Raw genomic sequence first — 144,179 nt, 5'->3', positions numbered from 1 at the left:
GGTTTAACGCCGCTTTTAACAGTATTCCAGTCATATCACGGCGTGTCAGCTTAATGTGGGAGGAAAGCCCGAAGTGATGCAGGTCTCAGACGTTTACCACTTGGGTGAAACCCACAAGCACGGGTATGGTGCTGACAAACCTAGAAACATGATCGGGGCGAACCGGGATTCGAACCCACAATTTATAGGTTTCTGGCGTGCCCAAGGGACGCAACTCTGCACAGCGAATCGCGGCGCCTTAGACGACTGGGCCACCCGTGCTCCCTACAAAGGTGTGTGAGTGTATCGTGGTAGGAAAACCCTGGCAACCACTCATAATAATACCGCAACGTTGTGCCAGTCAGATCGAAGCAACACAGAAAAATCAAATATACTGACAGAAAATGAACAGTGTAATTTGGCAAGAACAGGTGTTGATATAGCAACAAATGCACAACGCATGAAACATATTTACCGTCCAAGGGGCCGTCGTGATACTAAACAAACACTGGATGGAGTGACGAACACATCACGGGATGCTATTTATTTATATCTCGCATGACTGTATACCCAGATTCAGATAGCTGCATGGCTAGCATACATTAGAGAGAACAAACTGAGATAACAATGTCTCCGATGACTGATCTTCAAATAGATACAGCGACAATCCCACACCCCGTGTACAGTTGAACCTATTGGCTTAAGCTTTTCCGCGGAGCAAAGTCAACCGTCACGTGAGAGGATATGGTGCAACAACCAGATTCGAGACATGATACGTCATGTGACCAACCAATATATTGGCGAGATATATGTGTCAACATCTCGCATCAAATTCTTATTGAGATATTATTCGTTTCTTGACTGCCCCGTGTCATACTGAATTCGACGGTTGGGTAGTCCAGTGATTGTAGCTTTCGTTCGTCACGCCGAAGACCTGGTTTCGATTCTCTATATGGGTACAATGTATGAACTCTTTTCTGAAGCCCACTATCGTGATAATGTTGGCCAAGTTTTAAATTCTTCTTAAAACCAAACTCATTCCTTGTCAAATATCGACATTCCACTTATCACCAACGAAGAAAAGTCGATATATTGCTTGGTTCGATCCCCAACAGCGTCATACAAAAAGACATAACACGATGTTACTTGTTGTTACGCTGCCTGGCTCCTCGAAATAAGGGGGGATAATTATAATCGGCTCTATAGCGCCAAATTCAGTGAATGCTTATTGCGCTACATTGATTACATGTGGAAATAGCTATATACGATGTCGACACTGTCAACCGAAGGGGGAATTATTACAGGTGTGGGGTGACTGAAATGGGGTTTAACGTCGCGTCCAAGACTATTTACCTTATAAAGCGATTGTTACAGGTAAGTTGATGGCATGTCTCGACCAGACAATCCAGTGATTTACGTCATGAGCATCGATCCACACAATCGAGATCGAGGACATGCATCAACCAAGTCAGCGAGCCTGACCACCCGATCCCGTTAGTCGCCTTTTACGGAAAGCATGGGTTGCTGAAGGCCTATTCTACCCCAGATCTTCACGGGTCGTAAACAAATATGCCTTTAGCCCAATCTGGAATGATGTTAGAGAGGGTGCTGACTCGAGCGGCAGTTGATTCCATAGCTCAGCATGTATTCATTGAGATTAATCTGTGAGACAGTGTTCGAAATAAACATCGGCCCGTAGGCCCGAGGCCGACAGATTTGTTCTCGGACTGATAGTTTTATATTTCAGCAGACCCTTATACGGCCATAGTTTATTTTAAGATGTTGGTTGGTTGGTTTGTTGATTTACGCCGCACTCAGCAATATTCCAGCTATATGACGGCGGTCTGTAAATAATCTCGTCTGGACCAGACAATCCAGTGATTAATATCATGAGAATCGATCCACGCAATTGGGATCGAGGACATGCATCAACCAAGTCAGCGAGCCTGACCACCCGATCCCGTTAGTCGCCTTTAAAGACAAGCATAGTCACCTTTCACGGCAAGCATGGGTTGCTGAAGACCTATTCCACCCCGGAATCTTCACGGGTCTATTTTAAGATGTAAATAGGGTAAATGAATCATAACACTGAGACTGCTTGGTGAAACGGTCCAGCTTCAAAGTTCTCCGCTCGTTAACTCTTTCAACAACGCAGGCCGGTGTACCTGGCGCCGTCAGCCACGTCAAAATATATATAGTTTCATAAACAGCAGGATTAGACCTTTCAAATAGTTTAAATAGGTGATACTTTCCCTCATAAATGTAGGCTTCATCTACCACCACTGAGTTTCCACTATTCGAAAGCTTAGTATCAACTATGGTGGTCAATGTTCTGATGGGCTATGAGTTTGCGGAGGTTTCCAACGCAAACAATATATCATGTAACCAGCCACTTTCAATCCAAATTATGGAATTATATAATAAACTTGCTACTGGCCAATATGACATCGTCTTTTGTTGGTTACCCAGCCATGTTGGAATCACTGGGAACACCATGGCTGATGCTGCTGCAAAAGCAGCACTCAACAAATGTGTGACACCACTTCTGATCCCATACGGCGATATCAAACCTGTTATTAGGTGTTACATCAGAGATCAAATGCAACAGAAGTGGGACACTCAAGTAGGTATCAATAAATTACATGAAATTAAACCAAATATCGGTTACACCTACTTGGGTTGTCAGTCTAGATTTGAAGAGGTCATTTTACGACGATGTCGTATTGGCCATAGCAGATATAGTCACGAATATTTATTAAAAGGTGAAGATCCTCCATTTTGTATCCCTTGTGATGAGAGAATCACGGTCAAACATGTCCTGCTTCACTGTATTGATTTTGCCATCACAAGGGATAAATATTTCAAATCATCTTCTCTAAAGGATCTTTTTTAGACTATTAATTCTCATTTAGTTATTGGGTTTTTAAAAGTGATAGAATAGCTCAATAAATTTTGATTATAAGTCTTGTATAAAATGAATGACTTTTTAAAATTGGTAGAATGAAATTATATCTGAGGTTGTTACTGGCCGTATCCTCAAAGGGGGTTGACGTAGTGTAAAATTATTGTCCCCCTGAGAGGATATCGTAAGTCTGCCTAGTACTCTTTTAAACGTAGAATATTTGTATTTTTACTTGTGGCTAACCTTGCATACAATCGCCAGTTGCTGTGGGGATGATGTAAATGCTGCTGGGGTCCATGCAGGTAGCAAACGTACTGTAAGTCCCCATGGTCCCCAGTATGGTGGTCTACCTTCAGCTGCTGGCGATCTATAGCCCGTTTATCTTTATGTAGTGCTATTCTCTTTTATAATTCCGTACTAGTTTTATATCTTTTTCTGTGATTAATCTAGTTACTTTACTGTCCTTCGTTGACAGGTTTTTATGTAAGTTTCAATATATGTATTCTGATTAACTATTGATAGTCACGATATGGCTGAAATATTGCCGATGTGACTTAAAATTTTAACTCACTCACTCAACACTAGAAGCCCAGCGATTTACAAATGTAGGCCCACCTGTTTCGATCACTAGGCCTATATGACGGGAGAAGTGGGTCCACATTTAAGAAAATGGTTATAAGTAAGCCAAGCTAATGAAGCTTAGCGATTTATAAATGTGGTTCCTCCTGTTGCAATCACTATGACGGAAGAACGTCTACCCACTAGGCGAAAAACAAATGTGGGCCAACATGTTTCGATCACCATATATGACGGGAACAATGCGGGCCCACATTTTAGAAAATGATTATCAATAATTAAGTGGAATTTCGCGATTAATAAATGAACGTCTGCCCACATTTAGGAATTGATTATCAGCAGTAATTAAACAACCTAACGAAGCTAGGCGATATATAAATGTGGCCGACTTGTTTCTATCGCCATATATGACGGGAACAATGTGGGCCCACATTTTAGAAAATGGTTTAGTGCTGATAACAACGTACGGATGGAAAGATAAATATATAATGCATTAAAACATTTAATTAAGAATACGTTTTACCTTAGGGATAAGCTGGGCATTTAAAAGCTGGACCAAGAACAACGTACCGCGTGATTAACACCATTTCTCGCAAATACGAAAGCAACGGAGATAGCTCCCCTTTGAAATTAGAGTGACCTCCCTTTATAAACGTTACTACCAAGCTCCTTCCCAGCGCCACGGACTTGCCAGCGCGTGAACCTTAGTTACACTCCGCGAACGGGCTATTGCTGTGAGGAGCTTGACGTTACTACATATGGGGGTTAGAGGGCAAATTTCAAGATTCTTGTAATGGCCGCGCCCACACTGGTGGCAGCAATGTGACCGAGAGTGTAACGAAGGTGTCACGCGCTGGGAAGGAGCTTGATTCTCTGATTATGTCTTTGGGAATGCCATCATATTTCATTTTGTTCACGACTGACCATGTTTTCCAGATGAATTTACTTTGTTGTTTTAAGAATCAGATTGGTTCGAGATTGCAGACTGACGGAAAATCAACCAACCTCTCCCTTACATTCTTACTATATCAATTAAAGATGATACTTTTAATGAAATAGAAATTCAAATTGACATAGAAAGAAAGTAATTTATCAGCGGTAAGTGTATTCGGCGTCACGACAGTCGTCACTTGTTTGTAAACATAACGGTCATTCGGTTGCGAGTTCAACTCCAAGCATGGTTGGGGCCACCTATCACAGTGGGGAGTTTTGACTGGTGGCAGCGATAGTATAGAGAGCTCCGCGAATAGACTATCGCTGTGAGGAGCTTCATCAGAGATCATTCCTGGGATGTTGTCTCAGACCGATGTCTCCCTGACAGATTCAATGTCAACCATGAGAGAGCAGTGTCCGTAATACCAATCTCGGACTGAACACACACAAAAACACGCACACATACGCACACACACGCACACACACGCACACACGAAATCTGCACGGACGTTTTACGAACGGGAGGCCGATTTTGTTTGGACTATGCATAGATTCGTTAGTCCCGCCAAACTCTATTATTGTTAAAAATCCTAAATACAATCGCTATGGGTCCTCTATAAATATGCTCCATATAGGCATTCCAAGTGAGTTTCGAATCAATAATGTTGCATCAATATTTTCGTTATCAATAACAACGTCAGAATTTTGCTACAGCGGGCGGCGGCTGCTACAGGGGGCGGAAGGTGGTGGAACAGAGGCTGCTACAGGGGTGGGAGGTGGTATACAGAGGCTGCTACATGGGGCGGGAGGTGGGGCAGAGAGGCTGCTACAGGGGCGGGAGGTGGAGTAGAGAGGCTGCTACAGGGGCAGGAGGTGGGGTACAGAGGCTGCTACATGGGGCGGGAGGTGGAGTAGAGAGGCTGCTACAGGGGCAGGAGGTGGGGTACAGAGGCTGATACAGGGGCGGGAGGTGGAGTAGAGAGGCTGCTACAGGGGTGGGAGGTGGGGCAGAGAGGCTGCTACAGTGGCGGGAGGTGGAGTAGAGAGGCTGCTACAGGGGGTGGGAGGTGGGGTACAGAGGCTGCTACAGGGGCGGGAGGTGGAGTAGAGAGGCTGCTACAGGGGCGGGAGGTGGGGTACAGAGGCTGCTACAGGGGGCAGGAGGTGGGGTACAGAGGCTGCTACAGGGGCGGGAGGTGGGGTACAGAGGCTGCTACAGGGGGCGGGAGGTGGGGTACAGAGGCTGCTACAGGGGGCGGGAGGTGGGGTACAGAGGCTGCAACAGGGGGCGGGGGTGGGGTACAGAGGCTGCTACAGGGGGCGGAGGTGGAGTAGAGAGGCTGCTACATGGGGCGGGAGGTAGGGTACAGAGGCTGCTACAGGGGCGGGAGGTAGGGTACAGAGGCTGCTGCAGGGGCGGGAGGTGGAATACAGAGGCTGCTACAGGGGGCGGGAGGTAGGGTACAGAGGCTGCTACAGGGGGCGGGAGGTGGGGTACAGAGGCTGCTACATGGGGCGGGAGGTGGGGTACAGAGGCTGCTACAGGGGCGGGAGGTGGGGTACAGAGGCTGCTACAGGGGCGGGAGGTAGGGTACAGAGGCTCCTACATGGGGCGGGAGGTGGGGTACAGAGGCTGCTACATGGGGCGGGAGGTAGGGTACAGAGGCTGCTACAGGGGCGGGAGGTGGGGTACAGAGGCTGCTACAGGGGGCGGGAGGTAGGGTACAGAGGCTGCTGCAGGGGCGGGAGGTGAAATAGAGAGGCTGCTACAGGGGTGTGAGGTGGGGTACAGAGGCTGCTACAGGGGGCGGGAGGTAGGGTACAGAGGCTGCTGCAGGGGCGGGAGGTGGAATAGAGAGGCTGCTCCAGGGGCGGGAGGTGGGGTACAGAGGCTGCTACAGGGGCGGGAGGTGGGGTACAGAGGCTGCTACATGGGGCGGGAGGTGGGGTACAGAGGCTGCTACATGGGGCGGGAGGTAGGGGACAGAGGCTGCTACAGGGGTGGGAGGTGGGGTACAGAGGCTGCTACATGGGGCGGGAGGTGGAGTACAGAGGCTGCTACATGGGGCGGGGGGTAGGGTACAGAGGCTCCTCAATTTGGGTGGGAGGTGGGGTACAGAGGCTGCTACATGGGGCGGGGGGTAGGGTACAGAGGCTGCTACAGGGGCGGGAGGTAGGGTACAGAGGCTCCTACATGGGGCGGGAGGTAGGGTACAGAGGCTCCTACATGGGGCGGGAGGTGGGGTACAGAGGCTGCTACAGGGGGCGGGAGGTGGGGTACAGAGGCTGCTACAGGGGGCGGGAGGTGGGGTACAGAGGCTGCTACATGGGGTGGGAGGTGGGGTACAGAGGCTGCTACAGGGGGTGGGAGGTGGGGTACAGAGGCTGCTACATGGGGCGGGAGGTGGGGTACAGAGGCTGCTACAGGGGTGGGAGGTGGGGTACAGAGGCTGCTACATGGGGCGGGAGGTAGGGTACAGAGGCTGCTACAGGGGCGGGAGGTAGGGTACAGAGGCTCCTACATGGGGCGGGAGGTGGGGTACAGAGGCTGCTACAGGGGGCGGGAGGTAGGGTACAGAGGCTGCTACATGGGGCGGGAGGTGGAGTAGAGAGGCTGCTACAGGGGTGGGAGGTGGGGTACAGAGGCTGCTACATGGGGCGGGAGGTGGAGTAGAGAGGCTGCTACAGGGGGCGGGAGGTGGGGTAGAGAGGCTGCTACATGGGGTGGGAGGTGGGGTACAGAGGCTGCTACAGGGGGCGGGAGGTGGAGTACAGAGGCTGCTACAGGGGCGGGAGGTGGGGTACAGAGGCTGCTACAGGGGCGGGGGGGTTGTGTACAGAGGCTGCTCCAGGGGTGGGAGGTGGGGTACAGAGGCTGCTACAGGGGGCGGGAGGTGGGGTACAGAGGCTGCTCCAGGGGTGGGAGGTGGGGTACAGAGGCTGTTTCAGGGGGCGGGAGGTGGGGTACAGAGGCTGCTACAGGGGCGGGAGGTGGGGTACAGAGGCTGCTACAGGGGCGGGAGGTGGGGTACAGAGGCTGCTACAGGGGCGGGAGGTTGGGTACAGAGGCTGCTCCAGGGGCGGGAGGTTGGGTACAGAGGCTGCTACAGGGGGCGGGCGGTGGGGTACAGAGGCTGCTACATGGGGCGGGAGGTGGGGTACAGAGGCTGCTACATGGGGCGGGAGGTGGGGTACAGAGGCTGCTACATGGGGCGGGAGGTAGGGTACAGAGGCTGCTACAGGGGCGGGAGGTTGGGTACAGAGGCTGCTACAGGGGGCGGGCGGTGGGGTACAGAGGCTGCTACAGGGGCGGGAGGTGGGGTACAGAGGCTGCTACAGGGGGCGGGAGGTGGGGTACAGAGGCTGCTGAACTCAAAAGACATTAAAATACAATTCAATGCTTGCCTCATAAAGTATTTTTAACGTACAGTTTATATCGTCATAATTTCCCTTCTGACCGTAACGCATTGTAAAAAAATCATTAAAATAATTAAAATCAAATATAAAATAATATTATAAGTAGTCCTTTTAGAGGGGCTCACTTTAATTCGAATCATAATTATGATCATTACTACGCTGCAGGATTAAAATATCCACAAATGATTCGAAATGGACCACAGGAATGTTAAGAGAAGATTTTCCCATCTTCTTTCCAATAATCATACCTCAACGACGTCCCAGTTAATTTATTTTAAACATTTAAAAGAAGTGAATGGACCTTTCTTAACCTATAAGTTAATTTGAATGTAGTGAATGCTAAACTCTTTGTAGAGACCCGGATGGAATTGTGTCGATCTTCGTCACAAGACGTTTACCAAAATTATTATATTACTAATGTAGACAGAAATGATTTACCATTTAATTGTTACCAACACTCCTTCAAATATTGAAGCAGCCTACTAATTATAAAAGTTATTGTACCAAACGTGATGTTGGCGATGCGGACCACACATTTACTGGGACAGCTGTGTGTGGCTGTTCTGGTGCTGGTCAATGTTCTGTTGCTAGGCGACACCAGTGGGACAAGGTTCCTGGGACCCTTGATGTGCCAGCAGATCTGCGAGGCTATGTTGGGCTGCTCTGGGTACAGGTTTTCACAAACTCATCTCATATGTCAGGTGCTTCCCGACCACGAAGGCATAACAGATGCATCTGAAGGATGGGCCGTACGTGTACACAGCACGCAGGTGAGACAGTTTGTTTTTTGCCGCTGATGTTTTTTTCTTCTTTATTTCTTTGTTGTTATAGAGTGTGGCTGCTTGTTCTAATCCAGATATGCCGCTTTGTAATACTGGCAAATTTTAACAAGAATGGCCCACTCAGATACAATATACAGACTCCTTGGGAATCTCTTTAGTGCCGAGCGCCAGGCAGGGTAACAACACGTACCAATATTTTAAAGACTTTTCTCCTTACACTAATATAAGATGAACACGTTCTCATCTTTGAATTTGTGAAAGACATGTGACATAGAGTTATCAATATCAATGCTAGTAAACATTAAAAGTCATTTTATAACAATCACCAGCTGTTTAAAAACGTGTGTGGTTGGATATTTAGACACGTGTTCACCAATCTCAAACGGTTTGTGGTGGTGTTTACTGTAACACTCATGAACTGCGGATCCGGGAACACCGAGGACCACAAAGTGTCCAACGTTGGACCTTTAAGCTAACAACACCATTGCATGTTACGTTAGTACATATCTGTGTCCAAACACGACCTGTTTATGTCCTGATATTTAGCATGACCTGCAGTTGGAGGCCAGGGCATTTGCTGCTCTCAACAGGACCTGTGCCAAGTACTCTCGGATCTTCTACAGCAGAGCAAGGATGTTGTCTTGTGGTAAGTGAGATCAGACATGTGCGTGAAGGGTTGATGGTGTGAGTCATTCGTCGCCACTCGCGCCATTCCGTGACCTGCAACACTGATAGACCTCCACTGTCTGTCAGTTGTATGTAGCAAACACGACAATCGTATCAGAACGACTAAAAGTACTTTGGTAAACAATCCCTCCTCGATATGTTTTGTTCGGGTCACTAGCAATCTATGACGTAACACACTGGGTGGTCAGGCTTAGTGAATTGGTTGAAGTCATCATACCCCGACGGCGTGGATAGTTGCTCACAACATCAACCAGCGGATTGTCTGGTCCAGACTCGCTCATGTAGCTGGAACATTGCTGAGCGCGGCGTTAACAAGCACACACACACACACGCACACACACACACACACACACACACACACACACACACACACACACACACACACACACACACACACACACACACACACACACACTCAAGGTGTTCAAGTGATTTGATGCATTTCGCGAGGTAAGACACGTTTTATTACTATCTTGATTATCGATCAGATTGTCCTGACACGGCGCCGCCATTTTGCCAATGCATGGTCAGTTGGAGGGGACATAGAAGGGGCATAACTCGTAAAAGCCACTGGTGGCGCTTTGATCGAGCCCAGAAATTCTAGCGTAGTTCGGCAAGGATGGAAACTGGACTTTCATAGTCAGTTAACTCCCTTGCCTAGGGAAGATGTGGTCTGGTGCAGTCACCTGCCTGGGTCAGTCAAACAAGTAATACCATACGTGAAACTAAGACATTGCTCCATGTACATTGCTAAGACAATTCCTCATTTACACACGTTGGTAAACCCATAGGGGTATTGTACTCATTGTCCCTTTCCATTGCCACAAGATATCTCTGCTAAAAGCAGTGCCGATTGTACGATTCCGACTTTATCATGAGTATGTGTTTATGGATCTGATAGTGATGATACCTGAAAAGGTAAGCATATCCTGTCCTACCTGTGGCACCCATCAGAAACACATGCAAAGACAAGTCAATTATTCGCTCGAATAAACACGGTGACATATTGAATTGCATCGGTCATCAGTTTTGTCACCGATACGTCGTCCACATGTTTTCCCAAACACTTTTTGAAAGCTTTACTGAAAAGCGAAAATGCTGTAACCTTGATCAAACAACTTTTGCGCAAAAGTCGTTTGATGCTCTTTGAAATCGTGGTAGAAAGAGCATTTGCGATTTACCTCAAACGTTGTGAAAAGTAGACAGCAAAGGCTTCGGGAACATTGCTCGACATAAAGGGAAAGTTGACTACTGGAAAGTTGAAGTCATCCCTCTCGTCATACAGTCTTGCTTAGAGTGAGTGAGTGAGTGAGTGAGTGAGTTGGTGTTAACGCCGCTTTTAACATTATTCCAGTTATATCACGGCGTGTCAGCTTAATGTGGGAGGAAAGCCTGAAGTGATGCAGGTCTAAGACGTTTACCACTTCGGTGAAACCCACGAGCACGGGTATGGTGCTGACAAACCTAGAAACATAATTGGGGCGAACCGGGATTCGAACCCACAATCATAGGTTTCTGGCGTGCCCAAGGGACGCAACTCTGCACAGCGAATCGCGGCGCCTTAGACGACTGGGCCACCCGTGCCCCCAGTCTTGCGTAGAATTATTTGTCATTCTAAATCTTTATGAACAGATAAAAATATGAAACAGATTAGGTGGTTTCACTGGTCTCTGTTATCTTATTTCTAGTGCAGGTTCGGTACATCAGTGGAAAGGAAAAGGTATTTTAAGGTTATTGAACAATGTCAGATCATCCATATACTTGAAGCTTAAGCAGAAACAAATACCCCATGGCTCAATGAATGTGCTTTGTCCTCAAGTTTGTCACGTGGAAGAGTGGTTTACAAAGTTAAATTACATTTCTGACAAATGTCAAGCAAATCAAAAGTGTTTTTGAAAAGCCACATTGTATTAATTCCACTTGTCCCGTATACCTCCTGTGCATATGTAGTAAATCCTTGCTTGATTGTTTGTATTGAGGGCTAAGGGGTTACTCTATGCGACTCTTTGCTGGTACATTTGCTGGACCAAGCAATATATCTCTCTTTGTACGGATTAATTTTTATTAGCTGAGGAATCCAGTACAAAAGAGGATTAAACGGGTCTTCAGGTTTTAGTACTGACGCACGGTTTGGACAGATGTCTTCCTTTATATTTAGCACCAGCGATCTTAGACGGTTACCACTTCAATGAAACCCACGACCAGGGCCCACTTGCACAAACCGATCTTAGCGCTATGACTATTGTAAGCCTATGTTAAAGTATGGGAGTTACGATCATCTTAGTGCTAAGATCGCTTTGTGCAAGTGGGCCCAGGAGTATGGTGCTGATAAACCAAGAAACATAACTAGGGCCACGATCAAATGTTTCTGGCGCGAGAATTTCGGCGCCTTCGACGACTGTGCCTCCCGTGGATAGCGTCTGGCACAGACTCAATGACTTGTTAATTTCTCTATCTTCCGTTTATGTTTATTTACAGCTTCCGAAAAGACAGCACAGAACAAACACGAAATTGGGACTCTACTTTTGCTCCACTCCATGTCACAAAGCAAAGAAGGCTTGTTTCAGTTCCACGTACAGAACAAGTCTTTCACTGAATATACAGATCCAACCCTAAAGGATGTGAAAGCAGTTGGTTACTTCGCTGCAATGCGCAGGGTGATGGTGTCATTAGCAGGCACGTTGAAACTTTCCTACTTCACCTTAGGCTCAAGCACTGTAACGGCGATCAAGTCGAACATTTTATGTATTGCCATGTCTGTGGATGTGACAAGAAACCTCCTTGTGATGGCAATAGGAATGCCTAGGTCTGCCATGTACACAATAACACCAGATGGGGAAAATTACACATTTAGATTTAATATCAGCCAGCCAAAACGGCACGCACTTCACTATCCATCTGCTTTGGTTGTGGATCCTAAACGTGACTGTGTGTATGTTTGTCTCAAGGAAAGTATCCTGAGCGCAGATCTGGATGGGGAGACGGTGATGGTCCTATTCCACGGCTCGTTGTTACATGGTATGACATTTGATCCTGTAGAAGACGTCTTGTACTTTGGTAGGAGACATGCCGTTTACCGAAAGTCCTTTGTAACCAACAAGACAGCTATAGCAGTTTCTTTTGAAAAAGTGATCTTCAGCATTTTGTATTTTAATGATAATATTTATGCCAGTATGTATTTTGCAAAGTCAATTGTCAGTTTTCACATAAAAAATAATACCAGAACAACGCACAAAATATTCAACAAGGATTTGAGCACAGCAGTGATGTGTGTTATTCCATAAGTTAAACAGATTGTCATCTGCTTGTTTTGAGTGAGTGAGTGAGTTGGGTTTAACGTCGAGATGAACATTATGTCAGTTATATCACTGCGAGTCAGCTTGATGTGGGAGGAAAGACCGAAGTGATGTTTGAAATGATTAACTGGTGTGATGGCAATGTCAGTAGTTGACAGTATTTACACATATTGAACAGTAGCTTGATGTGCAAGTTGACTGAGGTTTTAACGTTTACCACGTTAGTGAAACTCGATGACAAATCGTGTGAAAATGAAACGGTATTTTCGAACAAAGTAAACATTATTGCAATGGTGCTCTGCTTCCTTATTTAATTCCAACAATATGTTTGCCTGATACGAATTAACGTGAACAATCTCCATGAAAAAAAGGTTGGTTTGTTTGGTGTGTAACACTGCACTCGGCAACAGTCCAGCTAAGTGACGGTGACCTATATATAAACAAGCCTGTACCAGACTATCCGCTGATTTACCCATGCCGTTAGGGTACAAGCAGTCAACCTTATTCCCCTTACGTACAAGCTGTAGACACATTCAGCAAAAAAAACCACTTTATCATACCCAATTCCGCCTACCCCATGACACCACCAACCACCCTACCCCATCAATAAACTATCCACTCTACCCCATCACACTACAATTCACCCTACTCTATCACATCACCATCCACCCTACCCCATCACATCACCATCCACCCTACCCCATTATGTCAACATCCACCCTACCCCATCACATCACCATCCACCCTACCTCATCACATCACCATCCCACCTACCCCATCACATCACCATCCACCCTACCCCATCACGTCACCATCCAACCTACCTCATCACATCACCATGCAAACTACCCCATCACGTCACCATCAAACCTACCCCATCACATCACCATCCACCCTACCCTATCACATCACCGTCCACTCTACCCCATCACTACACCATCCACACTACCCCATCACATCACCATCCACCCTACCCCATCACATCACCATCCACCCTACCCCATCACATCACCATCCACCCTACCCCATCACGTCACCATCCAACCTACCTCATCACATCACCATGCAAACTACCCCATCACATCACCATCAAACCTACCCCATCACATCACCATCCACCCTACCCTATCACATCACCGTCCACTCTACCCCATCACTACACCATCCACACTACCCCATCACATCACCATCCACCCTACCCCATCACGTCACCATCCAACCTACCTCATCACATCACCATGCAAACTACCCCATCACATCACCATCAAACCTACCCCATCACATCACCATCCACCCTACCCTATCACATCACCGTCCACTCTACCCCATCACTACACCATCCACACTACCCCATCACATCACCATCCACCCTACCCCATCACATCACCATCCAACCTACCTCATCACATCACCATGCAAACTACCCCATCACATCACCATCAAACCTACCCCATCACATCACCATCCACCCTACCCTATCACATCACCGTCCACTCTACCCCATCACTACACCATCCACACTACCCCATCACATCACCATCCCACCTACCCCATCACATCACCATCCACCCTACCCCATCACGTCACCATCCAACCTACCTCATCACATCACCATGCAAACTACCCCATCACATCACCATCCAACCTACCTCATCACATCACCATGCAAACTACCTCATCACATCACCATCCAACCTACCCCATCACATCACCATCCACCCTACCCCATCACATCACCATCCACTCTACCCCATCATATCACAATCCACACTACCCAATCATATCACCATCCACTCTACCCCATCACATCACCATCCACCCTACCCCATCACGTCACCATCCACCCTACCCCATCACATCACCATACACTCTACCCCATCACATCACCATCCACCCTACCCCATCACGTCACCATCCACCCTACCCCATCACATCACCATACACTCTACCCCATCACATCACCATCCACCCTACCCCATCACATCACCATATACTCTACCCCATCACATCACCATACACCCTATCCCATCACATAACCATCCACCCTACCCCATCACATCATCATCCACCCTACCCCATCACTACACCATCCACCCTACCCCATCACATCACCATCCACCCTACCCGATCACATCACCATCCACCCTACCTCATCACATCACCATCCACCCTACCCTATCACATCACCGTCCACACTACCCCATCACTACACCATCCACACTACCCCATCATATCACCATCCACACTACCCCATCATATCACCATCCACACTACCCCACCATATCACCATCCACTCTTCCCCATCACATCACCATCCACCCTACCCCATCACATCACCCTCCACCCTACCCATCACATCACCATCCACCCTATCATCACATAAAAATCGGCCCTACCCCATCACATCACCATCCACTCTACCCCATCACATCACCATCCACCCTACCATCACATAAAAATCCGCCCTACCCAATCACATCACCGTCCACTCTACCCCATCACATCACCATCCACCCTACCCCATCACATCATCATCCACCCTTCCCAATCACATCTCCATCCACCCTACCCCATCACATCACCATCCACCCTACCCCATCACTACACCATCCACACTACCCCATCACGTCTCCATCCACCCTATCCCATCACATCACCATCCACCCTACCCCATCACTACACCATCCACACTCCATCACGTCTCCATCCACCCTACCCAATCACTACACCATCCACCCTACCCCATCACATCTCCATCCACCCTATCCCATCACATCACCATCCACCCTACCCCATCACATCATCATCACCCTACACCATCACTACACCATCCACCCTACCCCATCATATCACCATCCACCCTACCCCATCACTACACCATCCACCCTACCCCATCACGTCACCATCCACCCTACCTCATCACATCACCATCCACCCTACCCCATCACATCACCATACACTCTACCCCATCATATCACCATCCACCCTACCCCATCACATCACCATCCACCCTACCCCATCACAGCACCATACACTCTACCCCATCACATCACCATCACCCTACCCCATCATATCACCATCCACCCTACCCCATCACTACACCATCCACACTACCCCATCATATCACCATCCACTCTACCCCATCACATCACCATCCACACTACCCCATCATATCACCATCCACTCTACCCCATCATATTACCATACACTCTACCCCATCACATCACCATCCACCCTACCCCATCACATCACCATCCACCCTACCCCATCACATCACCATACACTCTACCCCATCACATCACCATCCACCCTACCCCATCACATCACCATACACTCTACCCCATCACATCACCATCCACCCTATCCCATCACATCACAATCCACCCTACCCCATCACATCATCATCCACCCTACCCCATCACTACACCATCCACCCTACCCCATCACATCACCATCCACCCTACCCCATCACATCACCATCCACCCTACCTCATCACATCACCATCCACCCTACCCCATCACATCACCATCCACCCTACCCCATCACATCACCATCCACCCTATCCCATCACATCACCATCCACCCTACCCATCACATCACCATCCACCCTACCCTATCACATCACCGTCCACTCTACCCCATCACTACACCATCCACCCTACCCCATCACTATACCATCCACACTACCCCATCACGTCTCCATCCACCCTATCCCATCACATCACCATCCACCCTACCCCATCACTACACCATCCACACTACCCCATCACGTCTCCTTCCACCCTACCCAATCACTACACCATCCACACTACCCAAACACGTCTCCATCCACCCTACCCTATCACTACACCATCCACCCTACCCCATCACTACACCATCCACCCTACACCATCACTACACCATCCACCCTACCCCATCACTACACCATCCACCCTACACCATCACTACACCATCCACCCTACCCCATCACTACACCATCCACCCTACACCATCACTACACCATCCACCCTACCCCATCATTACACCATCCACCCTACACCATCACTACACCATCCACCCTACACCATCACTACACCATCCACCCTACCCCATCACAACACCATCCACTCTACCCCATCACTACACCATCCTCTCTACGCCATCTCATCACCATCACCCTACCCCATCACACCACAATCTACACTACCCCATCACATCACCATCCACCCGAATCCATAACACTACCATCCATCCTACCCCATCCATCCATCCACCACCTTAGCTACCACCCGAATGATAACAAGAAATGTCTACATGTACTTGCAAATTCAGAAACAGACCTGTCGTCATCGCCATTTCTTTAAAGCGCAATTGTTTTATCATATCCTGTTCTTCCAATCCGAGAAACATTAACCTCCTTAATCCAATCAGTGCTGGAGTATAGGTGCAACATTAACTGGCAATGAATGATTTTTCCCAAATACCTCATAGACGACCTTGACCTTTGATAGATATATACCGCTAACATTTCATGTGGAACAATTTGTAAAGATTCATGCAAACATAGTTTCATGTCCGTAGAGGTAAGCCACGGGAACTAGAAGTGATATAACCAGGTTTTACACAACCGACCTTCTGACCTTGACCTTTTCGCTTGACATCCTTTTGATTTAGTACATGTCCAAACATTGTGTCACTAGCTTCGGTATAATAAGTTATAAGCACCTCCACTTCAATGACATCACCACCGGGGAAGACCCGTGAAGATCCGGGGTAGAATAGGTCTTCAGCAACCCAAGCTTCCTGTAAAAGGCGAGTATGATTGTGGTAAGAGGCGACTAACGGGATCGGGTGGTCAGGCCCGCTGACTTGGTTGATGCATGTCATCGATCCCAATTGCGTGGATCGATGCTCATGATATCAATCAATGGATTGTCTGGTCCAGACACGATTATATACAAACCGCTGTCATATAGCTGGAATATTGCTGAGTGCGGCGTTAAACAACAAACAAACAAACAAACAAACAAACCACCGGGCAAACCAATGTCCAAAAGTCATAAAGTCATATGCACCAAGATACCTGGGGATTCGATGTCATTCGAGTGCGGCGTTAAACAACAACAAACCACCGGCCAAACCAATGTCCAAAAGTCATAAAGTCATATGCACCAAGATACCTGGGGATTCGATGTCATTCGAGTGCGGCGTTAAACAACAACAAACCACCGGCCAAACCAATGTCCAAAAGTCATAAAAGTCATATGCACCAAGATACCTTAGTCCAGTGAATTAAGTGTCAGCCCAGGGGATTCGATGCCCGGCTGCGTCAAACCAAAAGGCGTGATCATATGGTACTTGTTGTTCCCCTGCCTGGTGCCCTACATTGAAAGGAAACAAGGACTGGTCAGTTCTGTGTCAATATACTGTGTCTGGGTGAGATAATCTTGTTAAAATTGCAGCATGGTATCTCAGCGAGGGAGCTCTACAAAATCGGCATATTCCGCACAAACAGACACACAGACAGGCCAACTAACAATCACTTCGGGCTAGCCACACCAAGCTGACATCTAATATAACTGAAAGTCTGTTTCCGGTCAGATCAATTTTATCAAACTTGGCGTAGTACAGCAACAAGCTCTAAGAATTTTACTGCAGTATTTTAAGCATATACCTAGTTTTGAAAAATACCTTTTGCCACCTAAATCAGTATCATACCCACTACCTGAATTAAAAACATCAAACCATCACCTTCCCATTGAGACTGGAAGATGAGTGAGTGAGTGAGTGAGTGAGTATGGTTTTACGCCGTTTTTAGCGGGAGACACCGCAAATGGGCTTCACCCACTGTACCCATGTGTGAAATTGAGCCCCGGTCTTCGACGTGACGAGCGAACGCTTTACCCACTAGGCTACCCCACCGCCCATACTCCTAGACAAAATCGCTGATGTATCTTATGGAACTCACGAGGCACTGCCGATGAATTCCACCAATTATTTCGTTATGGGGCTATTAGAAAACAAATTATATAACACATATCGATAGTAAATACCCAAACTGCCCAGACATCTCGAATCTAAAACCTCTTCAAGGAGGTCGAGTGGCCCAGTCGTCTAAGGCGTCGCGATTCGTTGTGCAGAGTTGCGTCCCTTGGGCACGCCAGAAACCTATGATTGTGGGTTCGAATCCCGGTTGGCCCCGATTATGTTTCTAGGTTTGTCAGCACCATACCCGTGCTCGTGGGTTTCACCGAAGTGGTAAACGTTTGAGACCCGCATCACGTCGGGCTTTCCTCCCACATTAAGCTGACATGCCGTGATATAACTGGAATACTGCTAAAAGTGGCGTTAAACCCTACCCACTCACTCACCCGTTGTTAAAGCATTGAGATGCACATAAACGTGAACCAAAAAGGCAATAACATAAAATTTCATGACTGGAACATTTTATGGTTTCAAACGTACAGTTTAAATCTACTCATCTCTTTATGTCGTAATGCATTGTGAAAATAATTACATCACATAAATAATAGCATAATAAGTAGTTAATTAAGATTCCGACTCAGTTTCATTTGAATCATAAGCACGAACATTAATACAATGCAGGATTGAAATACACTTATCATTCGAAATATAATGTCAGGAAAAAAGTTTACCATCCTCTTTCCAATAATTAAACTTCAACGATGTCACAGTTATTTAATTTTATATATTAGAATGAAGAGTATTTTTTTCGTAAAATTAAAACGTTCACCAGTGTCTCCTAATTTGAAGACACTAGATAGTGAGTTTTAAAATCCACTGTAAGACCACGTGCAGTTTCAGAGTCCAACTACATCTGACCCCGAAGACGGCAATCCACTCAAGGCGTTTACCGATCTTACTTATCTGGACAAACATATCAGAGGCATCACCAGCAACTCGCAGCCAACACTCCTTCAAATATTGAAGCAGCCTACTAATTATAAAGTTATTGTACCAAACGTGATGTTGGCGATGCGGACCACACATTTACTTGGACAGCTGTGTGTGGCTGTTCTGGTGCTGGTCAATGGTCTGTTGCTAGGCGACACCGGTGGAACCAGGTTCCTTGGACCCTTGATGTGCCAGCAGATCTGCGAGGCCATGTTGGGCTGCTCTGGGTACAGGTTTTCACAAACTCATCTCATATGTCAGGTGCTTCCCGACCACGAAGGCATAACAGATGCATCTGGAGGATGGACCGTACGTGCACACAGCAGGCAGGTGAGGCAGTGTGCTCTTTTGTTTTATTTTCTTCGTATTTTGAATGAAGGTATTTTTTCATTTTTTCCTTAATTATTTTTATCTTATTTATGTGAGTGCGTGTGCGTGTGCGTGTGTGCGTGCGTGTGCGTGTGTGCGTGTATGCTTGTGCGTGTATTCACAGTATACTGACTCTGGGCTGACCAGTCCTTGTTTTATCCCCTTAAAGCTTTACGCTAGGCAGGGTAACAACACGTACCAACTTAAAACGTCTTTTGTGTGACGCTGCCGATGGAGACACCATGCGAGCTGGCAGCAGGTTAAGTAGTTTGCTTTTAATGAATTTTGTTTAACCGTCGTTTTTCAATTGATCAAGTGTAGGTGTGTCTTTGGGTATTAAAATACATAACGTAAAGCCCTGATAATAAGCAGTGTCCATCATCATAGAAGCAGTTTCCATTGGACGTTAAAGGCAATCTGAACTCTGAAAGTCAGTGAAGTCCGGCTCCACCGTTAGCACCAGATTGGAATTCACCAATGTCAAAAGGTTTGTGATGGTGTTTACTGCAGCAGCTGGGAGATTGGCTCAAAAGTAAAAGTTTTGGATATTCCTAAAACAAAAGGAAGATATATATAATCATTGTGTCAAATGAATGAAGACCAACACGGATCATTGGGATACGTTCTGCCCTAGATCTCCACAGGGAGACAAGCAAGAGGTACTGGGGACATGTGCTGCCCTAGAATCTCCATAGGGAGACAAGCATGGGGACTGAGAGCTGGGCGAACGGTTCTGAGCCTATGAAAGATGTAAGCATGTGTTAAGTACAATACATCCCATGCATACAGGCTGCATTTGAACCAAATACACCACCAGGCAGCATATGTCTGCAGGCATCAAAATGGCCGGGTCTTCTCTTTTGATGAAAATCAACACATTTGACTACCACGCTGTCATGATGTATCTTCAACTGAAAGGGCTGTCTCCAACAAAACGGCATGATGTCATCTTTAGGGGATGATGTCACCTTCCTTTGCCATTGCTAAGAGTTGAGCAGCAGAGTTCAAGAGGGGAAGAGTTAACCTCCAAGATGATCAAAGATAAGGAAAATAAAATTGACCAAATCCTTTCCACATTCATAAGAAATCTCTGCTATCTCTCGATTGTACGATTTCGACACTACCATTAGCATGTGTTTGGGAATCACTATCACGCAGTGATGATACCAGGTGTTCACGAAAAGGTGAGCGTATCCTGACCAATCATTTGCACCCATCACACACACATGCAAAGGCAAGACAATAGTTCACCTGAAAAGACATGGGAACATGTGGTACAAGTCAAATAGGGAATGACATAGGACATCATATTTGTCACTGATGCGTCAAATTGGAAATGACTCCAAATATCTACCATGAAACTTTGAAAGCTTTACCTTGATCAACCATTTTTAGAAAGAGTCGTATGACGCTCTTTGACATATTTGATGAACGAGCATGCTCGGTTGTACCTCAAGAGTTATTAATGTAGAAACGAAGGCATGCACTGCTAGAATACTGCTCGACATTAGTTGACGACTGGGAAAGTTGAAGACATCCCTCTTGTCATACAGTCTTGTGGAGACTCTTTTGTCATTCTGTATCTTTATGCATAGATCTAAACATGCAACAGATGAGACGGTTTCACTGCTCTCCTTTGTTTCTGTATCAGGTGGGTAAATCAGTGAAAGGGAATTGGCTATTTGACCATTATTGAACAATACAAAAATCATCAATGTACCTTAAACTCACGTTAACCTTCTTAGCCAACTCCCTTGTTTTTATTTTGCCAATCCAAGAAGACATTCCGATTTATTTGCATAAAGAAACGGATCAGCAAGAAGGGGAGCATAATTGGTGCCCTTGGGTTGCCTTAATTGGCTTATATACAAATTTTACATTTCATTTTGACAAATTGTCCTGAACCTCCCTCTGACGAGAGGCATGAAACTACCTCTATAGTCACCGTGGTTTGAAACAAATGGCCCGTTGATCAAGGAATAACGTTTCCCCGTCGGTTTGTACTGTTGGATAGTGGTGTACAGTTGGAAAATCAAATGTCTTGAGAGAATAGGTCCTTCCTTGAACACGGGAGATAGTTCTATGGATATACAATTACTTTATTACAATGAATGCGACGTTTCGGTATAGATACTGACACTGTTACCAAGCAAGTGATGTACAGAAATGTGCTGTAGGAAGGTTATGTACAAGTGGATCAAAGATGCGTTTACAAGGTTGAATGATGAAAGATTGTTGATGTTTGTACAAAAGATAAGACTGAAGTATTGATCAAACAATTAATGCAGTGATGCTTTCATATAATGATTATGTGATAAGAGGCCTTTTCAGTGAGAACAACTACAAGCTTTTCACTTAGGGCAGTCAGACTTTGGATGACAACTGGCCGATACAGAAAAGGCACAATTCAATTTTGTTTACTCTTTTCCAGTTTGTGCATTCTACCTTTGACAACATCATGCACTGACTTAACCCACTCTGAAAGACATTCAACAGGTTCCTCTTCTTTTTTGTCCCACTTTTTGCATATGCTTCGTGAGCATCCATAATAATTTTAAAGATGTGTTCCCATTTGGAAGGGGGCTGCTCATACTATTTTGGTCCATTTTGTGAATAACTCACGATGGATGTTATTGTCAGAAATATTAGAAGTCACCTGTTATGTGACAAACGACTTGGTAACAGTATGATGAGTCTTGGCAGCTACAAGCGGTAGAATGTACATCAGGAGCTGCCAAATCCATGTTCTGGAACACGTTCCTATAATTAAACAACTTGGGCGCAAATGAAACTGTTGGCGTTTCTTGAAATTTGAAATATTGTGGGACATTTTGGGAAACTGATTTTTAGTTGAGAATGTTACTTTAAGTTAAGGCATCAATTTCCTTGTTTTAAGATCCGAGAACATGATTTGGTGGAGTCTGCCGAACATTTCAAAGCAATATCAAGAACTGTACTCTTTAGTCGATACTGGGGGCTCTTACTGTTTGTGGAACCATCCATAAGCTGGTATCCAAGAACACAGAGGTCTTAACTGTTCTGACTGGTTTTCATTTACTTGAAGTGGCGGTTTTGCCCACAGTCACAAATCGTCGCATCAGCTTAGATTATCACCAGACATGTTGTGCCTGGTGCCTGTTTGATCAGATGCCAGAAGCTGTGGAACCCAACTATTTGATACTTTCTTCACTGCCAAATCGGCTGTGATATTCGTCAGTCGACCATCACCAGATGGATTCTTTGGATCATTTCTGATGTTGCTAAAGTGACGGGCCTTCCAGGATGGGGGTCGTCTTCAAGGTTCCTCTCCCTGTCAAGCTTAATCTCTGCTGCCTGCCCCGTTACCTTGTAACGTTGTACTCATGTCTTCATGGATGACTTGTACCAGACTGCACATTCTTAAAGATTTGTTCACTTTGTCACAGACCTCAGTCCATTTTTCTAACTTGTCACTGTAAAACAATTTACTAAGTTTTTCTTTGTTTTTTAGTTGTTTTACGCCGCACTTCCAATTCAAGCGGTATCTAAATAATCCAGTCTGGACCAGACAATCCAGTGATTGATATCATTAGCATCGATCTACGCAATTGGGATACGATGACATGCATCAACCAAGTCAGCGAGCCTGACCCTCCGATCCCGTTGGTCGCCTCTTACGACAAGCATAGTCACCTCTTACGGCAAGCATGGGTTGTTAAGACTACTCGGATCTTCACGGGTCACTAAGTTTGTGTGTGGATATACCTCTGTGACATCATATTATGTACACAACAAAAGATTTCACTATAATGCCATTCATGCTATGTGAGGCTCAGAATTTATAAGTCGTACATATTTGACTTACAGTTGGACGCCAAGGCAGTGGTAGCCCTGAGCAGGACCTGTGCCAAGTACTCTAAGGTCTTCTACAGCAGAGCAAGGACGCTGTCTTGTGGTGAGAGAGATCAGACATTATTGTGTGATTGAGATAGGTTGAGAGGGTGAGTTGGGGTTAACGCAACACAGTCGTAACCACTGCCTCCAAAAGGTCTCGTCCCCTATCGATCAAAGTTATAAGGGAGAACACAACAAACCAAACAGAAAGTACTTTCTGTTACTTTTGGTGAAGAAATCCCTCCTTGATATGTTTTGTGTAAAGGTATCATAAGTATGTGTCTTTACCGTATCGCACCAAAAATGAATGCATGTCACAACTGTTTCACCATACTTAATGAAAAGTGGTTGTCCGATTGCTCAAAGGGGGGATTAATTTGATATAATGGCAACAAGAAGGGCAAGATTCGCCATTGGGCTTGTCACGGAAGGAGACAGTGGTAATTAATGTTGTGTTTGACCCACTAGTGAGGTTTGTTTAACGCTGCTTTTGAACAGTATTTCAGTTATATCACGGCGTGTCAGCTTCACGTGGGAGGAAAGAAAGCCTGAATGTATGCACATCTTAAACATTTACCACTTTGGTAACAAATCTTCAAATATAACCATGACCATAGGTTTTTTGCACGCGAATTGCAGCGCCTTTGACGACTGGGCCATCCCATCTTCCCGAGGCAAGAGAGTTAACTGACTTTGAAAGTACAGTTTCCACAACTAGGCTGGAATTCCCGGCTCGATCGCAGCGCCACCAGTGGCTATTACCAATTAGGTCCTTTCTATGCCTCTCTTATGGACCAATCAGATTTCACCTCTCGTATCACTTGCATTTGCTTCAAACAAAAATGGCGCCGCCAAGTCTGATCGATATTCAAGATCCATATTGTGATAAAACGGGTCTTACATCGCGAAGTGCATCAAATCACGTGAGCACCTTGATTAAAAACATGAAAAGATTTGGAAAAATATCTGTTGACAACGAGTTGGAGGTGCACATGCTGTGCAAATCCTGCAATCGACCGAAATCTGCAGGACAGTTTACGAACCAGATTGCGCGATTTTGATTGGACTATGCATAGACTCGTTAACTCCATAATACTAGCCTAGTTCGGCAAGGGTGGAAACTGGATTTTTAAAGTCAGTTAACTCTCTTGCCTCAGGAAGATGGGACCATCCGTGACCTCACGACATCTTTAAGGAGATACCAATATGAATGTGTCCGGCATAATTTCAATTGTCTTGATTATATCTACATCTTCCGTTTATGTTTGTTTACAGCCTCCGAGAAGATAGTACAAACCAAACACGAAATTGAGACACTACTGCTGTTATTGAAATACGTTACCAACCACAAACAGCCCTTGCTTCAGTTCCACGTACAGAACAAGTCTTTCACTGAATATACAAATCCAACCCTAAAGGATGTGAAAGCAATTGGTTACTTCGCTGCAATGCGCAGGGTGATGGTGTCATTTGCTGGCACATTGGAACTTTCCTACTTCACCTTAGGCTCAAGCACTGTAACGACGATCAAGTCGAACATTTTATGTACTGCCATGTCTGTGGATTTGAAAAGAAACCTCCTTGTGATATCAATAGGAATGCCTTGGTCTGCCATGTACACAATAACACCAGATGGGGAAAATTACACATTTATATTAAATATCAGCCAGCCAAGACGGCACACGCCTAACTTTCCATCTGCTTTGGTTGTGGATCCTAAACGTGACTGTGTGTATGTTTGTCTCAAGGAAGCAATCCTGTCTGTAGATCTGGATGGGGAGACAGCAAGGGTGTTAGTCCAGTGCTCGACATTACAAGGTATGACATTGGATCCTGCAGAGGACGTCTTGTACTTCGGAAAATATCAAGACATTTTCCGAAGATCCTTGGTTACCAACAGGACAATGAAAGTGGTTTCTTTCGACAAACCTGTCTTTAACATTTTGTATTATAATGACTACATTTACGTCAGTATGTATTTTTTTAAGTCAATTGGCAGTTATAACATAAAAAATAATACCAGAACAACGCACCAAATATTCAACAAGGACTTGAGCATTGCAGTGTTGATGTGTGTTATTCCATAAGTTAAGCAGAGACGGTAACCTGCTTGTATTGAGTGAGTGAGTGAGTTGGGTTTGACGCCGTGATGAACATTATTTCAGGTATATCACTGCGTATCAGCTTGATGTGGGAGGAAAACCCGTGTTGATGCAGATCTCCTACATTTTACACCTTGGGACGACGGCTGTAGGTGAAGTCGTTACCAAACTAATTCATATCCATGGAGAATTCATCGACTCTCCCAACTCGAAGACGAAATTCACAGTAAACTCGTAGACAAACAAATATAACTTGACTATTGATGTGATACCCGTGAAGATCCGGGTTAGAATAGGCCTTCAGCAACCTATGCTTGCCGTAAAAGGCGACTATGCTTGTCGTAAGAGGCGACTAACGGGATCGGGGGGTCAGGCCCGCTGACTTGGTTGATGCATGTCATCGTATCCTAATTGCGTGGATTGATGCTCATGATGTCAATCACTGGATTGTCTGGTCCAGACTTGATTATATTCAGACCACCGTCATATAGCTGGAATATTGCTAAGTGCGGCGTTAAACAACAAACAAACAAAAGACTATTGATGTACTACGTATACACATTGAATTATTATGTGGCAAATGTATTTCAAATCTTAAAATTTAAATGACAATAAATATGACCTGATATTATGACACAGAACACCACCTCTGTGGTCTAGTGGATAGAGCATCTGCCAGGAGAGTGAAAGGTTGGTGGTTTAGATACCCGACCGTGTCATACCAAAAGATGTTGAAAGATGGTACTTGTTGTAACCCTGCCTGGCGCTCGGCACTAAGGGGCTAAAACAATGACTGTTCAGCTCGGAGTCAGTATACCGTGTCTGAGTGGGGTATCCATGTTGAACTGCAGCATGGCATCTCAGTGGAGTAGCAGTATAAAATCGGCACTAATCCGGACAAAAACAAGCGGTGCAATATCAGTGCTATCATTGGAATGTGACCTCAAACCCAATTTCACCTTATCTCACATCTAGAAGATTCTTTGCAGAGTACATGCTTCGATTTGTTATTTAGTCAAACACACCCTTTGGATGTCATTGGTTTATGTCAGGCTGTGCTCCCACTGTAAATTGTTCTACTGTACCTCTGTGGTGACCACATTTGAGGTGTGTTGAGGGATTAACATTGCATTACAAGTTATTGCACTTATATAGCAGCATGTGTGCGTGTTCATTAGTGTGTCCCTCTGCTTGTACTTGTCTGGATTAATGCTGGTTTTGTAGTACTAGACCACTGAAATACCATGCCGCAGGTACCATCTTTCAAGTCTTTTGATGTACACAGCCAGGGTTCGGACTACCAGTCTTACACTCTCCAGGTAGACTCTCTATCCACTCCACCACGGAGGCGGTCTCCTGACAGATGCTCTATCCACTCCACCACGGAGGCAGTCTCCAGGGAGACGCTCTATCCAATACACAACGGAGGCAGTCTCTGGGCGGATGCTATATCCACTCCACCACGGAGGCAGTCTCCAGACTGACGCTCTATCCGCTCCACCACGGAGGCAGTCTCCAGACTGACGCTCTATCCGCTCCACCACGGAGGCAGTCTCCAGACTGACGCTCTATCCACTCCACCACCGAGGCAGTCTCCAGATTGACGCTCTATCCACTCCACCACGGAGGCAGTCTCCAGACTGACGCTCTATCCACTCCACCACGGAGGCAGTCTCCAGACTGACGCTCTATCCGCTCCACCACGGAGGCAGTCTCCAGATTGACGCTCTATCCGCTACACCACAGAGGCGGTCTCCAGACTGACGCTCTATCCGCTCCACCACAGAGGCGGTCTCCTGCCAGACGCTCTATCCGCTCCACCACGGAGGCAGTCTCCAGACTGACGCTCTATCCGCTCCACCACGGAGGCAGTCTCCTGACTGATGCTCTATCCACTCCACCACAGAGGCAGTCTCCAGATTGACGCTCTATCCGCTACACCACAGAGGCGGTCTCCAGACTGACGCTCTATCCGCTCCACCACAGAGGCGGTCTCCTGACAGACGCTCTATCCGCTCCACCACGGAGGCAGTCTCCAGACTGACGCTCTATCCGCTCCACCACAGAGGCGGTCTCCTGACAGACGCTCTATCCGCTCCACCACGGAGGCAGTCTCCTGACAGACGCTCTATCCGCTCCACCACGGAGGCAGTCTACATAGTTTGAGAAGGGACAGGGTGAAGACTTTAGGCCATTTGATATGCAATGTGATATTAATATTCTAGCTGTTACAGAGGAAAACATTTAGGCGTGATTATGGACTAGTAATTCACTTCATCCCCAGCACATGACTCCATCACTTGAGACAGAAACCACATTTCGCTGTGTGCAGAGTTGCATCCCTTAGACATGCCAGGAACATATGATGATGGGATTGATTATCAGATTCGCCCTGATTATCGCTCTAGATTTGTCAGCACTTTACCCAAATGTTTGTGAGAATCACCAAAGTGGTAAACGTCCAACACCTGTATCTCTTTCCTCAGACCTGAACTAACAAATATAGATTCCTGGCTTGATTAAGGGAAGCAACTTGACACAACATACTGTAAAAAGTGAAATTAATGCGTCTCCAAAAGAATGCAACCGCTGGCCCCTAGCCAAAAATGCGACTCAATATGAAAGCGACACCCCCTCCTCTCAAGCATCAGTGGATTTATATCTAAACAAAATGTCCTCTGTCAGGTTTACAGGAGAATCCTCACCTTAATCCAACCTTACATTAATCCAATCACACACCAAATAGCACCGCTTATTGGCACTGAGTAGAGTACTTCAGCTAAAACAATACGTGCGCGCCGGCTCGTATCAGCCTTTGATAGTCGCAAAGAGCAAAGACACCGTGTTGGGTGGCGTCTGTCTGGACTTACAGGTGTGATCAGTGATGACATGACTGAGTAAAATGCATGTCTTGACCCCAGCAGTGACAATTCACAGGATGTAATTAGTGTTTGAATGACATTGTTTATATACTTGTAACAAGTGCTGCTCAATAAACAGTGATGTGGAATACATAGTTGTTTGTTTTCAGCGTATCCAAAATGTCTTATTGTTGATATAAATGCAATGTTTAATAATGCGAGCAAAGACCACTCGCATTTTTCGCATTTAATTCACGCTCGCGTTAATATCAAGATTTACAGTATAGATTCCTGGCGTGATGACGAGAGGCAACTTTACACAACAAATTGTGGCACCTTAGACAACTGGGCCACCCATGCATCCTAGTTGAATTAACAAACAGGCAACCAGTCTTTGGAAAAAACCATCTGTATTCAATATTTCAACACAAATTCAGATTACATCGCTATCACTAATAGAACCTCCTGTTGGGGAAAAACATTCATCTACATTAACACAGAGGACTGTCTGCAGACAGACCCCGTCACACAACACACGTGATTGAGGCTCCCATCCTTGGTGATCCAGGGTGTGATTCAACCTATTCCCTGGACCCACTCTCCACCATGGCTTCCTTTCAGAACTGACATCACTATCTCAACCCCTCTTTGTGCCATTGTACGAAGCCATCTTAGAACTAAGGTTGTCGTAGCTCCAATACCTTGACATAGACTAACTACGCTCATAGCTCTAAGGTTGTATTGTACAACGGCACTCTGTCACTAACTCAATCTCATTAAAATCAGATCTTAGTTCTTGCTATGCTAAACAAAGATCTGAGGACATCCCATTAGGGGTCACGTCAGAACGACCTTTCATCCAACCAATCGGAGCGTCACTTACCAGATCATGAAAGTGACAGTCGGAATGTGTTTTCTAATCATGCAACCACGAAATATTTAACGAATGACAGTTACAGGTTTTATAATTTTTTATCGAGAGTATGTCGGAATATGTTTCGAAGCGTAGTCGCCAGTTTGAAACTAGTGTCGTAAAGCTCGAGAAAGCTGCCTTCTTATTGGCTAATGTCGATTTCTTGTCAGTCATTTCATTGGTCGGTCAAAATTCCCAAGGGTTGTTCTGACGTGACCCGTAATGGGATGTACTCAGATCTTTGTTTAGCGGTAGCTAAAACTAAGATCTGATTTTAATGAGATTGTCACTAACTTGTCCATATTATTTCTCCCGCTCACAGCTTGAAAACAACAACCAATTAAAACATCTCTTCTGATTGTGAGTTTGGATTAAATCTACATTTAATAACCCGAAAAAAATCATAAAGTAGGTCACATAGAATCATGAATTAACTTGATTGCAGTGGTGTGTCCATGGGAACTGACTGGTTGCGAATGGGTTCAGGGTATTTCCTGATGCTTTACACAGACACCAGGGAAACCAGTGGTCGAAAGTATGACCATCTCAGCATATATTTCGTATATCCGACACGAGTGACTGCCATCAGACAGGTTCACGTGGCTTCACATCAAACACCAGACAGCTTGACTGTCACCAGTAATTAAAGACAATCTGTGATCTGAGTTCAAGTCTTAGCAAGGTGGTGCAATACAGAAGTGACTTTGTCTTGCTCATAGACGACACGCACAATATACTCTAGCACTCGGCTTCAGTTGACAACAGCGGATGTTCATTACAAGGACATGCCAGCACTCAGCTTCAGTTGACAACAGTGGATGTTTATTACTCCGACATGCCACCTCATACTTGAAGATCTGACCAACCCTCCAAAGGAAGTGGCCTTGGGTGAACATTAAGATATTTTTGCTTGTATAATCTAAATAAAGGATATTTGGGCCAATCAGACATCAGAGTTCTTAAATGATTCAGCTTCATTTGTTTTCCCCTCAGAAATTTCTACCTTAACAAACATCCCTCAATACAATCTCCAGAACAACATATTCGATCACTTTAATCATTTTCATTCGAAACTGCCTGTTTATGTTTGTTTTCAAGAGATCCAAAAAATCACATACTCTGCTTCTTCTCTGGTTCGTATGAAGAATTTTGAAGCCCTGACTCATGAGAGCCTGATTATGAATTTAACCTGAAAGAACCTTCTCTGAAGGGTTTGTCAGATCTTCAAGTCAGAGTCACATATCTAATTTGTTATGATGCTGTGTTCTGACAGAGCTAGCTGTCTCCTGCCTCCTTGGGCTTGGACCAAGCCGGTGGAAATATTGATGGAAAATCTTCACTGGTGTCTTTATGAATGTGAAACACTGTACCCTTCACATGAACTGTTTCCATCTTGTTCACCTGAAAATATTCAACATAAGGATTAATCATGGATTTATCTAGGCCATCTCCAAATGTCAGTAACATTTCCCAATTTCAAACAATAAATGGCTCAATTCATCTTTACTTTGTTGCTACGAAATCCATAATTTGTATCGGTTACTTGTATCTCCCTGACAACAGAACTCGAGCTAACAGCCTGCCTCGGACCAATACAGCCAGCCTCGGGTCAATATAGCCTGCCTCTAGCTAATACAGCCTGCCTCGAACCAATACTGCCTTCGTCGGACCAATACTGCCTGCCTCCAGCTAATATAGCCTGCCTCGGACCAATACTGCCTGCCTCGGGTCAATACTGCCTGCCTCGGGTCAATACAGCCTGCCTCGGACCAATACAACCTGCCTCGGGTCTATACAGCCTGCCTCGGGTCAATACTGCCTGCCTCGGGTCAATACAGCCTGCCTCGGGTCAATACAGCCTGCCTCGGACCAATACAACCTTCCTCGAGCTAATACAGCCTGCCTCGGGTTAATACTGCCTGCCTCGGACCAATACTGCCTGCCTCGGACCAATACTGCCTGCCTTGGACCAATACTGCCTGCCTCGGGTCAGTACAGCCTGCCTTGGACCAATACAGCCTACCTCAGGTCAATACAGCCTGCCTTGGACCAATACTGCCTGCCTCAGGTCAATACAGCCTGCCTCGGACCAATAGTGCCTGCCTTGGGCCAATACAACCTGCCTTGGACCAATACAGCCTGCCTCTGACCAATAGTGCCTGCCTCAGGTCAATACAGCCTGCCTCGAGCTAATACAGCCTGCCTCGGACCAATAGTGCCTGCCTCGGACCAATACTGCCTGCCTCGGACCAATACTGCCTGCCTTGGACCAATCTAACCTGCTTAGGACCAATACTGCCTGCCTCGAACCAATACTGCCTTCGTCGGACCAATACTGCCTTCGACGGACCAATACGGTCAATACTGCCTGCCTCGGACAAATACAGCCTGCCTCTGGTCAATACTGCCTGCCTTGGACCAATACTGCCTACCCCGGACCAATACTGCCTGCCTCGGACCAAAACTGCCTGCCTCGGACCAATACTACCTGCCTCGGACCAATACTACCTGCCTCGGACCAATACAACCTGCCTCGGACCAATAAAACCTGCCTCAGACCTATACAACCTGCCTCAGACCATTATGACAGACCTTGGACCCATAACAAGGCCAGTATGAAAACACCCACATAACAACCATGACAACATAATAGCTTTAAATTACTGCACTGAATGCAGTTGTTCAAGTATCTACCAATTTAAGAAAAAAAGCTCTTTAATAAACTCCCAATTATTAACAAAATAGCAATTGGGGCTCTTACTCTTAGTATGCAATCCTAGACAAATCCCTGTTAATACTTAAAACATCACAAGGACACATATTTTACAACACAGCTGAAGAAACAGTTCTATGAATGTGCCCAGCCAGTGTTGATGATTCACCACAAAGCTTCGTCTTCGGTCTAATTAAAATTACATGATTCATATATCCAATTAACTTAACAGTCATGATGGTGAATGGGTTGAGGGTCTCTTGTCCTTACTGAATGGCATATGGTGTATTTTGTACAACTAATCACTCACTGTGATGCTGATTGAGATCTCCTGTGGCTCTGTGATGGTTTCTGTCGGCATTGTTAGACAGCTCTCCTCCACCTCAACTCCCTGAAACAATACAGACACAATCAACTCCCTGAAACAATACACAGACACAATCAACTCCCTGAAACAATACACAGACACAATCAACTCCCTGAAACAATACAGACACAATCAACTCCCTGAAACAATGCACAGACACAATTAACTCCCTGCAACAATACAGACACAATCAACTCCCTGAAACAATACACAGACACAGTCAACTCCCTGAAACAATACACAGACACAATCAACTCCCTGAAACAATACACAGACACAATCAACTCCCTGAAACTATACACAGACACAATCAACTCCCTGAAACAATGCACAGACACAATACACTCCCTGAAACAAAGAACAGACACAATCAACTCCCTGAAACAATACACAGACACAATACACTCCCTGAAACAAAGCACAGACACAATCAACTCCCTGAAACAAAGCACAGACACAATCAACTCCCTGAAACAATGCACAGACACAATACACTCCCTGAAACAATGCACAGACACAATACACTCCCTGAAACAAAGCACAAGCACAATCAACTCCCTGAAACAATGCACAGACACAATACACTCCCTGAAACAAAGCACAGACACAATCAACTCCCTGAAACAAAGCACAGACACAATCAACTCCCTGAAACAATGCACAGACACAATACACTCCCTGAAACCCTTGTTCCCACCCCGTCTTATGGTATAAAACTATCCAGCACTGTTACCAACACTCCCATTGATTTACTGAAACAAGCACGGGTGTAACATCTCACACACTGAAGCACTCACCATCTTCCTGAGGGCAACCTTGACATTGGTCTTGTTGAGCGTCCATGGCCGCTCTCCGTTCATCGGTATACGAAGATGAAGCCAACTCAGTTGCTCCAGCGTCTGTAACAGCATCGCACATCAGTGAGGTAGGACATAATGCCCTGTATTTTCAGACTACCAGGTGTTATTCAGTATTTAATGCCCATAAAACTCTTATGGACCTGGTATTAGCCGGAGGTTTCACAGTGATTCAAACAAAGAAACAATAACTCGTGAGTGGGTAAAACACCACAACAGGCGACGGGACCCCTTTACGCCAGTCGAACCTAACATTACGAAATCAGGTACAATATGAGTTACATGTCTTATATTAAATGAAGACACGACTGACACGTGACAGTACAGATGAACCAAAGCTGACAGTGACTTTGGCGCTTAAATTATTATGTCATATACGGTAACCATGATTTAACTGGAGAGGCCAGTTACTGGAAATGCCTCATATTGATTAATGTAATATAATTTTGGCTTTGTGGGGCTTTTCTTTTTAGGCTTCCATTATATAACCACTTCTGTTTGAAAAGCACGACCTACGTAGTATTTGGAATATTCTGTCAAATTACGGAAAGAAGCGAGTACATTCAAATGTTGGTTTGGTTGGTTGGTTTGTTGTTTAACACTGCACTCAGCAATATTCCAGCTATATGACAGCGGTCTGTAAATAATCGAGTCTGGACCAGACAATCAAGTGACTGACATCATGAGTATCGATCCACGCAATTGGGATCCATGACAAGCATCAACCAAGTCAGCGAGCCTGACCCTCCGATCCCGTTAGTCGCCTTTTACGACAAGCATAGTCACCCTTTACGGCAAGCATGGGTTGCTGAAGACCTATTCCTCCCCGGAATCTTCATGGGTCACATTCAAATGTAGTTCGTGCAATCATGAACATCTCGTCAAACGTCTGTAAGATACAGTCAACGGAACCAGCGAATAATGCTGAATGTATTTACAACAGGAAGCTGTTTTGCGATAGTGAAACATGCCACTAGCCGGTTGAGTTAAACTCTTTCACAGTTCAATTTTGTCAAGAAAAAATAAAAAGTAAATTAAGTACTTTGATTAAAAAGGCCATGCCCACAAAGCACTGTACAAAAAATTCAAGCATGCCCTTTCATGAGCGCCATGGGAATGATGGCGCTAATAATTTCAAGCCCTGCAACTGGTACCCTTTTTACCATTTTCTGACTTCCCGACAACAACTGTAGAAGAAACAAAGGGAGATAATCTGACACCCTGACTCACCTGTCTTGCTGTGGGCGTGGCTCTGGTCTCATCCACTCGCTGGAACACATGACATATTCATATCAGTCAACTTAAAAATTCTCTCATAATTTACGAAACAAAGAACAGTTATAAGATCCAATTCTGATCGTTTTCCCAAATTGCCTGACGGGGGCACTTACTTTGGAATCTTAGATAAATACCTGTAGGAAGAGGTGCTTAACTTAATCCAAGTGTATATGCAGCATATCAGTATACTATTGTACATAACATGCAGTGACACGCACCTCGTCCCCCAACTCGGCCAGGTTCTCAGGGGAGGCGTATGTTGCCTTGGTAGGGTACAGCTTGTTTCTGAACAAACCTCTGTCCACACTGATCACACTTCCCTTCACACCAACCCCTGTGGGGAGATAAAGTCATAATGACAAATCTAAACAATATCAATCTCAGTGAAATCATATCCTTTGCTCTGATACGATATTTCCTCACATAAAGACAGAGTAGGGTTAACATGAACCTATCACATGGGTGAGGTGAAATTGGGTTTAACGTCGAATCCAAGATTATGGCACTTACATATTGACGTGCATGCACGTGTGTATGTGGCTGCTTGTACTAGTCCGAACTGATGCCGATTTATAGTGCTAGCCCATTGAGATACCATGCTGCAGTTTAACATGAATACCCCACTCAGACACAGTATACTGACTCCGAGCAACCAGTCCTTGTTTTAGCCCCTTAATGCCGAGCGCCAGGGTAACAACAAGTACCATCTTTTAACGTCTTTTGGTATGACGCGGCCGGGGATCGAACCCCGTACCTTCAGCTCTCCGGGTGGACGCTCTACCACTAGACCACGAGGCGGTTCTATCACATGGAATAGTTTGAGCGAGCAAAGCATTCGGAGCAGCCTATCTCTTTTCTGTGGCTCAAAAACAAACAAAAATGAGCAGTTCCAAATGGAAAGAATAGAGGCTGTTATCTTGTTGAAATAACATAAACATGTTATTATAACATGTTAAATAACATAAACATGTTATTATGATCACAAAAGTTGAGAGAGTGACAAAGGGTAGATCTGGCTCATACCTTCCTCAGCATGCTCGTTTGTTGTTTAGCGCCGCACTCAGCGATATTACAGCTATATGACGGCTGTCTGTAAATAATCGAGTCTGGACCAGACAATGTGGGGATTCCAGGTTGGAATGGGTCCCCAACAACCTGAGCTTGTCGTAGGAGGGGATGAAATGGAATGGTCAGATTCTGTGACTGGGTTGACGGAATGTCAACATATTCTATTTAGGGTTGGCATACTGGCACATAAATCATGTTGCAATATATCACAATTTGGAGATCGGTATAGCAAAATATTGCAAAATGGAGATCTGTATTGCGATATTGGGGTAATACGTACTGGGGCCCAAATTATAGAATATTTGTACTGTTTAAATGGTACTGCTTCAATCTCATTAAAATCAGATCTTAGTTCTCGCTATCGTTAAACAAAGATCTGAGGACATCCCATTACGGGTCACATCAGACCGACATTTCATCCGACCAATCAGAGCGTCACTTACCAGATCATGATCTGATTTTAATGAGATTGGGTACTGCTTCATTCAATAATCCAGACTTGAGATTGCGAGATGGGTCGCATGGATAATTGAGACTTCATATTATGTCATCAACATGGATTGTTAATGAAAACAGTCTGAAGAGTGTGCTGTTTACATGGGTTAGACAGGAACCCAATCCATCCAAAAGGTAGATAGTAGATATAATTCATATAATTATATACTAACTCTTCTGTGAGTGTATAGGAAAATATTGTTACAGAACGGTTGTATTGCGATACCGTATATTAAGTTCAAATCACGTGGAAACCTCTTGGCAATATATATTTCAGAGCAAGTTCAAAAAGAAAACCTAGCTGCAGACACACGCTCGTAGCGGCTATTTCTAGCAGTGAACTTGAAACGCTAATTACAACACATCTTGCAATTTTTGACAGACAAAAACGGCAGGGATCATTAAACGGGTAATAAGTAATTTATTTCAGCAAGTGTATCAATACAGAAAAAAACATATCGTGTATCGCATCATCCCATGAAAACTTAAGATGCACTCTGACTGAATGACAGTCTTGTTTAACGCCGCTTTTAACAGTATTCCAGTTATATCACGCTGTGTCAGCTTAGTGTGGGAGGAAAGCCTGAAGTGATGCAGGTCTCAGACGTTTACCACTTTGGTGAAACCCACGAGCACAGGTATGGTGCTATCAAACCTAGAAGCATAATTGGGGTTCGAACCCACAATCATAGGTTTCTGGCGTGCCAAAGGGACGCAACTCTGCACAGCGAATCGCAGCGCCCTAGACGACTGGGCCTCCTGTGCCCCCTGATGCACTCTGTATGTGTGTCAGTAACCAACCTTTTATATCCTCCAGCAGAATGCACTTGATGGGCGGAGTAGGCTTGCTGTGTACTCTCTCCCGCAGCCTGTACACACGGTGCTTGTTCTTCAGGGGCGGCATCTGGCCCACCTTGCCCAGTGGCGTCGGATACACCCGCTCCACCACCACTGTCGACTGCAGCAGCAGAATACTCATATTACTTATACTTAAACTATTTTCCTATATGCACACAAATTAAGAATGGATGCGAATAGTTAACATTGCGAGTCCTGTGGGACGTAAAAAGGTGTGGCTATTAGAAATGAAAACTGTGGATTGCATGTGACAGATGACGGACACTTCTATTCTGGGAGGAGATACACTCACAGTTCAGTGTGTCAGTTGTTGACTTTCCTCCATCTAACACTTAGCTGGCTTAAGGCTTGAGGACATCAATAAAACTCTTTGAATTCAAGAAACATGGGCCCTATGCTAATGAATTGGAACCCTAGATATTTATTACAGAATTTGTTTTGCTGAGTCGGGCATAAAACTAAGAGTTCCACCTGGTCAATAGATTATATTAGCTACAGTCCCAGATGAATTCTGCAATCGCGGAAAGATTTGAAAAAAAATGTTACACCACAGATTAAACAAAAATCACTGCAATTTGACTTTTTTAATTCAAGTAACTTACTAATACACTAATTTTCTTTATTTTAGAGCGTTTCTATCGAATTTAGCACTTGCCCAAACATGAAACACGCGATTAAAACGTAAAACATGAATCCCACAATACTAGAAATTGGATATAAATTATTCTCACTTTAACATGTTTAAACGTTCTTACTTTTAACTATATTCACATCTAACCATAAATGCAAGGGATAAACCATTTTAAAGGAAAAAGAATGGGTTTGTATCAATATTTCAGAGGGAAATGGTAGTTTTATGGCAGAATTTTGATAATTTTACTGCAGAAGTTGTCTGGGACTGAAACATAGGAAATGAACAGATATGCTGTATTCGACGTAATAAGCGCCCAGGTCGCTCTCAAAATTAGATATAGGGGACTCTAATAGAATATTATTATCGTAAATTTCGTGGTTTATGCTGACAGCCTGAAATGTTTATATACGACATATATTTTTTCAGAATTTATAATTGCCCATAATTATAAGGGTGCATATAACACACGAGTGCGTATTATACGCAAATAAATAAGTCTTGTGTACATTGATCAATCGGAAGGGGTGCTAATTAGGATTGTTCACTAGCCACTATATTAGCAAATTACACTTGTATACAAAATTGCTCAAACACTCAGGCATAATCTCCGCAGTGTGTATATTACCCGAGTTTGTTCCACATTGAGACACGGTGCCCCTCTCACCGCTGACCTCAGGAGCTGACCCGACTCCTTCACTGCCTGGAGGCTGCTCCTCAACATCGTCACCTGTAATCATAGCAACCAACATCAGCAAAGAAAGCAACAAAAGGTAGGAGATAGTTAACCCTTTCTAGCACATGTGGTGTCTCCTTTAGCAAGTGGCTTTGTTTGAACATGCCTCTGTTCGCCCAGCAGTGGGTGGGTACCCGGTGGGATGAGGTGGTGATGGTGGGATGTTAACCTTCTGGCGCCTCACAGACAGCTTGGGTTGTATACTCCTCAGGGAGTTGAGAATTAAAAATCAAGTGTACACTGATCAATTGACCAGGGTAATACTACTGCAGGTATCTAAGCATCCATTGCAAGTGGGCGACTATTTTTGCTATCATGAACTTTCCATCAGCGAATCACCAATGAGACATTCAAATAGCATATGCATGGGAATGGCAGCTAGGAATGTTCGTAATTTATTATTTATGCAGAACAGCAGACAGCAATGAGTATTGATGTGAGAAGCCACTTGCAGTGGACACCATACATCAGTGGGTGTCCACTCGTCTGACATTAATGAAAGTCTAGAGCGAAAAATTGATTTCTTCAAAATCTAGCTATTGTACATAAACCAATAGTACAAAATCAGCAGCGGACAAGGAGGATTTGACAAGCATCAGCTGGCTTCAAATTCAAAGGTCATTTTTCAACCTGTGGCGAATTTCCAGAAAGATACAATTTCGGCAGTCAGGAAATATGGTGCAGAGTACCAAGTTGGCAAAGAAATTTTGGCACAGATGTAAAGAGGGACTACTTACAGAAATCGTAAAGAAAAGAGTGGGACGAGCTCTAGAGCCTGGTAACAGCTGTCAGTGTGATTCCTTTTGCATTATTATTAGGTTTTCTAAAATGTTACTACCTGCAAGAAATGTCAATGAATGTCTACATCTCCAACTGGCTATAAATCATAAAATAGTTTCAAAATATACAAACAAGTTTCTTAATCCTATCTATATATGAATATGGATTTCAGATTGTGTGTGTGTGTGTGTTTGTGTGTGTGTTGTTTAACACTACATAGAGCAATATTCCAGCTACATGACAGTAGCCTGTAAATAATAGAATCTGGACCAGACAATCCAGTGATTTATATTGTGCCTTCTGGATGTGATGACCATGATGACATGCTTACAACGAAATCACTGTGTTGGATGCATGATGTGCCGTCTGCCATCATATTTTCTAAAACCGTTCAAGGCATCTATTTGCTCAATAATAAAATGTGATATATGGTCATTTTCTTTTATTTATTAAACTTTTGATAAAAGATGTGAAGAAACCTCTATGTGCCAAATTGCCTGTGTGGGAAGTTGGCATCATTCATAGATTAAAAAGTTAAAATGAAGCAGTACACAGTGGTACATAGCTATGATCTAACAGCTACTGTTCATGTTGCAGCAACAATGCAGTTTATCTGCAGTTTATTCACTCAGGCTGTCGCTTCACATATCTCGAGACCGCCTCCGTGGACTAGTGGTAGAGCGTCCGCCCGGAGAGCAGAAGGTCCGGGGTTCGATCCCCGACCGCGTCATACCAAAAGACGTTAAAAGATGGTACTTGTTGTTACCCTGTCTGGCGCTCGGCATTAAGGGGCTAAAACAAGGACTGGTCGGCTCGGAGTCAGTATACTGTGTCTTCATGTTAAACTGCGGCATGGTATCTCAGTGAGCTAGCACTATAAATCGGCATCAGTCCGGACTAGTACAAGCAGCTACACAAACACACACACACGTACATGCACGTCGCTATATAAGTGCAATAATCTTGGACGCGACGTTAAACCCCATTTCACCTCACCTCACATATCTTGTCTGCCTCTTTGATCCTAAGAGTAGATTTCCCCCAACGCTATCCTTTGATCCCCTCTAAGGTCAGGTACCCTGGGAAGAGTGCTACAATCTGCACCCGGTAAACTGCACTGTTGCTCGTGTCTTTCTATAAATCTACGACACACAGGAACCAAATATCAAAACATGCCATACCTAAACATTCAGCAACAACACAAACCGGAAGCAATGCACATGCTGCTTGTAGGACCGCAGTCAAATAAGAGTGACTGCCTTTGATCATCACGCCACCAGGCGGAGACAAAGCTTAATCGCGATGCTGAAAATAAATGATTCAAAATTTAGAATTACACCTAACCTTTAATTTGAAATAACTCAACAAAGATGAATTAATAATGGACGGTGATAAATTAGTACTGTAAAGAAACGTTGTTGATTCTTATCTGGAAGGCCTCTTCTTAAACGCTAAAAATAATCTCGATAATGTAGCCAATCAAAGGCTGTCCTTTACTCAGCGTTACCGACATTTACACCGGATAAATAAATAATAGCTTGGTAAATATAAATACATCTGCCATCGTTTTCCACTCTAATATTTATTAACTATATAAAAATTCTACTGATTCAAAGAAAGTACGGACTGCTATACTATTGTCTTGCATACATTTGCCGCTGAATTACAACATTTTAGTAAACTGGTTCCACTGTTGCTTCGCGCATGCTAGTTTGTTAGACTGGTTTACCTGCCTTAGAGCGCTTGCGCTCATCTCCACACTACGTGTGTGGGGAGCATAGGACAGGGAACCAGCTTTGCTCTTTTTCGGAAGACAAAGAACCCAGTCTATTATGCTCGTTGCCTAATATACGGACGAAACCACAAAACTGTTTTATTTGTTCATTAAATAGATTTATATGTGACAAGGAGGACGATAACAAATGTGCCTATAATTAAACTTACGATATAATTATATAGTATACATATCTTTGTATCACGGCCTACTCATGACCACTGTAACTTGACAAATAGCTTTTCTTATATACATACGAGATTGTCCGTTATTTAAGGTCTCAAAGATGGTGGGTGTTGTCTGCTAAGATTGATAAAAATAACTGTCTCTTCCGTCGTCAAGTTATTTGAAAAGCACAAATGGTGGGCTTATGTTCTTTTGATACTCTATGTATAATTTTCATACGGGCGTATTTCTGGACCATATTTATTCACAGTTTGTGATGGAATGCTAACAAACGCAGACGTGATCCAGTGTGAACATTAATTTTGTCAGAGAGACGTCACATGACTATGGCAATCTAAGTAAATGTTTTAGTTTCCAGTGTTTAAGGCGCACTAATGAAATTCAAGGCGTCGTTGTCATTACCGTAATGTTGCATCTTGAAGATTTGGGGGTTGCTAGATTAAAATAGTACAACAGAAACCTCATATTTTCGATCATAACACTGTTGGTGTTTTTCTCCATATTTTTCTCAAAATATTCGGAAATTAAAGTTTACTGTACCACTTACTTTGACTATTGTGAAATGCATTTCTTTTCGTTTTGTAAGAGTGTGAATCAAAAGCTGGAAATATAACTCTCCTGTCTTATATTATATTATTAATTTTTATTATTATTTTATATTTTATACCACATGTATCCAGGTACTAGTATCTGCTCAAATACGTTTTTTTATTGTTCCCTGATCTGTTTGCATTCCAGTTTTATCATTCTCAGCTCCCTTGGGAGTGTGCAACCCAAGAAGCCTAGGGGCGCTAGAAGGTTTTTACATCCACCTCACATATTGGGTACCCATTCCCTGCTGGGTGAACAGGGGCACATTTGAACTAAGTCAGGGTGACACCACATGTTTTGACACTTGTGTTTCGGATGTATGTACTTATTCGTGTTTTCACCATCTTATCATCTACCATCGGACGAGTGGTTTTTTTTGTGTGCAGAAGGTGTTGTACACTAGGGGTAGTGACAACACTGTAAAGACCTGTTAACATTGTCGGTCCCAAGACTGAATAACAAGCCGGTCACTAGCGGGATACAATCTGAGCACCTGGTGCTTGCTAGCGTGGTGCTTTCGACCACTTGCCCACTCTGCCCCCATACCTCTTCAGTTAAACAAATTACATTTATATAATCGCTGCTATTGCTATTGCTATTGTCTGCCTTTGGCCCGAAACCAGTATTCCCCACTTTCATTCAACCTATGATTTTAAATAACACTATTTTTTATGGATTTCATGACATGTTCAGGTTTAAATATGCATGTTTGAAAAAAGTGCTAAGTTGGTTTGTAAAACTGTATTTACACGGGAAAAGACAGACCAACTGTAAGCAAAATGTGCTTTACCTTGTTGTTGAATTTTTGTTTGTATGAACTGTCACCTACCCCCCGCGTTTCATGAGATATTTTTTAGCAATTAACTTATCTGATGTATTTAAATATTTCCAAACTAGAGGCAATTTTGCTCATCATTTTGGGATATTTTTTCTCCCATCTAATGAAAACAGGTAAGAGTTAAACAAGTTGCAATTATGTGTGCACACAAACAGGGTGTTGGCGATAATTTTGTCCTCTGCGATAACTAGCAAGTAAGTGTAACTTATAGAGTATTGTCCTGTAAACAAATTGTGTTCTTGAGGACCAGCGATACATATGAGACGTGTATTAATAAGCTCATGGTTTCCTTCAGTTGATATTCTCGATCCTTTGTGTTTTAGAGGTTCAGGTTCTGTGGGGATCTAGACTGCCCAGACTGGGTTCTGGCAGAAATCAGCATTCTGTCTAAAATGGTGAGTTATCTTTTTTTGTTTCTTATTCCATATTGAGTCTAAAAATACATTCCGAACAGTTTTGAGGAAGTCAGTATACAGAAGGAAGGGATGCTCGAGAGGATTATGGCTGGAAGATGAAAAGCAAGCCCTGCCTTTTACAATTCTCCCATGATGCTCCTTGAAAAGACAAAATGCAAAAGCAATAATATTTTATCAAGAGCTTTTTTGGTGACCCTCCCCTGATTCCGTCTGACCCACCCACCCTATAATAAATGACCGCTCCCTCAGCATATGCCTCATTTCATATGGGGGTAAGGTGGCCCAGTCGTCCAAGGCGCTGTGCAGAGATGCGTCCCTTTGGCATGCCAGAAACCTATGATTGTGGGTTCGAATCCTGGTTTGCCCCGATTATGTTTCTTGGTTTGTCAGCACCATACCCATGCTCATGAGTTTCACCGAAGTGGTAAACGTCTGAGACCTGCATCACTTTGGGCTTTCCTCCTACATTAAGCTGGTACGTCGCAATATATCTGGAATACTAGTTAAAGCGGCGTTAAACCCAACTCATTCACACTCTCATTTCATATTGAACTGTACATATTGATTAATAGGCAGATTGACATGCAGGTGTTCAGTATTTCACTCCTGTGTTACAACATACTGATGATTGGTTTTCAGACATCGGTGAAAATGAAACTTCTATGTGTCCAAGTTATCAAGGACATTCTGGGAGCAGGGTTAGATGTAAGTATCGTCCATTCTTGTCAGCAGGAGTGCAGTCATTACGTGTATGGACTTTGAACTTACCGTATTCGACATAATAAGCGCCTATGGCGCTCTCAAAATTAGAAATAGGGGGCTCTTATTAGAATATTATTTGGGTGAAAAACAACAGAGTTCAAAGAGCGTAAATTTCGTGGTTTATGCGGAAATGTTTATATAAGACAGATATATTTTCCAGAATTTAATTGCCCAACATTAAGTGCATATAGCAAACATATTATGCACGAATAAACAGTCTTGTGTACATTTATCAATTGGAAGGGGTGCTAATTGGGATTGTTCATTAGCCAGTATATTAGCAAATATCGCCGTGGGCGCTTATTAGAGCGGGGCGCTCATTACGTCGAATACGGTATTCATTATTTACAGGATGATGTGATCAGGGTTTTACCTGGACTTACGAAAGTCAGGGTCCATGAGACACCCAATAATTACTTTTGAGGTTGGTTGGTTTGTTGTTTAAGCCGCACTCAGCAATATTTCAGCTATATGACGGCAGTCTGTAAATAATCGAGTCTGAACCGGACAATCCAGTGATTGATTACATGAGCATCGATCCACGCAATTGGGATTGATGACATGCATCAACCAAGTCAGCGAGCCTGACCACCTGATCCCGTTAGTCGCCTCTTACAACAAGCATAATCGCCTTTTACGGCAAGCATGGGTTGCTGAAGACCTATTCTACCCTGGATCTTCAAGGGTCTACTTTTGAGGGTCCTTACAGGCAATATAAGGTCATGTAAAGTAATGAAATGGTGTAGTGTACTGTACGTGTTGATAATTACTTTAGAACCTGGAATGAATCAGTGATGATATGGACAGTGGTCATGATTGATGGATGAAATGACAGACACCCATAACTGCTGTTGATGTGCAGTAGCAGAGATACGTCCCTTGGGCACGCTAGAAACCTATGATTGTGGGTTCGAATCCCGGTTCGCCCCGATTATGTTTCTAGGTTTGTTAGCACCATACCCGTGCTCGTGGGTTTCACCGAAGTGGTAAACGTCTGAGACCTGCAACACTTCGGGCTTTCCTCCCACATTAAGCTGACACGCCGCGATATAACTGGAATGCCGGTTTAAGCGGCGTTCAACCCAACTCACTCACTCGCTGATATGCAGTAGGTACAATGAGTATTAATGTGTGTCCCTCAGGTTGCACAATATTTTTTTTCCTGCGTTCATTCTCTTCATTTGTGCGTACTGGACTCACATTTGTCTGTTGCATAAAACCCTGTGTGATAGCGCTGTAAAATTGTTACATTGAAATAACTTCATTGTTATCTGCACTGACTGTAGATGCTGAACTAGGGAGAGGCTAAGTATGTCCCCAGCCACCTATGCTTGTCATATGAGGCGACTGAAATTTGGGTGGTCAGGTGACCTGGTTGATTTGTCATCGTAACCTAACACTAGGGCATGTTGAACCTTGTAGAGATCACTGTTTCTCTGGTACAGACTCCATTTATTACAGGCTTTGTCATGTATATTATTATTACTTAAAAGAAGTTAAGAAATTGGCACTAGTCCTGTAGTCCTTGCCAAACTGCCCAGTAGTTAAGGTGTCATGAGTCCTAGTAGAAATCTGCCATTTTTAAGGGTTTTGCTATATGTTATCATTAGGATGAGTGGACTGAACATGTTGGTTTCTATCACCTGTTAATCTGTCATCTGACAGATTAACTATTGTAATATGAAAGATTCGGGTGGTCAAACTTTTGTTTGAGTAGTATAGCTAGAAATGCATTAAATTCCAAAAAGTAAAAATAAAAATATTTCCTATCCAGAGGTTACATTAGAAAGAGTCTGGTTTTGAGGGAGGCTGGTTTATAGAGATGTTGGACGAGAAAGAGGCTGGTTTAAAGAGAGGCTGGAATACAGAGCGGCCACTGTATACTTATTGCTGTGTGGATATAGGCACTTGTTACGACACTGTTTGTTTCCATTGCAGTATGACAAAGTCTACAAGCTGACATCAGATGCTAAATTTGGTGAGTTTTTCTTTCAAACCCAATCTCCCTTCGTTCCCACGTTGCTAGATACAGAAATCTCCATACAAATTATCATATTCAGTGGGATAGCCCATGGTCTAAGGCGCCTCAATTTGATGTTCAAGTTTGCATTCTGTTTAGTTGTGCCACGTTCCAATGGCATGAATAATATTTTCTGTTGGTCACTGCCATACTCATGCTCATAGCTTTTACCAAAGTGGTAAGCATCTGTAAAGTTTTATTCTGACCATATTTTTTTGTGGCCTTTGCGTTATCCCATGACAGAGTTATCTCCCTTTGTCTTTCACACAATATCACTTCAAGTTTCATTGATGTTTGAGGTATGTATATAAATGTTAAGAGATTGTGATGTCATGGTGTGACTGGGGACTGGTAGTTTTGGGTAACGGTTGAGAGGGGTATGGTGTGTAACGAAAACTGAACCAACTGTGTCTCGTTTGCTTTGTTTTGCTTCCACGTGGAGCTGACATGCTGGGATTTACAAAAAAAATAATACTGTTACCATATTCGACGTAATAAGTGCCCCTGGCGATATTTGCTAATATATTGGCTAGTGAACTATCCCAATTAGCACCCCTTCCGATTGATCAATGTAAAAAAGATTTATTTATTCGCGCATAATACGCACTCGTGTGTTATATGCACCCTTAATTATGGGCAATTAAATTCTGGAAAAATATATCTGTCGTATATAAACGTTTCAGGCCGTCAGCATAAACCACAAAATTTATCTTTCAATTCTGTTTTTTTTTCACCAAAATAATATTTTAATAAGAGCCACCTATTTCTAATTTTGAGAGCGCCCTGGGTGCTTATTACGTCAAATACGGTAAAAGGAATGTAAGACCCCAAATTAATTGTTGTTTTCATCCTCACAATCAAATTATTTCTTCTCCAGTTTCTTGGTATGTGTTTTCAGGGATATTTTCATTTTTTTTTTTAAAATGCAGTAGGCTTACAGATGTACTTGAAATATTGATAATTAAAGTGATGGACCCTCCAAATATATTCACATAAAATAGAATAAATAATAAGAGAAAAAACAACCTGTAGAACAATAGAATACAACATTGTCATGGATTCCTGTGGACTCTTCAGTGAATGTTGGTGAATTCTTTTGCTGATTATTAACAGGACTGTTGGGCTTTTCCTTGTTTAAAACAAAATTAGCTTTTGAGTGAAGACATTAAGGCATGGACAGGAGGACTTTATGTGCATACTACCATGGCGAGAATTGAAGTGGTTAACTTGGTTAACACTATAGGAAGTGTAGTGCATATAACGTGTGCCCACTCTCATTTTCATGACTATCTGACACCATTTTTATACCCCCATTTACCAAGTAAATCGGGGGTATATAGCGTTCCGTCTGTCCGTCCGTCCTTCCTTACGTCCAAGCTTTTGTACGGCCCATAACTTTTTAACCATGCACCCTAGCTTCACCAAACTTGCTACACACATTTACCGCAATGAGTACTTGTGCCTTTTGCTAGTTTGAAGATTCTGAACTTTTTAATTTTTGCTGTTTCCATGGAAACATTAAGAAACTTAAACTTTTAGGGTGGGTGTTTTTTACGGCCTATATCTTTTTAACTATGCACCCTAGCTTCACCAAACTTTCTGCACACATTAACCGCAATGAGTACTTGTGCCTTTTGCTAGTTTGAAGATTCTGAATTTTTTAATTTTTGCCGTTTCCATGGACACATTAAGAAACATCAAGAATGTATGATGTGCTAAGCATTGATTAACCCACACTAGATTGAAATATATTTGCAAAAACATGTGTTCATTTCAAACATAATGCATCCTCATGGGGTTACAAAGGAAAGGGCAGTTCCTCTGACTTAAAGCAACAGGTATATTTCATTAATTAACAAACTATTTACTATTTGTTGTTGACCAGCGAGGAAAACGGGGGTATGTGAGCTTTGCTCACTTCTTTCTTGTTTGCACTCCATAAAATCATCTTGACTGTTCTTGTTTTCCAGAGATGGGTGATGTGAAAGCAAGCATCGCGGCTCTGACATTTATCTTGACGAGTGCGGCCAAATACAGCGTGGATGGAGACACCTTGTCGAACGAGCTCCAACAGCTCGGTCTTCCTAAAGGTAACTCTCTGACTGTAGCAAACTTAACAATCTTCCATTGGAGCTCCCGGTGTCTAGCCGGGAGAGCCACATTTCAGAAATGGCTATTGCCGGTAGAGCCACATTTTCAGCTGAGTGCATTTCACCTACTCTAGCGGGTAATTAATTAATCCGATTACCGATACCTTTATGAGTGTCCCACATATAAAGGTGTTCTTTAGAGATACCTTTAAATGAGTGTCCAGTTCCTACACCGTGTTAGTGACGACATCCTCATCTTCACTACAGACAAGAACATTGAACATTTGTGTGCTGCAGACATTGTATTTTGTGATGGTACATTTTATGCCTGTCCCAAGTTGTTTGATCAGATTTATTGTTTACATGCTGAGGTGTTTGGCCATATGTTTCCATTAGTTTACTGTTTGTTGTCCAATCGAAAAAAAGAGTGTTATGTCAACATGTTTCAGTACCTATGCGATTTTGCTAGTAGAGGAGGTCTAGAGTTTGCCCCACTTACAATTCAGTTGGACTTTGAACGTGCAGCTCACAATGTCGTGACTGTAAATTTTTGATGAATGTGTTAAAAAATGAGAAAACAAGACTTGTTTTGTTATATACGGTAACCTGTTAGAATCACAAAGCATGTTTTGACAGCATAGCCGCGAGAGCCACATTATACAATCACGCAACCATAAACATTGCCGCGAGAGCCACATCAATTTGGGCTATCTATTTTCGAAATGTGGCTTTGCCGGCCTGTAACCGAGCTCCCTGATGCTGACCCCAAGTGGAGTCGGGTTAGAATTGATTCCCAGCAACCCATGCTGGTCATAAAACTGCCCAAATGGATCGGGTGGTCAGACTCAGTGACTTGGTTGATGCATTTCATCTTACCCCGATGTGTAGATCGATGCTCATGATGTTAATCACTGGGTTGTCTGATCCAGATGTGTGATTATTATATACAGGTCGCGACCATATAGCTGGAGTCTTGCTGATTGTGGCTTTTGCCTTGTTGGATATTGTTGGCGTCAAACAACAAACAAAAGTGAAACCTAAATCGGAAGCTTGATTTTGTTTTGTTTATATTTAGCAATCAACAATCTTCAACAAAGGATGCTTGTCATAAGAGGAGAGTATGCTTGTCATAAGAGGCGACTAACAAGATTGTGTAGTCAGGCTCGTTGATTTGGTTCATGCATGTTATCGTATCCCAAGTGTGTAACTCAATACTTGTGTTTTTGATCACTGGATTGCCTGGGCCAGATTGATTATTTACAGGCCGTCACATGGCTGGAATATTGCTGAGTGGGACGTTGAACAACAAACAATGAGGTTCAACTGTCAAACATTGTTCAGGGCTTAAAACATCACGTTGTAGTCAAAACGGCCTCATGTCAGAATGGCCGTAAAACCCAAAAGTCAATATGGCCACAGGTAAAAAGTCAAATTGTCCATGATAATAAGAAATAATTATCCACTTAAGAACTGTTATGCAATGTATATAATACAATTGATGTGAAATAATTTGAGTTCTTCTTCTTGATATTTTGTGTGGCTGTTATGACTTTTTTGTTTTGCCTGTTATGATTTTGTGTGTGGCAGTTGTGACTTTTTTCTGTGGCTGTTTTGACTTAACCTTTTGAGGCCTTTCTGACATGTGGCTGTTTTGACTTAACCTTTTGAGACCTTTCTGACATGAGGCCATTTTGACTTAACCTTTTGAGGCCTTCCTGACATGAGGCTGTTTTGACTTAACCTTTTGAGGCCTTTCTGACATGTGGCCGTTTTGACTTAACCTTTTGAGGCCTTTCTGACATTAGGCCGTTTTGACTTAACCTTTTGAGGCCTTTCTGACATTAGACCGTTTTGACTTTACCTTTTGAGGCCTTTCTGACATTAGGCCGTTTTGACTTAACCTTTTGAGGCCTTTCTGACATGAGGCCGTTTTGACTTAACCTTTTGAGGCCTTTCTGACATGAGGCCGTTTTGACTTTACCTTTTGAGGCCTTTCTGACATTAGGCCGTTTTGACTTAACCTTTTGAGGCCTTTCTGACATGAGGCCGTTTTGACTTAACCTTTTGAGGCCTTTCTGACATGAGGCTGTTTTGACTTAACCTTTTGAGGCCTTTCTGACATGAGACCGTTTTGACTTAACCTTTTGAGGCCTTTCTGACATGAGGCTGTTTTGACTTAACCTTTTGAGGCCTTTCTGACATGAGGCTGTTTTGACTGTTGTCATGTGTTGTATGGTACACAGAACATGCCGGCTCTCTCACCAAGTCCTACAGCGACAGTCTAGACAAGTTACAGATGCGGCTGCAGGAACAGTCTCTCCGCTGTAAGTAGAGCTCACTACCAATCTCATTGAAATCAGATCTTTTACTCTGAGACGACCCGAGCCCATTCCAGGTAAGAGTATAGGTCCCCAGCAACCTGTGATTGTCGTAAGAAGGACTCAATGGATCGGGTGGTCGGTCCCGGTGTCTTGGTTGTTGACATGTTATTGGACCCCATTGGCATATCAATGCTCATGATATCAATCACTGTAATGTCTGGTCCATACTTGATTATTTACCAACTGTCATATAGCTTGAATCAGAGCTGCAGATAAGCTGCATATTTGTGTAAAATATCCCCCCCAAATATTCAAAACCCAAATACTTAAAATTAACTTGCATACAGAAACGCATGCATTAAATGAATAAGTCAAATGTTTAAAAACAGTAAGTGTAAATACCAAATGAAGCTTTTTCAGCATGCAGACAATGGAGCTAATTTACGAGACACAATAACGAACTTATTTACATTTAAAGTCAAGCCTATATTTAGAACCGTTATATACTCTGCTGCAGGGTATGCTACGCAATAGCAGTTCCCCCATTTTGATGATCGCAGATGCGTCACTGTCTGGAGCTTGAAATGAACTCCTGTTAACAACCACCCATGTTGAGGGGAAACGGCAGGTTCCATTCACTGGGGAGAAAATCGTGGCAGCAAACGACACAGAAAAATATGTTGTTTGCTTTGATGACAGTTATTGTAGCAAAACGTGAAGCCCAACAAATTGTGGCATTTATTTTGCATGGAGTTATTTCCATGCGTCCAATATCTGACTGGTTGGTAAATGCTATTTTGACAGAAGTTATTGACAGTGTACACGGAAGAAAAAACGACACACCGGTGTCAGTAAACGATTAATCACAGAATGGAAAACGAAGCTTATTTTTTAAAACAAGGGTGGAACATTTTTGATGAGCTTCAGTTTATGTCATATTTATGAAACGACATTGAAATTAACCAATGTGTGGGCTTACGATGGAACCAGCAACCAGTATTTTTGTTGTTGTTGACATTTTTTATTCCTTTCAAAGGGTTGTACATCAGGTTCCAAGGTTGTACAGTAGGTTTAATCAATTGTAGTGAACATACGTTACCGATAGTCAGATATAAGCATTTATGATAGTATTGCTATTTGAGGCGTTTCTGATCTTTAGCATTATTGTACAGGGCATGATTATTATTTTAATTTGTGTAGGATTTTTCCCCATTTTCGTTCAAATTGTAATAGACCATTGTTCAGCAACCAGTAATATTTGTCACCCAGTGAAAAATGTAATAACCCAATTAAAATAGAAACTTTCAAGAAAAAACTCAGTTGCTCAAAAAGTTATCTGGAGCTGTTGAATATTGCTGCGTTAAATGTTAAACATTTAACATTAAGCGAAACAAAAACGTTTGGTGTGATACATCACCTCTCTGTCTGAAGCCTTTCCATAGGAGGTCACTTCAGGTGAACTTTCTAATCATCCAATCAGTGTCAAGGCTTCTAAATTAACATTCAAACCAGCATCCTTATTTCTATATCTCGGAAAAAATGTTAACCTTCAAGTTCCCAATGTAAATAGTAAGGGCTGGATCATTATTTGTTGTGACTACTGTATTCACTCGATTATTTGGGGCGGTCGGGTAGCCTAGCGGTTAAAGCGTTCGCTCATCCCACCGTAGACCCGGGTTCGATTCCCGACATGGGTACAATGTGTGAAGCCCTTTGCTGGTGTCCCCCGCCGTGATATTGCTGGAATATTGCTAAAAGCGGCGTAAAACAATACTCACTCACTCACTCACTCGATTATTTCTGAGCGCTATAGAAGTTGGTATTGTATGTTTTGTATGTTTTGTGTTTCAGTGTCCTCCCTGGAGAATGTCAAGTGGAGGGTGGACTACATCCTCAGTTCCAGTGAACTGAAGGTTAGTGACAGCATCACCCTCTTGCTTCTCTCAACCTTGTCCCCAGTACCCCTTGCTTGTCCCCAGTACCCCTTGCATGTCCCCAGTACCCCTTGCTTGTCTCCAGTACCCCTTGCATGTCCCCAGTACCCCTTGCATGACCCCAGTACCCCTTGCATGTCCCCAGTACCCCTTGCATGTCCCCAGTACCCCATGCTTGTCCCCAGTACCCCTTGCATGTCCCCAGTACCCCTTGCATGACCCCAGTACCCCTTGCATGTCCCCAGTACCCCTTGCTTGTCCCCAATACCCCTTGCTTGTCTCCAGTACCCCTTGCATGTCCCCAGTACCCCTTGCTTGTCCCCAGTTCCCCTTGCTTCTCTCAACCTTGTCCCCAGTACCCCTTGCATGTCCCCAGTACCCCTTGCATGACCCCAGTACCCCTTGCATGTCCCCAGTACCCCTTGCATGTCCCCAGTACCCCTTGCATGTCCCAAGTACCCCTTGCATGTCCCCAGTACCCCTTGCATGACCCCAGTACCCCTTGCATGTCCCCAGTACCCCTTGCATGACCCCAGTACCCCTTGCATGTTCCCAGTACCCCTTGCATGTCCCCAGTACCCCTTGCATGTCCCCAGTACCCCTTGCATGACCCCAGTACCCCTTGCATGTCCCCAGTACCCCTTGCATGACCCCAGTACCCCTTGCATGTCCCCAGTACCCCTTGCATGTCCCCAGTACCCCTTGCATGACCCCAGTACCCCTTGCATGTCCCCAGTACCCCTTGCATGACCCCAGTACCCCTTGCATGTCCCCAGTACCCCTTGCATGTCCCCAGTACCCCTTGCATGTCCCCAGTACCCCTTGCTTGCCCCCAGTACCCCTTGCATGTCCCCAGTACCCCTTGCATGTCCCCAGTACCCCTTGCTTGTCTCCAGTACCCCTTGCTTGTGCCCAGTACCCCTTGCTTCTCTCAACCTTGTCCCCAGTACCCCTTGCATGTCCCCAGTACCCCTTGCATGTCCCCAGTACCCCTTGCTTGTCCCCAGTACCCCTTGCTTCTCTCAACCTTGTCCCCAGTACCCCTTGCATGTCCCCAGTACCCCTTGCATGTCCCCAGTACCCCTTGCATGACCCCAGTACCCCTTGCATGTCCCCAGTACCCCTTGCATGTCCCCAGTACCCCTTACATGTCCCCAGTACCCCTTGCTTGTCGCCCAGTACCCCTTGCATGACCCCAGTACCCCTTGCATGTCCCCAGTACCCCTTGCTTGCCCCCAGTACCCCTTGCATGTCCCCAGTACCCCTTGCATGTCCCCAGTACCCCTTGCTTGTCTCCAGTACCCCTTGCTTGTGCCCAGTACCCCTTGCTTCTCTCAACCTTGTCCCCAGTACCCCTTGCATGTCCCCAGTACCCCTTGCATGTCCCCAGTACCCCTTGCTTGTCCCCAGTACCCCTTGCTTCTCTCAACCTTGTCCCCAGTACCCCTTGCATGTCCCCAGTACCCCTTGCATGTCCCCAGTACCCCTTGCATGACCCCAGTACCCCTTGCATGTCCCCAGTACCCCTTGCATGACCCCAGTACCCCTTGCATGTCCCCAGTACCCCTTGCATGACCCCAGTACCCCTTGCATGTCCCCAGTACCCCATGCTTGCCCCCAGTACCCCTTGCATGTCCCCAGTACCCCTTGCTTGTCTCCAGTACCCCTTGCTTGTGCCCAGTACCCCTTGCTTCTCTCAACCTTGTCCCCAGTACCCCTTGCATGTCCCCAGTACCCCTTGCATGTCCCCAGTACCCCTTGCTTGTCGCCCAGTACCCCTTGCATGACCCCAGTACCCCTTGCTTGTCCCCAGTACCCCTTGCTTGTCCCCATTACCCTTGCTTGGCCCCAGTACCCCTTGCTTGTCCCCAATACCCCTTGCTTGTCACCTGATTATGACTTTTGATGGAGAGAATAGATCTATAGTAGTTTGCATAATTCTCAAAAATCAATCTTTGTCATCAAATGTTTTTATCAGTTTAAGGTTATACCATACATGATGATGAGATGTCTTGCCAATTTCAGTATTATTGTGGTGGTTTTTAATTGATGTATACAGATAAATAAATGGTCAAATTCATTACATAATCCTTTAAGACATTGTCAGACAACTACCAAATTTGGTAAGCACTTCAGGACATTTTGGATGACAATCAGTCAATGTCCCAGAAATGAATTGATCTGAAACCTAGTACATCTATTGCCATGTGATGGTTTAAAATGGATTCATATGTTTTACCTTACCTGGTGTTGCGTCATGTAAGTATAAAAACATTGCATTGAATCAGAAATCCTCATTTTCATCAGGATATCAACGAGCCAAGTGTGCAGATAAGGCTTGAAATGAAGAGCCCAGACACACAGTCAACAGAACCCGTGGCCTTCACTGTATCTGCAGACAAGTTCAGAGTACTCCTTAATGGTAGGTGATATTGTGGGTAATACGATGGGGAACCAGAGCCCTGTCCACCTAACCTGTGGCCTTCACTGTATCTGCAGACAAGTTCAGAGTACTCCTTAATGGTAGGTGATATTGTGGGTAATACGATGGGGAACCAGAGCCCTGTCCACCTAACCTGTGGCCTTCACTGTATCTGCAGACAAGTTCAGAGTGTCCCTTAATGGTAGGTGATATTGTGGGTAATACGATGGGGAACCAGTGGCCTTCACTGTATCTGCAGACAAGTTCAGAGTGTCCCTTAATGGTAGGTGATATTGTGGGTAATACGATGGGGAACCAGAGCCCTGTCCACCTAACCTGTGGCCTTCACTGTATCTGCAGACAAGTTCAGAGTGTCCCTTAATGGTAGGTGATATTGTGGGTAATACGATGGGGAACCAGTGGCCTTCACTGTATCTGCAGACAAGTTCAGAGTACTCCTTAATGGTAGGTGATATTGTGGGTAATACGATGGGGAACCTGTGGCCTTCACTGTATCTGCAGACAAGTTCAGAGTGTCCCTTAATGGTAGGTGATATTGTGGGTAATACGATGGGGAACCCGTGGCCTTCACTGTATCTGCAGACAAGTTCAGAGTGTCCCTTAATGGTAGGTGATATTGTGGGTAATACGATGGGGAACCCGTGGCCTTCACTGTATCTGCAGACAAGTTCAGAGTACTCCTTAATGGTAGGTGATATTGTGGGTAATACGATGGGGAACCTGTGGCCTTCACTGTATCTGCAGACAAGTTCAGAGTGTCCCTTAATGGTAGGTGATATTGTGGGTAATACGATGGGGAACCAGTGGCCTTCACTGTATCTGCAGACAAGTTCAGAGTGTCCCTTAATGGTAGGTGATATTGTGGGTAATACGATGGGGAACCAGTGGCCTTCACTGTATCTGCAGACAAGTTCAGAGTACTCCTTAATGGTAGGTGATATTGTGGGTAATACGATGGGGAACCTGTGGCCTTCACTGTATCTGCAGACAAGTTCAGAGTGTCCCTTAATGGTAGGTGATATTGTGGGTAATACGATGGGGAACCAGTGGCCTTCACTGTATCTGCAGACAAGTTCAGAGTGTCCCTTAATGGTAGGTGATATTGTGGGTAATACGATGGGGAACCAGTGGCCTTCACTGTATCTGCAGACAAGTTCAGAGTGTCCCTTAATGGTAGGTGATATTGTGGGTAATACGATGGGGAACCTGTGGCCTTCACTGTATCTGCAGACAAGTTCAGAGTGTCCCTTAATGGTAGGTGATATTGTGGGTAATACGATGGGGAACCAGTGGCCTTCACTGTATCTGCAGACAAGTTCAGAGTGTCCCTTAATGGTAGGTGATATTGTGGGTAATACGATGGGGAACCAGTGGCCTTCACTGTATCTGCAGACAAGTTCAGAGTGTCCCTTAATGGTAGGTGATATTGTGGGTAATACGATGGGGAACCAGTGGCCTTCACTGTATCTGCAGACAAGTTCAGAGTACTCCTTAATGGTAGGTGATATTGTGGGTAATACGATGGGGAACCTGTGGCCTTCACTGTATCTGCAGACAAGTTCAGAGTGTCCCTTAATGGTAGGTGATATTGTGGGTAATACGATGGGGAACCAGTGGCCTTCACTGTATCTGCAGACAAGTTCAGAGTGTCCCTTAATGGTAGGTGATATTGTGGGTAATACGATGGGGAACCAGTGGCCTTCACTGTATCTGCAGACAAGTTCAGAGTGTCCCTTAATGGTAGGTGATATTGTGGGTAATACGATGGGGAACCAGTGGCCTTCACTGTATCTGCAGACAAGTTCAGAGTGTCCCTTAATGGTAGGTGATATTGTGGGTAATACGATGGGGAACCAGTGGCCTTCACTGTATCTGCAGACAAGTTCAGAGTGTCCCTTAATGGTAGGTGATATTGTGGGTAATACGATGGGGAACCAGAGCCCTGTCCACCTAACCTGTGGCCTTCACTGTATCTGCAGACAAGTTCAGAGTACTCCTTAATGGTAGGTGATATTGTGGGTAATACGATGGGGAACCAGAGCCCTGTCCACCTAACCTGTGGCCTTCACTGTATCTGCAGACAAGTTCAGAGTACTCCTTAATGGTAGGTGATATTGTGGGTAATACGATGGGGAACCAGTGGCCTTCACTGTAACTGTTGGACATACAAAAGGTGTCTGGCTGTTTTGTCAACTGCATCTTGCAGAATACGGGAAACTTCTTCAGAGGTCACTCTTTGTTACCAGAATCTGCATTTCGCTGTGGAGAGTTGCGTCCCTTGGGCATGCCAGAAACCTATGATTGTGGGTTCGAATCCCGGTTTGCCCCGATTATGTTTCTAGGTCTATCATCACCATACCCGTACTTGTGGGTTTCACTGAAGTGGGTTTTCTTTGGGCTTTCCTCCCACATTAAGCTGACACTAGAATACTGTTAAAAGTGGCGTTAAACCCGACTCTCTCACTCTAAAATAATAATACTAGAAACATGTACATGTATGAAATACAATTGCCTGGAGAGCAATTTGAAGGCACAGGCTGTACATGCTCCAAACAAAGCTGAATTTATCTACTAAATGAACAGAGTCTGTGTTGAGGAAGAGGGTTAGAAATTGCTCATATTACTAATCACATTGTACCAAGCCAATTGCCAGGCAGATTGTCTCCCTTTGGTGAGAGAAATGTCAAACATGGCAGGTGTGTTCTGAATGTTTTCATTTGCTTTGTAAGATTTGTTTTCATCTGTGTTTTTCAGAATTGAAGCATGCTGATTCCATGATGGATACCCTGGCATCATAGCATCTTCCTCCCACTGAACTTCTTCCGACTCTATTGGAACTCGGGCAGTTTTGACATAATATAGGAACTGCTGTTACAGTCGTGTCATTTGAAACATGTGCTTAAAAGTCTGTAAGCCATTGTAATTGATGTCAGAGCAGAAACTAAAGGTCTTTTAAGGAAAATTGTTGACCAAAGAGCAATCCCATTGAGGATTCACTTAGGGCTAGGACAATCTAAATTTACTTCCTGGTACACATCCCCCTATTACCCGACCCTACCCGGGTACCTGCTGTAGGTCTCAAGAGATATGTACAAAATGTCCGAGAGGCAATAGTTTGACCAGAGCAAATAGGCATAAAACTATCTGGTCATGCATATCTAAAGTTGACTGAAGCTTTATCTTTATACAAAAATATATAAGTCAGAAGGAATGTGTGAATAGTCCGAAAGAAATGTGAACATTCATGACCTGTCATGTGTTCACAGAGGCTGAGATAATTTTTGTCTTTAAACAATATATCAAGTTACTAACAATGGGTCTGGGTAGTCCTGTAGGTACCAAGTCCTACTCTGTACCCCTCGACCCAAGTAACTGGGTTTCCCGTCCCAGCCCTAGATTCATTAATAACGCCTCCCTTCAGGGGACACCAGGGTCCACTTGCACAAAGCTATCTTAGCGCTAAGATGATCGTAACTCCCATACTTTAACATAGGCTTACGATAGTCTTAGCGCTAAGATGATCGTAACTCCCATACTTTAACATAGGCTTACAATAGTCTTAGCGCTAAGATCGCTTTGTGCATGTGGGCCCAGGTCACATTCCCAGTACTCCATGCTTGTTTGTTAGAGACAACTTTAAAGGAAAGGGTTGTTATACAGTAAGTGATCTGGCTGACTGTATATCAATATTAGTCTGCTTGATCAAATATTTGTTAATCTGGAAACGCTATATGATGTTTCACTGATCAAATAAACGTCATTTGATATATAGGTTTACATTCCATGAAACTGTATTGAGATGTATGTAAATAAATGTCTTTTGAATAAGTGGTTATTTGTTATTAAGTGGCTGGTTTATGTACGTCACAAACCCTTGAAGATCCTGGTTAGATTTGATTGGCCGCAACCCATGCTTGTACCACCGTGAGGGTCTGGGTTAGAATTCATCTTCAGCAACCCATGCTTGTATCCCCATTAAGATCTGAGTTCGAAAAAGTCTTCAGCAGCCCATGCTTGTACCACCGTGAGGGTCTGGGTTAGAATTCATCTTCAGCAACCCATGCTTGTATCCCCATTAAGATCTGAGTTCGAAAAAGTCTTCAGCAGCCCATGCTTGTACCCCTGTGAAGATCCGGGGTAGAATAGATCTTCAGCTACCCATGCTTGCACCCCTGTGAAGATCCGGGATAGAATAGATCTTCAGCAACCAATGCTTGTACCCCAGTGAAGATCTGGGTTAGAAAAAGTCTTCAGCAGCCCATGCTTGTACCCCAGTGAAGATCTGGGTTAGAATTGGTCTTCAGCAACCCATGCTTGTACCACCGTGAGGGTCTGGGTTAGAATTGGTCTTCAGCAACCCATGCTTGTAGCCCAGTGAAGATCGGGGTTAGAAAAAGTCTTCAGCAGCCCATGCTTGTACCACCGTGAGGGTCTGGGTTAGAATTCATCTTCAGCAACCCATGCTTATATCCCCCTTAAGATCTGAGTTCGAAAAAGTCTTCAGCAACCCATGCTTGTACCCCTGTGAAGATCCGGGGTAGAATAGATCTTCAGCTACCCATGCTTGCACCCCTGTGAAGATCCGGGGTAGAATAGGTCTTCAGCAACCCATGCTTGTACCCCTGTGAAGATCCGGGGTAGAATAGATCTTCAGCTACCCATGCTTGCACCCCTGTGAAGATCCGGGGTAGAATAGGTCTTCAGCAAACCATGCTTGAACCCCTGTGAAGATCCGGGGTAGAATAGGTCTTCAGCAAACCATGCTTATACCCCTGTGAAGATCCAGGGTAAAATAGGTCTTCAGCAACCCATCCTTGTACCCCATGAAGATCCGGGGTTGAATAGGTCTCCAGCAAACCATGCTTGTACCCCTGTGAAGATCCGGGGTAGAATAGATCTTCATCAACCCATGCTTGTACCCCTGTGAAGATCCGGGGTAGAGTAGGTCTTCAGCAACCCAGGCTTGTTGTAAGAGGCGATGGGGTGGTCAGGGCATGCTGACCCCGTTGATTAATGTCATCGTATCCAATTTGCCTACATCGATGCTCAGGACGTCATACAGCTGGCATATGGCTTAGTATGGGGTTAGACTGCAAACAAACACGCCAAAACTTTACAATATCACTTACGCTTGACAAACCTCTCAATCCAGCACCAAGACTTTAATTGCATTTCATGGTCAATACTTGTTCGTGTTCAGAGGAAATATTCGTTTTGAAGAAAACGGAGTATTATTCAATTTATACATTCATGGAATTCAGGTTTAGAACTGCTCCCCAGCAACCTATGCTGTCTGTAAGAGGTGAAGGGAAGGTGTAGTCAGGCTCTGTGACTTGATCAACATAATCACTGGACTGTCTGGTCCAGACTGATCAGCCGCTCTCATATAACAGCATTGGACAACACATGCACGCACGCACGCACGCACGCACGCACTGGCACACATGCACCCACGCACGCACACACCCACGCACACATGTATCTGTGATGTATGGTCGGAAGTGGTATCTGCAGTCTCAGACGCCCATCATTCCCTATGGCCTCATTTGAGCTGAGGGAACGGCCGACAATTACCCTTGGGACAGTGGTACCAGTCAGTACGCTGTAGCAAGTTGCGCCACATGGACATATTTCAGCTGATCATGAGTTGGATCCCTAAATTCGACTCTAGTATGCCCTTAGTCTTGTCAGCACAATGTCTGTGCTGGTGGGTTTCACCAAAGTGGTAAATGTCCAAGACTCTTACCATATTCGACGTAATAAGCGCCCCGCTCTAATAAGCGCCCATGGCGATATTTGCTAATATATTGGCTACTGAACTATCCCAATAAGCATCCCTTCCGATTGATCAATGTACACAATACTTATTTATTCGTGTAAAATACGCACTCGTGTGTTATATGCACCCTTATATATGAGCAATTAAATTCTGGAAAAATGTATCTCCTATATATAAACATTTCAGGCTGTCAGCATAAACCACAAAATTTATCTTTCAACCCTGGTTTATTTTCATCAAAATAATATTCTAATAAGAGTCCTCTATTTCTAATTTTGAGAGCGCCCTGGGCGCTTATTACGTCGAATACGGTAAGTCTTCCCTTCCACTTGAAGCTGACACACTGTGATACAACACAAGGCTCAGGCAGACATGTCACTAGTTCAAATTGTCACCTACGTGTTCCTGACACCTATAGTCGTTGGTTCGAATCCCGGTTCGACTCGGGTTTTCACCAAAGTGGTAAATGTCCAAGACACTTAAGACATTTAGTCTTCCCTTCCACATGAAGCTGACACACTGCGATACAACACAAGGCTCAGGCAGACACGTGTTCCTGACACCAAGGGTCGTGGGTTTGAATCCCGGTTTTCACCAAAGTGGTAATGTCTAAGACCTGCATCACTTCAGGCTTCCCTGTCACAGCAAGCTGACACACTGTGATATAACTAAATACACTGTTGAAACTCACAACCGGACTGCATGGATCAACCAGTGAAGATCCGGGTCAGAACATGTCTTCAGCAACCCATGCTTGCCGTAAAAGGCGAGTATGCTTGTTGTAAGAGGCAACTTAGGAGATCGGGTGGTCAGCTCGCAGACTTGGTTGATGCATGTCATCATATCCCAATTGCGCGGATCGATGCTCATGATGTTAATCACTGCATTGTCTGGTCAAATTTGATCATTTACAGACTGCCGCATAAAGCTGGATTATTGCCGAGTGCGGTGTTAAACAACAAACAAACAGAAAGCATGGATCATTGCGGATTGCGACGTAAAACAATATTTCACCATTCAGTAGAAAGTTTGGCACGGCAGAACAGACAAATAAAGATTAGAGGCAGTTATCTACAATATCTTTATTTATACATTTGCAAATAGAACGTACTAATATGTACAATAGCAGTCATTATATGGAAGACGTCAGTATGTTAGAAGTGAGTAAGATAGGCTATCTCGACCAGCACAGTGTAAAAGGATACTGTCGCTGAAGGGGTCATTATCGGTACAGGTACTACAGATGTGTACCCCAGGTACCTTCCCGTATACAGAAATGGACCCTTGCCAAAATCAGTTCATATTATAATCTGGTTCGCCTGATGACGACTGCATGCTGGATAGTGCTGTGCATTTTGGAATATTTGAGTAACGTATGGTGTTTATTTGTTTTTCATTTAGCACACTGAAATGCATGTCGTACAACAGTATGACAGTTCTGATCCATTATGAAAGGAAATTCTGAGAGAAATATATTCAAAGTGTCCTGCCATGTTGAATTTTCCCGATGTTTGGCATCCAGGACTTGTCGTATACAGAAGCGTTCAAGGAACCGGTTGAACGCATTGGTATCGGCGGAATGGTATCATCCAGGGTACCTTTTCGTTTTCTGATTTGTCCAGGGAACAAAGATGTAGTACCTGTGCCGACAACGACCCATTCGGCGATACTGTTGTGAACTTGGTGTAAATATTGATTGTTGAGAGTGTTTTTAACGGGTTCCATATATCTTATATCTGCCAGGTTCACAGGAACTCGTTATTGGTCAGTAAATAAAAATATTTATAATACCTCCATGTCAGAATGATCGGATTCGTCCACATGATCTTGATGAAATACTGTGTAACCCGCCCTGGAGGGTAATAAATTTCTCAGCAGGGGAATAAATCTCTTATACCCCGCCACGAGCAATACAGGCTGCATGTGGAATTCTCAGAGGCAGAACAAATCCCTTATACCCCGCTTCAAAGCAAAAAGCCGCACGCTTCAATCAATTGATGTCACTTGACATAGCACAAGTTAACCTCAGCTTATTCGAACAGCTGTTTTCAATCAATTTTGAATTTGTGTTAATTTCTTTTTACAGTGTCACATTTAAGATAAATTTGCTGTAGCAGGATCACTTCGGGTACATGGGGTTTTATGCATCCTGCGGTAGGGATGTATAACCCCATGTACCCCAAAGATCCGGCTACAACTTATAATACCCCCTTTTTATAAGAAGAGAATAGGGGGTACATATTTTTATTTACTGACAAATAACGAGTTCCTGTGGTCAAGTGACAGTAAGTTATTTTCAAAAGCTTCTTTTATACGCCAGAACCTGGTGGAACCTGAATCGCAGTCAAGTGTTTAGTCATGACACTTCTACGATCAGCCCAAGGGTGACGTAGTCAGCGGGATAACCCGACTGGTTTTCAATGCTAAGGGTTGAGAGATGAATTGTATAGTTTCGGGGTTGAAGGCCTTTTTTCAGCTTTCTGTTATATGTTATGTGGCAATCATTAAAGTTATAAATATTATAATTCTAGGGACTGCATGTTGGAGGAAGAGTGTACAGTCGATAAGCCCAGTCTGGTTAATGCTGCCATATAAGGCGGAATCTGGTTATGAGGACACTGTCATGTGTTAAGTATGAATATTCATATGTTTGAGGTTATTGGTGAGGGACATAACCAGAGGACGCGCATTCAAGGAGTGAGTGAGTGAGTTGGGTTTAACGCCGCTTTTAACAGTATTCCAGTTATATCCCGGCGTGTCAGCTTAATGTGGGAGGTCTCAGACGTTTACCACTTTGGTGAAACCCACGAGCACTGGTATGGTGCTGACAAACCTAGAAACATAATCGGGATTCGAACCCACAATCATAGGTTTGTGGCGTGCCCAAGGGACCCAACTCTGCACAGCGAATCATGGAGCCTTAGACAACTGGGCCACCCGTGCCCCCAGCATTCAAGGAAGGTAGCAAGAACTTAGATCTGATTTTAAAGAGATTGGTTTTCAGCTGTTTGTCAGTGTGGGACCGGTCATTTATTATAGGGGTGGGTGGGTCAGAGGCATTCATAGGAGGATCACCAAAATGTATGACAGTCTCTCGGGGAGGGTCATAAAAAATAATACACATATTTGGGGAGGGTCATGAGTGAGTGAGTGAGTTGGGTTTAACGCCGCTTTTAACATTATTCCAGTTACATCGCTGCGTGTCAGCTTAATGTGAGTGGAAAGGCCGAAGTGATGCAGGTCTCAGACGTTTACCACTTCAGTGAAACCCACGAGCACGGGTATGGTGCTGACAAACCTAGAAACATAATCATTGGTTTCTGGCGTGTCGAAGGGACGCAACTCTGCACAGCGAATCGCGGCGCCTTAGACGACTGGGCCATCCGTGCCCCCTGGAGGGTCATGAAAAAATGGATATTTAATAATATAATATTCAGCCCTTTTGCATTTTTTCTTTTCAGGGAGGGTCATGAAAAAAGTGTACAAGGACGTGGGTCCAAAAATATGACAAGCATTAGGGGAGGGTTATTGTTTCTCTCACTATTCCCTCTGCACCACACACACTGTTATAAATGACCGGTCCAATGGTAACCCATATGGCCTTTGATTTCTACCTTGTTTTAAAACAGGACACGAGGAAAGAAATATTTCATTCTCGGAGTCTTGTTTCTTCATATTAAAGCCAATATTTTTCATCAATTAATAATAAGATTTGAACTGACGTTTCTATTCTGCTCTTATGATTAACTATACTATCTAGATTGTATCTATATAACTGAAGCAGGTATTGATAGTAAGGGTTTTGTCTAAAACCAATGCCAAATGCATATCTTCATAGAGTCTTCAGTTGGGCCTACCGTTAGAAGTCACTATCACAGCATCGTGCCCATGAATGCAGTTTACTAGCATTTAAAAATTGACTGCAATATTTTTTTGCGTTTATGGAGATGTAAACATAAAAAACAGATTTACACAAAGTATGCACACCGTTTTTAAACTTTTATACCTCAATAAATGCAAAAACATATTGGAGTCAATTCTTATAAATAAATACGTCAACACTAATAACTTCACAGACTACGTACTTAATCATTAACAAAAAGACACTGTTGACAATGCCAAATCAGTGACATCGTTCAGCGCAATAAACAAGCCCCGCCCATTCTATTTTCAACCAGGTAAGAACAATAGTCCATTAGTGGGCGTGGCCTAATGGATTTTTCCGCTTTGTGGAAACATGAAACACAAATAAAATTGCCATGGAATCACTTGAAATTTATCTATAAAGTTTTTATTTATGGACGATGCATACATCCACATCCAACTGATTTGAGGTGGAAAAACATTCATTCTTTCTGATGGAGGTGCCACGATACGATTTATGTTCTTGATAATGTTGTTTTTTTTCTGTGATAAAAAAGACAAACGATGAACTTATACTGATAGAAATAAATAAGGGGACACATAATGGAGAATAACGGTTACTGCTTCATCAACCGAGTTCGGGTTCACCGCCACCTTCTAGATCCATTTTGTGCCATGTTCATTATTCAGCCTTGCTTGACAACAGTATAAGGATCTTCACTTTGTCTCTACTTTGTCAGGGTATGGCGTGTTGACAACAGTATAAGGATCTTTACTTTGTCTCTACTTTGTCAGGGTATGGCGTGTTGACAACATTGCCAAACAATCTTCCTGATATTGCACAACTAACCTCACAACCATGTTTTTATTTTTTTCCCTGTGTATTTCTAAATTACAAGCCCTCTTTATAACAGATCAAGAGATCCATGCACATATCCTCTCGGGGCCTTGGATGACCTAAGGCGCTACAACAGCGGTGCAGAATTGTGTCCCATCGCCGTGCTAGCTTCTGATAGTCTGGGTTCAAATCCAAGACAAGCCCCGATTATGATCCTTGGTTTGTAGGCTACGTACCGCGTGGGTGATACCCTCAAGCAGGTCACGATGATGACTAACTCAGGACCATAAGACCCCCGTGGGGACAAACTCGGTCCCCAGCAAGCTTTGCTGCTCAAATTAATCACTGGATTGTCTGGTACAGACTCGATTATATACAGGCCGCCGTGAAGTAGCTGGAATATTGCTGAGCGTGGCCAAATAAACTGCAACAGGATCATAAGCTCCCAACAGCTAGGGACGCAATTCCGCACAGTCCCGCCTCAAATCACTTTACGACCCCTGACACCGACATATGTATGTACAGTTTTAGTAACTGTCGTTATGTTGTTATTACATAATGATACCCTTAAATGACCTTGACCTTGATGAGCCGAACATTCGACACAGAGCCGGTGAGCTCACTTTAAAGCCTGTCTCTTGGGGCGCGGTAACTCTACCCCCTTGCTGCCCCGCCTTCCCTTTGTCGACTGCGCGATCTCGTCCATGATGGGGGTGATCAGCTGGAACTGCGGGTCCTTGTGGCTGAAGCAGGCAAAGATGAACCGCCCTGGCCCGAATGGCGTCCTTCCGATCAAGAAGTTGGCAAAGATCTGCTCATAGCTAGTTGCATCCAGTGGGTACATACCGTTCTGCAAAAGGTTGAAATTGTTTTTTAAGTTTTGTTTGTTGTTTAACGCCGTAATATTCCTGTTATGTCACGGCAGTCATTACATAATCGAGTCTGGACGGGACAATCTAGTGACTGACATCATGAGCATCGACCCACGCAGCTAGACACACAATCAACCAAGTCAACCTCACAATCCGATCCATTTGGGGGCCTCTTGCGACAAGCACAGATTTCTGAAGACCTATATTCTTACCGGAATCCCCAGGGCTCTTTACGAAAATAGGGGGCACGAAAATAGTCATATAAGGCACCGCGCTTCGCTGTGCAGAGTTGCGTCCCTTGGGCACGCCAGAAACCTATGATTGTTGGTTCGAATCCCGGTTCGCCCCGATTATGTTTCTAAGTTTGTCAGCACCATACCCGTGCTCCTGGGTTTCACCAAAGGGGTAAACGTCTGAGACCGGCATCACTTTGGGCTTTCCTCCCACATTAACTGATACGCCGCGATATAACTGGAATAATGTTAAAAGCGGTGTTAAACCCAACTCACTCACTCACTTTACGTAAATACTGTGACACATGTGCCATGCATTAAGAGATGTTGTATTGATATACAATGACACGGACTGCCCCCCCGAGAATGGCAAGTTGGCCAAGTCTACGGGGCCACAATTCGCAATCCAAAGTCACGTCATTTCGGCTTTTCAGGATTTCGAATCTTAGATTATGGTTCTTGGCAGATAATCATCAGTGTTTCACCAAAACTGTACATGTATAATTAAGGTCTGGGTTTCTTCAGGTTTCACTCCACATTAAACTGACCCGTGAAGATCCGGGGTAGAATAGGTCTTCAGCAACCCATGCTGGTCATAAGAGGCGACTAACAGGATCGGGTGGTCAGGCTCTCTTGCTTGGTTGATGCATGTCATTGTGTCCCAATTGCGTGGATCGATACTCATTATGTCAGTCACTGGATTGTCTGGTCCAGACTCGATTATTTACAGACCGCTGTCATATAGCTGAGTGCAGTGTTAAACAACAAACAAAGAAGATAGACACGCATATACTCCGTCAAACATCATTATGGCTTTTCGCAATTATTTTCATTAAACACGCAGTCATGAGACGAAAATTGGTTAAATCATTGACCAAAATATAAATATCAGTTTTGTAATATTTCATGTCCGACTAAAAATATTTTCTTCATTGTTGTGTATTTTTGTGACTGCTGACACGATCCTGTAATGGGATTTGACATCCCACAACGATGACATAATTTGTCAAACATACTTGGCTTGTGATTTGGCCTCAGTTAATCCGGCTTTACTCACATCTGTCATCTGGTCGATGGCCTTCTTGGCTTGGCTCTTGGCCTCTGCTGGGTCCACGTCACACATTTTTTCATAGAAAACACAGAGCTCGTCCTCATCGATCTCGTTATCTCCTGGAAAACCGAAAGGGGAAGTGCAACATGTTATTATATCAGGTCATGTCACAGTCACGACTTGACAGGTGCAGTAGGCAGATTGTACTTTTTACGAACTTCATCAACCATCTTCCCCTGTTAGTGTAAAAGCCTTACATATGTCTGCCCTCATCTCTCCACCTCCCATCTATCCCCCTGCCCCCTCCCATCCCCCCTTCCCATCCACTCCCCCCCCTGTTGTTACAATCCTTCTGATGTCTGTCCTAACCTCCCCCATCCCATCTGTCCTCACCTCCCCCCTCCCATCTGTCCTCACCTCTCCCCTCCCATCTGTCCTCACCTCCCCTCCCATCTGTCCTCACCTCCCCCCTCCCATCTGTCCTCACCTCTCCCTTCCCATCTATCCCCCTACCCCCTCCCGTCCTTACCTTCCCCCTCCCATCTATCCCCCTACCCCCTCCCATCTACTCCCTACCCCCCCCCCCCCCCCCCCAACTCTCCTGTTGTTACAGTCCCACTTATGTCTGTCCTCACCTCCCATACATTCCTCCCCCCCCCTCCCTGTTGTTACAGTCCTACTGATGTCTGTCCTCACCTTCCCCCTTCCCTATTATCCCCACCCCCATCCATTCTCTCTCCCCACCCCTCCACCCACCCACCTTCCCTTCTGTCTTTCTGATGTCTCGACTCACCATTCCTGTCAATTATTCTGAAGAGCGTCTCCGGCAGGAGCCTCATCCACACCGGAAAGTTCTGCATCCCCATGGTGCCCGGCAACAACTTCTCCCACATGTTGATCCACTCCGTCAGACTCACCTCATCTACATCAACGACAACAACATGATCAAGATTATTAACACATCTAGGCTTTTACGTTGAAAGGTGGGGGAATGTTCTACCCATTGCCGACTAACTGATAGTATCTTAATTCGCTTTTATGATAATAATAATGATGATGATGGTGATGATGATAATCATTGCATTGAGTTAATGTGCAGTGTGTTGAGAAGATCAGCAACCCTGCAGAGTCCTTCGCTTGGATGAAGTCGGCTGGTCTGAAAAGTGAAACAGGGCTTTCTGTTTGCTACTCAGGACCAGTCACTTCCAAATCGAAACCGTCAATGTGTGAATATGTAAATATGAATTGTAGATTATGCAATGGATTTAATGAGACTGTCAAACACATTGTCAGAGGATGCCCAGCTTTGGCACAGACACAGTATCTAAAGCGACATGATGGAATGGCTCGATCCTTTTACTACAGTCTTCGCCATATGCTTGTGGTCCATCCATGGTATGACCCGGAATATGTAGAGGGCGTTATGGAAAATGATAAATACAAAATTCTTTGGAATAGGACCATATACAGCCTCAGACATATCCAGGTCAACAAACCTGACCTTGTCCTTTTTGATAAATTCAATGAAATCAATTATATTGTTGAATTTTCTGTCCCTTTTGACACAAATATGATTGACAAGATTGAGGAAAAACATGGCAAATATACAGACCTCGCTTTCGAAATGTCATGCTTGCATCCCAAGTACCAAGTTGTCCCATTCCCCATTCCCCATTGTTCTCGGTGCCTTAGGTTTGGTACCTCCCAATCTGTTGACTGACATTGAGAGAGTACCCGCGTTTGCTACCAGGAATACATTCTCCGAAAGGTTCTGGGTTGGTTCGACGAGGCAGCGCTTCCTGGGAGAAGTCCCATTCGCTGTTTCAGCTGCGTGTAGAGGGAGCAAGGGCCCAGGGCTGATGATGAGCCTAACCAGCCTGACTGTGCCAGGATCACCCAAACCCGCTTTGCTGCATTTTTTTATTTTAATCTGTTCATCCTCATCATCATCATTATCTTAAAATATACATAGCACATCTTATTCAGGTACTCCTTGAACAGCAAAGCTGGTTCTACCCTCAACAAAACAATGACAATTTCTTAATTGGCTCTTAAGTCAAATACATGAGAAGAGAAAATATTCTCACGCTTCGGTTCGGAAGAATCACCCTCCACCCGCTCAAACAACACCTCGAAGAACGCCTCGTGGACTTCAGCTGACTTCATGGCCTGTTGCGAATCCTCTGCCCACCCAGTGAAGTTCAGGATACGCTGAAAATGATGAGATTTTACAGGTGCTTCCTATGGAGCTGATTTTGCAAAAGCTAAAACAAATTGACCTGCTTGTGGAACATGAGACTCCTGACTAGAAGCAGACCTCTTGATCGCGAATGAGTGAGTGAGTATGGTTTTACGCCGCTTTTAGCAATATTCCAGCAATATCACAGTGGGGGACACTAGAAATGGGCTTCACACATTGTACATATTTCAGGAATCGAACCCAGGTCTTCGGTGTGTCGAACGAAAGCTTTAACCACGAGACTACCCCGCTGCCCCCGATGGCGAATAAGGTTATGTTTGTTTGTTGTTTATTGCTTAACGCCACACTCAGAAATATTCCAGCTATATGACGGCAGTCTGTAAATAATCGAGGCTGGACCAGACAATCCAGTGATTGGCACCATGAGCATTGATCCACGCAATTGGCATACGATGACATACATCAACCAAGCCGGCGAGGCTGACCACAAGATCCCGTTAGTCGCATCTTACGACAAGCGTAGTCGCCTTTTACGGGCAACATGGGTTGCTGAAGACCTATTCTACCCCGGATCTTCATGGGTCGAATGAGGTTATGACAGTTATGCGGATGAAAGTATTGATTCTCCAGTAGTGTCTAGAGGAAGAGTTCAGTATGAACAATCTGGTCCCTGTCAGTTGTATGTGTGGTTTAAGAGAGAATTAATCGCAGATAATATGTAGCTTGTCACATTTCAGTTTTCCCGAGTCAACAGTCAGTCATTTTCAAGATTGCAGTAGTGAGTGAGTGTGTTTGGTTTTATGCCGCTTTTAGCAATATTTCAGCAATATCACGGCGGGGGACACCAGAAATGGGCTTCACACATTGTACCCATGTCGGGATTCGAACTCGGGTCTTCAGCGTGACGAGCGAACGCTTTAACCACTAGGCTACCCGACTGCCCCTCAAGATTGCAGTAGTAAAGCGCAATGGTATACATTAGACTCGACCTCGGTCTCTTCCGAATTCTGACACTGTTCGTGTTTCTATCAGCAAGTCCACACTGTGTAATCCGTCATCAACACAAGAAAAACTTTCAATAAACACTCAACTGTCAGGGGCAAAACTACCATTGTAGCAGAAAAGCAATTGCTTACACCTAAAAAACAAACTTGTTTATACACCTAAAAAAAAGAAATGAAATGTTTTTCACACTCAAAAAAACCCACACTTTTTATAAATTAACCTCAATTTATCACCTATGCAGTTAGTTATTAATTCAAACTCGAATCGAACATGATAGTTATTGTCTAACTTTAAAATCGGAATCTTTACGCACTTTAGGATTTTAATTAAAGGTAGATGGTTTGCGACGTAAGCAAACTGCACTCACAATTAATTTCATTGCAATGATAGCTCGGGTCGTGTTAAAATATGAAAAAATATATAACCATCACATACTATGAATGAACTTGTAAAACACACAAAAGCAATATTGATACGTTTTATTTCATTGTAGATGTTTCCTGAATAAAAGTCGAAAATGAGTTGGGGGGGGGGGGAATCACGCATATATATATTACTAGTATAAAAACATTATAATAAAATTACCAATATTTTTCAGAAATAAAATCTAACATAAACGGCCCCCAAATGCAGGAAATAGCGTTAAGGGCATCAAATTTTTTTTTTAATTCTGGGGAAGCATACCTTAAACCTCCTAGCCAGCCTTATGACATTGATTTTGCTTACACTTAAAATTAGCCAAGTTGTGCCCCTGACTGTGGTCGTATTGTTTTTTTGTATTCTTCAGCGACGCTGTTTAGTACATTTAATTAGGATAGCTGAAGCGGTTGTTGTCGGCACAGGTACTACAGATATGTTCACCAGCATCTTCCCAAGGCACCAGAGTTAACAGACTATATAAAAGTCCAGTTTCCACCCTTGCCAAACTAGGCTCGTATAATGGAGTTACATTTTGGCTAGACTAACGAATCTATGCACAGGCCAATCAAAATACAGAGCTCCAGATAAGCTTTTGGTGTTGTGGGTATTTTACCCATGCATTTAAAAATCTTTGGGTATCAGTAATTCTATCTGGGTATTCAAATTTCTGTTACGCACTAGTTTTTACACATGTGGGTATTTAAGTTAAATATTTAAAAACACTTTTCATCTAGGCCCTGCAAACTGGTTTTGTTTGGGTTCGAGAGCTTTATAGGACTCAAAATACCACGATACTTCCACAAGAAAGTGTGATGGCAAATGATCATGATGTAACTGTCATCGTGGACTTTGGCAAGGTTGACGGAATGTCCGTTTATAATTTCAAAATAAGTTGCTGATTTGCTAATCAAATACGCAGGGTTACTTCACAATATTTTGATGATACGCACAAGTTTTATTTTGTAGCGTATCTGTAATGTTCGTTGCATATTTGATACACTTTGATTTTATTTTACTGCGTATTTCTGCATTTCTGATGCGTATTTTACGCAGATACGCAGCTTATCTGGAGCTCTGAAATAGCGCAATGAAATCGTAATCAGGTTTGCAAACTGTAATGCAGATTTCGGGTGATTGCAGGATATGCAAAGCATGTGCACCGCTAACTCGTTGTCAACAGATATTTTCCAAATCTTTTTATGTTTTTAATCGAGGTGCTCACGTGATTTGATGCACTTCGAGATGTAAGACCTATTTTATCACAATATAGATCTTGATTACTGATAAGATTGTCTTGACTGGGCGGCGCCATTTTGTTTGAAGCAAATGCAAGTGGAATGTGATTGGTCCATAGGCGAGGTTTAGAAGGGACATAACTCGTAATAGTCACTGATGGCGCTACAATCGAGACCAGGAATTCCAGCCTAGTTCGGCAAGGGTGGAAACTGGACTTTTAAGTCGGTTAATGCCCTTGCCTCGGGAAGATGGTACACCAAGTACGTGTCTATATCCAGAAATGTACCCAAGCAACAATCAAAATACAGAAACTCATTAAATTTTCAACCACCACTCAATCCTGCAACAGTTTGTAAAAAGCAATCTGTGGCTGGGTAATTTTGTGTAAAAGTAAATTGGTTCAATGAAGACTGGGGTAAGTAATGAATTTGCAACCACATGACCCCTTACCATGTTTAAAATGTAAAATTGTGCTGTAAAAAACAAATTTATTGATTTCACAGACATGTCTCAGAAATCAATCAGTAGTTGTGTATGATGCACAATTATTTGCAAATTCTATAAATTTTACGTCAAATTATGTTCTAAGAAATAAAACCACTTAGATGTATTCCGTGAGTGCTGACTTAGCGCCAGAACAGTTCATTTTTTAATATAATAGATAGAAATGATAAAGACATTTTCAATTGAAAATCAAACATATCATAAAATTCATTTTGAGGTATAGATTCTCTTGCTCCACAGTTAACAAATACTAAACCAGAATCTACTATAAATCGTTGTGTAATTTCTTTCTGTTTTTGGGGCACGGGCCAGTTGTCTAGGGCGCCGCTATTCGCGGTGCAGAATGCGTCCCTTGGGCTCGCCAGAAACCTATGATTGTGGGTTCAAATCCTGGTGCGCCCCGATTATGTTTCTAGGTTTGTCAACACCATACCCGTGCTCGTGGGTTTCACCGAAGTGGTAAACGTCTGAGACCTGCATTACTTCGGGCTTTCCTCCCAAATTAAGCTGACGAGCCGTGATATGACTGGAATAAATAACCGGCGTTTAAACCCAACTCACTCACTCACTCTTTCTGTTTTTGTTTTTCTGTGGGTTACCTTCTTGATGAAGTCCAGATCAAGCATTTCCAGCTTCCCGTTTCCATCTGCGTCTGGAAGTAAACATTCGACAGGATCATAGCAGACTTGCATTATGATTTAATCATTTAGTTCACAAAACACCAACGTTAAGGATTGTTTCACCATTCATTGTAAGATGCCATCCATCATGAATAGGCGCCGAGTTTAAAGATAAACGTTTTTATTCTAGAGAATCTCAGGGGATTCTTCTTGCCTCTTCCACCTGGTCTAATGGATAGGGAGTCTGCCCTGAGAGCGGAGGGTTAGTGCTTCGGTCCCAGGCCGCATCGTACTTCATATGTTAAAAGATGGTACTTGTTGTTACCCTGGCTGGCAATAATGGTGTAATATGCCTCAGTAGAGTATCCATATTAAACTACGGTATGGTACCTTTACACACACACACGCATGCACGCACACCCATATAAACACACATGAACACAGACATACAGATACAGACACACACATACAGATACATATACACACACATATGAGTATATACATACAAAGATACACACGCACACAGATAGAGACATGCACACACACACACACACACACACACACATATATATATATATACATATTCACACACAGACAAACATACAGAGTGAGTGAGTGAGTTGGGTTTAACACCGCTTTTAACAGTATTCCAGTTATATCACGGCGGGTCAGCTTAATGTGGGAGGAAAGCCCGAAGTGATGCAGGTCTCAGACGTTTACCACTTCAGTGAAACCCACGAGCACGGGTATGGTGCTGACAAACCTAGAAACATAATCGGGGCGAACCGGGATTCGAACCCACAATCATAGGTTTCTGGCGTGCCCAAGGGACGCAACTCTGCACAGCGAATCGCGGCGCCTTAGACGACTGGGCCACCCGTGCCCCCCCAAACATACAGACAATTAGACACACACATATATATATATATATATATAGATATATATATATTTACACACACAAACACCCACGGACACAGATAGACACACAGAAACACACATAGTCACACATACACATGTAGCTTGAATCAGCTGTGCAGTGTTATGTCCCTTAGGCACAAAAAAAACTATGGTAGTAGGTTCGCCCCGATCAGGACTATTGCGGTGTTGAACAACAAACAAACAATACTTCTTTTGCAGAAGATTTCTATGCACAGGATGGTTGTTTGTTTGTTTGTTGTTTAACGTGCACTCAGCAATATTCCAGCTATCTGACAGTGGTCTGTAAATAATCGAGTCTGGAACAGACAATCCAGTGATTGACATCATGAGCATCGAACCACGCAATTGGGAAACGATACATGCATCCACCAAGTCAGGGAGTCTGACTACCCGATCCCGTAAGTTGCCTATTACGACAAGCATAGGTTGCTGAAGACCTATTCTACCCCGGATCTTCACGGGTCCGCATTGGATGTGACCAGCTGCGAGAAGATATTTGCTTACTTTTCAGGGTGGTTCATCTTGCCTGCTTCAGTCACAAGGACCCACAGTTCCTTCAAAGACGACCATCATTTATCTGCCATATTGTTGAGTGCAGCGTTAAACAACAGACAAACAAGGGTGCTACCCCAGATCAGAATACAGGTTACCATGGATACAGATTCAAGTAATAAAGGTGTGGTTTTCTCACCAAAAAAGTTGAAATAGTACTCCAGCTTCTCAACCTGGAACTGTGACAAGAACATCTTCCTGCTGAAAACAAATATCATCAATATTATAAGGTGAGATGTGGTGAAATGGGGTTTAACGTCGCGTTCAAGATTATTGCACTTTTATAGCGACGTGCGTGCACGTGTGTGTGTTTGGCTGCTTGTACTACTCCAGACTGATAACGAGTTGGCACACTGAGATACCATGCCGCCACAGGAACTCGACGATAGCGTGAATAACATAATATATTCGTATAGAGAAAAAAAATCACCCATCTATATACATAGAGACTCTGTATATAGAGGGTGTGATTTTTTTTCTATACGAATATATTATGTTATACACGCTATCATCGAGTTCCAGTGCATGCCGCAGTTCAACATGAATATCCCACTCAGACACAGTATACTGACTCCGAGCCGACCAGTCCATGTTTTAGCCACTAATGCCGAGCGCCAGACAGGGTAATAAGTACCATCTTTTACGTCTTTTGATATGACGCGGCCGGGGATCGAACCCCGGACCTTCCGCTCTCCGCGTGGGCGCTCTACCACTACACCACGGGGGCAGTCCAATATTATAAGAGACAAACATATTACAGTCAAGTCCCGCTAATCCGTCATGGTTGGTTGCATATGATTATGTCGGATTAACGAGTATGTCAGATAAACGAAATAAGTAGTATCAACGTTCGTGATCGAAAATCGGACAACTACACACACAAAAAATAGATAACGATACAAACACGTAATAAAAAAATAAAAATGAAATATTCATATTGTTATGTTACATTGTTAGCGGAATATGCTTTCCAATCGTACAATCTCTAAAGCTCAACACAAAACAACTGTTACGGGCTGTAAGACTGATTCAAAATACTTTAAAATGCATAGACTGGAATGGAAGTCGCAAGTTTGAAACTGGTACCGCAAAGTCATAGAAAGCTGCTTTCTAAGTGGCTAACGTTGACTTCCTGTTAGTCATTTCATTGGTCGGTCAAAGTTCGCGAAATGTTGTTCTGACGTGCCCTGTGATAGGATGTCCTCGGCGATAGCGAGAACTTGTATCTGATTTTAATGAGAATGAGGTAGTCTAAAAATGTGATTAATCCTGTTTTCTACATTCAGTGTTCCCGATGGCTTTTGAAAATGCCAGTTCTTGTGGACTGGCAACTCCAGAAATTACCGGTACCCCCTAATTTTTGCCAGTCACTTTCAACAAATAAAAAAAAACCGTATAAAAATTATTTGGTATAAATCTTTCAACTTCATCTTACCGCAAAGATGTCATCTCTGAAATAACTTAGTTAGATCCATACGTCATTCACACAAACTTCAGTCACAATTTTATATATATCTTTTTTTTAATATTTCAAGACTAATTATAGTAAGTCGCTACAAACGGATATTTAACCAAGAAATAGACAAGAGGAAACCCTGATGGTAACAGACAAGCTGACTTTGTTCGAAAAATGTACTTATTTGAACATCACCGATGTTTTGTTCAACAACAAAGATTTATGAGTACTTTATTAGCCGGTCCACATGTGTACGTGTGTGTGTGCGTGTGTGTGCGCGAGCACGCGTGCGTGTGTGTGTTACAGTCAGTGTCTAAACTCAAACAATGTGAAAAGTGGGAGCCGCTGGGAAAATTTACAAAATGACAAAATATTTCAGTCGCTATATAAATCGACTGCAGGCAGATGTCCTTTTTTGACAGATTGACTGAAAATTATAATGACGCTCAAAAGCACCCAAAAAGACTAATTTTGCTAGGATTAGAAGCCAAAAAATATACATGTGCATGTATGTGCATTTTCTTTCAAGCCTATATCACTGTCCCTGGAACCTTCACGGTCTTAATAACTACTCTATAGAATTTAGTCTATGTACAGGCCTGATGATACCGTCCACACTCTCATTAACACCAGGGCCCACTTGCACAAAGCGATCTTAGCGCTAAGATGATCGTAACTCCCATACTTTAACATAGGCTTACAATAGTCTTAGCGCTAAGATGATCGTAACTCCCATACTTTAACATAGGCTTACAATAGTCTTAGCGCTAAGATGATCGTAACTCCCATACTTTAACATAGGCTTACAGTAGTCTTAGCGCTAAGATGATCGTAACTCCCATACTTAAACATAGGCTCACAATAGTCTTAGCGCTAAGATGATCGTAACTCCCATACTTTAACATAGGCTTACAATAGTCTTAGCGCTAAGATGATCGTAACTCCCATACTTAAACATAGGCTTACAATAGTCTTAGCGCTAAGATGATCTTAACTCCCATACTTTAACATAGGCTTACAATAGTCTTAGCGCTAAGATGATCGTAACTCCCATACTTTAACATAGGCTCACAATAGTCTTAGCGCTAAGATGATCGTAACTCCCATACTTTAACATAGGCTTACAATAGTCTTAGCGCTAAGATGATCTTAACTCCCATACTTTAACATAGGCTCACAACAGTCTTAGCGCTAAGATGATCGTAACTCCCATACTTAAACATAGGCTTACAATAGTCTTAGCGCTAAGATGATCTTAACTCCCATACTTTAACATAGGCTCACAACAGTCTTAGCGCTAAGATGATCGTAACTCCCATACTTAAACATAGGCTTACAATAGTCTTAGCGCTAAGATGATCTTAACTCCCATACTTTAACATAGGCTCACAACAGTCTTAGCGCTAAGATGATCGTAACTCCCATACTTAAACATAGGCTTACAACAGTCTTAGCGCTAAGATGATCTTAACTCCCATACTTTAACATAGGCTTACAATAGTCTTAGCGCTAAGATGATCGTAACTCCCATACTTAAACATAGGCTTACAATAGTCTTAGCGCTAAGATGATCTTAACTCCCATACTTTAACATAGGCTTACAATAGTCTTAGCGCTAAGATGATCTTAACTCCCATACTTTAACATAGGCTCACAACAGTCTTAGCGCTAAGATGATCTTAACTCCCATACTTTAACATAGGCTTACAATAGTCTTAGCGCTAAGATGATCGTAACTCCCATACTTAAACATAGGCTTACAATAGTCTTAGCGCTAAGATGATCTTAACTCCCATACTTAAACATAGGCTCACAACAGTCTTAGCGCTAAGATGATCTTAACTCCCATACTTTAACATAGGCTTACAATAGTCTTAGCGCTAAGATGATCTTAACTCCCATACTTTAACATAGGCTCACAACAGTCTTAGCGCTAAGATGATCTTAACTCCCATACTTTAACATAGGCTTACAATAGTCTTAGCGCTAAGATCGCTTTGTGCAAGTGGCCCTGATGTTAATGAGAGTGTGGACGGTATCATCAGGCCTGTACATAGACTAAACAAAGATCTGAGGACATCCTATTACGGGTCACGTCAGAACGACGTGCCTATTCACCTCACCTCATGTACATACATAAGTGTACATACATACTTATGTATCCTATGAGACTCATATTTGACCATATGACCTTGGATATTTCATGCTTGGTAATTCTCTGTGACCCACAATACTTGACGGGAACAAGACAGCATATCGCATGTCCCGTGCCCCAGGAGTACAAATACGTGTCCTTTGTTAAAAGGGGTAGTTGTGTTACAATTCCATCGCGGACGTTGACTGACGTCATGACACCCTACATACCTATGAGAGAAAAAACACTCCAAAGAACAACGAAAGACAAACTCAGTAAAGCGCGGTAAAGTCGTTCGGTTGATGTCCCCCAGAAGCAACACAATGCGGTCAAGGTTGCGCGAGGAATGACGTCACTGTCAGATCTGAACTCGTTCTGCGCATGTCGCCACGGGCAGAGAGCAAAAAATGGTTTTGAGGTGGCAAGTATTCTGGTTCTGGCGAGAAATAGAATAGATTGCTAACTTACATAATGTTGGTACTGGCTCACAAAATGATTTCACTATGAAGTTCAAGCCTAATTATCACGCTTTTGAACAATTCAGCTTGATTTGTTTCTCTGCCCAAATGAATTCTAAATTGCATTTTAGTTTTCATCGTACAGATCATATATATTCTTACAGATCAATACGAATAATCTAACACGTATAGCAAGATACGGCAACGAAACTCATTAGCCAGATACGGGCAACCTAATACACTACCTGAACACGGGTAACCTAATATATTAGCTGGATACGGGAAACCTAACACATTAGGTAGATGCGGGCAACCTAATACATTAGCCATATACGGGCAACCTAACACATTAACTGGATACGGGCAACCTAACACATTAACTTAGATACTAAGTTTCAAGATACTAAGTTGAAATTTCAAGATACATTAGTTGAAATTTCAAGATAATAATGATCTTGAAATTTCATGATAATAAGTTGAAATTTCAAGATAGTATCTAGAAATTTCAAGATAGTATCTTGCAATTTCAACTTAGTATCATGAAATTTCAAGATAGTATCTTGAAAAGTCAACTAAATATCTTGAAATTTCAACTTAGTATCTTGAAATTTCAACTTAGCATCTTGAAATTTCAACTTAGTATCTGAAAATTTTAAGAAGAAAAAAAAAAATGGCCCTTAAAGGCTTCCGTAGTTTTCACGTTGTTTTCACTTTGTGCTCACTCTATGTTCCTCCATCTTCTAATCTCCATCAAACGGAACTTCAGGCACTGTATGACCAGCTCCCCAAGCCCTGTATCATTATGGGAGACTTAACCGAGCACAATCCACTTTGGGGTATTGCCAATACAAACAGTAAAGGGAAGGTCTTAGAAGATTTCATTTTAAACAATGATTTATGTATTTTTAATGATAATTCTAAAACCTATTTACATCCTGGAACAGGTACCTACTCATATCTTGACACTTCTCTCACCGACTCTGATATCTTCTTAACGAATTCGGGGGCGGTCGGGTAGCCTAGTGGTTAAAGCGTTCGCTCGTCACGCAGAAGACCCGGGTTGGATTCCCGACATGGGTACAATGTGTGAAGCCCATTTCTGGTGTCCCCCGCCGTGATATTGCTGGAATATTGCTCAAAGCGGCGTAAAACCATACTCGCTCGCTCGCTCTTAACGAATTCGAATGGTCAGTCCACGATGACCTCTGTGGCTGTGACCATTTCCCGACGACATTAAAACCTCTTACCCCATCTGACGTTCCTCCTTCAACAAGATGGAACTTTTCCAAAGCTAACTGGCCATTATTTGAAATACTGACTTTAAATAAATTAACACTTGCTTCTTGCTGACGTTTCCGATCCAATACAAGCATTCCCTGATGAACTGAATAAAATAGCTGATGCTTTATTCCTAATTCTTTTTTGCAAAGCCACAAATCCGTAAACTATGGTTTAACAATGACTGCAAACAAGCTAGTAAGGTAAGGAAAAAAAATAAACACTATTTCCGTTGCTATTTTCTGGTGCGTAATTTGAATAGACTTAAAATCTTACTATCTTGCAGGTAGCTGAAGTGAGTGAGTGAGTACGGTTTTACGTCGCTTTTAGCAATATTCCAGCAATATCACGGCGGGGGACACCAGAAATAGGCTTCGCACATTGTACCCATGTCGGGAATCGAACCCGGGTCTTCGGCGTGACGAGCGAACGCTTTAACCACTAGGCTACCCGACCGCAAGTACCATAAGTCCCCACGGTCCCTAGTGAGGTGGCCTAACTTTGATTGCTGGTGGTCTATAGCCCATTATTATATTGTAATGTTGAATGATAATTTATTCTTTTAAATGCCCCAACTAGTATTAACATAGAAACTGTGATACCCTAGTTATTATACCGTCCATGACTGACAGGTTTTAATTCAGTCTAAATATATTTATTATAATTGTCTAAGTTCGCGTTACGATGTGACTTTACATTTTAACTCACTCACTCAATAGTTACTTGTTGACATAAGAATATAAAACTTACATTGTGATGGACATTCGGAGCATTTCCATGGAATATAACGCATTCGTAGATCTTTGTATAAATCACGTATAGGCAGAACGCCATATTCATCTTAAACAGTTTCACTGTCTATGTTTTGATTACATTTATATTCAGTGTTGTTAATTTCTCTAAAAAATCATAATAACAGATTCGAAATTTCGATGATTACGTTGTACGTTCCTATTATTACACATTTTTCACATTTAAAATGCTGTCTAAACAGTATATACGTACATGTACATTTGCCATCATTAACTTTCGCTCCAACGTTGTTGATTTTTTTTCTAATTTTATATTTTTTAAAGGAATCCTTGCCCCTTTGGTGTACAAGGAAGAAAAACAATTCCCAAATCCCTGAAGTACGGAAGCCTTTTAGGGCCATTTGTCTTTTTTATTTTTTCGATACTATCTTGAAATTTCAAGATACAGAAGTTGAAATTTCAAGATATTAAGTTGAAATTTCAAAATATTAAGTTGAAATTTCAAGATAATATCGAAAAAAAGCAAGAAAAACAAATGGCCCTAAAAGGCTTCCGTACTGAAGAGTCACATATCATTGCATATAATAATTCAAAGACCGTCTCATAAAACTATAATTTGCATTAATTCATATTGCAGTGGCATATATTCTGAAGGCTGCCTCACAGAAATATATTTACATACTTTACTCACGTCAACAGTTTAGTTTCAATAACTAAACTATTGACGTGAGTAAAGCATAGTTATTTACCAACAGAAGCAAATTTATTTGCAGCAGACTTTTGAAGAAGCATTTGAGTAAAATTCCTGACGACACTACTCTCCGTCAGAAATACAGAGGATAGAGGAGAACAGTTAAAGCCTTCAACGATTCACCCAGCCAACCTGCCTCCGGGGGCGGTCGGGTAGCCTAGTGGTTAAAGCGTTCGCTCGTCAAGCCGAAGACCCGGGTTCGATTCCCGACATGGGTACCATGTGTGAAGCTCATTTCTGGTGTCCCCCGCCGTGATATTGCTGGAATATTGTTAAAAGCGGCGTAAAACCATACTCACTCCCTCACTCAACCTGCCTCCGGAAAATACCGTCAACTATACTTGCATATTTGTGTTTATCCACATGCGATCGTAAGCAGAAATTACTGTAATACAACACTACAATCATTGTTGAATTTGAATGAAACGTATCATATTAACATAAGGCCTGAATAAGCGACATGCCAAGTGGCCGGTTGATTAATGTATAGGTTACAGTTAAAACGTATAATCAGTTATTATGTATAATACCTGACAGTTTCAGGCATTATGAATAATACACTCACCCTTTATGCATTGTAACTTAAATTATACGTTTTAACTGTAACATATAGAGCGTTAAACGGTGAATGTACATACGTCTCTTCCTGAAGTCCCATTAGCCCTGCGTCTCTGTATCAAGGGGAAGGCGTATATGAAACAACTTGCAAGTACCCCTGGGTACAAGCCTGTCACGTGCTACCGCGACAATATAGGTCAAAGGTTGAGAGAAAAAAGACGATCGTGGATGCGGCGAAATTGGGATATGCTTAAGAATATTACACATAATAAACTACAGTAAACTACGGTTATAACGAACTCAAAGGGACTACTAATTTTAGTTCGTTATAACCGTAGTTCGTTATAAGTACATATACAGCATGACTACAGCAAGTAGTCGGGGACCAAAAAGTAAGTTCGTTATATCCGTCAGTTCGTTGTAAGCGTGTTCGTTATAACCGTAGTTTACTGTATTTTTGTCTTTTGGATATTACTCGGCCGGGGATCGAACCACCGACCTCCCAGGCCCAAAAACAGTCTGAATCTAAATAACATGATGCCTACCTGACGTTTGAAAAGTTAATAAATTATACCAATCTCTTGAAACCTAAATATTTCCAAACATACGTACTCTTTCTTTTCACAAATGTCGGTTCCCATGGCAACTGGAAAGAGGGATGATATCCAAACCGATTAATATGATAATATTTTCAGACTGATGGTTCCTTTGTTATACGCAATGCCTGATAAAAAGATGAACTGCCAGATTGCGGTGGGCCCCTGTTTTATATGTCGACTAACTGCCACGCTTGGCTTCCTGTGGGCTTTAATCACCCCCAGCTTCTGCAACAAAACGCCGAGATACTGACCTTTCCCATTTGCTGTTAGAAACTGACTGCTCTATTTGTCATTCGCGGTGCAGCAGGGTTGTCCTGGTTAAAAGTCTTTCACGCTGTCATCCTTGTTTTTGAAAGGATACGTTTTCGGTTACTGTTTCAAAATACACATGTTTTAGCTATCCCATAAACAATTTTCATGACGCACTTTCGTTCGGACATCAGGCATAAGGAACAATTAACCTTTTTGTGTAAAATCTGAGGACAATTTTTTTGCACTTTTTTTCTGGAACTATTTTTAAACACTAAGTACTATTGGTATAACGTAATAAGTATTCTGGCGAATCAAGTAAGCAAGATGTGATTACTATTTATCTAGAACTTGAATATATAGTCATGTTGTCGTTAAAAGGTTTCAATCGAGAGCCAAAGCGTGTCAAAGCGTCCAGGAATTTGGAAAGTTCAAATTGTCAATAAAAAGGTTCAAATCACAATAACAACCTCTGGTTCCAATGCAATTTGGGGCGGTCGGGTAGCCTAGTGGTTAAAGCGTTCGCTCGTCACGCCGAAGACCCGGGTTCGATTCCCGCCATGGGTACAATGTGTGAAGCTCATTTCTGGTGTCCCCCGCCGTGATATTGCTGAAATATTGCTAAAAGCGGCGTAAAACCATACTCACTCACTCCAATGCAATTTTGAAAATAATTGTATTCAGCATGATATGTTACAGTTTGTACCATATCTAAAGTATTTTAATAATTAAGGCAATTAATGAAACCTCTTTTGTTCCGCTAGTGACACTTAGTTTTTCTCTTGGTGAGATTTTAAATCTTGAACTGGGAAACCGCAAGACGCATCCAAAAAAATCTCATTAGCAATATTCTTACCGTCAGGGGCCTCACGTTACGTGACCATCTGGGGAACGTTAACGTCTCCGGCGTGAACATAACGGACGGCTCCTTTAAAAGGCAGCCATCGATCGCTCATTATAAGCGCTGCTTAATCCTCAAACAAGGCTGTCATTTTTGTGTTATTCCTTGCGTCGCTTGGTCTTGCTACAATTGTCCTCAATGGTAGTCATAATGTATTACCCAGAGAATGAATTCCGTTGTATGTAGGTCACGAGTTACCTCAGATAAGTTCTTCCGGTCTATGGATATCTCTCACTAGCTTCGTTAGACCACTTACTTCAGCTCCCCAAACACCTTCGTCAGACTAACCTGAGACATTTCAGCTGACAGAGAAAACCTGCACGACAGTGATATCGTCACAGATTATGCAAACATTTTAATCTGCACTTAACCCAGATGTTCCGCAGTGTTCTATTGCTATCCAGCTCCGTCATTTGTGTCGCTGCACGCAGATTCAACTCACATGTGTAAGCTAACAACATACATTTATGACCGGGTAAGGTGACGTTTTATATTACACATATGACGTACTGGGACAACATATACTCTCTTGGCGTCATAGGGGGGCACGGGTGGCTCAGTCGTCTAAGGCGCCGCGATTCGCTGTGCAGAGTTGCGTCCCTTGGGCACACCAGAAACCTATGATTGTGGGTTCGAATCCCGGCTCGCCCCGATTATGTTTCTAGGTTTGTCAGCACCATACCCGTGCCCGTGGGTTTCACCGAAGTGGTAAACGTCTGAGACCTGCATCACTTCGGGCTTTCCTCGCACATTAAGCTGACACGCCGCGATATAACTGGAATACTGTTAAAAGCGGTGTTAAACCCAACCCACTCACTCACTCTTTGCGTCATACAAACTCCAAGAGGCGGTGGGGTAGGCTAGTTAATCGTTCGCTCGTCACGCCGAAGACTCGGATTCGATTGCCCATTTCTGGTGTCCCCCGCCGTGATATTGCTGGAAAATTGCTTAAAGCGGCGTAAGGCCATACTCACTCACTCAATCACTCATACATATCCAAACAAGAATCGGCGCATTTCAACATCGTCGCATCTAAAATATCGGTGATTTTCCTATGGTTTCGATTCATATTAGGAATTATGATGTTACATTGAGTATGAGGATGATAACGGACAAGGTGTTCTACACATGAAAAAACATGGGTGGTACGCATACAACATACAAAAGTGGGACCAGGATGTAACCTGGAATAGCCAAGGGAGGTAAGCGTACAAAAGTGGGACCAGGATGTAACCTGGAATAGCCAAGGGAGGTAAGCGTACAAAAGTGGGACCAGGATTTAACCTGGAATAGTCAAGGGAGGTAAGCGTACAAAAGTGGGACCAGGATTTACCTGGAATAGTCAAGGGAGGTAAGCGTACAAAAGTGGGACCAGGATTTAACCTGGAATAGCCAAGGGAGGTAAGCGTACAAAAGTGGGACCAGGATTTACCCTGGAATAGTCAGGGGAGGTAAGCGTACAAAAGTGGGACCAGGATGTAACCTGGAATAGACAAGGGAGGTAAGCGTACAAAAGTGGGACCAGGATTTAACCTGGAATAGTCAAGGGAGGTAAGCGTACAAAAGTGGGACCAGGATTTACCCTGGAATAGTCAATGGAGGTATGCGTACAAAAGTGGGACCAGGATTTACCCTGGAATAGCCAAGCGAGGCAAGCGTACAAAAGTGGGACCAGGATTTAACCTGGAATAGTCAAGGGAGGCAAGCGTACAAAAGTGGGACCAGGATTTAACCTGGAATAGTCAAGGGAGGTAAGCGTACAAAAGTGGGACCAGGATGTAACCTGGAATAGTCAAGGGAGGCAAGCGTACAAAAGTGGGACCAGGATTTACCCTGGAATAGTCAAGGGAGGCAAGCGTACAAAAGTGGGACCAGGATGTAACCTGGAATAGTCAAAGGAGGTAAGCGTACAAAAGTGGGACCAGGATTTAATCTGGAATAGCCAAGGGAGGTAAGCGTACAAAAGTGGGACCAGGATTTAACCTGGAATAGTCAAGGGAGGTAAGCGTACAAAAGTCAGACCAGGATTTACCCTGGAATAGTCAAGGGAGGTAAGCGTACAAAAGTGGGACCAGGATTTACCCTCGAATAGCCAAGGGAGGTAAGCGTTCAAAAGTGGGACCAGGATTTAACCTGGAATAGTCAAGGGAGGTAAGCTTACCAAAGTGGGACCAGGATTTACCCTGTAATAGTCAAGGGAGGTAAGCGTACAAAAGTCAGACCAGGATTTAACCTGGAATAGTCAAGGGAGGTAAGCGTATAAAAGTGGGAATAGGATTTACCCTGGGATAATCAAGGTGTAAGCATATTTTTGTTCCGCCCAAATTTAGTTCCGATCCGGAAAAAATATCCCAATTAAATACATAACATTGCAGTAAAAATGTCAATCTTGGACGCGACGTTGAACCCCATTTCACCTCACCTCACATGTGTGTGTGTGAGTGTGTGTGTGCGTGCGTGTGTGAAAGTTTCCGCATGACCCGTACACATTCCAGTGTGATAAGAACAAAATCTTGACGCGATGTGCACCTCCAAAATAACAAATGTGGGTAGTAAAAGTACCGCCGGAACTCATATACCCAAAGCACCAAATCTCGTTTATACTGCCATTAAATATTGCACTTTCAGTCTGCCGTGTGCTGCCATTGCAATTGCTATGAAGTAATTTGTATTGATTTGTAAAGCTAGTTAATTTTGTATACAATTGTTGATTGTATACCATTTGTAGTTTGTTTGTTGGTTTCACACTACGGGTTAACATATTGTTTCAATTGGGAATCAACGGGTAACATTTAATACAGGACAGGCCTGAACGCCTCAATAAAGATGTCCTTACATCTGGTCATTACTAGTTCACTACCTGAAAAACACCAATACGGGAATAATTTAGTATACACTAAAAATGTATAGAAAATATTTTTACCTCTTTTATCCGAGGTACTTGCACTCGTCACGAAGAAGGTCCCAGTTTCTCAAGAACACGTGACTTAAACGGTGGCCTGTTCTCTTTACGAAATGAATACCAAAGGTCATTAAAATCGCCAGCAGCAGTGAACGTAACTCAACAAGCGCACAGCCAAAAATAGGACAGGTTGAAACAGACCAAGGTTATACGTGACGCATTTGGGGAGGGTGTGTTACATTCTGGCCAATCACTGCGTGTTTCGCACCGTTGAGCCCACGACATTGAGACTCGGTGGGACATGGATCAGTTGGATCTATTCTTGCACCACTTACCAGTTCTGTCATCCAGACAAGCTGGCAAACACAATGTTCAGCGTCGGTGAGTGCAGTTTTACAGATCACTCGCAACTGAATCAATTCATACTCACTGCATACAACAAAGAGGCACAGACGTAGGTCGCTATACAGCGCCATTATTCCATCCCTAAACCACCCCTGAAGACAGTCGTATGTGCACTTCAAGGTCAAACACAGTCAATAATATTCTATACGAAAATACAAAACTATCGGACCAAGGGCAACAGGTAGAGCTTTGTTCGATCCCCTCTCCCATAGATATTCATGGAAATGAAAAAGCAGACTCACTGGCAAAGCTAGCTCTAGACAAAGGGGAGCTACAGCCTTTTCCCTTTAGTAAACTAGAGATAAAAAGCTAAATCAAAGCCTACATAGCCAAAAGAAGGCAAGCCCAGTGGGACGCAAGTAATGTCGACAGATGGCTGTGCACAAGTCAACCCAAGAGCCACCAAAAGTCAAACTCATACTCAAATGAAAAGAATGTTGAAATTGCCACCTCACGCCTCAGACTCGGTCACAAAAAGCACCGTGACAAGGACTGTCCATCTTGCAACCAGTCTGAATCCATTGCGTACGTGTTATTGGAATGTCAAGACCATGCCCCAGCCCGGGCTCGGTTAAAACAAGAATTACAGTAAGACCCTCTATCTGTCATAGATCTCCTAAAGCCAAGAGATGCAATAGCGAAGGCCAAACTAACTCTATTTCCGAGAGATGGACAGCTACTCGAACGTATATCAACAGAGCAGGCAAAGATAAAAATGCAATTATATCAATATACGAAAATAGAAATCATATCAATTAAAAAACAAAAATTCTGTGAATACCAAACTCGCAAAAGAAATGTGTACCCTACTCACACACAGGAGTCCCAAAGAGGGACAGGTCAGCCGAAATTGCTAAGGCAGAAGGCGATCTCTTAAACACTTAAAGCAACAAAACAACCCTAAACCAAACATGGTAACGAACAGCGGCTTGCAGATGCCATGACCTTCAAAAATGCACTGCCGGACAAAAGAAATTATTCAGCCATGTTTAAGTGTGGCTAAAAATAAAACCGACAAGAAATGGCGAGTCATCCGTAATGTAATTAATACGAGAATCACAGTTGGGATTTGAACCAAGCTTTGCGGTGGTTCGACGATCGTTTTGATCGTTTTACAATGTGTGAAGCCCATTTGTGGAGTCCCCCGCTATGATATTGCTGGAATATTGCTAAAGCGGCGTAAAACCATACTCACTCAAGCATCCTGTCCTTTCATCTTCAGTGATTAATTCACACAAGGAGCTATTATATTTTCAGGCAGTGCCTTGCTCGTAAACAAGTATTAATGGACATAATATTTTCAAGCAGTTTATGAGGCATAAGCTATTAATCTGAGTCGATCGTCGTGGGGAATAAGGGGATAAGTGGCGTTCGGGTAGCCTAGTGGTTAAAGCGTTCAATCGTCACGCCAAAGGTCCGGGTTCGATTCCCTACATGTGTGATGCCCATTTGATTTGCCTTTTTTTTTCAAACCCAAAGTTTCCGTAGGACCTCACCAATATTTCTTCGATTATCTGGTGTAATATATCTCCAGACCCTGGTCCCATTCACCCGCGCTTCCGATTCAAATGATGCGGCACAAAAAATGGTTATCCTATCGAATTGCACCTATGTTCAACAACATGGAGATGGAGAAAATGACGTCACTTAGTGAGTGAGATTCATTTTAGGCCGCTTTTAGCAATATTCCAGCAACATCACGGCTGGGGACACCAGAAATGGGCGTCACACATTGTACCCATGTCGGGAATCGAACCCGGGTCTTCGGCGTGATGAGCAAATGTTTTAACCACTAGGCTACCTGACCTCCCCTCGCAAAAAAGCGAAACATAGCACAATCGTAACCTGCAAGAAGTGAGTGAGTGAGTGAGGTTTTACGCCGCTTTTAGCAATATTCCAGCAATATTTCAGCGGGGGACAATAGAAATGGGCTTCACACATTGTACCCATGTCGGGGATCGGACCCGGGTCTTCGGCGTGACGAGCTAACGCTTTAACCACTAGGCTACCCGACCGCCCCTCTGCAAGAAGACTAGTCCCCCTATCGAAGAATGTTATGTTCGAAAATACGACAAACCAATCAGAATGCGCGTATGACTTCAAGTGCTTCGGTCAGAGAATCCCTCAGGAATACTTTTTGATTTTATATGTCTTGCATTTAAACCTATACCTAAGATACAGTTAAATGTGTTCAATCATCGTGTATACCACTGTAAGTCCTGGGCCCACTTGCACAAAGCGATCTTAGCGCTAAGATGATCTTAACTCCCATACTTTAACATAGGCTTACAATAGTCGTAGCGCTAAGATCGCTTTGTGCAAGTGGGCCCAGATGTGTTTTCAATAGCATCTGGAATATAATATATTGAGGGATTTGAATCATTACGCAACGAGTAATTGCGCTTTGACGGAACCCAGTCTACAACATGGCAACGAAAGGGGCACGAGTCGCTTACATTCGTGACCAGCTCGTGTTATTCCGGGACAAGCCAAATAGCGACTCGTGCCCCTCTCATGGCTGTTTTTGCGACCTGGCTCCGTCTTAGCGCAAACGGACATACCTAAAACATTTGTCAACTCGATGCGTAATGGTTCACACATCTTTCCCCATATATCATATATATATCAGATACAATTTAAAGCACATCGGGACATGCTAAATTGTACAGTATGATTTAACACATTTAACTGTGTCTTGGATATATTTTAAGATGCAAGACATGTAAAATCAAAAATCATTTCTGAGGCATTCTTTGACGAAGAACTGAAATCATACGCGCATTCTGATTGGTTTGTCGTATTTTCGCACATAACATTCATCGATAGGTCTTCTTGCAGGTTACGGAAAGGGGCGAGAGGTGACGAATGGAGTCGCTGTTCGGCTTGTCCCGGAATAACACAAGTTGGTCACGAATGAGGTGAGGTGAAATGGGGTTTAACGTCGCGTCCAAGATTATTGCACTTATATAGCGACGTGCATGCACGTGTGTGTGTGTGGCTGCTTGTACTAGTCCGGACTGATGCCGATTTATAGTGCTAGCTCACTGAGATACCATGCCGCAGTTTTAACATGAATACCCCACTCAGACACAGTATACTGACTCCGAGCCGACCAGTCCTTGTTTTAGCCCCTTAATGCCGAGCGCCAGACAGGGTAACAACAAGTACCATCTTTTAACGTCTTTTGGTATGACGCGGTCGGGGATCGAAGCCCGGACCTTCCGCTCTCCGGGCGGACGCTCTTCCACTAGACCACGGAGGCGGTCTGGTCACGAATGAACATAACGGTGTGGAGACATAAGACACTGAATCACCGAGGATGAATCATATATAACTGGGTATGTACGAATAAGTCCTGAGACTCGATAAAATGTGGATATTGCTGAGTTTGCCGTTAAACAACAGACATACAAAACCCTCTCGTGTGTTGTACGTTAAACAGAGTATTACATCACGTGCCCTGAGGTCAACCTGTCGGTGGGAATTTTTCCCAGGTCGTTGAGTAACACTATCGCAGGGTTTGTGTTGACACAATGCGGCGAACTGAACTATACATGACAGCCGTTCTGTATCGCGTCCTTGACCTAGCTATAGATAGACATCCAATATTTTCCTGGAACGATCTGGGTGGAAACCGGTTTCTTTCACGAGACACCAGACACTGGTGAATCAGGGTTGCTGTGGTTTGAGGGTGTTGACTTGTGGTTTGCGCATCCGCGTCAAAAGCTCAGCAGGCATAGTGGTGTCATATATGACCACATTAATGTCTTTGTCTGGTTCTGGAACTCGTGATTACATAGTTCCCTCCATTACAGGGTTGGAAGTAACCCATCACTGTTTTTGTCTCGAAAATACCCCAAAACAATTTAGACTCAGAATTCAGAAAAAAATGTGAACTTCACGCACACATCGTCACTTGATTGTTCGATATTTTACACATATCGTCACGTTGAATGTTCGATACTTCACACATATCGTCACGGGAATGTTCGATACTTCACACAAATCGTCACTTGAATGTTCGATACTTCACACATATCGTCACGTTGAATGTTCGAGATATTTCACACACATCGTCACTTGAATGTTCGATGCTACACACATATCGTCACGTTGAATCTTCGATACTTTATACAAATCGTCACTTGAATGTTCGATGCTTCACCCATATCGTCACGTTGAATCTTCGATGCTTCACACATATCGTCACGTTGAATCTTCGATACTTTACACAAATCGTCATTTGAATGTTCGATGCTTCACCCATATCGTCACGTTGAATCTTCGATGCTTCACACATATCGTCACGTTGAATGTTCGAGATATTTCACACACATCGTCACTTGAATGTTCGATGCTACACACATATCGTCACGTTGAATGTTCGATGCTTCACACATATCGTCACGTTGAATCTTCGATACTTTACACAATTCGTCACTTGAATGTTCGATGCTTCACACATATCGTCACGTTGAATCTTCGATGATTCACACATATCGTCACGTTGAATCTTCGATACTTTACACAAATCGTCACTTGAATGTTCGATGCTTCACACATATCGTCACGTTGAATCTTCGATACTTCACACAGATCGTCACTTGAATCTTCGATAGTTTACACAAATCGTCACTTGGATGATAGATATTTGCCACTCAGGGTCACGTTGAATGCTCGAGATGTTTCACACACTTCAAACACACCGTCATGTAAACATTTTCGAGATATCTCACACATGTCATCATGTTGAATGTTCCATATTTGACACACATCGTCACGTTGAATGTTCGAGATATTTCACACACATCGTCAGGTTGAATGTTCGAGATATTTCACACACATCGTTACGTTGAATGTTCGATACTTCACACACATCGTCACGTTGAATGTTCGATACTCCACACATATCATCACGTTGAATGTTCCATATTTTACACACATGGTCACGATGAATGTTCGATACTTCAAACACATCGTCACGTTGAATGTTCGATACGTCACACACCTGTCAAGTTTATTCCTCGAACATACGCATCCTTCCGAACCAGGAGTTAGTGAGTGACATTGGTTCAATACTGCTTGGCCAGTATGTCAGTTATCTCACGATGGGACGGATGAGAGAGAAAGGAAATAAAGGTATGCAGGCTTTACATGTATAACAATTGGCTGAAACTCGTGAGGATGGGGGGTCTGTTGCTGACAAACCGAGAAACGAAATCTACCCTAATAAATGAATGAAAGAATAAATAAATAAATGAATGAATGAATGAATGAATGAATACTCCATATCCATTTCCGTTACATGGTCTCTAATGAGTCAGTGAGTATAGTTTTACGCTGCTTTAAGCAACATTCTCATTAAAATCAGATCTTAGTTCTCACAAATTTGTTTAGCGGCAGCGAGAACTAAGATCTGATTTTAATGAGATTGCTTTTAGCAATATTCCAGCAAGGTCACGAGGGACACCAGAAATGGGCTTCATATATTGTACCTATGTCGGGAATCGAACCCGGGTATTCGGCGTGACGAGCGAACGCTTTCCCACTAGACTCCCCGGCCGCCCCTTGATCAGTGGTGTGGTAGATGTGTATTGCACGCCCGTCTGAGGGTAAACGAACCGACTAAACAGAAATCTTTTAAATCTCCCTCAAAAAACTTTGAATACAGAAATATTTTTGTTGGCCTCTATCCACCCGGCTCGGATTGTAGCGTCACGGTGGTAGAAATAGGTCAATGACGTCGTAGAATCAACAGTATACACACAATGAAGACGTGAGTCACATGCAGTACATGTGATACTCTTTACACGCTCGATGGATAATCAAGGTGAAGACGAGGTTACGAAACGTTTTTCGGACTGATCCCCGTTGTTTGTCGTATCTAGAAGACCCGTGAACATCCGGGGTAGAATAGGTCTTCAGCAACCCATGCTTGCCGTAAAAGGCGACTATGCTTGTCGTAAAAGGCGACTAACGGGATCGGGTAGTCAGGCTCGCTGACTTTGTTGACGCATGTCATCGTATCCCAATTGCGTGGATCGATGCTCATGATATTAATCACTGGATTGTCTGGTCTAGGCTCGATTATTTACAGACCGCGGTCATATAGCTGGAATATTGGTGAGTGTAGAATAGGTCTTCAGCAACCCATGCTTGCCGTAAAAGGCGTCTATGCTTGTCGTAAAAGGCGACTAAGGGGATCGGGTGATCAGGCTCGCTGACTTGGTTGATGCATGTCATCGATCCCAATTGCGTGGATCGATGTTCATGATATTAATCACTGGATTGTCTGGTCCAGGCTCGATTATTTACAGACCGCCGTCATATAGCTGGGATATTGCTGAGTGCGGCGTAAAACAACAAACCAACCAACCAACAAACCGTATCTAGAAGCTTGTCTATCGACAGTCTTTACCGCACTGTTTCGATCAGACGTCATTACATGTATCGCGATATATCGGGCAAGTCACATCGTTATTCTGTCATGGTGTGAAGGTCGAACGTGGGCAAAGGAAGCCTATTTGCCCCAAGGCCTTCAATCGTTTCGATGTACAGGGTTTTATCCCCCTGCTAGAAATCGCTGTTTCAAATCCCAGATCCTTATCAATGATCGTTGTCAATGATCCTTGTGAATGATCCTTATCAGTGATCCGTATCCTTTGTTTCTCAATGTCCAGCCCCACATGTTTAGCTTTTCACATCAAGCTTACAATATGTGACTAAAATGCGGTTCCATGTGGAGACAGATTACTCGATGTGTCCCTCCCTCCTCCACTCACTGACTCACTCACTCACTGACTCACTCACCAACCCACCCACTCACTCACTTACCAATCCACTCACTCACTCGCATTGTCCCGGTCACTCACTGACTCACTCACCAACCCACCCACTCACTCAATGACTCACTCACTGACCCACTCACTCACTCACCAACTCACCCACTCACTCACTAACTCACTCACCAATCCACTCACTCACTCACCGACCCACCCACCCTACCACTCACTCACCAATCCACTCACTCACTCGCATTGACCCGGTCACTCACTCACTCACTCGCATATTGCGCTCACTCACTCACTCACTCACTCAACTGTCATGTCAGTCGATGGTCATCGGTTCTTTGATGGTTCTCTAACTGTTATGTAACAACAAAACTTACTTGTGGTAATTATCAGTGGCAGCAAAAGATTGAAGTGCTAGTAAAATCGTAACATATTTCTGTTGGCGGCGGGGCGGTCGGTCGGGTAGCCTAGTGGTTAAAGCGTTCGCTCGTCACGCCGAAGACCCGGGTTCGATTCCCGACATATGTACAATGTGTGAAGCCCCTTTCGTGCTGTAATATTGCTAAAAGTGGCGTCAAACCATACTCATTCAATCCCTCTGTTGGCGGCAGCGAATACTTTAGTTATCGCCCCTGGTTGTTTACTCTATCACAAGTCTTCGTGTTGATACAATGCGGCAAACTGAACGAGACACGATAGCCGTTCGGTATCGCGTCCCTGACCTAGCTTTCCACCTCAGGCTGACAAGATGTGACTACAAAACGGTACTCACCAATATTCCAGCTATATGACGGCGGTTTGTAAATAATCGAGTCTGGACCAGACTATCCAGTGATTGTCATCATGAGCATAGATCCACACAATTAGGATACGATGACTTACATCAACCCAGTCAGCGAGCCTAACCACCCGATCCCGTTAGTCGCCTAACCGGATCTTCACGGGTCTTCGGATACTAGGAGGGAGCAGTACGGTTGTGCAGTAAACTTGCCTGCTTCCATATTATTGAGGCATTAATATTTAGTCATGGTTCGTCCGCGACATGGTTTATTGTTTCGACATCAGTGAGTGAGTGAGTGAGTATGGTTTAACGCCGCTTTTAGCAATATTCCAGCAATATTACGGCGGAGGACGCCAGAAATGGGCTTTACACATTGTACCCATGTCGGGAATCGAACCCGGGTCTTCGGCGTGACAAGCGAACGCTTTAACCACTAGGCCACCCGACCACCCCTCGACATCAGTACAACCTTTAAACGAAACCAGCACCCGTAAAGATTTCTAAACAGCGCGTAGACCATCACTATTTCTGAACTGACAGTGGGTCTACCGTTTACAGGAAAGAAGGTTCATTCCCATGTTACTACCTCTTTTCCGAAATGTTATATATCTCGCAACTTCGAATTAATCAGAGTCAACTGTCAGCACGTCCAATCGCTACTCATAAAACAGGTGGGTGCGGTGAAGTGGAGTTTAACGTCGCATCTCAGATAATTGCACTTATATAGCGACTTGCATGCACATGTGTGTGTTTGGCTGCTTGTACTAGTCCGAACTAATGCCGATTTATAGTGCCAGCCCACCGAGATACCATGCCGCAGTTTAACATGAATACCCCACTCAGACACAGTATACTGACTCCGAGCCGACCAGTCCTTGTTTTTTAGCCCCTAAATGCCGAGCGCCAGACAGGGTAACAACAAGTACCATCTTTTAACGTATTTTGGTATGACGCGGTCGGGGATCGAACCCCGGACCTTCCGCTCTACCACAAGACCACGGAGGCGGTCAACATTAGATAAGAAAAATGAACAACCATTTTTTCCATGTAATTTCAAAATTTTAAATACAGATGAAAAGTGGGGGGGAGGACTAGTGTATGTCCCGTTATTAAACCAATATGCATTAAAAGAAAAAAACGGAGTCATTTAAATCAATTGAATCAACCAGTCCTTGTTTTAGCCCCTTAATGCGGAGCGCCAGACAGGGTCACAACGTCTTTGAACGTCTTTTGGTATGACGCGGCCGGGGATCGAACCCACGACCTTTCACTCCCCGGGCGGACGCTCTACAACTAGACCACGGAGGCGGTCCATTAAAAAAGACAGTGTGGAGACCTGTCCATTAGCAAGATATTCACAATACAATACACAATATCGAATACGTCCTTTTACCAGCTACCCAGGATACAGATATTGACACATGTACACTATCTATTCACGGCACAAGACACAGTACCGACACATGTCCCATTACATTTCTGTTATGAATCATCTGCGTGCTGTTTAGGTCCAAACTGATGACGAGTCTTCCGTTTGTTATGTACATCTTATTATCACGATACAAAAGACGATTGGGCACAATTTCAACCTGAGTAATGATTGAAGTTGTGTTTTGTGCCAGCGATATCTTGAATACTGCACTACGAGTGGAATAGTACAGCACCCCAGCGCCCTGGTCCAAGGCCATGCCACGTACAACCAGGTTGCTGCTTGGGGTAAAGACTTGTTTGACGTCACCAAGGTACGTGATGGAAAGAAGTGTCCGCTTACAATTCGCATACACTACTTTCTCTTTTGAAGTCGATGCGATGTGTTGCAGAGATCCATACCTAGAGTTAGTTGGGAAAATCAACCTGTAGCTATCTCCCTCAAAAGTCATCCTAGCTAACCCGGGAACGGAGATTCGTCCAGCAAGGAACAGGATCTCGTTCTCCTCGTCGACAGAAATATAAGAACATCGTTTCCGACTTTGTAGAACCTTGTAGCCAAACACATCCAGCCGTGAAGATATAATCTCATCGGGTGAGGATGCCACAAGCATTCTTTGTCTCGCGACGAAGGCCAGTGCATAGAATCTTCTCAGTCGTAGGTAGTTGTAGTTGTCCATGGAGTAGTTGCTGAGGTGGAGCTGCCGTAGCGACGTGTGACCAATCAGGAGTCGCGTGACATGGTCTTTATTTCCATCTGAAAACAGCATTGGTTTCGCTCACAGTCGCATAGAATAATATACATACATATTTATGACTGAGGTCGTTTCCGTTCTGATCACTATATTCCTCTGTCGCCGCGATTCTCTGTGCAGAGTTACGTCCCTTGGGCACGCCAGAAACCTATGATTGTGGGTTCGAATCCGGTTCGTCCCGATTATGTTTCTAGGTTTGTCAGCACCATACACGTGCTCGTGGGTTTCACCAAAGTGGTAAACGTCTGAGACGCATCCCTTCGGGCTTTCCTCCCACATTAAGCTGACACGCCTTGATATAACTGGAATACTGTTAAAAAAAGGCGCTAAAACCAACTCACTCACAATTGTGGACTAAATTTAAAGTTTATATTTTACACTGCCGGGCAAAGAAAGTAGACACTCATGTTTGATGGTGGCTTAAAATGAAACAAACAAAAAAAGGTTATTCGATGGTGATGTGTGGTATGGTTTTATAATTGTGTTTTGCGCCTAAAGTTTGCAGTGTTTAAGCGACTGTTTTCAGTCTAGAAACGTTTGTAATTGTTTTGTTCAATCCAAAATTCAAATTTAGACTTTCGTTTGCCCCCAGTTTAATAGGATCCAATCATCGTCTTATGGTTGAAACAGGCAGATATCATAATATACCAAGACATGAACGTTTCTGTCCCCTCTGTGTTGTAAGTGCTATCGAAGATGAGTTCCACTTTTGTATGGTGTGTCCGTTCTATCTTGATCTGCGGTCTAATCTCATACCCAATTATTATCACATGTTTCCAAGTCGTGAGAAAATGTTCTTATTATTCAGCTCGACTAATCAAAGTATTTGCAACAATTTAGCAAAATATGAATTTCTTGCTGGTAAGAAACGTAATTCCATTTTCAAGGGAATACCTGTGTCATATAATTTACTCCAATATTAACAGTTTAAACACTGCATTGTAAATCTTATAATTCAGCGCTCTGTCATATTTGTAAGCCATCATGCTCTGCACGTGTATAATGGGCCGGTGGCCTCATTACCTGAATAAAAGCATCTATCTATCTTTCTAATAGCCATCACGCCATTTGTTTTATGTGATCATTTAAATGTCGTGTCGAATAAAACTTGGTTTAAAACCCTTTCAGCCATTCTTAACTGTTTACTGACAATATTAATTAGTGACCACTTGTTTTACAATTTTGTTGTACTTTATTAGAATATAAAACTTTAACGCACGCGGATTAACCTCAAACACTGTCATGTCAACCTCATTGCCGTCTGGGGCGGTCGGGTAGCCTAGTGGTATAGCGTTCGCGAAAAGCGGCGTAAAACCAAACTCACTCACACACTCACTACTGCAATCTTGAAAATGACTGACTGTTGACTCGTGAAAACTGAAATGTGACAGGCTACATATTATCTTCGATTAATTCTCTCTTACACCACACATACAACTGACATGCTAAAAGCGGCATACAATCATATTCACTCACTCACTCACTCACTCATTGCCCTCTGACGACATTGCATATGCAATCTTTTTTTACGCCTTATTTTCCAGCAACATTGAGTTGAACATCCAGTGAATGAGTGAGTTAGTTGGGTTTAAAAACTTTGAACAATAACCCAGTTATATGAGAGAAATGTCCGAAGTGATGCAGGTTTCAGACGTTTACGGGCACGGGTTGTGCTAACAAATCCAGAAACACATTCGTGGAGAACCGGGATTTGAACCCACAGTCATAGGATTCTGGCGTGCCCAAGGGACGCAACTGTGCACAGCGATGCGGCGCTTAAGACGACTTCGTCCCCAGCAACATGAGGCGGTGGGGTAGTCTAGTGGTTAAAGCGTCCGCCCGTCACGCCGAAGACCCGGGTTCGATCCCGGGTACAATGTGTGAAGCCCATTTCTGGTGTCCCCCGCCGTGATATTGCTGGACTATTGCTAAAAGCGGCGTAAAAGTCATACTCACTCACTCACTCACTCACCCTCCAGCAACATTTAGAAGTAAAGATAACGGTTGCAAATGATGGAAAGATACCTTTGAATCTGGAATAATACCGCAACCAGCCCTGTCCCGCAGCCTTGACATGTGTGTCAAACACCACCCTGTGAAACTGACACACGTGACTGTGTTTGTTGTAAAAGAAGGACTTGCAATCTGTCGTCATGGCGCACACGCGCTTACACTGCTGCGGCCCTTTGATCTGGCAGGACATGAGCTGCTCGCGAGTGACGTTCGTGTTCGTCATGGCCAGATTGAACTTGACTTTGAATATTTCATGGTTCCACGACGCGGACACAAGGAGGCACACCCTAAATTAACACAAGTGAGTATACCATGAATTAACACAAGTGAGTCTACCCTGAATTAACACAAGTGAGTCTACCCTGAATTAACACAAGTGAGTCTACCCTGAATTAACACAAGTGAGTCTACCCTAAATTAACACAAGTGAGTATACCATGAATTAACACAAGTGAGTCTACCCTGAATTAACACAAGTGAGTCTACCCTGAATTAACACAAGTGAGTATACCCTGAATTAACACAAGTGAGTCTACCCTAAATTAACACAAGTGAGTCTACCCTGAATTAACACAAGTGAGTCTACCCTAAATTAACACAAGTGAGTCTACCCTGAATTAACACAAGTGAGTCTACCCTGAATTAACACAAGTGAGTCTACCCTGAATTAACACAATTGAGTCTACCCTGAATTAACACAAGTGAGTCTGCCCTGAATTAACACAATTGAGTCTACCCTGAAGTAACACAAGTGAGTCTACCCTGAATTAACACAAGTGAGTCTACCCTGAATTAACACAAGTGAGTATACCCTGAATTAACACAAGTGAGTCTACCCTGAATTAACACAAGTGAGTATACCCTGAATTAACACAAGTGAGTCTACCCTGAATTAACACAAGTGAGTCTACCCTGAATTAACACAAGTGAGTATACCCTGAATTAACACAAGTGAGTCTACCATGAATTAACACAAGTGAGTCTACCCTGAATTAACACAAGTGGGTATACCCTGAATTAACACAAGTGAGTCTACCCTGAATTAACACAAGTGAGTATACCCTGAATTAAACAAGTGAGTATACCCTGAATTAACACAAGTGAGTATACCCTGAATTAACACAAGTGAGTCTACCCTGAATTAACACAAGTGAGTCTACCCTGAATTAACACAACTGAGTCTACCCTGAATTAACACAAGTAAGTCTACCCTGAATTAACACAAGTGGGTATACCCTGAATTAACACAAGTGAGTCTACCCTGAATTAACACCAGTGAGTATACCCTGAATTAAACAAGTGAGTATACCCTGAATTAACAAGTGGGTTGAAACAAATATTGGGTTATCGATGCGATACAACTATCCGATAAAATTGTATCTACTTTCTTCTCAATCATTCGTGACCACTAAGGGATTCAGGGGCAAGCTGAAAGGCGACCCGTGGCCCTCTATTGTGCTATTTCATAAACTTGGTTTCGTCTTTCCGCAAACTGGCAAAACGAAAACGCCAGTCAACGTGGAAAACCCATTGATTTGGTTGCTTTCTAATAATAACACGGTCGCCAATTCCAAGCACTTATTCAGTATGGTGAAACAGTTAGATGATAAACCTACTGTGTTTTGAAATTAGAGGTAGTTTTACGGATTTAAACCAGCTCTAAACTTAATTTATAACCAAACGCGTATAGATAATCTATTCATATAGCAAAAGGATTTTCAGACCTTTATTATTTATTATCTATTGATTATCATACACATATAGTGCTGGTTTGTGGTATTTTCGCACAAATTTGTAACATTGATCGACAAGGGGACAAGTTGTCTTGCTTCTTACTGAAGGGGCCGAGGGATGACGAATGACCGATGAGTATGCAAATGAGGTAACCTAAAACTAAATACTTATGAGAAGACCCCACTTGATGTGATGCCTACTTGCTTAGCCATTGCCTAACGTTCCCCCAACGTTCAGAGGTTTCCGAAGTGTGAAAACATATCAAAACAAACATGGCTGCAAATCATTTGGGACTTCATAATAAATTGGGCGGTTAACTCAGGCATTGTATTCATACGCATTGCTTAACGTTACTTACAAATGAGCCAAAACACGACTTCGGCATTGACTATTAAGTATGACATGATACAATAAAGTGTTTGTTATTGTAACCTTCACGTACTTCCGCATCGTAAATATATTCCTATGCAAAAGTAACAGTCTCGTGGAATAGCGAATATTCGAGAGACAATGCTTCAACAGTTGTCTGTATCCTATCCTATAGCATTGCTACAGAGTTCCGAAAAAACGACCTTCGATCGTTTTGATGAGATTTCACCATGCTACGTCTAAGTGCGACCCGTGACGGTCCGGGTTAGAATAGGTCTTCAGCCCCCTATGCTTGCCGTAGAAGGCGACTATGCCTGTCGTAAGAGGCGACTAACGGGATCGGGAGGTCAGGCTTGCTGACTTGGTTGATGCATGTTATCGTATCCCAATTGCATAGATCGATGCTCATGATATCAATCACTGGATTGTCTGATCCGGACTTGATTATTTACAGACCGCCGTCATATAGCTTGAATATTGCTGCGTTAAAGTGCGGCGTTAAAAAATAAATAAAACAAACAAACAAAACGTCCAAGTGCAAATGACATATTGTGATCTTTCATCGGGTGTGTCCCCTCATCGGCTTTGTTTATCACCACAGGAACACTATGTAGCACACATGCCGGCGTCAGTACCAGACAACCACGTCAGAGATCTTCCCTGCATTGGCCACACAACCGTGACAACCCCTCGCTAAGACATGGATTCGAACCACGCTTCTTCGACAAGTGTTCAAAACAGCAACTCTCACTGTCCTAGCTATCCCCGGCAACAGAGACGCATATGCATCAACGTTTACGCATCTAATACATCCGTACGAGGACATGCTGACGGTAGAACAACGTCGACGTCGACGTCGACGTCGACGTCTCCAGTGGCGCAGACAACACTCACGATGGACAGCACGTCAGCGGAGAAGGATCCTATCATTATTTGTAAGTTAGATACCTGGGGTTTGGATAGTCTGGTCCAGACTCGGGTATTCATTTGCCAGTTACATAGATGGAACACTGAGTGAGTGAGTTGGGTTTTTGAACACCGCTTTGAGTGAGTGAGTGAGTATGGTTTTACGCCGCATTTAGCAATATTCCAGCAATATCACGGCAGAGGACACCAGAAATTGGCTTCACACATTGTACCCATGTCGGGAATCGAACCCGGGTCTTCGGCGTGGCGAGCGAACGCTTTAACCACTAGACTACCCGACCGCCCAACTCCGCTTTGAACAGTATTCCAGTCACTAGTATATCACGACGTGTCAGCTTTGTGTTGGAGGAAACCCCGATGTGATGCAGATCTCAGAGGTTTACTACTTCGGTGAAACCAACGAGTGCGGGTATGGTGCCAAGAGACCTAGAAACATAAACATTCGGGCGAACCGGGATTCGAACCCACGATCATACGTTTCTCGCGTGCTCAAGGGACGCAAGTCTGCACAGCGAATAGCGGCCCCTCAGACGCGACGTTAAACAACAAACATATAACCAAAAAAAAGGAATGTGCTAGGTTAGATCTCGGTGTCTATGTACCTTAGGGAAGCGACGAGGATCATAGTCCGCCAAAGTAGTTCCCCGGCCATGGTCAACATTGTCAGCCAAGCCAGGCACGCTGCGGACTCTTGTCAGCAACCTGCGGACAGATCAATATGAAATCGTTTGTTTGTTTGTTGTTGAACTCCACACTTACCTTTATTCCAGCTATATGATGGCGGTCTGTGAGGTGAGGTGAAATGGGGTTTAACGTCGCGTCCACTCAGACACAGTATACTGACTCCGAGCTGACCAGTCCTTGTTTTAGCCCCTGAATGCCGAGCGCCAGACAGGGTAACAACAAGTACCATCTTTTAACGTCTTTTGGTATAACGCAGCCGGGGATCGAACCCCGGACCTTCCGCTCTCCGGGCGGACGCTCTACCACTAGACGACGGAGGCGGTCTGATGGCGGTCTGTAAATAGTCGAGTCTGGACCAGACAAACCAGTGATTGACATCAGAGCATCGATCCACGCATTTCGGATACGATGACATGCATCAACAAAGTCAGAGAGCCTGACCACCCGATCCCGTTAGTCGTATCTTACGACAAACATAGCGCCTTTTAGGGCAAGTCTGGGTTGCTGAAGACCCATTTTACTCCTGATCTTCGCAGTCCAATAATTATGATATAGTTCAGCACCATCAACCCATCACAGAGGCATGTATAGCATTGTCAACCTTTCAATCCCATAATCTAACATTCAACTAATCTGTTATAACATGTAAATAACAAACTCACGGATGAATAGATGGGTTCGATATTAGATCGGGTTTAGCAATATCCAGGAGAAGAGTGAGTGAGGGAGTATCGTTTTACGCCGCTTTTAGCAATATTCCAGCAATATCACGGCTGGGGACACCAGAAATGGGCTTCACACATTGTACCCATGTCGGGAACCGAACCCGGGTCTTCGGCGTGACGAGCGAACGCTTTAACCACTAGGCTACCTGACCGCCCCCCAGGAGAAGAGACCTTGGCTTCCCGTAATGAGCCTATTTTGGGAATCGAACTCGGGTGTTCAGAGCGACGAGCCTATACCTTACCCACCGGGCTACCCCGCCACTCTGTGTGAATAAACATGAGTGAGTATAGTTTTACACCGCTTTTGGCAATATCGCAGCAATACCACGGCGGGGAACACTAGAAATGGACGTCACACATTGAACCCATGTGGGTTATGGAGCCGCATCTTCGGCGTGACGAGAAGACATTTCAGTTCACTAATAAAATGGAATCTAAACTGTATAATGAATTGCGAAGTATTCATCCAGTCATGTTTCTAAACTGTCGGGCGAAAGAAAGTATACACTTTAAAATTGAATTTGCCCAATACATTACAAACTGCAAATTTAAGGTCCTAAACACAAATATGATACCCAATCAAATGCATCCCCATCAAAAATACAATTTCTTGTTTCTTTCACTGTTAAAAATGCATCCCAAATACCCCAGAAAATTCCTCCAAATTCAACATTTAAAATGGCGGATACTTTCGTGATATCTTCGATGCTGTGTCGACATTGACAGGTTACCTTAATCATAAAAGTGAGTGAGTGAGTTGGGTTTAACGCCGCTTTTAGCAATATTCCAGCAATATCAGGGCGGGGGAAACCAGTAATGGGCTTCACACATTGTACCCATGTCGGAGTCGAACCCGGGTTTTCAGCGTGTCGAGCGAACGTTTTAACCACTAGGCTACCCGACCGCCCCCTTAATCATAAAAGATGTATCACTTATAGATCATATACAGATCAGTAAGAGAATAGATAAAGAATGATTAACCGGTCAGTAGTTCTCGGTGTTATTCCGATCACGAAACAAAAATGAGCTCATGGTCAGAAACGTTTTTTAAATAATCCAAATAATGTATCAGAACCTACGAAAAAAGTCGGTCAGGCTCTACCACTTTCAGAAGATGGTTTCATCATTAAGAGTGGTGTGGGTTTTACAGTCAGTTGATCGAGTCGAATCTCCGTCGTTCCAGGTACCCACTCGGTGGCGAGCCTGTCCTACACTGTCCAAGTCGTTGTGTTTTGAGAAGCTGACCACGGCGACACGGAACGGCAATACGATCAGGTAACTGTTGTAGGGTCTTTTCGGGTCTCTTGGTCCCCACAACCCAGTTACGACAGGGAGGTGGGACTCTAAACCCAGTTACGACACGGAGATGGGACTCTTAACCCAGTAACGACACGGAAAAGGGGCTCTAAATCTAGTTACGACACTGAGATGGGACACTTAACCTAGTTACGACATTGAGTTTGGACTCTAAACTAAGTTATGACACGGAGATGAGACACTTAACCTAGTTACGACATTGAGGTTGGACTCTAAACCTAGTTACAACACTGAGATGGGACACTTAACCTAGTTACGACACGGAGATATGACTCTAAACCTAGTGACGACACTTAGATGGGACACTTAACCTAGTTACGACACGGAGATAGGACTCTAAACCCAGTTACGACACGGATATGGGACTCTAAACCCAGTTACGACACGGAAAAGGGGCTCTAAACCTAGTTACAACACGGAGATGGGACACTTAACCTAGTTACGACATACAGGTGGGACTCTAAACCCAGTTACGACACGGAGATGGGACACTTAACCTAGTTACGACACGGAGATATGACTCTAAACCTAGTGACGACACTTAGATGGGACACTTAACCTAGTTACGACACGGAGATAGGACTCTAAACCCAGTTACGACACGGATATGGGACTCTAAACCCAGTTACGACACGGAAAAGGGGCTCTAAACCTAGTTACAACACGGAGATGGGACACTTAACCTAGTTACGACATACAGGTGGGACTCTAAACCCAGTTACGACACGGAGATGGGACACATAACCTAGTTACGATATGGAGATGGGACTCTAAACCCAGTTAGGACACGGAGATTAGACTCTAAACCTAGTTACGACACGGCAATGGGACTCTAAACCTAGTTACGACACTTAGATGGGACACTTAACCTAGTTACGACACGGAAATGGGACTCTAACCCAGTTAGGACACGGAGATGGGACTCTAAACCCAGTTAGGACACGGAGATGAGACTCTAAACCTAGTTATGACACGGATATGGGACTCTAAACCCAGTTAGAACACGGAGATGGGACTCTAAACCCAGTTAGGACACGGAGATGGGACTCTAACCCAGTTAGGACACGGAGATGAGACTCTAAACCTAGTTATGACACGGATATGGGACTCTAAACCCAGTTAGAACACGGAGAGTCTAAACCTAGTTATGACACGGATATGGGACTCTAAACCCAGTTAGGACACGGAAATGGGACTCTAAACCTAGTTATGACACGTAGATGGGACTCTAAACCTAGTTACGACAGGGAGATTTAACTCTAAACCCAGTTACGACACGGATATGGGACTCTAAACCCAGTTAGGACACGGATATGGGACTCTAAACCCAGTTACGACACGGCAATGGGACTCTAAACCCAGTTACGACACGGATATGGGACTCTAACCCAGTTAGGACACGGAGATGGGACTCTAAACCCAGTTAGGACACGGAGATGAGACTCTAAACCTAGTTATGAAACGGATATGGGACTCTAAACCCAGTTAGAACACGGAGATGGGACTCTAAACCCAGTTAGGACACGGAGATGGGACTCTAACCCAGTTAGGACACGGAGATGAGACTCTAAACCTAGTTATGACACGGATATGGGACTCTAAACCCAGTTAGAACACGGAGAGTCTAAACCTAGTTATGACACGGATATGGGACTCTAAACCCAGTTAGGACACGGAAATGGGACTCTAAACCTAGTTATGACACGTAGATGGGACTCTAAACCTAGTTACGACAGGGAGATTTAACTCTAAACCTAGTTACGACACGGAAATGGGACTCTAAACCCAGTTAGGAGACGGATATGGGACTCTAAACCCAGTTAGGACACGGATATGGGACTCTAAACCTAGTTATGACACGGATATGGGACTCTAAACCAAGTTAGGACACGGATATGGGACTCTAAACCCAGTTAGGACACGGAAATGGGACTCTAAACCCAGTTAGGACACGGAGATGAGACTCTAAACCTAGTTATGACACGGATATGGGACTCTAAACCTAGTTATGACACGGATATGGGACTCTAAACCCAGTTACGACACGGAAATGGGACTCTAAACCCAGTTAGGACACGGAAATGGGACTCTAAACCCAGTTAGGACACGGAAATGGGACTCTAAACCCAGTTAGGACACGGAAATGGGACTCTAAACCTAGTTATGACACGAATGTGGGACTCTAAACCTAGTTATGACACGGATATGGGACTCTAAACTCAGTTACGACACGGAGATTTGACTCTAAACCCAGTAAGGACACGGAGATGGGACTCTAAACCTAGTTAGGACACGGAAATGGGACTCTAAACCCAGTAAGGACACGGAGATGGGACTCTAAACCTAGTTAGGACACGGAAATGGGACTCTAAACCTAGTTATGACACGGATATGGGACTCTAAACCTAGTTACGACACGGAAATGGGACTCTAAACCAAGTTACAACACGGATATCGGACTCTAAACCCAGTTAGGACACGGAGATGAGACTCTAAACCTAGTTATGACACGGATATGGGACTCTAAACCCAGTTACGACACGGATATGGGACTCTAAACCTAGTTATGACACGGATATGGGACTCTAAACCTAGTTAGGACACGGAAATGGGACTCTAAACCCAGTAAGGACACGGAGATGGGACTCTAAACCTAGTTAGGACACGGAAATGGGACTCTAAACCCAGTAAGGACACGGAGATGGGACTCTAAACCTAGTTAGGACACGGAAATGGGACTCTAAACCTAGTTATGACACGGATATGGGACTCTAAACCTAGTTACGACACGGAAATGGGACTCTAAACCAAGTTACAACACGGATATCGGACTCTAAACCCAGTTAGGACACGGAGATGAGACTCTAAACCTAGTTATGACACGGATATGGGACTCTAAACCCAGTTACGACACGGATATGGGACTCTAAACCTAGTTATGACACGGATATGGGACTCTTAACCCCGTTAGGACACGGATATGGGACTCTAAACCCAGTTAGGACACGGAGATGGGACTCTAAACCCAGTTAGGACACGGAGATGGGACTCTAAACCCAGTTAGGACACGGAGATGAGACTCTAAACCTAGTTATGACACGGATATGGGACTCTAAACCCAGTTAGGACACGGAAATGGGACTCTAAACCTAGTTCTAACACGGAGATGGGACTCTAAACCCAGTTACGACACGGATATGGGACTCTAAACCCAGTTAGGACAAGGATATGGGACTCTAAACCTAGTTATGACACGGATATTGGACTCTAAACCTAGTTATGACACGGAAATGGGACTCTAAACCTAGTTATAACACGGAGATGGGACTCTAAACCCAGTTAGGACACGGATATCGGACTCTAAACCCAGTTAGGACACGGATATGGGACTCTAAACCCAGTTAGGACACGGATATGGGACTCTAAACCCAGTTAGGACACGGAAATGGGTCTCTAAACCCACTTAGGACACGGAAATGGGACTCTAAGCCCAGTTACGACACCACCATCAAACATGGCTCTCAACGTACGTGTGTCCGGCAGTTTATATCCTGCGCTTCCCTCCGATGGTTCCGTATCACTGCAACGTGGCCCCACTCGTTATAGCACGTCTATATCGTCTTGTACCTTCCTGGGGTAAAGTCTATCACTAAAAGCCAGTTACAGTCTCAAGTAACTTGACGTCACGGGCATTCAATGACGTCACTGACAATCACGGGCATTCAATGACGTCACTGACAATCACGGGCATTCAATGACGTCACTGACAATCACGGGCATTCAATGACGTCACTGACAATCACGGGCATTCAATGACGTCACTGACAATCATTTGGAACTATAATATACATCGAGGACGTTGAGTCAGATGTATTTAGAGGTTCGTGAACGAGCTGGATTATGGTGCATGAATGGTATATACGACAATTGAAGGTAATGGTAGTACCACCGTAATTCCTTAATAACTTGGTTATTACTTCCTTAATAACTTGGTTATTAGGGTAGCCAGTGCATATAAGTCAGTCCACACCCACGGCTATGAATAGAACCCTTACATTCGTTTGATTTAGGAAGAATTAAATAATAGAAATACGGTTGCCATTGAACGATCATCTTCAGTTACATAAAACTAATTAACATGCCATAAAATGCAAATTGCCTCCTCAGTGTCTCATATTTCCGCCATGGTGGATTTTCTTCTCACATTAAACTGACACGCATTGGAATTATAGAAATACTGTTAAATGTGGGTTTCACTCACTCACTCACTCACTCACTTTTGGCATGTCCGACCTCTAATGGCGCTGCTACAGTATGATCCCGCTTTATTGCTCTGTTTCAGTATTGGGCCGTTCTTAAGGTGCTACTTCAGTGTAGACCGGCTTTAAGGTGCTACTTCAGTGTAGACTGGCCTTAAGGTGCTACGTCAGTGTAGACCGGCCTTAAGTTAATAATTCAGTGTAGACCAGCTTTCAGGTGCTACTTCAGTGTTAACCGGCCTTAAGGTGCTACGTCAGTGTAGACCGGCCTTAAGTTAATAATTCAGTATATGACTGGCCTTAAGGTGCTACTTCAGCGTAGACCAGCCTTAAGGTGCTACTTCAGTGTAGACCGGCCTTAAGGTGCTACTTCAGCTTAGACCGGCCTTAAGGTGCTACTTCAGTGTAGACCGGCCTTAAGGTGCTTCTTGATTATAGACCGGAATTAAGGTGCTACTTCAGTGTAGACCGGCCTAAGGTGCTACACCAGCTTAGACCGGCCTTAAGGTGCTACTTCAGTGTAGACCGGCCTTAAGGTGCTTCTTGATTATAGACCGGAATTAAGGTGCTACTTCAGTGTAGACCGGCCTAAGGTGCTACTTCAGCTTAGACCGGCCTTTAGGTGCTACTTCAGTGTAGACCGGCCTTAAGGTGCTTCTTGATTATAGACCGGAATTAAGGTGCTACTTCAGTGTAGACCGGCCTAAGGTGCTACTTCAGCTTAGACCGGCCTTTAGGTGCTACTTCAGTGTAGACCGGCCTTAAGGTGCTTCTTGATTATAGACCGGCCTTAAGGTGCTGCTTCAGTGTAGACCGGCCTTAAGGTGCTACTACAGTGTAGACCGGAATTAAGGTGCTACTTCAGTGTAGACCGGCCTTAAGGTGCTACTTAAGTATAGACCGGCCTTAAGGTGCTGCTTCAGTGTAGACCGGCCTTAAGGTGCTACTACAGTGTAGACCGGCCTTAAGGTGCTACTTCAGTGTAGACCGGCCTTAAGGTGCTACTTCAGTGTAGGCCGGAATTAAGGTACTACTTCAGTGTAGACCGGCCTTAAGGTGCTACTTAAGTATAGACCGGCCTTAAGGTGCTGCTTCAGTGTAGACCGGTCTTAAGGTGCTACTACAGTGTAGACCGGCCTTAGGGCGCTACTTGAGTATAGACCGGCCTTAAGGTGCTGCTTCAGTGTAGACCGGCCTGAAGGTACTACTTCAGTGTAGACCGGGCCTTAAGGTACTACTTCAGTGTAGACCGGAATTAAGGTGCTACTTCAGTGTAGACCGGCCTTAAGGTGCTACTTCAGTGTAGACCGGAATTAAGGTACTACTTCAGTGTAGACCGGCCTTAAGGTGCTACTTCAGTGTAGACCGGCCTTAAGGTACTACTTCAGTGCTACTTCAGTGTAGACCGGCCTTAAGGTACTACTTCAGTGAAGACCGGCCTTAAGGTGCTACTTCAGTGAAGACCGGCCTTAAGGTGCTACTTCAGTGAAGACCGGCCTTAAGGTGCTACTTCAGTGTGGGTCGGCCTTAAGGTGCTACTTCAGTGAAGACCGGCCTTAAGGTGCTACTTCAGTGTAGACCGGCCTTAAGGTGCTACTTCAGTGTGGGTCGGCCTTAAGGTGCTACTTCAGTGTAGACCGGCCTTAAGGTGCTACTTCAGTGCTATTTCAGTGTAGACCGGCCTTAAGGTGCTACTTCAGTGTAGACCGGAATTAAGGTGCGACTTCAGTGTAGACCGGCCTAAAGGTGCTACTTCAGTGTAGACCGGCCTTAAGGTACTACTTCAGTGTAGACCAGCCTTAAGGTACTACTTCAGCGTAGACTGGCCTTAAGGTCCTACTTCAGTGTAGACCGGCCTTAAGTTAATAATTCAGTGTAGACCAGCTTTCAGGTGCTACTTCAGTGTAGACCGGCCTTAAGGTGCTACTTCAGTGTAGACCGGCCTTAAGTTAATAATTCAGTGTAGACCAGCTTTCAGATGCTACTTCAGTGTAGACCGGCCTTAAGGTGCTACTTCAGCGTAGACTGGCCTTAAGGTCCTACTTCAGTGTAGACCAGCCTTAAGGTGCTACTTCAGGGTATACCGGCCTTAAGGTACTACTTCAGTGTAGACCGGCCTTAAGGTGCTACTTCAGCGTAGACTGGCCTTAAGGTCCTACTTCAGTGTAGACCGGCCTTAAGGTGCTACTTCAGCGTAGACTGGCCTTAAGGTCCTACTTCAGTGTAGACCGGCCTTACGGTGCTACTTCAGCGTAGACCGGCCTTACGGTGCTACTTCAGCGTATACCGGCCTTAAGGTCCTACTTCAGTGTAGACTGGCCTTAAGGTGCTACTTCAGTGTAGACCGGCCTTAAGGTCCTACTTCAGTGTAGACCGGCCTTAAGGTGCTACTTCAGCGTAGACCGGCCTTAAGGTACTACTTCAGTGTAGACCGGCCTTACGGTGCTACTTCAGCGTAGACCGGCCTTAAGGTCCTACTTCAGTGTAGACCGGCCTTACGGTGCTACTACAGTGTAGACCGGCCTTAAGGTGCTACTTGAGTATAGACCGGCCTTAAGGTGCTGCTTCAGTGTAGACCGGCCTTAAGGTACTACTTCAGTGTAGACCGGCCTTAAGGTACTACTTCAGTGTAGACCGGAATTAAGGTGCTACTTCAGTGTAGACCGGCCTTATGGTGCTACTTCAGTGTAGACCGGAATTAAGGTACTACTTCAGTGTAGACCGGCCTTAAGGTGCTACTTCAGTGTAGACCGGCCTTAAGGTACTACTTCAGTGCTACTTCAGTGTAGACCGGCCTTAAGGTACTACTTCAGTGAAGACCGGCCTTAAGGTGCTACTTCAGTGAAGACCAGCCTTAAGGTGCTACTTCAGTGAAGACCTGCCTTAAGGTGCTACTTCAGTGTGGGTCGGCCTTAAGGTGCTACTTCAGTGTAGACCGGCCTTAAGGTGCTACTTCAGCGTAGACTGGCCTTAAGGTCCTACTTCAGTGTAGACCAGCCTTAAGGTGCTACTTCAGTGTGGGTCGGCCTTAAGGTGCTACTTCAGTGTAGACCGGCCTTAAGGTGCTACTTCAGTGTAGACCAGCCTTAAGGTGCTACTTCAGTGTGGGTCGGCCTTAAGGTACTACTTCAGTGAAGACCGGCCTTAAGGTGCTACTTCAGTGAAGACCAGCCTTAAGGTGCTACTTCAGTGAAGACCGGCCTTAAGGTGCTACTTCAGTGTGGGTCGGCCTTAAGGTGCTACTTCAGTGTAGACCGGCCTTAAGGTACTACTTCAGTGTAGACCGGCCTTAAGGTGCTACTTCAGCGTAGACTGGCCTTAAGGTCCTACTTCAGTGTAGACCGGCCTTACGGTGCTACTTCAGTGTAGACCGGAATTAAGGTGCAACTTGAGTATAGACCGGTCTAATGTGCTACTTCAGTGTACTCCACCTCACTCACCGTAACAAGCGATGTATGAAGTTCACTCATCGTGATATGGTGTATGTCGGTGCATCAATATTCAATAAAACAAATTAATTTGAAGTTTGTCGCAAGCTCCGATGTTCATAGAGTTTGGCCCTCACTCTATGAAGGTTCAAACTCCAATGAGTGAGTGAGTGAGTTGGGTTTAACGCCGCTTTTAACATCATTCCAGTTGCATCGCGGCGTGTCAGCTTAATGTGGGAGGAAAGCCCGAAGTGATGCAGGTCTCAGACGTTTACCACTTAGGTGAAACCCACGAGCACGGGTATGGTGCTGACAAACGTTATTAAGATTTTACAATCATAGGTTTCTGGCGTGCCCAAGGGACGCAACTCTGCACAGTGAATCGCGGCGCCTTAGACGACTGGGCCTCCTGTGCCCCCCCCCCCCCCCCCCCCCCATACTCTAATGAACTCACACAAAGTGAAAGTTAATTCTTAATAACGTTGTTCCTATGACCGTCAAGTCAACAAGAGTATAGCCTCCCTTTGACCAAGGAAACAATGTTTGCCTTCGTCCCGACAATGTCCCTCGGTGCCTCGACTCCTTGTATGGTTTGACTGTTTTCAATAATATTTTGAAGCTTTGAAAGCTTCTTTTGTCACGTGGACCATGAAACTCCCTTCTCAAATAATACCCAACTAACATTGGACTCGTCTCATACTCCCCATCATGACGAGTTTGAATGTCCTGGAGATGTTAATGGTGTAATTCTGATGTCAAAGTTACGATCACAGTGCATGGGCGTACCCTTATAAAGCAGAGCAGTATTGAGACCCGAAACAGTAAATCACCAACCAGACTACGTTTAGGGTTGGGGTTGGGGTTAGGGTTAGGACTGGGGTTTGGGTTAGAATTGGTGTTGGGGTTGGTGTTAGGTTTCGGGTTGGGGTTAGGGTTGGGGTTGGGGTTGGGGTTAGGATTGGAGTTGGGGTTAGGATTGGAGTTGGGTTGGGTTTAGGCTTCGGGTTAGGATTAGGGTTGGGGTTGGGGTTAGGATTGGAGTTGGGGTTGGGGTTAGGTTTCGGGTTAGGATTAGGTTTGGGGTTAGGGTTGGGGTTAAAATTGGGGTTGGGGTTGGGGTTATGATTGGAGTTAGGGTTGGGGTTGGGGATGGGGTTAGGGTTGGGGTTGGAGTTGGGGTTAGACAGTTGGGCAGACCTTCTATCCACTAGACCACAAATGCGGTGACCAATAAACGGCCATCTTTTACAACCATTACGGTATCAGATTCTATAGGTAGAATTACATTACATGTATTAGCGACCACAGTGAGGACCCCAAATACATGATCCCAAGTAGGCCATCCCTCACTAAATCAGAAGCTACCTCCGTTCTTTCATTACTTGAAATAGTATTAAAACGTTCATTTACATATTCAAACCTATAAAAACGAATACCTGATATGAACTATTAATAATTCGGTAGTATAGTCACATGTGCAGTTATGTTTAATGAGCGGTAGTTTCTGAAATGGCTTGTATAATGAGCCATATTAAGTTATAATAATTCCGACTTTTAGCAATTTGCATAAGAATGTGTTCCCTTGACATTTTCCAATATGGCCTCAATTGCATCGAAGAGAAAATGAAATTCATAATATCATTAATTATTCCCAAAATTCTTCTTAATGTTCAGCCTTAGTACCCAGCCAAGCTACATACGTAGTTTACCGTTCATAAAGTGTCTTTAAGCGTTGCACACTGCTTGGCAAAAAAACATTACACACGTAAGTACATACCTCTCAATAAATGAGTATACTGTCCTGGAGGGTATTCCCGTTAGTCTGACCTTTTATACCTGCGTCATATAAAGACGCGATCCTTTCTTTTACAGCGGATGACAATTCTTTCGCTCGCCGACCCATGTTGTTTACATTCCCGGGCGATACAAAGCAGACGACAAATGACGTCATAACTTCATTCACGTGACTGTCACGTGACGTGCTATACCCAAGCTTAAAATCCGGACCCATCTCGAGCTGAAATTTGCAACGCGCGCGATTTCCTGATTCACTGTCCAAACGTGGAAACTACTGTGTTCGTTTTCCGAATACTTTTGGCGGAAAGCTGTAGGTTAACTAGGTTGAAACCGGTCGCCAAAACCTGGCAAACGTTAGGTCCAAAAGCAATCATGATACCCGTATGCAATACATCACTATCGAACAACCATTTCCTGTTAGTTTCTGGACACAATAGAACATTGGTGAAAAAAGTCTTTGGCCCGGCAGTTAAGTTTTCGTTAAGTGGTTCACAGGAACGTCTATCAGTATCCCACTTTGTACCTATGTGAGCCCCATAAATGTTAGAGTGAGTAAGTATGGTTTTACGCCGCTTTTAGCAATATTCCAGCAATATCACGGCGGGGGACACCAGTAACGGGCTTCACACATTGGACCCATGTCGGGAATCGAACCCGGGTCTTCGGCGTGACGAGCGAACGCTTTAACCACTAAGCTACCCGACCGCCCCCATAAATGTTTTAATACCACTTAGTTAATGGAAGACCCCAGGCTTCTGCAAATGACAATGTCCTAACAAATAGCGTAACCCTTGTAATAATTATATGTTTTTTTAAGCAATACAGGTACAAGATACATTGGGAAGCTGCGCAGATTGTTGAGATGCTGTTGCTGTCCCGGTCTGTATTTATACACAAACAACTCAAACTTAATTGTGTAATGGGGATATATTTTGCGTATCTTGCGCAAATTCTCAGGTTATTTAGAGCCCTGTTTATTATACCGGTTGATGTCCGCAAGTTGTACAATGTGTATCATACTCCGGACGTCACAGGGAGTGCGTCAGGTTTTTGTCAACTATCTGGGTGTGTGAATGTATAAGTGCTATAATTATTAATTTTTCCTTATTGGCGGGAGATGCTCTCGTTCGAAACAGATTACTGTTGTAGTGCAGCTCTCTCTCTCTCTCTCTCTCTCTCTCTCTCTCTCTCTCTCTCACACACACACACACACACACACACACATGCACGCACACACACATGCACGCACACGCAAGCCAACACAAGCACATACGGTTGTCATCAGGTCTTTGGTATGGAGTCGGAATTGTTTGATTTGAATATGTTTTGCTTTGTTACAGTCATAATTTGATTTAATACATTATTTCGTTTTTGTTGATATCCTAATAAAATTGTCAATTTTGAAAATTCTAGTTCTACCATCTTGACTCCACTGGTTTTGACCAGAAAAGATCTGTAAAAGGACTACAGTAAAGTACGGTTATAACGAACTCAAAGGGACTACTAATTTTAGTTCGTTATAACCGTAGTTCGTTATAAGCATATACACAGCATGACTACAGCAAATAGTCGGGACCAAAAATTAAGTTCGTTATATCCGTCAGTTCGTTATAAGCGTGTTCGTTATAACCGTAGTTTACTGTATTTAAGAATTGACTCCTATATGTTTTGCGTTTATGAAAATGTAAAAGTAAACACTGTGTACATAAATACGTCAACAATAATAACTTCATAGATAGCTTATCAAATCACGAACACAAACACTGTAGACAACAAAACCAATCAGTAGCATCATTCAGTGCAAATCATGCACCACAAGTACCGTCCATACTATTAACAGCCAATTAGGGAACAGTTGTCCCTTGGCTGGCTTGATAAACCAAGTTGCATATGATTACCGTATTCGACATAATAAGCGCCCTGGGCGCTCTCAAAATTAGAAATAGGGGGCTCTTATAAGAATATTATTTTGGTGAAAAGAAAGAGAGATGAAAGATCATAAAATTCGTGGTTTATGCTGACAGCCTGAAATGTTTATATACGACAGATATATTTTTCAAGAATTTTATTTCCCATAATTAAGGATGCATATAACACACGTATTATACGCGAATAAATAAGTCTTGTGAACATAGATCAATCGGAAATAGTGCTAATTGGGATTGTTCACAAGCCAATATATTAGCAAATATCGCCGTGGGCGTTATAGAGCGGGGCGCTTATTACGTCGAATGCGGTATGTCGGACTAATGAGGAAACGATTAATGATAAACGAAATAAGTAGTATCAGCGTTCGTGATCGAAAATCGGACAACTGCACGACAGATAACGATACAAGGGCGTGGTAAGAAAATAATGAAAAATGAAATATACTGAGTCAAAATAAAAACTTTACATTTTTAAAAGTAATCCCATATATGATATACAACGGACAAATGTATCAGAGAAGGGAATTTGTAATCATTGATGTCCCAAGAATGATTTTAATTAACGGTGGTAATCATAATTTGTTCCAAGCACCTACGGTATTCGGTAATAGCATCAACAATTTAAATCATAAGTCCCAAGCACGAGAATCTGATGGCACACAAGTTCAGTAGCGTGTATGGCCACCATGTGCGTTGACAACTGCCACACAACGCCTCCGCATGGACCTTGTGATGCTTGTGAACACATGATCGGGAAGACGACGCCATTGTTGCTGCAAAATGGTGCCAAGATCTTGCTAATTCTGTGGTTGGTTCTGGAGAGTGCGCAGACTTCTGCCAAGAGCACCCCAGACGTGTTCGATGGGATTGGGGTCGAGAGACCTTGACGGCCAGTCCATGACATTGACTCCCACATTATGAAGGAAATTCCTTGTCAAAATTGCTGTGTGTGTGTCGTGTTGGAAGATCAAACCGGGTCCATGTGCTGCCATTAAAGGCAGAAATTCTGGTGCCAGTACCTGGTCGCGGTAATCAGCAGCGTTGAGGTTGCCACGGATGACAAGAAGCCTGGAACGTGCAGTGCCACAGAAAGCACCCCACACCATGACACTTCCGCCTCGAAATCTGTCAACTTCCTGTACACAACACTGGGCGTAACGTTCATGACGGCGCCTCCACACCCTCGCCCTACCATCAGCATATCGAAGATTAAATCGGGATTCATCACTGAAGACGACTTGATTCCAATTCCCCTGAGTCCATCGTAAGTGTCGCTGTGCCCACAATTGACGTTGACGTCTTTGTAATTGACTCAGAATCGGCCCGCAGTATGGCCGTCGTGCTTGAAGGTGAGCAGTTCTCAGACGGGTTTGCGCACTCAGTCTACCCCTAAACAGTTCATTTCTGTTTGATGTAGCCGTCAAAAATCGGTTTCGGAGGTGACGTAAGACAAACTGACGATCCTCTGCATGTGACGTCAAACAGGGTCGACCTGGCCGAGGGCGATCAGCGGTGGTACCCGTTTGCTGTAGACGCGTCTGTAAATCAAAAACAGTCCGTCAACTACAACCCATCGTCCTTGCGACTTCAGCTACGGACGTTCCCGTCTGCAACATGCCGATGGCACGTTCACGTTGCACATTTGAAGGCGTGGCATGACAAATGGCCGTAAAGACTTTTGTTTTCTTGTGTTTTTCTTTTTTTGTTAATGACTGCTAACAAGTATGGCTGAAAACACGTGCGGTATTATGGCCACGTGACAAGTTGCACGTGAAAAAACACTTTTGCCACTATAGTGCTGTGCACATGATTTTGATCGATTCACCTGCACAAAAACGGGTGTTATCTGAAGACAATACGTGGTCATTACTGTTTAAATACACAATAAGGGCCCACAATGATAACTGGTCAAATGTTAAAATTTTAGGATTGTGAAGTTTTTAATTTGGTTCAGTATAGTTATATTGTTTTGTTACATTGTTAGCGGAATATGTTTTCTAATTATGCAACCTGATAAGCTTAACACAAAACTACTGTTACGGACTGTGTAATTGATTCAAAATACTTTAAAACACACAGTCTGGAATAGAAGTCGCCAGTTTGTTACTTGTGCCGCTAGTCTCAAGAAAGCTGTGTTCTTACTTGCCAATGCCGACTTCCTGTTATTTATTTCATTGGTCGGTCAAGCTCGCGAAAGGTCGTTCTGACGTGACCTGTGATGGGATGTTTTCAGCAGTAGCGAGAACTTGAATCTGATTTTAATGAGATTTGGGTAATCCAAGCATGTGATTAATACTGTTTTGTTTATAACATTAATTGTTTATTGTTAAGCAAGTTTATCGCTGCAGCCGTTGTGATATGCAGCTACCAGCCGACTCGTCTCGCATCAAAACATGGGCTGCGTACTCGCGGGCAGATGACCACGGAGTGCGCTGATCACTGTGTCGGATTAACGAGACTGATTAATGAGTGATTTCGTTGCAAATTAGGTGTTTCGGAGTCGAAGTGCGACCCGTCGGATTAACAAATCTAAATAGCTCTGATTTAATCGGTTCCCATAATTAGTGTCGGATAAGCCGATTATCGGATTGTGTAGATTAGATACACTATGACATACATAGCTATAATACACCATGACATACATATATATGTGACACTATGACATATATAGATTTGATACACTATGATGTATTTAGCTTTGATACACCATGACATATATAGATTTGATACACCATGACATATACAATTTTGATACACAATGACATATATAGATTTGATACACTATGGCATATATATAATTGATACACTATGACATGTACAATTTTGATACACAATGACATATATAGATTTGATACACCATGGCATATATATATTTGATACACCATGACATATACAGATTAGATTCACTATGACATATAGATTTGATACTCTATGACATATAGATTTGATACAGTATGACATATATAGATTTAATACACTATGACACACATATGGACGTACTTCAGCAGATCATTTTATATAAATGTAATCCACATAGAATATCAGTCTTGTGTACTAAGTATTGGTATTAAGCAAATAAAAGCGACAAATTAATCATAGAAACCTTCGTCGAAAGCAGAATCCATTGTACGATTCCCACTATATGAATCACAAATACATGCACAGGCAAGTCAATTGTTCACCTGAAATATATTACACATGAACATATGGTACAGGTCGAAATAGGGAATCGTCGTACATCAATTTGGCCACTGATGCGTCAAATTTAGAAATGTGCTCCCCATGCTTACCATAAACATTTTGAAAGCTTCAATTATGCCTGGAATATGGGGGGCATTCGTCTAAGGCTCCGCGATTCGTTGGCTGTGCAGAGTTGCGTCCCTTGGGCACGCCAGAAACCTATGATTGTGGGTTCGAATCCCTGTTCGCCCCGATTATGTTTCCAGGTTTGTCAGCACCATACCCGTGCTCGTGGGTTTCACCGAAATGGTAAGCGTCCGAGACCTGCATCACTTCGGGCTTTCCCCCCACATTAAACTGACACGCCGTGATATAACTGGAATACTGTGAAAAGCACCGTTAAACCGAACTCACTCACTCACTATGCCTGAAATGTTGTAACCTTGATCGAACAACTTTATATGACCTTCCTTGAAGTCGAAGTAGACAAGCCGGTTGATGTGAAAGACCAAATACTGAAAACAATACAGAGACCCTGAGCGTATTGATTAATTTACTTATATGCGCGAGATCAGGGATTGCATTGTGGTGGACAGACAAGCCAAGATTCTGTGACAAGGACGGGGCCTACAGGCAATCTTCTCACTGAGCTGTGCGCACCCAGGTTAGACATGCTTTATTATATGTTTCTTACACACCATAATTATAGTAGGCATGTTCATGCAATGTTTCAGTTATTAGCTAACATTCTGATCAATTATATTCACTATTTGTCATGACAGTAATAGCGGCAGTTTGTGTGTGTGTTTGTTTGTTTGTTTGTTTGTTTAACGCCTCACTCAGCAATATTCCATGTCTCGGAGGTCTGTAAATAACCGAGTATGGACCAGACAATCCAGTGATTGATAAGCATCGATCAACGCAATTGGGATACGATGACAGCGAGCCTGACCACCCGATCCCGTTAGCCGCCTCTTACGACAAGCATATCATGGGTTGCTGTTTCCCTAAACTCCACTGAGAAAAGGGCTTAGTAAATTCTGCTAAATTAATTAGTAACCGTGGTCAGAAAGTTATAAACACCGATTTTACTATCCTGCCTGTGGGGAGACCTATATTCTTACTCGGAATCCCCACAGGGAGACAAGTATTGGTTGCTGGGGACCTATATTCTTACTCGGAATCACTACGGGGAGACAAGTATTGGTTGCGTGGGACCTATATTCTTACTCGGAATCACCACAGGGAGACAAGTATTGGTTGCTAGGGACCTATATTCTTACTCGGAATCCCCACAGGGAGACAAGTATTGGTTGCTAGGGACCTATATTCTTACTCGGAATCCCCACAGGGAGACAAGTATTGGTTGCTAGGGACCTATATTCTTACTCGGAATCACCACAGGGAGACAAGTATTGGTTGCTGGGGACCTATATTCTTACTCGGAATCCCCACAGGGAGACAAGTATTCGTTGCTAGTGACCTATATTCTTACTCGGAATCCCCACGGGGAGACAAGCATGGGTTGCAAAGGACCTATATTCTTACTCGGAATCCCCACGGGGAGACAAGCATGGGTTGCAAAGGACCTATATTCTTACTCGGAATCCCCACAGGGAGACAAGCATGGGTTGCAAAGGACCTATATTCTTACTCGGAATCCCCACGGGGAGACAAGCATGGGTTGCAAAGGACCTATATTCTTACTCGGAATCCCCACGGGGAGACAAGCATGGGTTGCAAAGGACCTATATTCTTACTCGGAATCCCCACGGGGAGACAAGCATGGGTTGCAAAGGACCTATATTCTTACTCGGAATCCCCACGGAGAGACAAGCATGGGTTGCAAAGGACCTATATTCTTACTCGGGATCCCCACAGGGAGACAAGCATGGGTTGCAAAGGACCTATATTCTTACTCGGAATCCCCACAGGGAGGCACGCATGAGTTGTTAGGGACCTATATTCTTAATCGGAATCCCCACAGGGAGACAAGTATTGGTTGCTGGGGACCTATATTCTTACTCGGAATCCCCACAGGGAGACAAGTATTGGTTGCTGGGGACCTATATTCTTACTCGGAATCCCCACAGGGAGACAAGTATTGGTTGCTGGGGGCCTATTTCAACCCGGAATCCCCACGGGGAGACAAGTATTGGTTGCTGGGGACCTATATTCTTACTCGGAATCCCAAAAAGGGAGACAAGTATTGGTTGCTGGGGGCCTATTTCAACCCGGAATCCCCACGGGGAGACAAGTATTGGTTGCTGGGGACTTATATTCTTCCTTGGAATCCCCACGGGGAGACAAGCATGGGTTGCTGGGGACCTATATTCTTACTCGGAATCCCCACAGGGAGACAAGTATTGGTTGCTGGGGGCCTATTTCAACCCGGAATCCCCACGGGGAGACAAGTATTGGTTACTGGGGACCTATATTCTTACTCGGAATCCCCACAGGGAGACAAGCATGAGTTGTTGGGACCTATATTCTTACTCGGAATCCCCACGGGGAGGCACGCATGAGTTGTTAGGGACCTATATTCTTATTCGGAATCCCCACAGGGAGGCACGCATGAGTTGTTAGGGACCTATATTCTTACTCGGAATCCCTACGGGGAGGCACGCATGAGTTGTTAGGGACCTATATTCTTACTCGGAATCCCCACGGGAGACAAGCATGGGTTGCTAGGGGCCTATATTCTTACTCGGAATCCCCGGGGGGAAACAAGCATGGGTTGCTGGGGCCTATATTCTTACTCGGAATCCCCACGAGAGACAAGCATAGGTTGCTAGGGACCTATATTCTTACTCGGAATCCCCACGGGAGACAAGCATGGGTTGCGGGTGACCTATATTCTTACTCGGAATCCCCACGGGAGACAAGCATAAGTTGCGAGTGACCTATATTCTTACTCGGAATCCCCACGGGAGACAAGCATGGGTTGCGAGTGACTTATATTCTTACTCGGAATCCCCAAGGGAGACAAGCATAGGTTGCTAGTGACCTATATTCTTACTCGGAATCCCCACGGGAGACAAGCATAGGTTGCTAGTGACCTATATTCTTACTCGGAATCCCCACGGGAGACAAGCATAGGTTGCTAGTGACCTATATTCTTACTCGGAATCCCCACGGGAGACAAGCATGGGTTGCTGCAGACCTATATTCTTACTCGGAATCCCCAAGGGGAGACAAACATTGGTTGCTGCAGACCTATATTCTTACTCGGAATCCCCACGGGAGACAAGCATAGGTTGCTAGTGACCTATATTCTTACTCGGAATCCCCACGGGAGACAAGCATGGGTTGCGAGTGACCTATATTCTTACTCGGAATCCCCACGGGAGACAAGCATGGGTTGCTGCAGACCTATATTCTTACTCGGAATCCCCAAGGGGAGACAAACATTGGTTGCTGCAGACCTATATTCTTACTCGGAATCCCCACGGGGAGACGAACATTGGTTGATAGGGACCTATATTCTTACTCGGAATCCCCACGGGGAGACAAACATTGGTTGATAGGGACCTATTTCAACCCGGAATCCCCACGGGGAAACAACTTGAAGCATGAGTTGCTGCAGACCTATATTCTTACCCAGAATCCCGGTGGGGAGACAAGCATGGGTTGCAAGGGACCTATTTCAACCCGGAATCCCCACGGGGAGACAAGCATGAGTTGCTGCAGACCTATATTCTTACTAGGAATCCCCGCAGGGAAACAAACATGGGTTGCTGCAGACCTATATTCTTACCCAGAACCCCGGTGGGGAGACAAGCATGGGTTGCAAGGGACCTATTTCAACCCGGAATCCCCACGGGGAGACAAGCATGAGTTGCTGTAGACCTATATTCTTACTCGGAACCCCCGCAGGGAAACAAACATGGGTTGCTGGAGACCTATATTCTTACCCAGAACCCCGGTGGGGAGACAAGCATGGGTTGCAAGGGACCTATTTCAACCCGGAATCCCCACGGGGAGACAAGCATGAGTTGCTGCAGACCTATATTCTTACTCGGAATCCCGGTGGGGAGACAAGCATGAGTTGCTGCAGACCTATATTCTTACTCGGAATCCCCACAGGGAAACAAACATGGGTTGCTGGAGACCTATGTTCTTATTCAGAATCCCCAAGGGGAGACAAGCATGAGTTGCGGAGGACCTATATTCCTATTTGGAATCCCGGTGGGGAGACAAGCATGGGTTGCTAGAGGCCTATATTCTTACTCGGAATCCCCACGGGGAGACAAGCATTGGTTGCTAGGGGCCTATATTCTTACTCGGAATCCCCGGGGGGAAACAAGCATGGGTTGCTGGGGCCTATATTCTTACTCGGAATCCCCACGAGAGACAAGCATGGGTTGCTGGGGCCTATATTCTTACTCGGAATCCCCACGGGAGACAAGCATGGGTTGCGAGTGACCTATATTCTTACTCGGAATCCTAACGGGAGACGAGCATGGGTTGCTGGGGCTTATATTCTTACTCGGAATCCCCACGGGAGACAAGCATAGGTTGCTGGGGACCCGTATTCTTACTCGGAATCCCCAAGGGGAGACAAACATTGGTTGCTGCAGACCTATATTCTTACTCGGAATCCCCACGGGGAGACAAGCATAGGTTGCTAGGGACCTATATTCTTACTCGGAATCCCCAAGGGGAGACAAACATTGGTTGATAGGTACCTATTTCAACCCGGAATCCCCACGGGGAAACAAGCATGAGTTGCTGCAGACCTATATTCTTACCCAGAATCCCGGTGGGGAGACAAGCATGGGTTGCAAGGGACCTACTTCATTCCGGAATCCCCACGGGGAGATAAGCATGAGTTGCTGCAGACCTATATTCTTACTAGGAATCCCCGCAGGGAAACAAACATGGGTTGCTGGAGACCTATATTCTTACCCAGAACCCCGGTGGGGAGACAAGCATGGGTTGCAAGGGACCTATTTCAACCCGGAATCCCCACGGGGAGACAAGCATGAGTTGCTGCAGACCTATATTCTTACTCGGAACCCCCGCAGGGAAACAAACATGGGTTGCTGCAGACCTATATTCTTACCCAGAACCCCGGTGGGGAGACAAGCATGGGTTGCAAGGGACCTATTTCAACCCGGAATCCCCACGGGGAGACAAGCATGAGTTGCTGCAGACCTATATTCTTACCCAGAATCCCGGTCGGGAGACAAGCATGGGTTGCAAGGGACCTATTTCAACCCGGAATCCCAACGGGGAGACAAGCATGAGTTGCTGCAGACCTATATTCTTACTCGGAATCCCCACAGGGAAACAAACATGGGTTGCTGCAGACCTATATTCTTACCCAGAACCCCGGTGGGGAGACAAGCATGGGTTGCAAGGGACCTATTTCAACCCGGAATCCCCACGGGGAGACAAGCATGAGTTGCTGCAGACCTATATTCTTACTCGGAATCCCGGTGGGGAGACAAGCATGAGTTGCTGCAGACCTATATTCTTACTCGGAATCCCCGCAGGGAAACAAACATGGGTTGCTGGAGACCTATATTCTTACCCAGAATCCCGGTGGGGAGACAAGCATGGGATGCAAGGGACCTATTTCAACCCGGAATCCCTACGGGGAGACAAGCATGAGTTGCTGCAGACCTATATTCTTACTCGGAATCCCCACGGGGAGACAAGCATAGGTTGCTAGGGACCTATATTCTTACTCGGAATCCCCAAAGGGGAGACAAACATTGGTTGATAGGGACCTATTTCAACCCGGAATCCCCACGGGGAAACAAGCATGAGTTGCTGCAGACCTATATTCTTACCCAGAATCCCGGTGGGGAGACAAGCATGGGTTGCAAGGGACCTATTTCAACCCGGAATCCCCAAGGGGAGACAAGCATGAGTTGCTGCAGACCTATATTCTTAATCGGAATCCCCACGGGGAGACAAGCATGAGTTGCTGAGGACCTATATTCTTACTCGGAATCCCCACGGGGAGACAAGCATGAGTTGCTGAGGACCTATATTCTTACTCGGAATCCCCACGGGGAGACAAGCATGAGTTGCTGAGGACCTATATTCTTACTCGGAATCCCCACGGGGAGACAAGCATGAGTTGCTGAGGACCTATATTCTTACTCGGAATCCCCAAGGGGAAACAAATATTGATTACTGGGGACCTGTTCGATCCCGGAATCCCGACGGGGAGACAAGCATAAGTTGCTAGGGACCTATATTCTTACTCGGAATCCCCAAGGGGAGACAAGTATTGGTTGCTGGGGACCTATTTTAACCCGAAATCCCCACGGGGAGACAAGCATGGATTGCTGGGGACCTACATTCTTACTCGGACAATGCGACAAATGGCCATAATATCGCGTTGTCGCAGTGTCGCGCTTTTGCTAATTTGGCACTTTTTGCTTGATTTTTGGAAGGGCGACAATGCGACAACGCGACAATGTCCCCTGTAGTATTCCATATGCCCCAGGGGCTTGAATCTTTTCTTATGTTTATAGCCACTGGTCTGCCTGTCCCAGATTCCATTGCTTACATCTTGCTTTAGTGTAGGTCTAATTTGATGACTTCAAACTATCAAAGTATTTACGTTGAGCAGCGATGTTTCTAATGTGTAGCACTTCATGATAAAACTAACAATCAGTCAAGTGTTACCACAGTGTCTTTATTCTTATCACGATATGCTACACGTGATTTACCCACTTTACACACTAATCCTTATGGTGCGTCTCGAGTCATGGATCTATGACGTCACATGTGATGCGTGCATGAGCATCGGTTCACACAACATAACAGAATGTTCGTTTGTGCATCAAACCGATCTAATATCTCTTGAATATGAGCTAGTCTTCATATGTTAAACCACATGCGTGGTAATCGCGTTTCTTTTTACGGTGAGTATATATAACCAAGATAATATGCTGAACAAAATAGTTGGGGCTCCTGAATATATTTTGAGATATTTTTATGAATTTGCGTTCTCAGTCTTCACTACCTAAACATCCCCATAGATATTCATGATCCCTAAGACCGCCTCCGTGGTCTAGTGGTAGAACGTCTGCCCGGAGAGTGAATGTCCGGGGTTATCCCGGCAGCGTCACACCAAAAGACGTTAAAAGATGGAACTTGTTGTTAACCTTAACATCGGCATGGTATCTCAGTGTGCTAGAACTGTACATCGGCATTACTCCGGACGAGTACAAGCACACACACACACACACACACACACACACACACACACACACGCACGCACACACGCACACACGCACGCACGCACGCACGCACGCACACACGCACACACGCACGCACGCACGCACGCACACACACACACGCGCGCACACACACACACACACGCACACACACACACACACACGTCGCTATATAAGTGCAATGATCTTGGATGTGACGTTAAACCCAATTTCACCTAAACTTATGATCCTAAATTCATTTAGTGAGAGGTAGCCTAGTGGTTAAAGCGTTCGCTCGTCACGCCGAAGACCCGGGTTCGATTCCCGACATGGGTACAATGTGTGAAGCCCATTTCTGGTGTCCCCCGCCGTGATATTGCTGGAATATTGCTAAAAGCGGCGTAAAACCATACTCACTCACTCACTCATTTAGTAAGAATGTAACAACATCCCCTGTTTAGTTTCAGATGTGTCAGTCAACACGGGTGCAGTTTGCGTTGTGGTGGTGTGTTTTGAGTACCTACACAGATGATGGGCGTTTGATAGAACCGTTTGGTCCAAAGATGTGCGAACGGCTGTGTGTCCATACATTTGGATGTTCGGCCTACATGTTTACAAGTTCTCACCTGGTCTGCGAGATGACCCACCTGGAGCAGCAAGCTGGTCCCTGGAAACACATTTGGAATCCTATAACGAAACAGGTGTGAAACCCTTCCTGTTTTTGCTATGGTTTTACATACTATGGTGGTGAGGTGTGGTGAAATTGGGTTTAACGTCGCGTCCAAGATTATTGCACTTATATAGCGACGTGCGTGCACGTGTGTATGTGTGTGTGAGTGGCTGCTTGTACTAGTCCGGACTGTTTCCGATTTATAGTGCTAGCACACTGAGATACCATGCCGCAGTTTAACATGAATACCCCACTCAGACACAGTATACTGACTTCGAGCCGACCAGTCCTTGTTTTAGCCCCTTAATGCCGAGCGCCAGACAGGGTAACAACAAGTACCATCTTTTAACGTCTTTTGGTATGACGCGGCATGGAATCAAACCCCGGACCTTCCGCTCTCCGGGCGGACGCTCTACCACTGGACCACAGAGGCGGCCTACCAATGGCGGTCGTAAGGGGCAATGCAATTGATCGGGAGGTCAGGCTTGTGGATTTGGTTTACTGTGTACTTTAGTATCTTATAATATTAATCACTGGATTGTCACCTCATAGGGAATGTCATCGTATCCCAACTGTGTAGATCGATGCTCATGATGTCAATCACTGGCTTGTCTGGTCCAGACTCAATTATTCACACGATAATTATTCGATCATATGGCTGGAATATTGCCGAGTGCGGCGTTCAACAACAAACAAACAAAACGCCGGAACTATGGCTAATAATAAACTACAGTAAACTACGGTTATAACGAACACGCTTATAACGAACTGACGGATATAACGAACTTACTTTTTTGGTCCCGACTATTTGCTGTAGTTATGCTGTATATATGCTTATAACGAACTACGTATACGGTTATAACGAACTAAAATTAGCAGTCCCTTTGAGTTCGTTATAACCGTACTTTACTGTATGTCCGTTTCAGATCTTGGAGCCAGAGTCTTGTCCACCTTATTCTAAGATCATCTTCAGTCGTGCAGGGCGGCTGTGTTGTAGAAGGCGGGTAGGTAAGTCTGTGGCGGACCATCATTCCTTTCCATTCATACAAATACTATATCCAAAACGTTTTTATCGGTTATATATGGATTAAAGAGCCGGGGTAGAATATGTCTTCAGCAACCCATGCTCGCCGTAAAAGATGACTATGCTTGTCGTGAGAGGCGACTGACGTCGACGGGATTTGGTGGCCAGGCTCGCTGACTTGGTTGATGCGTGTCATCGTATCCCAATTGCGTTGATCGATGCTCATGATGTCACTCACTGGATTATCTGGTCCAGACTCCATAGTTTTCAGACCGCCGTCATATAGCTGGAATATAACAAAGAAGCAAGCAAGCAAACAAACAAACAGCCCTACTCTACACAAGCAGCATTACCCTCATCCGATTTCGGTGCGCGATTTTGATTGGACTATGCATAGACTCGTTAGTCCAGCCAAAATGTAATTCCATAATACCAGCCTAGTTCGGCAAGGGTGGAATCTGGACTTTTATAGTCAGTTAACTCTAACTCTCTTGCCTCAGGAAGATGACCTGGAGCGTACGTCTCTGCGATATTACAAAGTCAACTTTCTGCAAACCTGCCATGTTTGTGACATATTCTGATCTCCGATAATATATGCAAAATTAAGTAAACACATGTGAATTGAAAAAAACTCATTATTCTTGTAAGAAGCTGAAGTGAGATGATACACATTTAAGTTGTTTTCACAATCAAATGTTTCATTAGTTTATCTACATGGGTAAAAAATTAAACATTATATGACCCTGTTGTTTCTTAATGGATCAAGTACACATTAACTTATTAACATTAACATTAACTAATACATAAATTATAAAGATTTAAGTCTGTTCAGTCTGGTCCAAAAGGTAATCCCCAGATGTTTTGACACGTCATCTCTTCTCAATCTGACAACTGGGGAATGATTGGATGGTCAGGCCCGCTGAATTACACTCTCTCAAAAATGAATCGCAACCCCTATATTTTCAAGATGTTTATCTCAATATTCAAGTTGTTATAACACATTTATTATTGAAGACAACAATATGAAATTTGGCATGGTGGCAGTACAGTTATGCAAGTTCAAGTCCAGACTTCGACAGTTCTCTCACTAAGATTGACGTGACGCTAGGGGGCGTCTTTCTCAGTACCTCGTATGAGCGCCACGAGCTGCGATCACAGCATTACACCTCCTAGGAACAGAACGGATTAGACGCCGGATTCTTTCCTGGGGGATTGCTCTCCACTCCTCCTGCAGTGCAACGGCTAGTGCATCCAACGTCTGCGGCGGCGGTGTACGTGCACGTACTCGTCGGTCCAGATAATCCCAAAGATGTTCGATTGGGTTGATGTCTGGTGATCGGGAGGGCCATGGTAACACGTTGAGGTTAGAATTCTGGAGAAAATTCACTGTTGCATGAGCAGTGTGCGGCCGGGCGTTATCGTATTGATAGAGCGCCCTCTGTTGGTCGATAATCGGCAGAAGATGAGGCTGTAAGGCGTCATTGATATAGCGCTGGGCTGTCATATTGCCACGAATGATCACCAAGTCTGATCTTTGGTTGTAAGACATGGCTCCCCACACCATGACGCTCCCTCCACCAAATCTATCGACCTGCCGAACGCAGTTTGGGGCAAAACGTTCGTTTCCTCTTCTATAGACACGCTGTCTTCCGTCACGGCGTTGTAAGAGAAACGTGATTCGTCACTAAACCAGACGCGCCTCCAGTTTCTGATGGTCCATATCCGAACGTTGGTGCACCACCTGAGTCGTTGGCGTCGATGTTCGTGGCGAAAAACAGGTCCAATAAGTGGTCTTCTTGCACGTAGACCGGCCTCTCGTAGACAGTTCCTAATTGTTTGTGCGGACACTCTTCTCAAACCTGGCACCTGTGTTGCAGTGACGGTAGGTGTGGCTAGCCGATTACGTAGGTGGGTGACCCGGATGAATCGATCCTGAGGTGGTGTGGTAACCCTTGGCCTACCACTTCTGGGGCGATCTTCAGTTGCATGAATCTGGGTGTATCGGCTCCAAAGTCGGGAAATCGTTGTTTTATGAACATTGAGGTGCCGGGCAGCGTTTCCAAAGCTTTGTCCGGCCTCAATACGACCAATGGCGATATTTCGATCTGCAGCACTCAACCATGGCATATTCGACCTTGTCTTTCGGTGAAAATGATAGAGTGAATCGCTAATCAACACGTGCTTTTATAAACCCATACTTCTTCTGCTCTTTCCATGAATTGCACGTGCATGAGCCTTTGACATGGGCCACGTGAAAATTTTGATCACTATGATGAAAGTAACAATAAAATGCCTTTGTGCACGAAAATTGGTGTGTTTGGGCGCTAACGTTAATCAGTGTACATGGTATATGTGCATAAGTGCATATCAGAAAAAATGTATTTACAATCAATATTTTTCTTCTTGGGGTTTTCTCACATTTTCAGACTAGGGTTGCGTTTCTTTTTTGAGAGTGTGTAGTTGATGCACGTCATCGTATCCCAATTGCGTAGATTGATGCTCATGATGTCAATCACTGGATTGTCTGGGTGCGCAGTCAGGCAACAAGCAAGCTCTTATCTTTTTATGCAAATTGTCTTGTCATCACTATTGTGTTTTTTTTGGCAGTGGATTCTGTTTCGGATAATCGAGAATTATTCTCTGGTTTTGACGTTTAATACTTATAAATTCTTATGAACTCGAATCTTATACTCATTAAAACAGTTTAATCAACCAAATACTTTCAGCCTCAATGCAGGAGGAATCTGACGTGAGATCGACGCTCCTTGTCACAACACTTATGGCCTTCAAGAGAGAACCCGTGTATGAACTTTCTTTCCCCGATGCACAAGAACAGAAGAGCATCACCCACCCCAAGAAGGTGAGATGCATGCTGTATATAGCAGCTACCAGAACAGTGTTGATCTTCCTTTATCTGATAAGGAAGAAGAGACCAGACGCTTGTGTCCTAGCTTCCCTATCTCTCGACAACAAAACCATGGGGGCCATCAGGAGTGACCTCGACGGTAGAGGCATGGTGTTAGATACGCAACGGAACATGATCGTGCTTGCCATCGCTGAGCCGAGGTCCGCCATCTACTCAATGTCAACTGATGGAAAAAAACTCAAATTTCTTTTCCACCCTGTGAACAACCACGACACACGTTATCAACATACATCAGTTGCAGTGGACGCAAAGAAAGGCTTGATCTATGCGTGCGTTCCTACGTCAATAGTTGTTGCTGATGTTGAAGGAAGGAACATTGACGTCGTTCACCACGGCGAAATGCTATATGGCATCGCGTTTGATCCGTGTGCTAATGCGTTGTACTTCGGGTCACACACGGACGTGAAGAAACTCCTGCTTGCAGATAGTCACCTGTCAACGTTGATTAGTTTAGAAGCCGGACTCTTTCCTTTACGAGTTGTATATCATAAGGATTATGTATATATCGCGTGTTCTAGTTCTACCCAACTCTTTAGGTATTACCTCAGGGCGGGGGCAGGGCGGAACGACTCTCTCCATGGTGTTACTGTGAATGGTCGTATCCAAAATTGGATATTTTGTATTAAGTCCTGATGGACAAAAACAGGAACATTGTCCGCCCCTTCAAACTAAGATCTAGGAATAATTCTTGGAAATTATGTCTGAGACGATGAAACGTAGGACTTAGTCCTGCACGATGACCGTGGAATATATTTATTTTATTTAAAAAAATAAACTAGAAATGCATACAAAAGCAAGTCTAGTCAGCTCAAGCTAGCTCTATTCCACAGCATAGGGAATTTTTATATATTTTTAGAGTCAAGAAGGATATTGTGTAATATAAGATTTCAGAGACTAAATGTTAGTCTACGTAGGACTTTACACATGGAAATAGGATCGCGTTTTCGTCAAATGTTCGAAATGATGACAATCTGCACACTGTTACAAAGTCACTTGCCTCAGGAGAAACCATATGTGCTTCAGGGGCCCGTTCCATGAAGCGATCTTAGCGCTAAGGTGATCGTAACTCCCATACTTTAACATAGGCTTACGATCATCGTAGTGCTAAGATCGCTTTGAGGAACAGGGTCCTGGTGGCCAGGACCGAAGCCCTAGAAACTCTCGGGGGCCAAACTGCAGAACAAGGTTACCCATCCCGTGATTCTCCGCGACCAACGTAGCTTTGCTTCGCCTGTGTTCGTGTGCGCTGTGCACAGGACCACGTGTCTTCACCAGTGGGAGAGGGGGCACGGGTGGCCCAGTCGTCTAAGGCGCCGCGATTCGCTGTGCAGAGTTGCGTCCCTTGGGCACGCCAGAAACCTATGATTGTGGGTTCGAATCCCGGTTCGCCCCAATTATGTGTCTAGGTTTGTCAGCACCATACCCGTGCTCGTGGGTTTCACCGAAGTGGTAAACGTCTGAGACCTGCATCACTTCAGGCTTTCCTCCCACATTAAGCTGACACGCCGTGATATAACTGGAATACTGTTAAAAGCGGCGTTAAACCCAACTCACTCACTCACTCACCAGTGGGAGATGCGGTTCGTATCAGCTGATGGTGAGGCCGGATGCCTGTTTGGGCCCGACTTTGAACCTTGGTCTGCCAAGTACCTTTGTTCATGGGTTTCCCTCGCGGGGGAATTGAAGAGCTTAGAGCCAAAAGGGGCCAAAATGCACTTTGGCCCTTTTTGCATATTATTGCTTAAATAACATCTATGAGTTCTTGTCTACATGTTGAAAAAATATTGGATGTTTTCATTTAAATGTTTTTTGAAATATAGCGACTTAAAATTCTGTAAAAGGGCCAAAGTTAAATTCCAAAAGGGCTAAAGTCACTTTGCTATATTTTGGCCCTTTTAGCGCTCATTTCCGCGTGTGGTTGATACTGGTGTGAAAGTTTGGAAACATTGTTATTATTATTATGTGTCAATTATTTCAACAAAATATGGCATCAGTTTCAATCATTTAAAAGAGCTTCAATAGTATGTGTTTATGCTTTCTGTGGTAGTTTTATCAATCTCACATGTTAAATCCTATGCAAATGCCTGAGGGTAAAGAGAGCCAACATACAGACGTTGACCCTTTCCGCCCTTCAATAATTTAAAAACGTAAGTTTATTTCCTTTTTAGAATGTTTTTTTTTTATAGCAATATTTATATCTGCTGTCGGTATGTGTTAAAGTTTAGGAATTTGACGGTGAATGTTCATTAGCAGGCATAAGGTTATAGTTTTTATTACATTTCTCAAACTAGACTCCACCTGATATTGGCCCTGAGCGCTATAAGGGGCATGGGTGGCCCAGTCGTCTAAGGCGCCGCAATTCGCTGTGCAGAGTTGCGTCCCTTGCGCACGCCAGAAACCTATGATTGTAGGTTCGAATCCCGGTTCGCCCCGATTATGTTTCTAGGTTTGTCAGCACCATACCCGTGCTCGTGGTCCAGTTCTATCTACGGCAGATAAAAAAATCGAGTCTGGACCAGCTAAACCTATGAAATACATGTATGGGATTCGCTGTGCAGAGTTGCGTCCCTTGCGCACGCCAGAAACCTATGATTGTAGGTTCGAATCCCGGTTTGCCCCGATAATGTTTCTAGGTTGGCAGCACCACACCCGTGCTCGCGGGTTTCACCGAAGTGGTAAACGTCTTAGACCTGCATCACTTCGGGCTTTCCTTCCACATTAAGCTGACACGCCGCGATATAACTGGAATACTGTTAAAAGCGGTGTTAAAAATTAAACCCAACTCACTCACGCTAAACCCGTCAATTGGTCTCCAGCTCTACTGGAAATAAGTTTTCATTGGCGATGGTAAGCCTACTGAGACTCACTTGTTTCACATTGGATATTAATTGGAAAGTGTTATAAAACTTTGTCGTTTTCTCAAAAGCAGGCATTAATCGCGGAAACACGTAGCGACAGAAAGTAGTACTGTGAGAAAATTAAACTGTGAATTTACATTAAATGAACTCAGTTTAACAGTGGGCTCAGTATATTTAGTTCTCTGAATATTGTGTTTGTAGTTAATGCATGTGTATGTACCATTAAATCCGGCGCCAATCGCCAAGTAAATAAAATTGACATAAATGGATGCATGTAAAATATCTCTGACTATTTCAGGATGTGATTCAATAAAAGACTTTTCGTAAGTTATAATTCACATTTGATTACTGTTTGCACAGTGCCAGCTTTACCAGGTTGGTTGTGTTTGTTTGTTTCTTGTCTAACGCAATATTCCAGCTATATGACGGCGGTCTGGAAATAATCGAGTCTGGACCAGACATTCCAGTGATTGATATCATGAGCACCGATCCACGCAATTGGGATCGATGACATGTATCAACGAAGTCAGCGAACCTGACCACCCGATCCCGTTAGTTGCCTCTTACGACAAGCATAGTCACCTTTTACGGCAAACTTGGGTTGCCGAAGGCCTATTCTACCCCGGATCTTCACATGTCAGCTTTACCATGGGCATAAGGTACACTAATAAATGGTGCTTAACGCCGCCATCGGCAAAGGTCCAGTTCTATCTAAAAAATCGAGTCTGGACCAGCTAAACCTATAAAATACATGTATGGGATTAGACCCTTACCGCCGGATAAACTAACATCCTTGTGACATCGTCGTAGAAGGTCGTGACGAAAATACCCTTTTGGTATTGGGGTTAAAATAGAACCCCAGCAACTTATTCAGCTCGTAAAAGGCGACCAAATTGATCGGGTGGTCAGACTCGGTGTCATCGTACCTGATAGAGTGAAATAATATGATTGACTGGGACTCGATCATGTACAGGCCGGCGACATGCAGCGGAGACATTGCTGAGTGCAGCGTTAGTGGTCCTGTCACACTACGAGGTGTTAGAGTAACTTGCACCTAGCGGGTAAACGTGAGTGAGTGAGTATGGTTTTACACCGCTTTTAGCAATATTCCAGCAATATCACGGCGGGGGACACCAGAAATGGGCTTCACACATTGTACCCATGTCAGGAGTCGAACCCGGGTCTTCGGTGTGACGAGCGAACGCTTTAACCACTAGGCTACCCGACCGCCCCTTGAATCATTATCAAATAGTGAAGATACCAGGTGTCCGCGAACAAGCGAGTCTGCCTCAGCGCTGGTACCCGTCACAAACACATGCAGAGGCAAGTTAAATGTTCACCTGGACAAATATGGTTGCATTTTGGGGTAAGTCAAAATTCGGAATTGCATCAGACTTAATTGTGGTCTCTGATACGTCAAAATTAAAAATGTTCCCCACATGTCTACCATAAAAGATTTTTTTCCAATCTTTACTAAAGCGTCGATTACTGTTACACTGAGGAAACCAGTTTGGGGAATGTGGAAATGTGTTCTTTGATTGTTTTTCGAACAGGAGTTGCGGAATAACTAAATGTTTACCTCACAGATTTCCCCCGATCCAAAACACATCCAGCGAAAAACATATTTTTAATAAACTCTTTTTCTTTTATGTTTTGAATAATATTTTATTTTTCAAAATTGATGCAAAAATAAACGTCATACGTCTGATATACACTTTTCCTCGGGGTGACCTCTGGAATTTCTTCACTACGTTCATTAATATGAAGTCATGACAATAACATATATTTACAAAATATTTAAAGAACATCCTTTGATAACACTTGCGATTGAATAGTTTTTTCTACACAAATATTGTTTTTCCAATTTTCTCCTTTTAAAAGGCAGCATTTGAATACGAACCTTCCAATCAGTGTGTAATGGCTTAAAATCTTAATAAAACATCGCTCATTTTTAAATTTAATATGAAGTTCAACTGTTAGGTTACCAGTACTGCTTGTCTTCATCTTAAAGGGACTATCCTCCACGACATAATGTAAATGTTGGCGCTAGGTCTAGATAATCAGTATGTACATCAGAAAAAAACCCTGGGCCTGCCACTTAACCCGAGAGTAGTGTCCCCTTAACTTGGCAACAACAACACCCCACCGTAGCCGGAATTCAGTAATACATGAATTGCATCTGCAGTTGTACTGCGTATAGCAAACCAGATTTCTTCTCCAGCCTTGAGCTCCGTCACAGAGTTAATAACGGCAGTGTCATACCAATGGTTCTCCGACGTGAAGGCTATCGCTCCTGCAATGATTGGTCCGCGCTTGTGGAGATGTAGATCAAAACGAGACTCCTCGCCATACTTCATGACGTTAGCCCAGAACAGGTACGTCCCTGCTACGGGCGCTGTGAATCGCCCCGTATTGCTGTCGTAGCCGTTCCCAGTGTTGTAGGACACTGTGTCGAACTTGAGCGTGGTGCTGCTTGCTTGTCCGAACGATGGGAGCTCATAACGTGAATTTCGAACTTGAAACTTCACATCCGGTTTGGGGGGAGCTGTGTAGAAGAGAAATGCGTTAGACAGTGAGTTATGGTTTCGCTGCTGTTAACAATATTCCCACAATTTCATGGTTGGGGGATGAATTAATGTGATGGCAACATGCCAGTATAATATTGCTGAGTGCGGCCTCACACAACAAACACACGAAATACATGTTGCACTTTTATAATTACGAAATCACCCGCTGCAAAGAATAAGTTTAATATTTAACGTCGAATCGGCAATGTATCATTCATATAGTGAGGAGTGAGTGAATGAGCATGATTTCACGCCGCTTTTAGCAACATTCCAGCAATATAACGATGGGGTACACCAGAAATGTACCAATGAGGGGAATCGAACCCGGGACTTCGGCGTGACGTGCGAACGCTTTAACCACGAGGCTACCACACCGCCCTTATAGCGATGAGAACTTATCATATATACTTCAAAGCTAACTGGACAGACAAAAAGAAAATACATCAAGATGAATATGAGAAACGAAGACGGTGACATAACGTGGTGTGACACATTGATCAGTGTAGTGAAGTACACAGTGAGTGAGTGAGTTGGGTTTAACGCCGCTTTTAACAGTATTCCAGTTATATCGCGGCGTGTCAGCTTAATGTGGGAGGAAAGCCCAAAGTGATGCGGGTCTCAGACGCTTACCACTTCGGTGAAACCCACGAGCACGGGTATGGTGCTGACAAACCTAGAAACATTATCGGGGCGATGGGGGATTCGAACCCACGACCATAGGTTTCTGGCGTGCCCAAGGGACGCAACTCTGCACAGCCAATCGCGGCGCCCTAGACGACTGGGCCACCCGTGCCCCCGTGAAGTACACAGACGCCGAGTACGTTAAAATGCCGCAGTGCAAGTTAGATAGGTAAATAAATAGATATCATGTATTAATAAATAGTATTTCAATACACCGCCCATAAACTAAGATTTGGACAACTTTTCATACATCATTCTTGATACATCCCGGATTAAATAGGATAGCATAGACTAACATCTAGTCTATGAAATGAACATATTTCAAAGAAAATTACAGTTATAAAATATAATACATGTATAAAGGAGCCCAGAGGTTTTCCTCATTTTCAGAGTAATCTAGACTTGCTATACTTTATAGACTTGCATGGGCTGTATTAGATACATTTGTGGCAGCGTCTGTATGACAGACTAAGGGTATCACGTCTCTGATAAATAGCCCGTTACCATCAACTATAACGACACGACGCTAAAAATATCGCTCCAATCAAATAATGTTTTGAGAAAGAGGGCTGAAGTTGCTGATGGGGATGATGACGAAGGGGACATCACCTAATCTATGTGGCAAATGGACCCAGGACAAACAACCGCTAAGTGCGCTCCAGGTAAACCTGGAGTACGTACATAATACGTCAATAGGAGAGTAATTCCTCAATCTGAGCACTGCACATCTCGCCCCTCTGTTGTGAGAGGCTGGGTGGTAGGTCTCACCCCATTTAGGGGCACGGGTGGCCCAGTCGTCTAAGGCGCCGCGATTCGCTGTGCAGAGTTGCCTCCCTTGGGCACGTCAGAAACCTATGATTGTGGGTTCGAATTCCGGTTCGCCCTGATTATGTTTCTAGGTTTGTCAGCACCATACCCGTGCTCGGGGGTTTCACCGAAGCGGTTAACGTCTGAGACCTGCATCACTTGGGGCTTTTCTCCCACATTAAGCTGACATGCCGCGATATAACTGGAATACTGTTAAAAGCCGCGTTAAACCCAACTCACTCACTCAATAAAAAGGGAATTGTATATGGCAAAGATCTACCTTCTTATGTATAGATGAATTAATGTCTATGGTTATTTTGTATGTGAGATCTGAATAAAGTTTTTTTCTGATACCAAAAATAATAAAAACATGAATATACTCACGTATAGTTTCTGCTAATGATCTTATTTCATGAGCGTTGGTGCTGACATTTGACGCCACAGACGTCAGGTTCAAGGCCATGACCGACATGTTGGAGGTCATATGCAGAATTTCCAAAGAGGTCGTTTGTAGGTCAAGGTCAGTGGTGTTGATACGACCTTGAATATTTGACAAGTCAGAGTGAATGTTCTTAAAGGTAGAAGCTGACTTATTCACGTTGGATTCAATGACCATGACATCTGTTTGCAGAGAGCTGATTTCTCTGGACTTGACTCTAATCATTGCTTCAGTTTTGTTGACAGCGACGTGCAGACCCGCCAGTTCTGATTGGACAGTACCGATGTTCTTCGACATGGCCGTCCAGCGTTCTAAAAGATAAAGGCTAGGTCAGCGTATGTAAATAGGACGTTTGGTGCTCACTCTAAACCTATACACCTCTTATAGTTCTCATCCGCTGGGACCGCCTCCGTGGTCCGGGGTTTGATCCCCGGCCGCGTCATACCAAAAGACGTTAAAAGATGGTACTTGTTGTTACCCTGTCTGGCGCTCGGCATTAAGGGGCTAAAACAAGGACTGGTCGGCTCACAGTCAGTATACTGTGTCTGAGTGGGGTATTCATGTTAAACTGCGGCATGGTATCTCAGTGCTAGCACTATAAATCGGCATCAGGCCGGACTAGCACAAGCAGCCACACACACACACACGTACATGCACGTCGCTATATAAGTGCAATAATCTTGGACGCGACGTTAAACCCCATTTCACCTCACCACCTCTCATCCCCTGGTGAGTATAGGAATCGTATGATACGCTACAAGGTTTACAAGCACATTTACATCACATCATACTGGGTTCCACATTCCTGCTGGATGAACAGACGAAAAATAGCAACTGATCCTGCCTGAGGTACGGAAGCCTTTTCGGGCCATTTATTGTTTGTTTTTTGGTTTTCATGAAATTTCAAGTGAGTATCCCAAAATTTCAAGATGTTTTGTTGAAATTTCCAGATACATACTAAGTTGAAATTTCAGGATAACGAAATTTTTAAATTTCAAGATGATAAGTTGAAGTTTAAGATATTTACTTGAAATTTCAACTTAATATCTTGAAATTTTAAGTTAGTATCTTGAATATTCAAGAAAAAAATAATAAACAAATGGCCCCAAAAGGCTTCTGTACTGAGGAGACACCACGTGTAACAATATTTTTGACTGTGGGGCAAGACGTAAGCCCGAGAAATTTTCCTGAATCAGCTAAACACAGTCACCTCGACCTACTTTGTTCAACTCAGCCTGATTTGTAAACTGATTTGTGAATCTTTGCGGCGCACAAACCACGTGCCATCCCGTGTTGGCAATAGTCCAGCAATATTATTGTGGGTACAGCAGAAAGTGTTTCGGCCCGGGATTTGGGCGTGGCGAACCAATAGTTGAACCACTGGGTAATCTCAGCATCCCCTCAAGTGTCAGTAGCAACAGCGATGGTGTAGATGGTGGTCACATCTTCATCTTCCCGAGGCAGGGGTGACGATATAAGTCCAGTTTCCGGACTTTTCCCTTGCGTTGGGAGTGAGTGAGGGAGTATCGTTTTACGCCGCTTTTAGCTTGCCAATATTACAGCAATATCACGGCGGGGGACACCAGAAGTAAGCTTCACACATGTCGAGAATCGAACCCGGGGCATCGGCATGACGTGGAAACGCTTTATCCATTTGGCTACCTCACCGTGTATATCCGGTGTAGAATAGGTCTTCAGCAACCACTGCTTGCCGTAAAAGATAACTATGCTTGTCGTAAGAGGCGACTAACGGGATCGGGTGGTCAGGCACGCTGACTTGGTTGATGCATGTCATCGATCCCAATTGCGTGGATCGATGCTCATGATATCGATCACTGGATTGTCTGGTCCAGACTCGATTATTTACAGACCGCCGTCATATAGCTGGAATATTGCTGAGTGCGGCGTTAACAACAAACCAACCAACCAACCTTTGCCTCGGGAAGACGTTATGTCTTGTAATAACACCAATGAAAAACATCACTTACTTGTATACCTCGATCTGACATTGCTAAGAATGCGAGACGTTTTTAACACAGTAGGTGTGATAGAACTGATGTTGCGGTGAAGGTTTGCAAGCTTCGATTGCGCAGACCCAATAGCCTTGTAGTTTGTTTTCACATCTGAAGACGTCTTCTCGGCGGCTTCTCGAATAGCGTCCAGTTCGAATCGAAATGCCTGCGTGTCCTTGGTCGCCCTGTCTGTGTCCTCCTTGATCAGCCCGAACTGCGCATGTAGCCGGGCAAGGTTGAACTCAACGTCAGACGCCGTACTGTTGATCTTCAGTAACGTCGTGGCCACGTCATCTTTAACTGACGTGATGTCCTTCGTCATATTATGCCATTGGTCTGAAACATGAACCATACGTCATGATAATATATGCAATAACGATTAGCGCGAAAACAAAAAAGCAGCAAAAAAACCAAAACGGTTTGGGAGATATCTATGAAACACGTTTTGTCAAGGCTGATTGGATGTCCATAATCATATCGTGTTTGCAATGTTAATTATAGGTCACGATATATATATATATATATATATATATATATATATATATATAAAACGCCAATGAATGTTGCGGGTTCGAATCCCGGTTCGCCCCGATTATGTTTCTAGGTTTGTCAGCACCATACCCGTGCTCGTTGGTTTCACCGATGTCTGAGACCTGCATCACTTCGGGATTTTATCTCACATTAAGCTGACACGCCGCGATATAACAGGAATACTGTTAAAACCCATGTTAAACCCAACTAACTCACTAAAATTGTACACAGGTAAGAACTTCGTGGGGGTTCGAGATGGAATAGGTCCCCAGACATCTCTGCTGGTCGTAAGAGATGACAAGTAGATTGGCTCGTTGACGTGGTTCACAACACGACATACCACGACGGTGTGACTCGTTGCTCACGTCATCGATCAGTGGATTGGGTGGCCTATTTACAGACCGCCGTCATATAGTTGGAATAGTGCGGCGTTAAACAACAAACAAACAAACAAACAAACAAAGTCATGTTAGTTATAGACTTACTGTTCATATCAGCTCTAACAGACAGAGCAAGCTGCGTGGTAGCCTCCAGGTCGGTACTAGTCGCGTTCAACTTCCGGCGAAGGGTAGACAACTCTGACTGGACTCTCTCGGCATCCATTGCTGTTTGGGTCAAGTTGGTCCTCGCCTCGTCCAGACCGTCTGTCAAACTATTAATGTTATTGGCGTTGTCCTTGACCATTTGATCAGTGATGTTTGCTTTCATATGGAGATTGGACAATTGCAGTTGAAGGGTGTTTACACCCTTTGTGAGACTCTTCCATTTTCCTGAAATGGAAAAAAATAAATAAAAAAAATTTCCTGCTAAAAAGGCCGATTGTACTTTTCGAATTTGGTCATTACATGAATCTAGTTTGCTCACATGTTCTAAATTCTGGATACACGAGTGGCCCAGATGTATGGGGCGGTACAAGTCGCTGTGTGAGTTGCGTCCCTTGGTCGTGTCAGGATCCCACGGGTTCAATCCTGGATTCGTCCTGGTTCTGGTTCTATGTAAGCCATAAGGACGTACAACCTGCATCACTTCGGGATTTCCTCCATTTCATCAAATTGACGTGATGTGGTGTAAATGAGGCACAATTCAAGAAGCTGGGCGAGCAGTGAGCGAGCAATGGTCTAGCTGCGTAATAACGCTTCGATCCAAGCAATTGGGATACGATGACATGCATCAACCAAGTCAGCGATCCTGACCACCCGATCCCGTTTGTCGCCTCTTACGACAATCCTAGTCGCATTTTACGGCAAGCATGGGTTGCTGAAGGTCTATTCTAAAACAGATCTTCACGGATTACGAGATGAGGCGATGCGACAAGGGGTTCAGCATAGAGTTTAAGATGATGGCACTTATATAGCGACGTGCATATTATACCGACATCGATCCGCGTAACTGGGATACGATTACCATCCAAGTCAGCGAGTCTGACCATCCGGTCCCGTTAGTCGCCTCTCACGGCAAGCATTTGTTTCTGAAGGCCAATTCTAAGCGGATCTGCGCGGGGTATATGAACAAGTCCACTTTCAAGTTTCCTATTCGCAAGGAAGAACAGTTGGTTGGTTGGTTTGTTGTGAACGCCGCACTCAGCAATATTCCAGCTATATGACGGCAATCTGTAAATAATCGAGTCAAGACATCCCAGTGATTGATATCATGAACATCGATCCACGCAATTGGGATACGATGACATGCTTCAACCAAGTCAGCGTGCCTGACCACCCGATCCCGTTAGTCGCCTCTTACGACAAGCATAGTTGCCTTTCGCGGCAAGCATGGGTTGCTGAAGACCTATTCTACCCCGGATCTTCACAGGTCCAGTAAACACAGATGGACGTACCTGTAAACTCGGACTTAACGGAGTTTATTCTCTTTGTATTGGAGTCAATCTCTGAAGCAGTCTCCCTCACACTCGACTGGGTGCTTCTCAGCTCTGCTACCAGCTCCTCCACATCCACTGAAGACTTGTCCACAACTGCCCTCATCACCTTGACCTCTGAATCAATTCGTTTGATGTCGTATATGTTTGTCTGGACCTCCCGCGCTGTCTCGTTAAATCTCGCCGTGACGTCACTCAGCTGCGTGTTCAATGTTCTACCTGTCTCTAACGTCCTGTTGATGTCTGCTCCTTGACCGCGAAGTCCTGATTTAACGTACCCAAGTTCCTCCCTGTTGTCTTGAACTGATATATCAGTTCGGTTTAGCCTTTCAGTCAGAGCTAGCACTTCTGTATCTATTTTTCCAGCGTCTGATATTGTGTCGTAGAGACGTGTTCGTAGTCGGTGTATATTAGAGTTTATCGCTTCAATGTCCTCAGTGTTCTTCTTGGTGTTCCTACTGGTATCGTTAAGAAGCAGGGTAACGCCTGAAAAAAAAATCAACCCCGTGCTTTAAGACGGTGTGTATATATATGAGTAATTTGTTTAAGGTAAAAAATCAGCAAATCTTCTGGTTAATCGCGAAGACCTTTGAATGTTTCACTGGGGACCAGCCAAACTATTGGTCAGATTGTCTAATGAAACGAAATTTCCTCGTTATTCCAGCCGTAAAAAAACTCTCACCCGTCATACGATGCATCTCGGGCCAAATGGTACTATGCGATTACACAATAATACAATGTACAAGGGATATCTTCCTCGTAATTTCGGCTATTTTATCGAAATTTCGAGTTTCTTCTCGTAATTTCGATTATTTTCTCGATATTTCGATTATTTATTCGTTATGTCAAGGTGTTTTCTTTTTACAAAAACACGAAATTTCGATTTATTTTCTCGTTATTTCACTTATTTACTCGTTATTTCAATTATTCTGCTTCGAGTTTTCTATCGAGGGTTTGTTTTAAAAAATAATTGAAAAAACGAGAAAATAATCGAAATAATTTCGAGAGAAATAAATTCTACCAAAGTGGCACCATTAGGCTTTGGTGGATATTTTAGAGTTGTGGAAGGTTTACGATATTATCAACCAGTCTACCCAAGTGTTATCCGAATAAGCTATGAGACCGACCCTTGGGTTGAAAGGGCTGGCGTCGATATGTGTCTCTGGACACTGCTTGCATACATCAAATATTCTCCTCT

At 44.0% G+C, this 144,179-nt stretch overlaps 6 protein-coding genes across 14 annotated transcripts in view; 1 reads left to right on the top strand and 5 right to left on the bottom strand.

Annotated features, from left to right (window-relative positions):
- The window catches only part of LOC124131305, a 7,070-nt gene extending 6,506 nt beyond the window's left edge, over positions 1-564 (bottom strand). The window contains exon 1 of the mRNA XM_046494497.2: positions 455-564. The gene's annotated coding sequence lies outside the window, so the exon portion shown is untranslated. The remainder of the gene's footprint in view (positions 1-454) is intronic.
- Positions 565-30,338: 29,774 nt separating this feature from the next.
- LOC124131288 (39S ribosomal protein L9, mitochondrial-like) lies at positions 30,339-40,659 on the bottom strand. Of its 2 annotated transcripts, none has more exons than XM_046494473.2 (8): positions 40,550-40,659; positions 38,481-38,582; positions 37,165-37,321; positions 35,019-35,134; positions 34,753-34,791; positions 33,463-33,564; positions 32,609-32,689; positions 30,339-30,986 (listed from the first exon to the last, which is right to left on the bottom strand). In XM_046494473.2, exons 2-8 carry the CDS (start codon positions 38,574-38,576, stop codon positions 30,861-30,863), a joined length of 717 nt encoding a protein of 238 aa, XP_046350429.2. In that variant the 5' UTR covers positions 38,577-38,582; positions 40,550-40,659; the 3' UTR covers positions 30,339-30,860. The 2 variants fall into 2 exon arrangements, with proteins under 2 accessions (XP_046350429.2, XP_046350430.2); XM_046494474.2 differs by lacking the exon at positions 40,550-40,659 and adding an exon at positions 40,365-40,543.
- A 729-nt stretch (positions 40,660-41,388) lies between these two features.
- Positions 41,389-58,571, top strand: LOC124131290 (COMM domain-containing protein 4-like). 4 transcript variants are annotated; one of them, XR_007220042.1, is made up of 9 exons: positions 41,389-41,504; positions 43,081-43,152; positions 43,813-43,878; positions 45,874-45,913; positions 47,926-48,045; positions 50,289-50,369; positions 52,218-52,279; positions 54,608-55,430; positions 57,498-58,571. XR_007220042.1 is itself a non-coding variant. In XM_046494478.2 (9 exons), exons 1-9 carry the CDS (start codon positions 41,502-41,504, stop codon positions 57,539-57,541), a joined length of 603 nt encoding a protein of 200 aa, XP_046350434.1. In that variant the 5' UTR covers positions 41,389-41,501; the 3' UTR covers positions 57,542-58,571. The 4 variants fall into 4 exon arrangements, 1 of the variants encoding a protein (XP_046350434.1); XR_006860632.2 differs by having other exon boundaries at positions 54,608-56,847; XM_046494478.2 differs by having other exon boundaries at positions 54,608-54,722.
- Positions 58,572-63,976: 5,405 nt separating this feature from the next.
- LOC124131289 lies at positions 63,977-87,097 on the bottom strand. 4 transcript variants are annotated; one of them, XM_046494476.2, is made up of 7 exons: positions 86,916-87,097; positions 74,996-75,057; positions 73,345-73,397; positions 69,468-69,591; positions 68,174-68,302; positions 67,387-67,499; positions 63,977-66,074 (listed from the first exon to the last, which is right to left on the bottom strand). In XM_046494476.2, exons 2-7 carry the CDS (start codon positions 75,048-75,050, stop codon positions 65,844-65,846), a joined length of 705 nt encoding a protein of 234 aa, XP_046350432.1. In that variant the 5' UTR covers positions 75,051-75,057; positions 86,916-87,097; the 3' UTR covers positions 63,977-65,843. The 4 variants fall into 4 exon arrangements, with proteins under 4 accessions (XP_046350432.1, XP_046350433.1, XP_048249060.1 ...); XM_046494477.2 differs by lacking the exon at positions 86,916-87,097 and adding an exon at positions 84,191-84,287; XM_048393103.1 differs by lacking the exon at positions 86,916-87,097 and adding an exon at positions 82,856-82,918.
- A 9,149-nt stretch (positions 87,098-96,246) lies between these two features.
- Positions 96,247-108,500, bottom strand: LOC124131306. Of its 2 annotated transcripts, XM_046494498.2 has the most exons (4): positions 108,354-108,500; positions 102,700-102,799; positions 99,080-99,354; positions 96,247-97,056 (listed from the first exon to the last, which is right to left on the bottom strand). In XM_046494498.2, exons 2-4 carry the CDS (start codon positions 102,756-102,758, stop codon positions 96,308-96,310), a joined length of 1,083 nt encoding a protein of 360 aa, XP_046350454.2. In that variant the 5' UTR covers positions 102,759-102,799; positions 108,354-108,500; the 3' UTR covers positions 96,247-96,307. The 2 variants fall into 2 exon arrangements, 1 of the variants encoding a protein (XP_046350454.2); XR_006860636.2 differs by lacking the exon at positions 99,080-99,354.
- Positions 108,501-135,721: 27,221 nt separating this feature from the next.
- The window catches only part of LOC124131291 (sporulation-specific protein 15-like), a 22,283-nt gene continuing 13,825 nt past the window's right edge, over positions 135,722-144,179 (bottom strand). The window contains exons 8-12 of the mRNA XM_048393102.1: positions 142,943-143,467; positions 141,594-141,878; positions 140,554-140,913; positions 138,511-138,876; positions 135,722-136,616 (exon numbers count right to left, since the gene is read on the bottom strand). Of these exons, the coding sequence (XP_048249059.1) occupies positions 136,192-136,616; positions 138,511-138,876; positions 140,554-140,913; positions 141,594-141,878; positions 142,943-143,467 (1,961 nt within the window). The 3' untranslated portion in view covers positions 135,722-136,191. The remainder of the gene's footprint in view (positions 136,617-138,510; positions 138,877-140,553; positions 140,914-141,593; positions 141,879-142,942; positions 143,468-144,179) is intronic.

The sequence above is a fragment of the Haliotis rufescens genome, unplaced genomic scaffold (genome assembly GCF_023055435.1).
Source record: "Haliotis rufescens isolate VD_foot unplaced genomic scaffold, xgHalRufe1.0.p SCAF_114, whole genome shotgun sequence".
Classification (NCBI taxonomy): Eukaryota; Metazoa; Mollusca; class Gastropoda; order Lepetellida; family Haliotidae; genus Haliotis; species Haliotis rufescens.
Note: the sequence above shows the minus strand (reverse complement) of the source record. Positions and strands in the feature narration are given on the sequence as shown.

Bases quoted from the DNA above. Each gene is read 5' to 3' on its own strand.
- LOC124131289 (XM_048393103.1), bottom strand. From the start codon at position 82,884: ATGGGAACCGACATTTGTGAAAAGAAAGA. The intron at 75,058-82,855 runs GTACGTATGTTT...ATTTGTTTTCAG, and splicing joins GACATTTGTGAAAAGAAAGA to CAGGAAGATGTTCTTGTCAC. The intron at 66,075-67,386 runs GTGAGTAAAGCC...AACCTTTTGCAG, and splicing joins CCATCGACCAGATGACAGAT to AACGGTATGTACCCACTGGA.
- LOC124131306 (XM_046494498.2), bottom strand. From the start codon at position 102,758: ATGTTGACCATGGCCGGGGAACTACTTTGGCGGACTATGATCCTCGTC. The intron at 99,355-102,699 runs GTACATAGACAC...GTGTTAATTTAG, and splicing joins ATCCTCGTCGCTTCCCTAAG to GGTGTGCCTCCTTGTGTCCG. The intron at 97,057-99,079 runs GTATCTTTCCAT...TGCTGTTTTCAG, and splicing joins GTATTATTCCAGATTCAAAG to ATGGAAATAAAGACCATGTC.
- LOC124131290 (XM_046494478.2), top strand. The intron at 43,153-43,812 runs GTGAGTTATCTT...ATTGGTTTTCAG, and splicing joins TCAGCATTCTGTCTAAAATG to ACATCGGTGAAAATGAAACT. The intron at 54,723-57,497 runs GTAGGTGATATT...TGTGTTTTTCAG, and splicing joins GTTCAGAGTACTCCTTAATG to AATTGAAGCATGCTGATTCC.
- LOC124131288 (XM_046494473.2), bottom strand. From the start codon at position 38,576: ATGTTGAGGAGCAGCCTCCAGGCAGTGAAGGAGTCGGGTCAGCTCCTG. The intron at 35,135-37,164 runs GTTGGTTACTGA...ATCTCCCCACAG, and splicing joins TCTGCTGGAGGATATAAAAG to GGGTTGGTGTGAAGGGAAGT. The intron at 32,690-33,462 runs GTGAGTGCTTCA...GTATTGTTTCAG, and splicing joins AGGTTGCCCTCAGGAAGATG to GGAGTTGAGGTGGAGGAGAG.